The sequence below is a fragment of the Salvia miltiorrhiza genome, chromosome 7, assembly GCF_028751815.1.
Source record: "Salvia miltiorrhiza cultivar Shanhuang (shh) chromosome 7, IMPLAD_Smil_shh, whole genome shotgun sequence".
Classification (NCBI taxonomy): Eukaryota; Viridiplantae; Streptophyta; class Magnoliopsida; order Lamiales; family Lamiaceae; genus Salvia; species Salvia miltiorrhiza.
The window spans coordinates 57,843,606-57,984,783 of record NC_080393.1 but is presented as its reverse complement, the minus strand read 5'-3'; the positions used below and the strand labels follow the sequence as shown (position 1 = coordinate 57,984,783).

Here is a 141,178-nt window from a genome sequence, read left to right as displayed (position 1 = left end):
ATTGTGATATGAAGAATGAAGAAACTAAAATAAATCTGGTTGTTGACTTTACCAGATCTATAAATTTTGTTCATGAATTCACATTCATATCTTTAAATTCACAACCAGTTCGATGAATTCAAAACCAAATCTATGAATTCACAACTAAAACTCGAATTCACAACCAAAATAAATTCTAATTTTAGTTGTGAATTTAAACTTTAAAAACTCAAATTCACAACCAAAATAAATTCTGATTGTGAATTCACAATCAAACAATTCTGGTTGTGAATTAAATTATGGTTGTGAATTCGACCGGTTGTGTGAATTCACAACAAAAAATACTTGTTGTGAATTAAATTTTTGTTTAAGAGAAAGAAAAATAGTGGCAAAAGTGAGAAAAAATTGAGGAAAAAATGTTGGAAAAATATAGTGATTATATGAATTAGCCACTTTTATTTAGTAAATTTAGAAATTAGCCTATCATATAAAAATTATGTAAAAATACAAAATTACCCCTAAGATTAAAATTAAAAAGTTATCCACAAATTCATCCTAACAAACACACTACACATTTTCAAAAAATCTCTCTCTCTCTCTCTCTCTCAATAAAGGTTACTCCTACAAAAACAAAAGTAAATTAAGGGATCCCTTTGTCCTATTAATAATGGCTCACTTTTCTTTTTCATTTGTCCCATTAATAATGGCAATAAAACTGTGTAGCCACCCACAATTTAGTTTAATAGGGAAAATTTAAATTTATTTAATTTATTTTTTAAAATAAAAATAAGATTTAGTTATTTTATTGTATTATCTACATTCTAGTTATTTTTTTATAATTTTTTTTGCATATTTTATTTTTAATTTATTTTTTAATAAAAATAAAAAATACAAAAAAATTATAAGTTAAAATAAATTAAAATAAAATAAATAAATCTTCTTTTTATTTTAAAAAATAAGTTAAATAATTTTTTTTTTCAATTTAAGTGAATTGTGGGTGGCCACAATGTGGCTATTTAGCATCACTCTAATAATGGCACATTCCAAAACCGAAAACTACTACTCCCTCCGTCCACGAAATGAGTACCCATTTGAGGGTGGCACGGGTTTTAAGAAATTGATTAAGTGTGTGTGAGTGGAATAAGGGGCCCACTTTTATTGTGAGTGGGTTGTGTGGGGTACACTTACCAAAAAAGGAAATGAGTACTCATTTGGTGGACGGACTAAAAAGGAAATATAGGTACTCATTTCGTGGACGGAGGGAGTATTTTTTACAAAAAATTGTGGGCTCTACTATTATCCATCAGTTTTATACTTTAATCACTCTTTATCTTAGTAATTGTGCCTAAAAATAGGAAGTCATATTTAGTGGAACAAAGTGAGTATATATATTATACTCACAATACCCATTCTAGTTTTATATCAAAGAAACAGGAATTAGAAAACATCATTTGATAAAGCATTTACGCAATTGAACTAACTAAAAAAGATTATGTAAGATGCTTAAGTTGAAATGGTGATGTGGATTCATAATCACGCAATTGAAATTCGGGTATCGAGAAATGAGCTTTTACTTTGATTCAATTGGCAATTTTATAACACTCACTTTTCCATGGTTTTTAATATTTTTATTATGTTAATTTTATAGAGAATTGAGTGTTTGATGATTGTTTTGTGCTTATATTTTGGGCTGGCAAATCGTGTGTGTCGGATCGATATCGGGTCGACCTGATATCGATACAATCTGATAAGGCCAAACTTGAACATGACTTGTTAAGAAAGTAAATTTTTTTTTCAACACTTTTTTAACTTTTTTCTATTTTTTTCATTTATTTCTTTTTTTTAATATTACCTTTATTCACATTAATAGCTATTTTTTCTTACAACTATAATTACTTAACCAAATAATTAAAATTATAAGTTTTCGTGAGTAAAAATAATAATTTTCGTGAAAAAATAATTTTGAAACATTACATTTCTTCATATGAATAATTACTTTTATTAAGACAATAATTAATTTTTTTTCTTTTTTCCATTTATTTTTGCTTTTTTTAATATTATCTTTATTCATATCAATGGTTATTTTTTTATACGACTATAATTACTTGACAAAATATTTAAGAATAAAAGTACTAGCGAGTGAAAATAACATTACTTTTTTTAATTCAATAATTATTTTTACTTATAAAAATAAATACTTAAGAACATAACTAAAATTAAAAGTTCTTATGAACAAAAATAAACATTATTGTGAAGAAATGTAATGTTTCAAAAACATTATATTTCTTCATAATAATAGTTACATTTTATTATAACAATAATTACAACTAATATAATAATTTGGAAATACTACATTTTTCATATCAATTACTCCATCCGTCCCAATAAACTTGTCCCCTTTCTTTTGGGCACAAAGATTAAGGAGTGTTAGATTAGTGTTGTAAAGTAAAAGGCCCCACATGTTTAACAAAAAAGTAAGTATAACTTAATTATTCTTGTGTTTGACTTTAATAAAATGTTGACCGACTTTTTTTAAAATTAAAAATTTAATCTAATTTTAAATTAATTTTTTAATTTTAATTCAATTTTAAAAACTGCCAAAAATTAAAATTAAACACTTCCATTGTTTAAGTTAGTAGGCAGCAGAATTCTCCCCTCCAAAAGTTGGAGTGTTAGTAAAAATTGAAATGAAAAAAGAAGAGGGAAAAGTTGAGTAAAAATCTGAAATTTTTCATTAAATCAACATCTTTCAAAATTCCCACCAAAATACATTGCCAAGTTTTATAAAATCTGCCATTCACTACTTGATGGCATTATAAAATAATAATGAAATTAATTGTAGAATATGATGGGCCATTACAATAATAAATTGTTGAATTGATGTGGTGCAAATTCGTGGAATCTGCCGGTTTAATTAGCCACACTTCAATGTTTCGATCATAACTTTTTTAATTTAACTCTAAATAATGAACTATCAGTTGCAATATTGAAAAGCTAGTTCAGATACCTTTCCATCAACATATTGTTGACTTTATATTCCAAATAGCCAAAAAGTTAAGCACGTTCCAATTACCACAAAAACTAAAGAGTCTTTTCTTTAATATTGGTGATTTCTAGATAATTCTTTATTTATTTCCTCCATCAAGATTTCTTTGTATTAGAGCCTATAATAGCCTATACAGAATTGAATTTTGATAACTTGATTATATAGAATTTGAGAATAGAGCTCTCAATTTTCTTTTCAACTTAAAAGTCGAATTAATTAAGCATACTATTTTATTTCATCCATTTTTCTTGTTTGCATCCCCATCAAAAGGATCCCATCAGTAGGAAAAATTATACAAAAATCGATCTACATCCAGAATTCAACACAAAGTAGAGACTTATGGAGCACAATTCTTCAACGATAGTCCAATACCAGTAACTTATGATCGCAAAACAAAGGTGATTGCGTTTGTAATATTCTGCTGCTGATCTGCAACTTTCCGATTTCACGCAGCCTGTACGGTGCGGCCAGTGTCTCGCGACTGGGCTGAGTCCGACCTTCCGCACAAAATCCTCAAGCAGCGTCGTCCGCAATTATACCCTAGTCTATAACCATATGCGTATCCGAATGAAAAACTATTTTGGTGCTCTCTTCGTATTTTTCTCTCCAACGACGAGTAAAACTCATGTATGGGACCGTAGGCGAATATTAACACAAAGATGATGAGAAACACGGAGACAATTACGGTAGCAATATGGCCAATTGATAGTACTGTTTCCATGGGATTGGTCATCACCAAGGAAGCTCCATAGCTCACTCCAATAGATGTCAACGACGCCCACATTGCATACGTGGCGATAGCCAGGAAGAAGAAGCTCTTCGATGGCCCTCCGGTGGTGATGAGGAGGATTGTGATGACAGATGAAATGAAAGCTGTGGTGTTAGCACGAACGAAGTGTTTGTAGATTTTGGGATGAGTAGACGCCATCACTGCTTTGCCGGCACTGTGCGATGATGTGTCATCCTGCCACACGCCGCCGGGGGGGCTGACGGCGGCCTGGAATGCCATGGTGGCGATCAGGACCACCACCACCATTGTGACGTCGGTCAACTTGGGGAAGACTTCGAGCATTGACTGATCAGATAAACTTCGCAACATTCCTTTAATCTCTGAATATGTAGCTGTGTCTCGAGAGGTCTCATTTAAGATATGCAGTGCTGTTTTGCCCATGGAATTCATAGATAACTTCTTCATTTTATTACTTTCCACCAAGTACCGTACAACCTGAAATTTTGATACAATTAGCTTCATTAGTTGGAACTAATTATTTTGATTATCAAACAATTACGCTTCCAAATTGATATGATTTATTATATGGGTTAATTATAGTTTATATAGTCTGAACCTTCAGTGAATTTTAGTTTATAGTCTTTACTTTGATTTTTTTTTAGTCTGAATTTTGAGGAATTGTTTAATTATAGTCACAATCACATGATCAAAATTATTAAAATTAAACCTGAAATGATGACCAATGGTCACCAAACCAGAGAATCATGTATTCTACGTACACTAAAGGAGAATTACAATAGTAGTTAGCCTATCGTCATCGGACCATCAGAGTAGTTTGAAAGTTGGCGATGTTGCATTAACTTTCAGGATGATTCTGACCACACTAATGGTCCGATCACAAGGGCTACATACCATTAGAAATCTCCTTCAATGTAAAATATAGTTTTAGGTGTAGTTTTGATAAAGGATAACTATTGATGTGATTGTATTTATAATTAAATAATTCAATGTTCAGGCTATATATACAAAAAAATAAATCAAATTACAATCAACGCTATAAACTGAAATTCACTGAAAAGGTTCCCAGCTAACAATTAACCCTTCACTACAAGAAACTGCGCCTTTAACGACCGAAATTAACGACCGAAATTTTCGGTCGTTAATTTTGCGGCCTTAACGACCGATTTACGACCGTTTAACGACCGATTTTATTTTTTATTTTTTTTTATTTTTTAACGACCGAAAAGTCGGTCGTTAATTATTATTTTAATATTTTAATATTTAATTTTTCTTAACGACCGAATTTTCGGTCGTAAAAATTATTTTTTTTTATTTTAATTATTTTTTTAATTGTAACGACCGAAAATTCGGTCGTTAATATATTTTTTTTATTTTTTTTTACTAAAAAATATTTTTTTTAAAAAAGTAATTTTTTTTTTGAAAAAAAAAATTAATTTTTTAACGACCGAATTATTCGGTCGTTAATATTATTTTTTTATTTTTTTTAATTTTTTTATTATTTTTTTATTTTTTAAATATTTTTAAAATAAAAAAAATATTTTTTTTTAATTATTTTTTTTAAAGACCGAATTTTTCGGTCGTTAAAATTATTTTTATTTATTTTTTATTTTTTATTTATTTTTTATTTATTTTAATTAATTTATTTATTTATTTTATTTATTAACGACCGAATAATCGGTCGTTAATATTATTTTTCAAATTTTAAAAATTTTTAAAGTTCATTTATATTTTTATTAATTTTTATTTTTCGATTATATATAAATATTTAATTATTTTTTATTAATTTTCTATTTAATTATTATTTTCAAATTATAGAGATTATTTTTAATTATTTAATTATTATTTTTCGATTATTATTTAATTATTATTTTCTATAGAAATAATTAATTATTTAATTATTATTTTTCGATTATTATTTTATTTTAATTTTTCTATTTCTATTTATTTATTTTTTATTAATTTTCTATTTAATATTATTTTAATTATTTTACAAATTTAATTATTTTTTATTAATTTTCTATTTAATTATTTTTCGATTATATATAATTATTTAATTATTTTCAAATTATTTTTATTTTTATTATTTAATTATTTAATTATTATTTTCAAATAATAATAAATTATTAGATTTATTATAATAAATTATTAGACTTATTAGATTTTCTGAATTATTGTTGTATACGATTATTATTTTTCATACTCATATTTTCTTTTCTTTATTTAATTACGATAATATTAATTTTTTATTATTTTTAATTCGATCGTATATTTATCGTAAATGTTTAATGATATTTTATATTATCTCGACATATTATAAGGTTATGAATGATTAATGATATTTTATATTGAATTAGAGTTTAAATGAATTAATAGGTACTATATATATCAATAATACGAGTGTTCTGTACTGGTGACTACTCGAAAGGAACTCCAAGGTTAAGCGTGCTTGACTTAGAGCACAAGTAAGATGGGTGACCTACTGGGAAGTTCGTCAAATGGTATGCAATTAAGGTCAAAATACATTAGAAATACACTAAAAATACTTGTGGGATACAAAGAGATTAAAAAAAATATATATATATTTTTTTCGAAAAAAAAATTATTTTTTTTTATTTATTTTTAACGACCGAAAAAAAATATATATATATAAAAAATATATATATATTTATATATTTTTTTTTTATTTATTTTAATTAAAAAAAATTAAAAAAAAATAATTTTTTTTATTTATATTATTTATTTTTTTTCTCTTTTTAACGACCGAAATTTCGGTCGTTAAAAATAAAAAATCGGTCGTTAAATTTAATGACCGAAAAAACGGTCGTTAAAACTCGGGCGACGATGCAAACAACGACCGAAAAAAACGGTCGTTAAATCGGTCGTTAATAATATTAACGACCGATTTTTGGGTTTTAACGACCGAAATTTCGGTCGTTAGAGCCGTATTTTCTTGTAGTGCTTATTATAATTAGGGCTGTCTAATTGGTTATCGAGTTTTGGATAATTCGTTAACCGAACCGAAATTTCCGGGTTTGGGTATCCAATAACCAAATTTTTTGGGTATCGGTTCGGTTTCGAGTATCATTTTTAGAAAAATTTCGGATATCGGTTAACCCAATAACCGAAACGGGTTAACCGAAATAACCGAAAATTATTTAATAAATTATTTAATATATATATTATATATATTTTAATTATTAATTCATTAATTTATTTATTTTTTATTTAGTCTTAGCTAAAATAAAATTATGGTATGTTTAAAATTTAAGAATAAGCTTTAATCTAGTGGATAAGTTGCTTTGTGTATTTTTTAGAGACTAAGGTTCAAATCCTCTATCTAGCAAATTATTTGAATTTTAATTTTTTAAATGGGTACTAGTACGACCATCCCTGCTATGCACGGCGAAATTAAAATTAAATAATATTTTAAATAAATGAACATAAATATTAAACAGAATCAAAATATAAATAAATGCAAAATATGATTTAAACATAAAATATCAATTGCTCAATAAAATCCCAAATTTAAAAATATAATTTTCAACTATGTATAAAATGTAATGATAATTATAGTTACTAAATAATTTTAAATTATTTGATAATGAAAATTAATATACACATTATTATTATAGATTATTCCACATAATAATAAATAAATAAATATTTTTATAGAAAAACATAAATAAAAAAAATTGTAAAATTTTAAGGAAGGGAAAGAAAATAAATTATTTTAAAATTTTAATAACATATTCATTTTCTATTCATTTTTGATGATTTTTATACTATATTAAAGATCTTGTTACAAACTTAAACTTAATATGCATATTGAATATATCTTCATAAATCAAATTTGGCGATATTTAGAAAATAATTAAAATTATATATAAAAAAAAGATATAAAAAATTGATGGGCGGAGAAGAGAGAGAGAAAATGGAGGGAGAAAACTCTCTTTTATATATTATATAGATTTCGGATACCCAAATAACCGAATCGGGTAACCGAAGCGGTTATTGGGTAACCGAACACCTAAAACGGTTCGGGAACGGTTAGTGAAATATGGCAATTTCGGGTTCGGGTAACCGAAAATTCGGGTATGGATAACCGAACCCGAACCGATCGACAACCCTAATTATAATATTGATCAAATGACGAACACAAACAAAAAGAGTTGGATGTTAATTACCTCATCTTGATTGGACCTCACAGCCAAATGCAAGAGCGTCTCCCCATCATCATCCTTTGCATTCACAAGGTCTCCCAACTTCTCCACCAAAACCTTCAATGTGGTAAGCTGACGATGTTTCACGCAAAAGTGCAGCGCGGTCTGGCCGCGATGCAGTCTCTCCATAGCAGGAAATAAATCCATTTGAAGCAGCTCCTTCAACACCTCATCATGCCCTTTCATGGCTGCAACATGAATTGGGTTCATATCATGGCAGTCTCTCCACCAGCACATCTCTGGGGCTATTGGTAACAATCTTTTGGCAATTCCGACGTTCCCTTTCGCAGCTGCAAGGTGAAGAGATGAAGAATTCTTGGAGTCCAGATCTCGAGCTAGCTCTTGGTTGATCTGCAACACCTCTTCCATGATGCTTTCTTGTCCCTGCTTTATTGCTATGTGTAATACATTTCTGAGACATGGAAATGAAACTACATCAAGAAGATGTGGGTTTTCTTGGAGCAGTTGTTGGAACGTTGCTACATCCCCAATTGTTGCAGCATCATACAGTTTCTTTTCCGCTGATTCTCCAGCCATTCTTGATTTCCTATTCAACTAATGCCTTTTTTAATTTCCACACAAGCTTGTGATTTTGTGAACTCTCACACACACACATATATATATATATAATTATATACGTATATTGACACACACACACACTAGACGAGCCTTGTTAAGACAGACTGGAAATGTTTAAAAAATGACTCACTATTAAGGTTGACTTTAACATTACACGACCGGATCAATGGAATCCGGATATATATGCTTCATTTTTAATCTAACCAAAATAGCCTGATTTGGTACACATGTGCCCTAAAAATACAAAAAACTAAAATAATTGGCCTATTTTTGCAAGTTCGAAAAATAATGGCATATTTTTGCAAATCGCTCTAAGATAATAGCCTGAAATAATTTTAAACTCAAAATAATATGATAATTATGAATATTATGGTAACTTGTTAAAATATGAATTTATTGTCAAATCAACTTCAACTTGATCATCATTACGATCTCCAATAATGCGGCGAGATTTGGCGGGCCGGGCACGAAGAGGAGAAAGAAGGAGGCAGGAGCTACACGGTCCAATAGGAAAGTTGCATCCATTAAAAAAATCCTGAGAAGTTTGCAATATTGTTTATATTGCATAATATATTATTATATTCATCATAGTACTGTTACTCGAGCTATATTTTCTGTAACAACCATATATTATACTTTATACTATTAAATTATTGTATGCATTATACTGTAACAACCATATATTATTATTATATTGCATAATATATTATTATATTCATCATAGTACTGTTACTCGAGCTATGTTTTCTGTAACAACCATATATTATACTTTATATTGCATAACACATAAATAATAAGTTATTGTATGCATTATACTGTAACAACCATATATTATTATTATATTGCATAATTTATATTGACTTCTATGCACTATCAAACAAAAGTCGATTCTATTCTATAGGTTTGTCAAGAAAAGAAAAACAAAAGGAAAATGACGGAGAGAGGGGCAAATTTCTATGGACCAAATGCTTATTAGGTGGTTCTTGTTGTATCTATCTGTACCGCACATTAATCAATTGTTTTGTTAAAGAATAAAGACTGCTTTGCATTAGCATATAATTTAATATTAAAGATTAGCAAGTAAAAGATATATAGTATAAGCTGATCAAGATCTAATGTTAATTAAATGAACTGTAATTTTGGAATATTCCTTTATAATTTTTATAATATAAGCTAGCTTATTTAATTGATTTATACATATTTAATCCAAAGAGATAATTATTGAAGAAAATCCTGATAACTAAAATAACAAAAACTCAATCATACATTATCAATCGTAAATAGGAAATGTCTTTAGTGATGTACCTAACAAATCTAAAATGGTTTCACATTTGTATAAAATTGAATGTTGGAAAATAGAAGAAATATTTTATCCCAATTTTGATGATCCTCAAACCCCTAGCTTTACTTTCTCTAGACTAGAACTCTTGTTTAAACTCAACTGTTAGAGTTTAATCTTCTAGCTAGACTGAAGGTTACAGATAATGAAGTCTCTTGATGTCGAAGACCAAAGAAACTGAAAGAAGAAAGAAGTCTCTTTAGCAGAAAATTTTCTATTAGAGAAAAAAAGAAAGAAGTTAAATCAGCCGAAAAATGCAACTGAATCAAAAAAAGGTAACCAGATGATTTATATTAAAAAAATAGATATATATATATAGATATGTATCTATATACAAATGTTGATATGTTCAGTAAATTTTGCAGAATAAATATTGACTCAACCTAAACACTACGCTAGATTGACTTGCAATAGAACAAGGACATCCTAGAGATGGTAAGTTGACCCAGTGTCATCTCTCAAGGAAGATCTTTAAGGGCTTTTAATTATGTCACAAGGAAAACAGTAAAGAAAGCAGTAAACTTTGATTATTAAACTAGAACTTGTAATTAAAAACTTAATTAAAAATTGAACTTAGAATTAATCTAGGCGAAAAAGAATTATTAACTAGTGCGTGTAAATCACACGGATTTTGCTACGACGATGATAGCAGTTGTGGATATGAACTTTTAATTTCCAATTTTGTGGAAGAAGATAGCAGTTTTGGATCTGATTTGGAGAATTTCTGGGAGACGCAGTGAACTGCGAGGAATCGCTAGAATTTCCTTGGATTTTTCGTGGATTGGGATTTGCGGTGATTTGGAATATGATTTTTTAGTGGTGCCCCTGGTTGTCAAACTCGTCGGAATTCTGGAATTTTTCCTCCATTTAATTCATACGAGGCCCCCATCGTCTTCTCCAAGGCGTGTGAGTTGTTCATCAAGGAGTTAACGAAGAGAGCGTGGGAGATGACGCAACATCCCTTCGTCTTAAATGTCGAAAAATCCAGTAGAGGAGGCGTAAGGATAGAGGGACACAGTTGTAAGATCTTCGTGATGCCGTGTTCTTCTCTTCCTCATGATGCCTGTTATTCGAGCAAATTAGATTTAAAATTGAACAATGTTTATGTAATTATATTTTCATCTCATTCAAAAATAAAAAAGATATAGATCACTCGAGAGGCGTCTGGTTTGGTGGATGAAATAGATAAGATTCATAGGATTAGAGGGGCGATTAAATAATTAATCTAGCCAATTTTAAAGTGGTAAATAATCACTCATTTGAATGATTGGATACAGGTGAGTTATCAATCACGGGCCCAATCATACAAACCAAACACTTGATTAGAGTGAGTTATTTTATCAATCATGTCTTTCAAACTAAACGCCTCCTCAACGGTTAACATTGTTCTCTGAAACATCCCTTCGTCTTAAACGTTGAAAAATCCAGTAGAGGAGGCGTAAGGGTAGAGGGTCAGTTGTAAGATCTTCCTGATGCCGTGTTCTTCTCATCCACATGAAGTACCACCGTGTTATTCGAACAAACAAGAACATGAGTACGAGGATGGAAAGGGAAAGAGAAACTACAATCCCAACAACAACGCCGGCGCCGGGTGATTCCGTGTCCGCGTTGGGGGTGATCGCCAGTATCGAAGCTCCGTAACTCACTGCAATAGCCAGTATCGACGCCAACATAGCACACAAGGTGGTCATCAAGAAGGTGACGCTAATGGATGGCAATCCGGTGGTGATGAGGAAGATTGTGACGAGAGATGAAACAAATGCTACGGTGTTTGAACGTAGCATATGTTTGTAGATGTAGGGATGAGTGTATGCTATCACAGCATTGCCAGCCTCGTGTGAGGATGCGTTGTCCTGCCACACGCCGCCGGGTGGGTTGACGGTGTTCTGGAACGCCATTGTTGCTATCAGGACCACCACCACCATGGCGGCGTCGTTGATCTTGGGCAGGATTTTGATCGATGATGGTGGTAACAAAGTTTTTAAGATTCTCCTCATTTCTGAATAGCTAGCAATTGTAGCTGGAGGGCTCTGATTCAAGATTTGCAGCGCTGTTTTACCCACGTAATTCCGCTTTCTCCTTCGTATTTTGTTGCTTTCCCCCAAGTATTGGAGAATCTGAGATTTATATATATACTCTATTAATATACATACCTTCATCAATTGGATATTGCAAGACATGTACAAGTCACAACAGTTGGATATATAAGAACTAATCCTAATGCCCATCTAATTTACTCCTCATCAATTTCAATCTAACCTATGCCCGTTCACGATAAGTGTGATCTTTCTGTAATTTTCGTTCGTATTTGATTATATTTTATCATTACATTACACTTTTATTAGTTAATACTCCATTTGTCTCATTAAAGACGACTCAGTTCTTTTCGGTTCGGAGATTAAGGATAAGGTGTAAATTGAATAAACATGGTATAGGACTCACACATTTTCAAGAGTTAAATATTGTTTTTTTATGGAATGAGCGAGTCATCTTTAGTAGGACAACCCAAAATGAAAAACAAGCCATCTTTAATGGGACAGGGGGAGTTGTATGTTGATAAAATTCAAAATTATTTCATAAAAACAGTAGTAAAGTGACATATACAAAATTGTGGTACAATATGACTAATTGATCAAATTAAGTATGGTGGTTACCTCAAGTTGATTGGACCTAACAGCCAAATGCAATAGGGTCTCCCCATCCTCATCGACTTCATCCATAAGCTCCCACAACTTGCCCCCCAAAACCTGCAACGTCGTAAGCTGGCCGTGCTTGACGCACAAGTGCAACACAGTCTGTCCGCGACCCACCCTCTCCATAGCAGGCAAAGGACTCTCTTCAAGGAGATGTCCCAACATCTCAACATGCCCATTTATGGCCGCGACATGAACCGGGTTCATGTCATGACAGTCTCGCCACCAGCGAGTCACCGGGGCTACGGATAACAATTTTCTCGAGATCTCGACGTGCCCTTGCGCTGCTGCAATGTGCAGAGGCGATGATTGTTGGGAGTCTAAAATCCGAGCAAGCGACGGATTCATCTTCAGCACCTCTTCCACGATGGCTGTCTGTCCCCGCATCGTTGCTATGTGTAGAACATTTCTTGAACATGAAAATGATGCTTCATCAACAAGATATGGATCTTGTTCAACTAGTTCTCGAAATTTTGTTACATCCCCTTTTGATACAGCATCATAGAGTTTCTTTTCTACTTCTTCTGCAGCCATTCTTTTCTTTATTTCTTTCTCTGCTTTCTCTTTTTCTTTTTCTTATTCTTATATTCACACACACACAGAGCCAACTACGTTTAAAAAAGGATCTCGCATGACAAGGTTGACCCAAATACGTTTCTACCTAATTTCCTCACTACTTGATCGCATTGTTCAGAAAAGGACCTCACATTAAAGAAATGGTAACTCAAAACAAAATTCTAACTAATTTCTTACTAATCGGGTAAAGCAATGTTTAATTAATATCTCATGGCCGGCCAGGACGTTGATGTATTTTAATTGTTAATATTAATTCTTGGATTATTTTATACTTCAATAAAATTTAATAAATACAATTAAGTAATCTTTGGTGCAAGAATTGAAGAGTCTAATATGGATGGAGGCGGATGGAAGAAAACAGAAGATAAGTAATTTTGATGGAAATTTCGAAGATTTTTATAAATGCAAAATTGAGAGTTGCAGGAGAAAGCCTTGGAAGTTTGGAAGAAAAAAGCTTATATTTTATGATTGCAAAATAGAAACAAATTTTCATTTTATATGAGATGTTGATGTCATACTTTAGTGGGCTAATAGTTATATTAAAATATAAATTTAATTATTATTAGTATACAATACTAATTAAGTTTAATATTATATATACTCATTAAGTTGATAATATTGTCATTATACACTTTTTAAAATCAAATACTAATATTTAAATTAATATAATTTTTTGTTACAAATTAATCTAACTCATAGATAATGATATTTTAATAGTTTTATATAATTTAAAATTTTAAAAATAAATAAATATATCTTAATATGTGCACCACATGAAAGAGACCGTTCCCTTGTAATTCCCACTTGTTTGTCAACTATTTCTTTTGCAAGCATTCAAAATATTTCATACATCAAGTTGGTGTCTATGTATGTATTTTACTTGTTCATATTCTTGAATTATTTCGTGCTTTAATTAAATTTAATATATATAATTTGGTGATTTTTTTTTTGTGCAGAAATTAAAGAAATTGCTATTGATGGAGTCGAGGGAAAGGAGATAAAAGGTGAAGGGATTTTGATGCAAATTCACGTGAAGATCCAAAAGATGCATGAATTTAATTACTAATCCTAATAAGTGTCTGCCATGATTTTAACTTGGGATAAATGGGCTTTAATTGATTTATTTTTGGCCCATGCGCATTGTGGCTTAGATTAGGTGTTTACCTTTATAATGCCTTGACTTTTGTTATTATTTGTTAGATTGATTTTGATTGGAGATAGTGGATTAGCGTTTGATTTCAGTTTGAATTTTCGGTGACAGTTTTTTTTTTTTTTTTTGTTTCATTCGATTATTAATTATGTTTGCTTTTATTTACTGAGCTAGTCTTGCGTGCGACCACCATATAGTATGCGGTGGTGCACATTTATACTACAGCTTTGATGATTTATATTCTATATTTCGCTAAATAAAGCGAAAATGTCGTGTGGTGTAGTTGGCTGAAGCACGCCCCTTTCCTCTCAAAGGTTCAGGGTTCAAACCCTTTCTTCTCCACTTTTTTTTTTTTTTCATTTTGCTTCTTTTTTTGTTCTTTTTAATTTTGCTTCTTTTTTTCCTTTTTAATTTTGCTTCTTTTTTCGTTCCTTTTATTTGTTTTTTTGTTTTTTTGTTTCTTCTTCCTTTTTGCTTATTTTCAGTTTTTTTTCCTTTTTTTTAATTTTAACTTTTTTGTCTTTTTCGTTTTTGCTTTTTTTTGTTAGCTCCTTTATTTTTTTGTTTAATTTATTATTTTCAACACTTTTTTAATTTTTTTTATTTTTTCATTCTTTTTTAATATTATCTTTACTCATAGCTTATTCAACATTGAGGCACAAATTTTGCGATCTTCCTCAAAAACACCCATGTACAAAAAACATGGCGTCAAATAGTTGGGCAGATAGGTATAGCTCATTCGCAATATTTTCAAGCAAAATTCATCATTATTCGTAATAATAATTGAATTCAAATTTTGCTTTATATGCGTCCAATATTCCCTAGTGCACTTAGATTTTGCCAAAAGACCTCCAATCGTAGCAATTGATAAAGGGAGCCCTTTACAATTTGCTACAATATTCTTTCCAATATCCTCCAACTCATGAGGAAAACTTTCTTCCCCAAACACAGTCTTGCAAAACAAATCCCAACTACTAGCCTCATCTAGAAATTTCATACTAATGTCATAATACTCATCCAACTGCAAATTCAAGTTTGACTGCCTAGTTGTTACAATTATTCGACTCCCATTTTTGCAATCAGGAAAGGAAAATCTGATCTTGTTCCACACCTCTATACTCCACATATCATCCATGATTATTAGATACCTTCTACCCCATAAATACTAGTGTAGTTTTAATCCCAATTCTCCCTCACTCAGATCATCACTACCTGAATCCCCACTTGCTTGAAAAAGAACTTCTCTAAGTGTTTCTCTAATAAGGTTATTCCTACAAAAGCAAAAATTAAGGTTATTAAAGAAACTGGAATTAGAAAACATCAATTGATAAAACATTTATGTATTAGAACAAAAGGAACAATAGAAAGACTTGTGGAGCTAGCTTATAGTAATGAATGAAGTAACAGAAGCTCAAAGTTTTATAAGCTTACGAAACAACTGAACTTGTAACTAGAAATCTTGGATGATTCTAATAACCTCTTACTGTAACTTCAAAGTTGGGATTGGCCAAGCTCTGCAGTCTTTCGTCTCTGTAACGAAGTATAGTTCGAACATGAAGGTCTAGTTGATCTCCATATATATCCTCTTGTTCTTCTACTATCTTTTTAGCTGACTCTACCGCTGATTCACTGCAATCTTCCAAAGTAATTGATTTCAGCGTTGCTATCTCTCCAACTTCGGAAGGGATCTCCTCCAATTGTCGCAAACCTTGAAGATGAAGCTCCTGGAGAAGTGGAAAGTGGGAGCTCTCTGCCGTCATCCAATTTTCTAGACCACGACACGAGTTCAACTGTAGTAGCTTGAGGCTCCGGAATTGGCCCTCAATAGTGTCCCACTTGCCTGTTTTGAATCTACCATGATGTAATACTATCTTCTGAAGAAGGGGCAATGTCCCTATCTTTTCCAACATCTCTACCAACTCCAGATGACCAGTAGAGAGAGTTAACTTCAACTTCTTGAGGGAGTGTGGGAAACTAATCCTCTGCAAATACTCATCATCACATCCATCTCTAAATATGCAGCACAAGTTTTCCAATTTACTCAGACACTCAAGATAGCTCAAACAGTTTGCTCTCTCCATTTGTTTCAATTTTCTCAAACTCTTCATTTCTTCGGATCTGTAAATTAGATGCAGTTTCTTCACATTGGGGATTCTTTTAACCACATCCTCATTCAAATACAAATTCTTTGCTCCTCTGAGCGTTTGTAGATTCTCCATGATAACCATCTCACTCGGAGGATCTGGTAGAATCAATCCTGCTAACCTAAACTTGAGATGCCTAAGTTGATGCAATTTCCAAATCTCAATCGGTGCAATAACTTCATGCCAACAATAAACTATTAACGTATGTAGATTCCAAAGCAATTTGATTGAAGAAGGGAATTTGGACTCCTGATGAAGTCTAACAGCAAGGAGCCGTGAGTTCACCAGTTGAAAAACATTGTCTAGGAAATTAAAACCATGTCCCTCAGTATCCTCTTTTGAAAAAACTCCAGCTGTATCTCTAGCACATGATTTGAATGTTCTCAACAATCTAAGATTGTGAGGCCTTTCAAAGTTTCTCCCCTCGCCATCACATATTATCGAACGAGCATGTGACCAAGATCTCGAGACTTCACCTATTACCCAACTTCCAGATTTTTTAAAAACAACCCGACGTTCGTTATGTATGACTGAAGGAGGCTTTCCTATGATACGATAAAACCTGTCCTTTTCAACTTCTTTCAAGCACACGTCCCTCAACAAATCATGAATCTTACAAAACTTTACATTTCCACTAAACCCCAACTTATCAACTAAAATCAGATTTCTATCTACCAACTCCTTCAAGTACTCTTTTGCTATTGTTTCCAAACATTTTCCACTCACGGGTTTTAAAAATCCTTCTGAAACCCATAGCTTCATCAAAGCTGAGGCACGAATTGAACGATCTTCCTCAAAAACACCCATATACAAAAAACATGGCTTCAAATAGTTGGGCAGATAGGTATAGCTCAATCGCAAAATTTTCAAGCAAAATTCATCATTATTCGTAATGACAATTGAATTTAAATTTTGCTCTATATGCATCCAATATTCTCTAGTGCGCTCAGATTTTGCCAAAAGACCTCCAATTGTAGCAATTGATAAAGGAAGCCCTTTACAATTTGCTACAATATTCTTTCCAATATCCTCCAATTCATGAGGGAAACATTCGCCCCCAAACACAGTCTGGGTGAACAAATCCCAACTACTAGCCTCATCTAGAAATTTCATACCAACACCATAAGACTCACCCAACTGTGAAGTCAAGTTTGACATCCTTGTTGTTACAATTATTCGACTCCCATCATTGCAATCAGGAAAGAAAAACTTGATCTTATCCCACACCTCTACACTCCACATATCATCCATAATTATGAGATACCTCATGCCCGATAAATACTGGTATAGTTTTAATCCCAATTCGCCCTCACTCAGATCACTACCTGAATTTCCACTTGCTTGGAAAAGAACTTCTCTAAGTGTTTCTTTCACATTATAAGTTTGAGAAATTGTAGTCCAAGCGCAAATATCAAAACGATGTTTAACATGCGCATGTTCAAATAGATGTCGGACAAGAGTGGTCTTACCAATGCCGCCCATACCCATAATTGAGATGATTTGGCGACTGAGTTTACCTCCGGTGAGCTTATCCAGCACTTCAACTAACACCTCCTTGAAGCCCACCATCACGATTTCCTTCACAGTGGAAGAGGAGCCACCATGAGTTGAGGTGACCTTTGTCTGCAATTGTGCTGCTGCTGAAAACTCCATGGCTTCCTTCTTGATCAAATTCATTTCTTCTATCACTTGTTGCAGATCGAGATAGAATTCATTTCTATCAACTGGACATCTTCCCACGAAGTCGTCAGCTGCATTTACATCTTCCCACTTCACAATAGTTGCCCATTTACACAGATCTAGAAACAAGATGATAAAACTGGACATCTTCCTACGAATTGTGGATCGGTTATCAACTGGACTTCTTCCAATAATTGTGGATTGGTTTTCAATTTGAAGCACAATTTGGGATTCGATGACATCCTCAACTGCATAAACTGCATCAGCAATGCGACGCTCCAATGGATCTGCTTCAATATGGTCATCCACAACTGGGGAAATATAAGCATCAAGAAAATCTTGCAAGAAGGTAACAATTTCAGTAAGAGATTCAACTTGCTGATTGTCGAGAGAAATTGGAGGGGAAGGATGATTTTCAAGCCGATCTATGATATGCATAAGAGAAACCAGAGCTCCATAAGCCGCCATGGTTAACTCTTTGAATAATGTATATATTTATGGGAAGTGTGAATGTGTGATTGAAAATATATGAGATAATATTTCAGAGGTGAAAGAAGGCAACCAATCTGGTAGTATATATTATGATTCCACAATTGAGATTTGAAACTTTTTATAGCAGATATATATGAACAAGTTAAGTGCAGCACTGTCCCTAAGGGGATACCAAGCGGTGCAACCTCCTGTCTGTGAACAGTGAGGTATCGGGTTCGAACCTCACTGCTCCCCCCTCCAACTCCCCCAAGTCAAAAAAAAGTTAAGTGCAGCATTATTGAAACTTGAAATCAATAAAACAAGTTACAGTTGTTTTATGTAGACTTTTCTGTGCAGCATTCAATTGTCTGTACCACCAATATAATTAGCAAAAAGACCTTTTGTTCAGTTGTAATTAATGTTATTTATTTGATAAAAATCAATAAATATATATATTATTTGATTTTTTTTAATTAGCAATTTGGTTTATATAATTCTACAACTATAATAAAACCTCTTTAAAATAATACTCAATAAATTAATAAACTCTATAAATTAATAAATTTCTCATGTCTCGAACATAGCCTAATTCAAAAACATCATCAATTTTAATAAAATTATAATTTGTAGAGAACCCCTTTATAAATAGTGGAAATTATCACATATAGTCCTTTTTAGTCTTCACATATAATTAGTGGAAATTAGGGGAGCGCTTCAATGAGACCCGCTAATAAGAATGCCAAGTGTTGCTTGTGTTATCCCAACAAAGAAGATTGCAGCGAAGGTGAGCCTTCGATACTCCAAATGATGTTTTATAGGAACCATTTTATTTTGTAGCAAAGTTCCCAACAGGAGGGATACAACAACAACTGGACTTATAGCTTGTAATTTCTACAAATTTACTTTGAATTTAATAATAATACAAATTTTATTATAGTTGAATATTAATTATGATTTTATTCTATTATAGACTTCAGCAATCAAATTAAATGTAATGTAGTAAATTAATTATGATTTTAAAAAGACAGTGCTTGAACGAATGAAGAGATATTAGTATTAATTTTGAAAAAAAAACTTTAGAAATTTTGTGATACTATACCATCCAGTAATAGTAAAGCGAACAAAATATATCAAAAATGAAAAGCGTAAAAAGGAAAGAATATATGTAAGTAAATAAATAACTAAATAATAATAATAATAGACATTTATTTAAATGTCGTATAGGTCGACCTATTTCGATTTCGACAAACCTAATGCCTATAATCGGTTTTGATTTTTTCTATCACAGATTTTGTGGTGTAAATACGATTTTTCTTGAAATATTATATAAATAAATATATTTTATTTGTAAATATTGGAGATTTAATTGGTAAAAATATCCAAGTAATTTTTGGTGGCCTTGATCATCCGGTAATGCAAAAATTTAGGCACAAGACCAGATAAAATTTAAGTAATTGGAAAGAAAATGTAATTGAAAATTAATTTATTTTTACACGTACACAATTGTGTGATAAATAATAATTACATTTTTTAAAGTTAGATAATTCATTTATCCTCATTTTCTAGGAATTTACACCCCACGTCGAGGTCATGTTTCCAAATTGTATTTCATTGGTATATATTTTATACAATTATGTTATTGCAATAACCAATTTGATCAAATTAAATTAAAAAAACTATTTAATTAGTTGAATTTAATTAAATAAACTATAAATAGCAAAACATTAATAAATAATGAAAATCTCATGTAGAAATATTGACTAACTTAAGTGCTACGAAATTTTTAAAAACATAATTTAATTGCATCGATCATCCAGCATAATATAATGTCATGATTAATCTAAACAATATAATAGGAAGCCCTACAAATTAAATTCTACTTACTTATTAAAGATAATTATGAGCTTCATCCACCCAATATACTATATGAGAAAGGAACGTAGAATAATAGAAGTGCAAATTAAAACGCTTGAGTATCAAGTTATAAAAATATCACATACTATAATCGTTTTCCTATTTTAAATTTAAGGTTAAGATTGTTAATATTGTTGAAATAGAAAAGTTATAGCATACATTTAAAGAAAGTTATAATACTAAATCCTAGATTATTTTTTGAATAATTATCTTGATTTTACTTTCACCAAGTTCTAAAATTCAATAGATTAAATAATTACATGTAAATAAAATATTTTCGAATGCAATAAAAACAATATTGTGTAAATTAAGTAAGAGAGAGAAATATTTTATTTTGAAACTTCTATCTTAAGTAACATTCTTATTTCAGATCTATTATTTACATATTATATCAGATCTAGTAAAATTATTTACATATTATATATAAACTATAAAGATAGAAGCTCTTGTAACGATCTTTAATTTACTATATATATATATATATATTGAATATTTTATTATCAATTAAAATGCATATTTTTTAGAAAAAGAAGAACAAAAATGAGAATAAAAAGAAAAGGAAAAAAAGAAATAAAGAAAATATTATCATTTATGAGAAATTTCTATGTTTAATTTGAGATTTCCATGTTGAAAGTTTTACAAATCGATGTAGAATTGCAAATAAATACTAGTAGTAAACATGAAAATTTCTAATAAAACCACGTAGGAGATTGAATTACGAAGAATGCAGATATTATAATAAAGATTATTCTTTATAATTATTTGATTATAATAATGAATCAAAAACGATCAGATCTTGACTGATACTTGCAATTTAATTCATAGGCAGCAGCATCGAACTTGTTTGTAATTTTTGAATTTAAACTTCTGTTTAGAGACTTATTTTTTTTAGCCCAAGTTCGTGTGTTTATTGACTTGATAAACTAGAATCTTGCTTAATACGTAAGCAACGATGTCAATTGGTCTCCAGAATTAAATCAACCTCCCAATTTTTCAACACGGCAATGTTCAATTTTCCAAAGCATTAATTGTTTGCAGATCGATTAGTTGCGGGAATTAAATGCAATGTTCAATTAAAATAGATTAATTATTTTAAATTTTGGTGTCCGTGAGCTACATTTGAGTCTAATTGAGCTATTTTGGGCCGTATTTGGATCCAAATATGACTCAAAATGTGTCCAATAGATGCCGAATTGAATGGAGCTTAATGTGGTCAAAAATACTGAAATTTAAAATAATTGACCTAATTTTAGAAGCCTGTAAAAAACTGATCTATTTTTGTCCAAGACAGTGGCCACAATAAATTTTAAAATCTATCTAGTTTTGTTAGCAACCAAAAAGTTAGATTATTATTGAAACATTGAGTAAAAAGTGTCTAAAGTATTGAAATTGGTGATGTTTTTAGGATTAACTGCACATATATAAATATCGGAAGTATATGTTGATTTTCAATGCTAATGAAAACAGTAAATCACACGCAGCAGTTACGTGGTTCAGCCACAAGGGCCTACGTCCACGGAGGAAGATGATCTGACTTTTATTACTTCACCGGAGAAGAGATTACAACGCCGAGCTTCGAGTTCACTCACAACTTCGCTTAACTCACGCAACAATCACTCTCTCTGTTTCTTGCTAAGAAAAGAAAACTCTCTCTCTCCAACAAGAAGTGAAACTTACATCAACTGAGAGATACTACATACAAGCCTATATAAACCATCTAAGAAGACATATTCACCGTTGATTCTGCAGGGAATAAACGCGTGGATCAGCAGGAGTTTGTTAGTCATAACAAACTTATAACTTTCAGCTCCTTTTGCACTTTAGTCCTCCAATAGTAGTATATGTGCAGTAGGACCCCTTCAACTTACATAAACCACAATTGACAATCTCCACCTTGATTTATGTAAGCAGTCAAAAAATCTTCCTCAAACTCCACCTGCTAATGAACATTAACCAGATCAAAACAATACTTGAATTTGACCCGGGGTAATGCCTTTGTAAGTGCATCAGCTGCGTTATCCTCTGTTCCAATCTTCACCACTTGTATCACTCCTTTGTTAACAAGATCCCTTACAAAATGATATCTTACATCAATGTGTTTCGATCTCTCATGAAACACTTGATGTTTTGCTAGATGTAAGGCACTTTGATTGTCACAAAAAATCTCAACATTTTTCTGAAAAATGCCAAACTCACTAAGCATGCCTCTTAGCCATATACCTTCCTTCACAGCCTCTGTCATAGCCATAAACTCTGCCTCTGTTGTGGATAAGGCAACAACAGACTGAAGCATAGACTTCCAGCTGATAGCAGTGTTGAATAATGTGAATATATATCCTGTTTGAGATCTTCTGCAATCCACATTAGATGCATAGTCAGCATCTACATATCCTGACATAGCATTTCCTTTGAAGTCTTTCACTTTTTCAAACATCAATCCACACTCATTTGAGCCCTTTATGTATCTGAACACACCCTTCAAAGCTTCCCAGTGTGGTCTGCCTGGCTTTGACATGAATCTGCTCAGGATGCTTATTGCATAGGCAAGATCAGGCCTAGTGCAAATCATCATGTACATTATTGTACCAACTGAATTTGAATAAGGAACAGCCATCGTGTCCTTTTTCTCTTTATCAGTTTGTGGGCATTGACTATCAAATAGTTTTACCCCTTGTGATAAAGGAATTGACAGATTCTTTGCTTCATGCATCTGGAATTTCTTGATCACCTTTAGGGCATAATCTTGTTGCAAGAGATACAATCTTCCTTTCTCTACATCCCTTATAATATCCATCCCAAGGATTCTTCTTGCTGGACCTAGCTCTTTCATTTCAAAAACAGATTTCATTTAATTTGCTCCTTTAGTGAGTGAATCTCCATCTTGCTCTTACTAACAATGAGCATATCATCCACGTAGAGTAGCAAGTATAGTGTTGGTTTCTTCTTATCTCCTTTGAAGTAAACACAGCTGTCATGCATGGATCTTCTAAAACCAGAACTCAACATAAACTCATCAAACCTCATATACCATTGTCTCGAGCTTTGTTTGAGACCATATAGAGATCTTTTCAGCATGCACACCTTTGATTCCTGTCCAGGAATTTGAAAACCCTTAGGCTGCTCCATGTAAATTGTCTCATTCAAGTAGCCATTTAGGAATGCAGTCTTTACATCCAATTATTCCAGAATCATATCTTGCTGAGCTACAAGTGACAATAATATCCTGATAGAGCAGTGTTTTACAACCGGTGAGAATATTTCATTGAAATCAATTCCCCCCTTTTGAGTATATCCCTTTGCTACCAACCTTGCCTTTAATCTTATTTGCTCATTTCCATTGATCATCTCAAATTTTCTTTTGAATATCCATTTGCATCCTACTGGCTTTTGATGATTAGGCCTATCCACAATAACCCAAGTATTGTTTTTAAGAAGAGAATCAATCTCATCTTGCATGGCTTTAATCCAACTGTCCTTATCTTTGCTTCTCATAGCTTCTTTGAATGTTTTGGGTTCCTGATATTCAATATCTTCTGCTATGTGGAAGGCATAAGCAACCATATCAGCATGTCCAAAACGATTTGGAGCTCTGACTTCCCTTCTAGTTCTATCTCTAGCCAAAAGATAGTTTTCCAGTTCATTTTCCCCATCAAGTGACTGTGTAGTTTCATCTCCATCTGAGCTGCTATCTGAGGCTTGAACACCTTGATCACTGTTCGCTAATATTTTCACCACGCCGCAAGTATACGGTGTAGTTGCAATATAAGGGAAGCAAGGTCGTATTCCACAAGGATTGGTGAATTTAAACTTCTTTACACTATTAATAAGTTGTTTTTAATCTATTTAGACAACCAAAGTTCAAGAGGTGTTGATAACTAAAACAAAACTAAATAAAGCAAGAAAAGTAAATAACAATAACATAAACTTAGTGAATAAATTGGGGAATGACTTGAATGAAAGTTATCCTAGGGACTAGATTTCGATAGATCGTAATGAACTTCAATCTAAATCAATTTAAATCTTGATATGGCCTACTTATCTAGGGCGATCTCCCCACTAGTTTTAGACCCCTCCCGGACGACTAAAACAGTAGATTACGGGTCATAATTGCCGTCCCCGGTCAATTTCTAACCTATAACTCCCAAGAGCACAAAAGATCAACAAGCCCTCACCCACCTCTCAACCTCCCGGTTTATTGAGATGATATGTATCAAACTCCTAATCTATTGTAATTATCCTCTCCCGATTCAAATCACAAATTAGAAATGCACAAAAGGTGGCCAACCAATCATACAAGAGATAAATCTAGGACTTGAAAAGATAACAATAAGCACAATCAAGATATATATTGAACAAAGAAATCAATCCATTACAAATCCATCTAATCTAATCCCTAAGATAAGAGATTTTAGCCAAGCATATTCATAATAAAAGCAAATCTCAAGTCATAAGAAAACATAAATAAAGATATAGAGAGATAGAGATTCATAGACAAATCCTATAATCTTGATCTTCAATCATGTAGTCTTGATGAGCTCCTTTCCAAGTCTTCCCCTTCTTTATTTGATTTTGGTGTTGTTTTTGTGTGTGGAAGAGAGAAAAAATGGTAGAGAATGGAGGCTAGGGTTTGGGATTGGAGAGTTGGGGAAGATGAAGTGGGTGTGTGTGGTGAATGAATGGGGAAAAAAAGAGAAAAATGGAGTTTTGAGGCTAAAATCGCGTTTGGGGTCCATTTGGGGGAGCCCCGCCCTTTTCCCGCGGTCACGGCCCGCGTCCGCGGCCTTCAAACGTGGGGGATGCTCAGGGGACCCGCGGTCCCGCCCCGCGGCCGCGGGTGGTGACCGCGGGTGTCTCCTGAGTCGGGAACAGCTGACCCGCGGTCTTACCCCGCGGCCGCGGGTGGTGACCGCGGGGTACTGGGCGTTTTGCACAGTCCGCTCGTTTTGCTCCGTTCTCCCTCATCCGGACTCGGATTTGGTCGCCGTTTGCGCTCACGGATTCCTCTCGAGACGTACTTCGATCTCATGTCTTCAAAATCCTCCAATTAATTCTTGATTTTCCCTGAAATCACTCCAAAACTACACCAAGGAATTAAAACTCAACAAAACTCAAAATTGGGATACAAACACATATTAGCAATCAATTCATGGGGGAAAATGACAACAATTCATGCGATATTGAGGTACGAAAACCATGTTTGTCAATCACTATTGCCCATAGGCTCCACCTTAACTTCTGAATTGATCATCTCATCTTTTTCAGAAGATTGCTTTTCTCCAAGTAACTGAGCCATCTCCTTATTGAAAGGCATAATGGCTTCTTTGAACACCACATCCCTGCTCACAATGACCTTGTTTTGTCCCTTTTCAGTGCACCATAGCCTGAAACCTTTTACTCCATTTGGATATCCCAGCATAACACATCTTAGAGCCCTCGGAGCTAGCTTGTTTTGTTTAATGTGCACAAAAGCTTGGCAACCAAAGGGTCTCAAGTTTGAGTAGTCTGCAGCATGCCCACTCCACCTTTCCTCTGGTGTTTTGAAATCGATGGCTGAAGAAGGTGATCTATTGATCAAATACGTGGCTGTAGAAACAGCCTCACCCCAGAACTTCTCTGGCATTCCTGAGGTTATTAGCATACACCTCATTCTCTCAAGCAATGTCCTGTTCATCCTCTCCACAACACCATTTTGTTGTGAATTGGCAGGAACACTCTTGTGTCTTTTGATACCCTTCTTCTTGCAGAACTTGTCAAAATCATTTGACAAAAATTCCAAACCATTGTCGGTTCTTAGGCACCTCAGAGCCATCCTCTTTTGATTCTCCACTTCAATACACCACTCCTTGAAGCATGTGAATGCATCTGACTTTTGCTTTAGTAGGAACACCCAGACTTTCCTGCTAAAATCATCAACAATAGACAAGAAATATCTTGCTCCTCCTAAAGTAGGAGTGTTAGCTGGGCCCCACAAATCAGCGTGGGCATAGTCAAGAGTAGATGCAGATGTATGTTTGCCTTTAGGGTAAGGTAGTTTGGTACTTTTACCTAACATGCATGCTTCACAGTGATCCAATTTATTACTATCAGTGGATGAAATAACTCCCTGTTTTATCAGTTCTTTAAGCCCTTTTTCACCTATATGACCTAATCTAGAATGCCATTTCATCATGTTATTCTCAACATTGGATTCACTTTCACCAGTGACAACTTTAGCATCTAGATAATATAGGCTATGTTTTCTGTGAGCTTTCATGATGATCTTTCCATTCTTCTTAACATGAAGCTCACCATTATTGGATTCCCAACTGCACTCTTTCTTTTCCAACATGCCAAGTGAAATTAAGTTTCTCTCGATATCAGGGATATATCTAATGTTGGTTATTACAATGAAAGAGTCATCATGCATTTTAAATCTTATGCTCCCTATTCCCTTAACTTGACATACCTGATTGTTGCCAAGCAACACCGATCCTTGATCTCCCATCTCCAGCTTTGTGAAGAGGTTTCTGTTGGGGCACATATGGAAAGTGCAAGCAGAATCCATAATCCAGTTGTTTTGAGGGCTCTTTTGGGATACATTCAAGACTTCTGCATCAGAGTTTTCTTGTATGTTGTCAGCATTGTTTTGACCTTGAGCTTTCAATTCTTGCTGTTTTCTTTTCCATATAAAACAGTTTTTCTTGATGTGGCCGGACTTTTGGCATTCAAAACACTTCCTGGTTTCTTTCCCACTTTCTTCCTTCCTCTTGCCCTCTTTCTTCTTCTTTTGATCATATGTCGGTTTCTTGCCTTTCCCTTTGAACTTTTTGATGTTCAAGCTTTCTGAGAATGCTTCCTGCTTCCCATCGTTTATCTTTTGAAGTTCTTTTGCTCTCAAGGCTGTCTGAACTTCTTCTAGGGAAATTGCTCCCTCCCTGCCGAATACAATGGCATCCTTTACATGCTCATAGCTTTTTGGCAAAGCATTGAGAAGTAGAATCGCCTTGTCTTCATCAGCAATTTGAGTATCTATACTCTCAAGATCGTCTATGGATTTTGAAAATTCTTCCATCTGATCTTCGATGCTCTTATCCTCAGTGAATTTAAGAGAATAGAGGCGTTGCTTTAGATACAACCTATTCGCCAAAGATTTCATCATGTACAGCGCCTCCAATTTGCTCCAGACATCAGCTGCCGTCTTCTCCTTCGCTACTTCGCGAAGAACTTTATCACTGAGGCATAAGATAATCATGCTGTGTGCTCTCTGATCCAATTCCTCCCTGCTCATCTTGGCACCTTCTACTTCCTTCTTGGTCTTGTCTGAAATTGCATCTGCAAGACCTTGTTGCACCAAGATCGCACGCATATTGATTTTCCAAAGTGCGTAATCGTTCTTTCCATTGAATTTGTCCATCTCGATCTTTGATGGATTCATCTTCTTTGAATCAGCTTCAATCGCAAGCGTGAAGATGTGTGCTGCGATAAATCCGTCAATCGCGCAGAGATTAAACCGCCGTGAGATCTATTCCCGGCAGACGGCGCCAATTGTTGATTTTCAATGCTAATGAAAACAGTAAATCACACGCAGCAGTTACGTGGTTCAGCCACAAGGGCCTACGTCCACGGAGGAAGATGATCTGACTTTTATTACTTCACCGGAGAAGAGATTACAACGCCGAGCTTCGAGTTCACTCACAACTTCGCTTAACTCACGCAACAATCACTCTCTCTGTTTCTTGCTAAGAAAAGAAAACTCTCTCTCTCCAACAAGAAGTGAAACTTACATCAACTGAGAGATACTACATACAAGCCTATATAAACCATCTAAGAAGACATATTCACCGTTGATTCTGCAGGGAATAAACGCGTGGATCAGCAGGAGTTTGTTAGTCATAACAAACTTATAACTTTCAGCTCCTTTTGCACCTTAGTCCTCCAATAGTAGTATATGTGCAGTAGGACCCCTTCAACTTACATAAACCACAATTGACAGTATATATAATCCAAATTCGAGTCTAACTAAGAGCAAAATTTTGGGTATATTTGGTTAACCCTTTATTACATTTTTAAAACATATCCCCACAGGCCACAGTGTTGCTAATGTGTAGGAACATTTCTTGAACATTCAAATGTAACACTTTCAACAAGATATGGATCTTGTTGAACCACATGCCTTTTCAATACAGCATCGTAGATTTCTGCCTTCACGGCTAATTAGTAATGCCTTTCTTTCTTTCTTTCTCTGCTTTCTCCTTCTCATATTTTTATATTCATGCCCAACTACTCTGCAGGCAATATATAAGGACCTCGCATGATAAGGTTCTACTTGATGTGATGGATAAATTTATCATTAGAAAATGAGGGATTATAAGAATTTATGTCTTTTTTATTTTTTCTCATTTTCTAGAAAAGAGAAGTTCACAATTTTTTATTCATTTTTTTTTCACTTCAAAAAGGATAATATGATATCCTTTATTTTCTCATGATAAGTTTATCCATCAAAGAGAACACACCCTTAATTTATTATTATATTTTTTTTAAGGGAAATTCTACTTAATTTCCTCACTACTTCGTCGAAGTGTTAAAGAAAGGACCACATATTAAGGTGACTAGTTAATTTCTACTTAATTTTCTCACTACTTTGTGGTAATGTTAAAGAAAAAACCACAATATTAAGTAAGGTTGACTTAAAAGAAAAACCACATTAATAGATAATGAAAATCTCACGTAGAAATATTTAGTAGCATATGCTACGAAATTTTCAAAAACATAATTTAATTGCATCATCTAATAAAATAAAATGTCACGAATAACCTAAACAGTATAATAAAAATTCATAGTTCTAAGAATTAAATTAAGCATTGCTTAAAATAATACTCTCTATGTCCATAAAAAAACGTCATATTGGTATCCACAAAAAATAGTCATATTCTATTTATAGACATTATTCCACAGTAAATTAACTTCAATCTACCAACGTATTACATATTCTACCACACACAGTCCACTACTTTTATCTCCACATTATTCACTAAATCAGGATTCATATTACTTTCCAATTAGATAAAAATTAAATCAAACATCAAAATTTAATATTTTGCAATCAGATTATTTTCCCAAAGTAAAATCGCCAGGTTCTTTGATATATTGTCTCGAAAATAAGTTTCTGCATGCAATAGAGAATGAATAAAATAACATTTCGACAAAGACTTGAAGTTCATTATTAGTAGGGAAGTGAGTATGAAACTCACCTCAAGTGTCACAAGTAGGAAGTTACGCAGAAACTTCTCTTGTATTCATGATCACTTTAAAAAGATTGTCTTATATAAACATCTCCAGAATTCTTGACTGCCTCAACACCATCAAAACCATAATCAAGAAATTAATATTCACAATCAAGCAATGGTTCGAGAAGTAATTAGAAAAAAGCTTTACGATGCAGCAACACAAGGTGATGCAACAACGTTTCAACAACTACTCCAAGAAGATCCATATCTTCTCGATGTAGTTTCATTTCCCGATTCAAGAAATCTTCTCCACATAGCAACAAGAAGCGGACAAGCATCCATTGTTGAAGAGATATTAAGGATCAACCAACATCTAGCCTGGAGTTTGGACTCCCAAAAATCGTCGTCTCTTCACATCGCAGCAGCAAAAGGGACAGTCGAAATCGCCTCAAAATTGCTAGCAATCGCCCCTCAGACGTGCTGGCTGCGCGACTGCCATGGCATGAATCCAGTTCATATTGCCGCCATGAATGGGCATGTTGAGATCTTGGAAGAGTTCATTCGACACGACCGTTTGCCTGCAACGGAGAAGGTTGATCACAGACAGACCGTCTTGCATTTGTGCGTGAAACATGGTCAGCTTAGAGTATTGCAGGTTTTAGTGAACCATTTTCGTGAGCTTGTCCATTTGCAGGATGATTATGGAGAAACAGTATTGCATTTGGCTGTTAGGTACAAACAAGTTGAGGTTAGTAAGTTGTCTATATCGACTTTGTCACTTGATTAATTGACTCAATTTAGGTTTTAGACATTTTTATAATAACAAAGATTATTTAATCAAATATTGATATAATATTAGTATTATCTTTTTACTTGGAAAAATGATTTATTTGATTACACAACTAAACAACTTTAAACAATCTTTAGTAAATTAATAAACTCTATAAAATTAATAAATTTCTCTCAACTTGGTTTAGTTTAAAAAATCATCAATTTCGATTCGTTTAAATCCCTCTATGGGGACGGGTGAGGTATTAAATTTTTCCAAATTTCGGTATGTGTATTTGGTTAAACCTTTAGTTTTTAAATATGAGTAAAGATAGGTTAAACAGAGAATGCTAAATATTTAGAGAATAAAGAATTCGTGAAACAAAAATGAACAGGTGTATAAATTTGATGAATAAATCAATGTACCGCATGAACAACAATTTGCCTCAGGTTCGAATCCCGCTGATGGCGAGTTTTTCTCTTTTTTTACCAAATATATATGTTCCTTAGTTATATTAATTTGTTTGTAAAATATATAGATTTATTCAAAATAAAATATAAAATAATTCTCTGTTTAACTTGACCCTTCACCTTTATACTTCAAACTACTGACGGTTTGATCATCTTAGATTGTTCGGTATTTGGTAGAAAACACTGGAGTAGAATATCAATGTTCAAGGAATTCCAATCGAGAAACAGCTTTGGACATCTCCCTCCAGAGCCCCCAAGACACAATTCAATCTGAGATAACAAAAATCCTCGAAAACATAACGACAATAAAATTTTCAAATACCTGTTTGAACAAGGTGCCGATTGAGGTGGTGTTGGGGATTCTGGCCCTGATCGCCGGCATGACGTTCCAGGCGGCGATCAACCCTCCCGGGGGCGTGTGGCAGGACGACTCGGCAACACACAAAGCCGGCACACCGATCCTGGCGTCTACCGATCCCGAGAAGTACAAAGAATTCGTAGATGCTAACATGACTGCTTTTCTTTGGTCAGTGTTCACAATCATAGGGCTCTGTATGCCGACGGAGAGGAAAATATCTATGTGGATGATTATCCTTACCGGATTTTTTTTCTCGTTCTTATATTTCTGCACAAGTTTTACGACTTCCATGTGGATGCTAAATCACCCAACAAAACATCGTTCTCTCATCATATCAGCTGCCATTTCCTACTTCTGTTTTATTGGACTTGTTCCTTACTACAGATACAGTCCACCCATCGTGTCCTCCTTCTGCAACTATGTTAGAGCTTGGCGTCAGAGCTTTGTAATTACTAGTAATTAATCATAGTTAGTTAGTTAATCCAATATAAAAACTCAAACACCTGTCCTTGTTATCAACGTAGTTAGTATTGCATTTCATGTTCCACTATATATATCATAACTTTTTTCAACTTCTACTGCTTTAATTTGATATTACACTTATTAATTAATTTAGATTCACTAATCCAATTAGCTTTCACAATTATCTTTTTAACATATACATCCGTCCACGAAAGAACTTCCTATCTTTTCTTTTTGGGATATCCACATAAAAACTTCCTACCTATTTTTGGACTATATCCCACCAGTTATAATTACTTACTTTTCACTTTTTCACAACTCCAAATATTAAATATAACACCTTTTCACCACTCCCGATACACTCAACAACTTTTTCTCTACTCTCAATACACTTCTTTTTTCTTAAAACCCGTGTCACTCCCTCCTAGGAAGTTCTTTCATGGACTAAGGGAGTATACTATTTTGGCTGGACACGAGTTTTAATAAAAAAGTTAATGAATATTGTATTTTTAATAGATATATAGAGGGTCCCGTCATGTATAAAATGAGTGATAATATTGAATTAAGTGACTTAAGAAGAAATTAGGTTTAAGATTGAACAATGTTTATGTGATAATATTGAATTAAGTGACTCGGGAGGCGTTTGGTTTGGTGGATGAGATAGATAAGATTAATAGGATTAGAGGGGTGATTGATTAAACAATCTACCCAACTCTGAAGTGGTAAATAATCACTATTTTGAATGATTGGATGTGGGTTGATTATCAATCACTCATTTGAATGATGGGATGCTGCGATATGAACCGGGTTCATATCATGACAGTCTCGCTAGCAGCACGTCTCCGGGGCTACTGATAACAATTTTCTCGAGATGTCGACGTGCCCTTGCGCTGTTGCTGTAATGGGCAGAGGCGACAGTTGTTAGGAGTCTAAAATCCGACCATCATAGAGTTTCTTTTCTACTGCTTCTGCAGCCATTCTTTTCTTTATTTCTTTCTCTGCTTTCTCCTTTTTTTATTTTATATTCACAAACGTCTCCTACTCTCGCAATATATCTATCTATATCTATACTAACAGAAAAAAAGGCTAAGGCAGTCTAAGGACAACTTGTGGATTGCCTATTTTACCCTTACTACATATTTTATTTTAAAATTATTTTATATATTATATGTATTTATAAGAATATATTAATTCATTAGATATTACACTAAATCTATGTGATATATATCTATAGCTATTGATTAGGCTTATAAATAAATATATCCATCCAATAAATTATCTAACAAAAGTAATGAATTAATAATTTCTTTGAGATAATAAATTATCAAATAAAATAACATTAATCATGTGATATATATCCATAGCTATTGATAAGGCTTATAGATAAATATATCCATTCAATAAATTATCTAATAAAAGTAATAAATTAATAGATTTTTTAAAATAATAGATTATCAAATAAAATAACTATAATTACACGTACAATGTACGTTCTTTCCGCTAGTATGTCTAAAAAAGGATCTCGCATGACAAGGTTGACCCAAATACATTTCTAGCTACCTAATTTCCTCACTGCTTGGTCGCAATTCAGAAAATGACCTCACATTAAAGTAAGGGTAATTTGAAACAAAATTCTACCTAATTTCGGGTAAAGCAATGTTTAATCTCTCTTGGCCGGCTAGGGTGTTTACTTTGAGCCATAGAAATTAGGGTTAACTGTAATTTAGAGCATCCACATTGGTGTTACATGATAGCTTACTTGATGAGGGAGAGACCACATTGTGTAAAGAGGCTGCATTGGAATTACATGATAGCCTACATGATTTTTTTAGTTTTGATTTTTATGTTTTTCACTTAAATTTAATTGCTCAAATTTAAATAACACATTTTACTAATAATTAAAATTCCATTAAAATAAAAAACCTAAAAATTACATAAAATAAAAACTAAAAAAAATTGAACGGTCAAAAAAGCACGGAAATCGAGACAGTCAAATTCAAAATTCGTGTTTTTTTTTAATCGCGCGTGTAAAACACGCACTGATTTTGAACGGCCGAGCGGGCTAACGTGTAGCCCTCGTGTAACTTAGGGCTACATCGCCTTACACGATGCGAGCCTTACACGAGTAGGCCGCTATCGTGTAGGCGATGCGGATGCTCTGAATTTTAGCTTGTGTTTGATTTATGACCTCATCAATTTTATTTATATTTAACTTACGTTTTCGCTCGTGTTTGATTTCAACTTTAAAAATCTCATTATACTAACCTGTAAAATAAAATACTAGGCATTTCGCATTCAAGCTTCATTGTTTCGACGTCTCAACTCAATAAAATTATTTTTATTTTATTAAATTAACAATTAGGTAAAGAAAAAATGGTCCATGATCGACTCAAATTCAAGACCTCTGGATATTAGAGCTGTCAAATAGGCCGGGTTGGGCCAATTCGGCCCGACCCATCGGGCTTTCAGATTGTACAAGGTCGGGCAGGCTGGCCAAAAATCTAATCGGGCTACAATTTCTCAAGCCTTGCCCAGTGCCATTCGAGCCATTGGACGGTTTGGCCAAACTTGTCCTATGATTTTTTTTTTCTTAAATTTTTTTTTATATAAAACGATGAAAAATAAAATAAAATAAAGTGGAGAAAGAGACTATCGAAATTGATTTATTAATAATTAATAATTGTCAGATGAGTTTTTTTGTAAATATTTTGAGTGAACGGGGATAAAAATAGGTATATAAATAGAAAGACCATACTAATTAATTGTGGACGAACGAAAAAACAAAAAAAAAACCTATGCTTATAGTAGAGCTAAGCACTCTTTTGCTAAAAGGATCCCTTCTCGAAGAGCTAAACACTCTCCCATTTCTGCATCAAGGGATGAACTACAACACCTCACACAACGCTTGATCATCTATGATGTAAACGCCCATACCCACTCCATCATCATGTATCTTGTTACACATTATTATGTCTTTGGTCTTTGAAATCAATTGAAATGGTTTCACACTGCTTTACTAATACTAAAATATTGGACAGAATTTCCTGTAACAACCATATATATATATATATATATATATATATATATATATATATATATAGGGTGCGGTTATTCAATAAACCACCCTTATTTTAAGAATTACGAACCAGCAAAAATACATGAATTTTATGTATAACACGCATGAATAAACTGTATAAAGGCATGAATTGCGAAAAATAATTTTTTGCTACCTTTGGGATTCGAACTCAGGACCATGAATTTATCCAACAAGGTGATGAATCAACCGTAGATCTTGATGATCTAAGGGCTGAAAATGGTTCCTAATTTATATTTTAAGAAGCGTTCTTATTTTAGCCTTCCCCTATATATATATATATATATATATATATATATATATATAGGGTGTGGTTATAATGAGAATCACACTTATCGTGAGAACATAAGAACCATTAAAATCAATGCATCTGCTATATAAATTAATGCATTCGCTATTAAATTTAATGCATCCGAAAATAATAAAAATTTTGCTCCCTTCAGGATTCGAACCCAGGATCTGCATTCATCCATCAAGATGATGCATCCACCGTAGATCTTGATGATCGAATGACTTTAAATGGTTCTCCGTTCTAATTTTATTTAGTGGTTCTTATTTGAACCTCTCCCTATATATATATATATATATATATATACTATTATTTATATTGCATGATATATTATTATATGCAGTAATACTGATGTTGCTGGAATTGCATTAGCATAGGTTTTAATTAATGGATTTTGGTTTTGTTAAATCGATCCATATGTTTTATGTTGACTTCTATGCACTATCAAACAAAAGAAAAGAAAAACAAAAGGAAAAAGGGCAGAGAGAGAGAGAGAGGAAATGCTTGGTTCTTGTATCTATCTATACCGCACATTAATCAATTGTTTTGTTAAAGAATGAAGACAGATTTGCATTAATTAGCATATATATAGTTTAATATGAAAGATTAGCTAGTAAAAAACACAAAATCTTGACTACACCCGAGTATACCATACAACCGGGTTGACCCGTATCCAAAATAGTATTATTTATATGATTTGGGTCAGGATATGAGTTCAAATAAGGATACAGGTCAAAGTTTAAGTGAAAGTGCAACCCAATTATACTGTAAAATCGGATGTAAACAAGACCACCTCAGTAAAATATATATATATATATATATATATATATATATATATATATATATATATATATATATAGGGTCAAGTTAAACAAAGAATTATTATATATTTCATTTTGAACAAGTCTATACATTTTACGAACAGATCAACATAACTAACGAACAGATATTAAGTAAAAAAAGAGAAAAACTCGCCACCAGCAGGATTCGAACCCGGGGCAAATTGTTGTTCATGCGGTACATTGATTTGTTCGTAAAAACTGTAGATCTGTTCGTTTTTATTTCACGAATTCTCTATTCTCTAAATATTTAGCATTCTTTGTTTAACTTCTCTCTCTCTCTCTCTCTCTATATATATATATATATATATATAGTATATATAGTATATAAGCTGATCGAGATCTATTGTTAATGAAAATGAATTTTAGTTTCGGAATATCCCTTTATAATATTTTATAATTTAAAATCCATTGTTTGATTCGTACATATTTAATCAAAAGAGATAATTTTTTTTTTTTGGGGAATAGAATTTTTATTTACCACTTTTCAAATACAAACTGTTCTTCATGCATTTTTCATCTCCTTTGTCGCGTTTATTCATAGTTTTTGGGTGTTTTCATCGAGTTCTTGAGTGTCTTTGGTTTGAATTATTAATTTTGTGTGGAATAGACTACTCGTCCGTGCTCGTGTTGTTTTTACAGGTTATTGGACTCGATTTGTGAAGTTTTGGATGAAGCGTACTGGAGTACGCGAAGTGACGAGTCCATAGGCACGAACGGGGCAAAAATCGGGCATCGGATGAGCAAGAACGGGCGCCGGGAAGTCCGTGTGTCGGAGGACACGCGGTCGTGTGCGAGGACGGCGCCGGGAGGTCGCGCGGTCCGGGCATGCGGCCGCATGCCACGGCCGCGCGACATTGCAGAACCCGATGGAGGACCGCGCGGTCCAGGCGCGCGGCCGCGCGAGCTCGCGCGGGCCAGCCATGCGGCCGCGCGACGACGCCCGCGCGAGGCGCCGAGTCTGCCCAACTTTTCCGCTTTTTCACCTAAAATGTGATTTTTGGAGTATTTTCGAGTTAGACGACCTAGGGCATATAAATACTACTCCCTCCGTCCGCCAAAAGTATTCCATAATTACTATATTTGGAGTCCGCAAAAAGTATTCCACTTTCCTTTTTAAGCCATGGTCCCACCATCCACCTTTATATTTTATCCTTACAAACACTCTTTATTTACACAAAACCCACCCCAAATTCAATCTCAACCACACATCTCATAAAGTGGTGGGGCCCTTTCTCCACTACATCAACATCATCACACATTTTATTAAACTCCGTGCCCGGCCAAAGTGGAATACTTTTGGCGGACGGAGGGAGTATCTTTTAGCTTATCCCAGACACCTTTTATCATATTCTGACTTTTCCTGAGAGCTGTGAGACACGGAGCAAGAGCAAGACTGAAGAATCTCGATTTCTCTACGGTTTTACATTGTTTAATGTTCATTAGTTTTATTGAGATTGTGATTGTTAGTCATATGTCTATGTGTGGCTAAATCCCTTTTCCCAGGGTTTAGGGAGTAAACATGATTCGAATTTCTGACTGTTGATTTAATTAATTGAGATTTATATTCCTTTCTATGTTCTTGTTATAATTGCTTGCTTTATTGCTTGATCACCAATTTAGCATTATCATAGGTTTTAATTTGAGATCGGGAGATGATAATTAATACCTGAACTAAGAACATAGAACACATTTATTCTAATTCTAAAGGGAATTAATAATTGTGATGGCGTTAATCCTAGGAACTTTTAGGAGTTACATGTTAGAAGTGTGATCCAGGGATGGTAGCCTTGTATGTAATCAACGATTTGTATGCCACGGGAGTGGGTATGAATTAACTTTGAGATTGCCTTAGGAATTATCTCATTAATTGAATCAAACGTGTTAGTTAGGAGAATCTGTTGAAACCTTTGCCTTGGGAAACTCTCTTTCTTCTGTTACTTCGCATTTTCACAGCTTGATTTCTTTTTAGTGTTTCTTTATTTCAATTTAAATTTGTTTTCCAAAATCAAACCTTTACAATTCGGTTTTCCAGATAGAGTAAAGTAATTAAGAATAGGCATTGATAACCATTAGTCCCTGTGGATTCGACCTTGTTTGCCACTATATACAATTGCACCCGTACACTTGCGGCGTGTAAATAAAATAGCGAACAAGTTTTTGGCGCCGTTGCCGGGGACTGATTTTTATCAGTACTATTCTGTTAATTGTTTGATACTACTCTGGATTTTTATTTCTGTTATTTATTTACGTTATTTACTTCTTTCTTGTGGTTCTAATTTGAAACTGGTGGATTGTTTAGGTGGTGTATGAACACAAGATCTAAAAATTTACCTTTAGTAGATTTTGATCCGGAGATTGAAGCTACGTGCTGCCATAACAACAGCCAGACGACCAAAGTCAAATTGGATCACATGGCTACTGCGGAAGAAGTCCGTGCTTTGAGAGAGCAGATGCAGGCGGTGTTGGATGCTCAGAAAAATGCTGCCGAGCAGAAACAGCCGCCTATTGATGAGGCATTTACTCCACTGTACCAGTACCAAGAGCCGCCCAGAGTCAACGCAAATAACTTCGAGCTAAGGACTGGGCTGATTACCATGGTACAACAGAACCAATATGGAGGTAGTGACATAGAGGATCCGAATGTGCATCTGAGACAGTTTCTGGAGTTATGCAGCACTATAAAGATGAATGGCGTAGCAGATGACATTATTCGCCTTCATCTATTTCCCTTTTCACTGCGGGACAAGGCCAAGTCATGGTACCATACTCTGCAATTGGGTGCCAATCTAGCATGGGAAGAGTTGGCACACCTGTTTCTGCGAAAGTTTCACCCTCCTGGTCTCACTTTGAATCTGAAGATGGACATCGTTCAGTTTCAGCAATTTGAAGGTGAATCATTAGCAGAAACATGGGAACGATATCAAGAGAAATTGAGGAAGTGCCCGTCCCACGGCTTTGATGAAGGGACTCTAGTCGTCATGTTCTACAATGCTTGCGGAGAGCGCACGAGGATGTTCATGGACACAGCAACTAGATCATAGAAAGTATGGCAGCTACCAGCTACCAATGGCCGTCCGAGAGGGTGCAGCTGAAGAAAGTTGCTGCAGCATCTAGCTCAGATCCTTTGGCAGTGATCTCGACTCAGCTGGCAGAGCTGAGTTCAAAAATTTCAGCAATGTCTATGGGAAATCCTGAACCAGTTGTGGAGGATCCGACAGGCATAGAAGACGCCAACTTCATTCATGGGAGAAACTTCGGGAATTTCCAGCGTGGGCAGCAGAGTGGCTACAATAGAGGACAACAATATCAGCAAGGAGGTCACTCACACCCGAATTTGTCATATGGGAATCCCAATAATGCAATCCAACCTCCACCTAGGAGTTCCTTGGGATTAACAGTTGTATTGCTCGGAAACTGACCTTGTTGGTGTAGATTTGTAAAAGCATTGGCTAGTTGACCCAATTGGGTCTCGAACATCTTCATCTGGGTCCCCACAGCTGCAGCATTGGACTCCAACTTTTTCATCCTCTCGTCGGACTTGGCCACGAACTTCATTAGCAACTCCTCAAGATTTGGCTTCTTCTCTTCGTTTATCACTCCGTTGGTAACCGAGAAGCCTGGTGGAGGTTGGGTTATTCGACGTGTGGGGGATCGACTTTATGGGTCCGTTCCCTTCATCCTATGGGAACCAATACATCCTTTTGGCCGTAGAGTATGTGTCGAGATGGGTCGAGGCCATTCCCACCGCCAAGAATGATTCAAAGGTGGTGATGAAATTTCTGCAGAAATACATCTTGTCGAGATATGGAGCGCCGCGAGCCTTAGTAAGTGATGGGGGATCACATTTCTGCAATCGATGGTTGAAGAGCTTGTTGAAGAGGAATGGAGTAAAGCATCGTGTCACTACGGCATATCATCCTCAAGCGAATGGACAAACCGAGCTAGCCAACCGTGAGATTAAGCAAGTTCTGGAAAAGACTGTGAATGGAGGTCGCAAGGATTGGGCAATATTGCTAGATGACGCTCTTTGGGCGTATCGCACGGCATACAAAACTCCTTTAGGTATGTCTCCATATCAATTGGTGTTTGGAAAGTCGTGTCACTTGCCGGTGGAGTTTACCCACAAAGCTTTTTGGGCGGTGAAGAAGTTGAATTTGGACTTTCATTCGGCTGGAAAAGAGAGGATGCTTCACTTGAGTGCTTTGGAAGAGTTTCGTGATCAAGCCTTTGAAAACTCTAGCATTTATAAGGAGATGACGAAGAGGTTTCATGACAAGATGATCCTCAAGCGAGAGTTTGCCGCAGGAGATCAAGTCATTTTATTCAATTCTCGTCTTCGTTTGTTTCCGGGAAAATTGAAGTCGAAGTGGTCGGGACCGTTCACCATCTCCCAAGTTTTTCCTAATGGAACGATTGAGTTGAGCAAAGAAGGAGGTGAGCCGTTTCGAGTGAATGGGCAGCGAGTGAAGGCTTACTATAGCCCGGATCAAGTCCACACGGTGGACGTTATTGATCTTCATGATTGTTGAGTCATGAAGCGTCGAGCTATCGACGTTAAAATAGCGCTTATTGGGAGGCAACCCAAAGTTTGTGAGTTTTTCTTTAGTTTTAGTACTTTAGTTTTGTTTTGCTTTTGTTCGTTTTTGTTGTTTGCTGCGTTTTTGCAGGTATAAACCAAAAAAAGAAAAAAAAAACATGTTTTTCGAGGAGTCGAACGCCCAGACCGCGCGGCCCAGGCGTGCGCCCGCGCGTCGAGCCCGCGCGAGGAAGTCAGCCGATCTGGGAAGCTCACGCGGTCCAGGGGCGCGGCCGCGCGAGGAGGCCGCGCGAGCTCGTGCGGTCCAGCCATGCGGCCGCGCGACACGCCCGCGCGAGGAAGGCAGGAAGTCTGGGGAGATCACGCGGTCTGGGGGCGCGGCCGCGCGAGCTCGCTCGGTCCAGCCATGCGGCCGCGCGACGCGCCCGCGCGACCCGGACCCGGCTGCGACCCGCGTTTTCACCCGCCCAACTCGGTTTTAACCCTAATTTCTCCCTTTTTACACGATTTTTACACACACCACACCCACTTTTCACACACTAACACCCCAATTCATATTTTTCTCTTATTTTCTTACATCCAATCCATCCAAGGTATGTTTTTCTTGCCCCAATTACTTATGTTTTTCAATTCTTGGCATGATTTACTAGCTTTTGACCGATTGTTTTGTTTTATTCCATGATTTATTTTCTTAGTTCCAAACTAGGGCTTAAATTTGGGGATTTCTCGTTTTCTCTTGATTTCTCTTGATTCTATGCTTATATTTGGACGAATTAATGCTTGGGAATGTCTTATTTATCATGGGTAAACTTAATTGTTGGTCAATTTGAGCTCTTGGTGTGGATTTGGTTCCTATGCTATGATGTGGGGGATGATGTTCTTTGGCCTTATTCCTATGCTCTATATTGTTCTAGCTTATATTCTTAATCACATGCTACATATTTTAAGCATAAGCAACACATGAGTTTGGCCTTTGAATTGTTTTGGTGTGTTGGGTGGTGGCTTGATGTGCCTTGATTTTATTCTTCTTGTGTGTGTAATTTAAGTTTGGGGGATAGTTTATAATGCAGCATGTTTGGGTTTTGCAGTATTCCCAGCATGCCACCGAAAGGGAAAGCATCCCGGGCTGCCAAGGGAAAGGGCAAGGTTACTGGGTCGTCATCCAGAACCAATCGTGCGGCGCCGCCGGTTTCGGAGTTCTCACCGGCTCACTTCGGTGTGGAACTCCCAGATGATGCCTCACTAAAGAACTGGGAGAAGCTCATTCACATCCCGGTCAAGCCCACAAAGTACATCTGTCCAACCACTGTGGAGAAGTTGGGCATCCAGGATGATGTTTGGGCTATGGTCGATCGAGCAGGACTTCGACAGGTTTTCACAGGGAATTGGCACACTTATCGGATTCTCACGATCGAGTTCCTGTCAACCTTAAAGATCAAATATGATCGAACCATTCCCACGGAGTGCCACTTCCGCTTGCTCAACACGGACTACGAGCTCACCTGTAACAATTTCAATGACGTTCTTGAAAGTCCGCGGAGCGGGATATATGGTGTTGCCGGTTTTCAACCGCAGACGTTATGGGCCGCCATGGCTGATTTAACTCTTGAGGACTCCAAGCACTTTGTCACTGGCCGTGCAAAGGCCAAAGCATTGAGAAACCCGGTATTCAGATACCTACAGCGGGTGATGGCCTACAACTACTTCGCTCGGGAAAATGTGGGCAACCTACGTTCTGACGAATTGCTACATTTAAACTGTATGCTCACAGGTGACAAGATTGATTTAGCCCCTCAGTTGCTAGATCAATTTCACAGTCAGCTCACTTCCCCGACCGCCTCCATTGGCATTGGAGGATTTGTCACCGCCCTTGCTCTCGACTTGGAACTTGAGATCATGGAGACCGCAGTTTCTGAAGAAATCCTGGTGGATTTAAAAGTGCTCAAAGCAGCGGGACACATCACGGGTGGCCGGAACTTATACTGGGTCTTGAAGCCAAAGCTATACTTTCCATTGCCCAACCCGCACTTGACCACTGTGCTGGATGTGGCAGATCATTCGAACTGGCTGCTGAACACCCCGGAGCACCTCAACCTCATACGCCAACGCGCACCGGCATCACAGGCAGGACGGGCAGCGGCAAGAGATGAAGCTGCAGAGGAGGAAGCAGCTTATGAAGCAGGGGGCGACATGCCCCAAGAGTCTGAGGCGGGGACTTCATCCTACTTTTCCCACCATCATGCACCTCCGCCGCCGCCCGTTGGATACGATTTTCCTGCCATGGAGCAGCGGCTATATGGCCACATGGATGCCGGCTTTGCCACGATGCAGCAACACATGTACGGCCACATGGATGCAGGTTTCCAAAACCTGCAAACCAACATGTACGGCCACGTGGACAATCAATTTGCTGCATTCCAGAGGCAGCAACAGGGCTACTTTGATGCCCAATTTGAAGCTGAGCGCGCTGCCCGCGTACGGCAACATGAGGAGTATATGCGCCAACATGCGGCGTATATGAGGTCGATGAATGATTGGCAGCGAGCCTTCCCAGGACCGCCGCAGGATCCTCAGGACCCGCCGGCCCCTTGAGCCCCGGTGAGTTCGACTCCGTGCCCTACACTTCCTTTTCAAACTTATTCTTCCTTGTGGAGAATAAGTTTGGGGGGATGTGGCTGTGTGGGCACTCTATCTTTATTGCTTTGTTTCTTTTTATTTTGTGTTAGTCGTTTGAGTCTTGTTTGCTTTGTTGAGAAGTTGTCAGTCTTGTTTTTGTTTGTCGCTCTGTGTTGATGCCCTGGTGAAATGATGAGATGTGCATGGATTAGTTGGATGACTGGCCTATGATGATTTCTGTTTTAAAATGGTAAAACTGCATGTGTTTGTGTTGACATTGTTGAGATTGAGCATGATTGATAAATGATAAGCATGGTCTCTAATGTGTTCGCAATCAATGAAATAAGCTGTGAGATTTGAGCCTTGACTGTCACTATTTTCCACAGTCTTATTTCTGTTTCTTGAGTGATTGTTCAAGCATGCTTGTTTCTCGCTAGAACTTGTCTTGGTTTCTCCCTCGAGGTCACATAGTGTGCTTAATAACTGTGAGATGATAGAAGGCCATCTTTGCTAGCCCATATATCCCATACTTGTCCTTTTACTCTATATGATCCTTGTTTCGCCCCTTTGAGCTTTTATTATCCATTTTATTTGGTTTAGCCGTGGGTGGGAACTTGGAGTTTGTTGCTATGGGAATGTTGGTTTGTGGAGGTGTGTGATCATGGTTTATGAACTTTGTCTTTGATTGAAAAAAATCCTAGTATCCTACAAGTCTTTAAAAAAAAAAAAAAAAAAAGAGTGAGAAAATTGAAAAAATGGGTACATAGGATACATTAGAAGGTCATATTGCCATGGGAGATAATTGTTGTGTTGTGGTGAATTATATATTGAAAAATTTGGTTTTGTGAAAGGTGGAGATAGAATGGAGCAAGAATGCTATAAGGTTGGTGATGATGCTACTTTGATTTGCATCTTTGAGTCACTTAGCCAAACATATCCTACCTTACCAAAGAGCCTTCATTACAACCCTCAATAAAGACCTTTTTTATCTTGGTTATAGGAGCACACATTTAGTGGTGGAGAGGTGAGACGATTGACAAGCTTATGGATGAGTACATGTTTAGCTTGAACTGAGCGTATACACGTCATTTTTGATTGATACACTCGAGAATTGAGAGTTCGTATATTCTTTATCTTTTTGGTGAGGATTGCGAGTCATTGAGACCATAATTTGAAGTTTGTCATGAGTGTCATGTCTTGATGATAGGAGACACAAATGCATGCTGTTGTTTTTGTTGATAAATCTGAAGCCACAAGGTTATCCACTTTTCTCTGCGCTCTTGTCGATTCATCTGTGGTTCATCTTTGTTTTTGTCCGAGGACGGACAATGGTTTAAGTTTGGGGGGTTGTCTACATGCATTTTTCATCTCCTTTGTCGCGTTTATTCATAGTTTTTGGGTGTTTTCATCGAGTTCTTGAGTGTCTTTGGTTTGAATTATTAATTTTGTGTGGAATAGACTACTCGTCCGTGCTCGTGTTGTTTTTACAGGTTATTGGACTCGATTTGTGAAGTTTTGGATGAAGCGTAGTGGAGTACGCGAAGTGACGAGTCCATAGGCACGAACGGGGCAAAAATCGGGCATCGGATGAGCAAGAACGGGCGCCGGGAAGTCCGTGTGTCGGAGGACACGCGATCGTGTGCGAGGACGGCGCCGGGAGGTCGCGCGGTCCGGGCATGCGGCCGCATGCCACGGCCGCGCGACATTGCAGAACCCGCTGGAGGACCGCGCGGTCCAGGCGCGCGGCCGCGCGAGCTCGCGCGGGCCAGCCATGCGGCCGCGCGACGACGCCCGCGCGAGGCGCCGAGTCTGCCCAACTTTTCAGCTTTTTCACCTAAAATACGATTTTTGGAGTATTTTCGAGTTAGACGACCTAGGGCATATAAATACCATCTTTTAGCTTATCCCAGACACCTTTTATCATATTCGGACTCTTCCTGAGAGCTGTGAGACACGGAGCAAGAGCAAGACTGAAGAATCTCGATTTCTCTACGGTTTTACATTGCTTAATGTTCATTAGTTTTATTGAGATTGTGATTGTTAGTCATATGTCTATGTGTGGCTAAATCCCTTTTCCCAGGGTTTAGGGAGTAAACATGATTCGAATTTCTGACTGTTGATTTAATTAATTGAGATTTATATTCCTTTCTATGTTCTTGTTATAATTGCTTGCTTTATTGCTTGATCACCAATTTAGCATTATCATAGGTTTTAATTTGAGATCGGGAGATGATAATTAATACCTGAACTAAGAACATAGAACACATTTATTCTAATTCTAAAGGGAATTAATAATTGTGATGGCGTTAATCCTAGGAACTTTTAGGAGTTACATGTTAGAAGTGTGATCCAGGGATGGTAGCCTTGCATGTAATCAACGATTTGTATGCCACGGGAGTGGGTATGAATTAACTTTGAGATTGCCTTAGGAATTATCTCATTAATTGAATCAAACGTGTTAGTTAGGAGAATCTGTTGAAACATTTGCCTTGGGAAACTCTCTTTCTTCTGTTACTTCGCATTTTCACAGCTTGATTTCTTTTTAGTGTTTCTTTATTTCAATTTAAATTTGTTTTCCAAAATCAAACCTTTACAATTCGGTTTTCCAGATAGAGTAAAGTAATTAAGAATAGGCATTGATAACCATTAGTCCCTGTGGATTTGACCTTGTTTGCCACTATATACAATTGCACCCGTACACTTGCGGCGTGTAAATAAAATAGCGAACACAAACCACCACCTTACATCACATAAACACGAATACAATTAGTTTAAAAACATCTTTTGAACTTTAGCATTCTTACTTCCTCTCACCACCATCATCAATTGACATTGTCTCACTACTCTATCTACATCACTTTCTTTACTATTGAATTTTCTATCATTTCTCTCTCGCCATAAATGATAAACAGCAGTAGCAACCACTAACCTGTACATGAGTTGTTTCCCGGTATTAGATGTTCCTTGACTTTCCAAATACTCCACCTCTGCATCCCAAGTGAAAGCCTGCTGCCTAACTCCACACCAATTAGCTAATTTCCTCCACACTTGAGCCGAGAAATCACAAGTAAAGAATAAGTGATTAAGTGACTCATTCTCCTGCTTGCATAAACAACATACTTGCTCACACTGTATTCCAAACCTTAGCAATCTATCACATGTTGCCATCCTTTTCAGTATAGCAAGCCATAATATAAAGATACATTTAGGTGCAGCTAAGCTTTTACTGATCATAGGTGTTCCTCTCATAGCCACATAGGTTTTCCTGATGGAGAATGTCTCTTGCTGCAAAAGATCCATACCATTAATTGGGTATTGAAGTCATGTAAGCTCGAGCTCCCAAAATTTTCTGCACCACCCAAGCAGCTTGAGTTGGAATTGGCATCGTTTGCCAATCTCTTTGCTTGATATAGTAACCATGTATCCACCTCACCCACAGTTTTTCCTTAGATTTTAGCACATTCCATAACTGCTTGCATATAGCAGCCTTATTCCATAGCTCCAGATTAATAATGTTCCACCCTCCAGCTTCCTTAGGATTGCACATTTGCTCCCAAGAAACCAGATTCCTCTTGGTAACTTCAGCAGTACCGGACCATAAAAATGACCTACACGCAGTCTGTATTGTTTTCATTACCTTTTGAGGAAGAAGGAATACCAGACTCCAATACGTTTGAATACTAATCAGAACCGCTTTAATCAATTGTAAGACAGCCTGCATAAGACAATAACCTTGCTGACCAACACTCAATCCTTGCAAGAATTTTCTGAATGAGTGGTTGACATTGTGTTATTGACAGTTTCTTTGAAGATAAAGGAACTCCCAAATACTTGAAAGGTAGCTCTCCTTGTACCAAGCCAAACTCTTGCAATATTTCCTGCTGAGTATCTCTTGGGACACCCCCAAAATAGATAGAGCTCTTAGCATTGTTGGCTTTCAATCCTGACACTTGAGAAAATTTATCAAAAGCCCATAATAATTTCCTGACTGACTGCACATCACCCTTAGAGAACAACAACAAATCATCAGCAAAACATACATGTATCAGTTGGAACCTCTTGCATCTCGGATGAAACTGGAACCCTTTATCGTGCTTCAATTCACTGAGACACTATTCAGGTACTCCATGCAAATCACAAACAAATAGGGAGAAATTGAGTCTCCTTGTCTCAGGCCCTTTTTTGCTTGAAACGCCTCAGTCACATTACCATTTACATTAACTGAGTAGGCCACAGACGTCAAGCATACCATAATATTAATCCTTTGAACAAACATAAACGGAAATCCCAGTTCTAATAACAGATATTTGATGAATGGCCATTCCACAGAATCATATGCTTTCTGTATATCAAACTTTATCATGCAACAAGGTGAGACATGTTTCCTGTTATAACCCTTAATTACTTCATGGCTAAGCAATATATTGTCAGCAATACCCCTTCCTTTGATGAATGCAGATTGATTTTCACTTACTATGCTTCCTAGCACATGTTGCATCATGTTAGTTATCTCCTTGGATATAATTTTGTAGATAACACTACAACAAGCAATAGGCCTAAACTCTCTAATATTGCTAGCATTTGGAATCTTAGGCAATAAAGTGAGCAAAGTGGTATTTAGAGCAGAAGGGAGGAAACCTGTCTGGAAGAATTCTTTGACTGCCTCCACAATATCATGCCCTATAACATGCCATGTTCTCTGGAAGAAAAGAACATTAAACTCATCTATACCGGGGGCTTTATGAGGATTCATGTCAAATAAAGCTGTTTTGATCTCCATTGCAGAATAAGGAGCTATCAGCCATTGTTGTTGCTCAAGAGTAAGAACTGGACCGCTTTTCACCACTTCCTTATCTAGCATAGGCAATGATTCAGCTGCAGCACCCATAAGTGATAATTAAAATACTAATTATTGTAAAAATACTGATAATTAAAATGAAAATTTCAATCATACATTATCACGTAAATAGGAAATCTCTTAGTGGCTTTAGTTATGATACATAACTAATCTAAAATGGCTTCACATTCGTACAAAATTAGATAATTGTAACCTGCCAAAATTAGGAAGCTTTACATAATATTTATCTTATATGTAATAGGAAAATGAATTTAATATGTAGTCTATTTACTACATGACATCTAAAATATCATTATTCAATATTTTCTCAAAATATAATTAGGGTTAGAAAATATATGAAGGTATCAGTATCAGTAAGAACCACATCTTTTCATGAGAATTGAGAACCATGCACAAATACATAAAATACATGAATAAAAGATGGTAAAATCATGAATAATTAAAATACGTAAAATACATAAGATTTAGATCATGTGTGTGTGTTATATTTAATTGTTCATGATCTGATCATCTCTTATTCGTATATGTATTTTATTTGTTTGTTCACACTTCTCAAATTTCACGAAAAAAAATATGATTTTCACCTGATCCTTTTACCTTTACATTATATGTTGAAGAATGAACACAATAGAATAAAATTTCTACAAAGACCGAAGTTTAATACCAGGAAAGTGAGTATGAAACTCACCTCAAGTCTCAGTACTTAAGTAGGAAATTATGCAGAAAATTCTCTTAATGACCACTTTAAAAAATTGTCTTTATATAAACATCTCCAGAATTATTGACTGTCTCAACACCATCAACAACATAATCAAGAAATTAATATTCACAATCAGGCAATGGTTCGAGAAGTAATTAGAAAAAAGCTTTACGATGCAGCAACGCTAGGTGATGCAACAACGTTTCAAGAACAACTCCAAGAAGATCCATATCTTCTCGATGTAGTTTCATTTCCCGATTCAAGAAATCTCCTCCACATAGCAACAAGAAGCGGACAAGCATCCATTGTCGAGGAGATATTAAGGATCAACCAACATCTAGCCTGGAGTTTGGACTCCCAAAAGTCGTCGCCTCTTCACATCGCAGCAGCAAAAGGGACAGTCGAAATCGCCTCAAAATTGCTAGCAATCGCCCCTCAGACGTGCTGGCTGCGCGACTGCCACGGCATGAATCCAGTTCATATTGCCGCCATGAATGGGCATGTTGAGATCTTGGAAGAGTTCATTCGACACGACCGTTTGCCTGCAACGGAGAAGGTGGATCACAGACAGACCGTCTTGCATTTGTGCGTGAAACATGGTCAGCTTAGGGTATTGCAGGTTTTAGTGAACCACTTTCGTGAGCTTGTCCATTTGCAGGATGATTATGGAGAAACAGTATTGCATTTGGCTGTTAGGTACAAACAAGTTGAGGTTAGTAAGTTGTCTACATCGACTTTCTCACTTGATTAATTGACTCAATTCTGGTTTTAAACATTTTTATAATAGCAAAGATTATTTAATCAAATATTGATATAATATTAGTATTATTTTTTTACTTGGAAAAATGATCTATTTGATTACACAACAAAAACAACTTTAGACAATCTTTAGTAAATTAATAAACTCTATAAAATTAATAAATTTCTCGCTCTCAACTTGGGTTAGTTAAAAAAATCATCAATTTCGATTAGTTTAAATCCCTATATGGGGACGGCTGAGTAGGATGAGATCCGGTGTCCCACAATTTTATATGTATCACCATGTTCCATTCTTATATCTATTATTTTAAAAATATTTTTTATTAAAATAAAATTTATTATAACACTATGAATTATACTTAAATTTTATTTCAAATAATTATTTTTCCAAATTTCGGTATGTGTATTTGGTTTAAACTAAAGCATATAAAATTAAAATTGAAGAAAAAACATATAAGAAAATAAGTAAAATTGAAAGTGGAACACGAAGTGGGGCATAAAATGTGGTACACTGAATCTCGTTCCCGGGCGAGGTATTAAATTTTTCCAAATTTCGGTATGTGTATTTGGTTAAACCTTTACTTTTTAAATATGAGTAATTCACCTTTATACTTCAAACTACTGACCTTTGATCATCTTAGATTGTTCGGTATTTGGTAGAAAACACTGGAGTTGAATATCAATGTTCAAGGAATTCCAATCGAGAAACAGCTTTGGACATCTCCCGCCAAAGCCCCCAAGACACAATTCAATCTGAGATAAGAAAAATCCTCGAACAAATAACGACAATAAAATTTTCAATTAACAAGGTGCCGATTGAGGTGGTGTTGGGGATTCTGGCCCTGATCACCGGCATGACGTTCCAGGCGGCGATCAACCCTCCCGGGGGCGTGTGGCAGGACGACTCGGCAACACACAAAGCCGGCACGCCGATCATGGCGTCTACCAATCCCGAAAAGTACCAAGAATTCATGAATGCTAACATGAGTGCTTTTCTTTGGTCAGTGTTCACAATCATAGGGCTCTGTATGCCGACGGAGAGGAAAATATATTTGTGGATGGCTATCCTTACCGGATTTTTTTTCTCGTTGGTATGTTTCTGCGAAAGTTTTACGACTTCCACATCGATGCTAAATCACCCAACAAAACATCGTTCTCTCATCATATTAGCTGCCATTTCCAGCTTCTATTTTCTTGGATTTGTTCCTTGCTACAGATACGGTCCACCCATGGTGTCCTCCTTCTGCAACTATGTTAGAGCTTGGCGTCAGAGTTAGTTAATCCAATATAAAAACTCAAACACCTGCCCTTGTTATCAACGTAGTTAGTCTTGCATTTCATGTTCCACTATATATATCATTACTTTTTTCAACTTCTACTGCTTTAATTTGATATTACACTTATTAATTAATTTAGATTCACTAATCCAATTAGCTTTCACAATTATTTTTTTAACATATTGTTAAGAGCTCAAATGGCAGGAGCTCTTCGAGTGAGCTCTGACTCCAAGATCAGAAGGATAAAAGCATAAAGAGAGAGAGATAGGAGGATATCACTGAATATTCATTTCATAATCCCAAGGAAAACAAGGTAATGTCCTATATATGGCCAACGGCCTTCTGGTAAAAAGCAAACTAGGATACTGAAAGAGGAGACAACATATTCAGATTTCTAACAAACTAGGGACCACTGAAATATCTTAATCTAACCAACCACATAGTCTTTCAACCTAATGGGCTGGTGCAACATTCGTTTGGGCCTCCCCTCTTCTTGGCGCTCCTCTTGTTGGGCTGTCGGGTCAGGTCCAGCATTTGTAACACTCCCTCCCGCTTCAGTAATCACCTTGTCCTCAAGGTGAAATTGAGGATAAGCATTGCGGAAGTCTTCCAAGTCCTCCCAAGTGGCGCTCTCCGGCGGTTCTCCCACCCATTGGACTAGAACTTGAGTGCGCGGCCCCTTCTTGCCCAAGAGCTGACGGTGAGAGCAGATGGCCAATGGGGCAGCAATCGGTTGAGAGTTATGTGACTCTGGGGGAAAATCACAAACGATCTCAGAGCTGTCACCTTTGAATGGCTTGAGTGCGGAGACGTGAAACACTGGGTGGATACGGCTGGTGGGAGGTAGCTCCAGGCGGTACGCCACTGGACCAACTTGTTCCGAGATGGTGAAAGGCCCATAGTATCGACGGCCTAGCTTCGGCGATACCCCTGATACAGAGACTTGCCGGTATGGCTGGAGACGCACCAGGACCTCGTCGCCGACATTAAACTCCAATTCGCGTCGCTTACGGTCACTGTTCTGCTTCATCCGATATTGTGACTGGTGCAGCGTGAGCTTCAATTGTTTCAAGAGCTGATCGCGCTCGATAAGAAGGTCTTCTACAGCCTGAATCTTCGACGCTCCCCTGACATACGGCGGAATAGAGGGTGGTAGGTGACCATACAACGCTTGAAATGGCGTCATGCGGATGCTAGAACAATAAGATGTGTTGTAGGAAAACTCTGCCCAACTCAAGTAGTTGGCCCAAGTCGTTGGCTTCAAGTGAGCGAAGGCTCGAAGATACTGCTCCAGGCCCCTATTAACCACCTCCGTCTGCCCATCCGTCTGAGGATGATAGGCGGAACTGTGGTGCAGTGAAGTACCCGATAGTTGGAACAGCTTGTGCCAAAACTTACTCAAGAATAGAGGGTCACGATCGGAGATAATGGACGCTGGAAACCCGTGGTGCTTGACGACGATTTCCATAAAGACGGCTGCCACGGAGGCAGCTGTGAAGTGAGCTGGTAGCGGACTGAAATGGGCCGACTTGGTGAGACGATCAACCACGACGAAAATGGCCGTGTAGTGGTGGCTTGGAGGCAACCCCGTTATGAAGTCCATAGTGAGATCTTCCCATACTTGGTTTGGTGCCGGAAGAAGTTGGAGTAGCCCGGCTGGCGGTTGGGTGGAGTATTTAGTCTGTTGGCATGTGAGACACGCCGCGACATAGGTCTCTACTGCTGCGCGCATTCGGGGCCAAAAAAATGTAGTGGCTAAACGAACAAGCGTGCGTTTAACCCCGCCATGTCCAGCTGTGGACGCGGCATGTGCTTCATAGAGGAGACGAGGAATGAGGGCAGAATCCTGGCTGATGCAGAGGCGGTTGCGGAACAGTAGCAGGCCATTTCTAACAGCATAATTAGAGTTCAGTTTCTGGGCCACAAATTGTTGGTGAAGTGAGATGAGGTCCGGTTTGGTAGAGTTCTCCTGGCGAAGGATGTCACTGAGCTCCGCTATGGGCATACTTGCAATAGTCAGCGCAAGTAGTTGCGGGGCAGAGCCGTTTTGATCCTCTGGTAGTCGCGAAAGGGCATCGGCAGCGCGATTGGAGGCGCCCGAGCGATATTCAATTCGGAAATGAAAACCCATCAATTTACTTACATAGCGTTGTTGCTCCGGGGTTTGAATCGTCTGCTGCAGGAGCTCCCTAATACTCTTGTGGTCAGTCCGAACCACAAAGAACCGCCCAAGCAAGTACTGCCTCCACTTTCTCACGGATTCGGTGATGGCGTAGAGCTCTTTCGTGTATGTAGATGCGGCTTGCAACCGAGGGCCCAATTTCTTGCTGAAGAATGCAATAGGGTGCTCTGCTTGCATGAGCACGGCTCCAATGCCCACATTGGAAGCGTCGGTTTCCACGATGAACTCCAAATCAAAATTCGGAAGGTGAAGGACCGGTACAGAGGTCATTGCCGCTTTAAGAGACTCAAATGCCGCCTGCGCCATAGAAGACCAAAGGAAGGTATCCTTGCGAAGGAGATCCGTGAGAGGAGCTGCAATCCCAGCATAGCCTCGCACAAAACACCGGTAATACCCCGTTAGCCCAAGGAATGCTCGGAGCTGTCTCACCGTAGTGGGTACAGGCCACGATTCCATAGCTGAAAGTTTGCTAGGATCAGCCTTTACATACCCTGCTGTCAAAACATGTCCCAAGTAGTCTACGGAGGATTGGCCGAATATACATTTAGAGAGCTTCAAACAATACTGATTGGTGGTCAAACAGTTAAAAACCACTTGAAGATGTAAGCGGTGAGTCTTCATAGATGCACTATAAACCAAGATATCATCGAAGAACACGACAACAAAGCGGTGAAGGTAAGGAGCAAAAATCTGATTCATAACAGATTGAAAGGTAGAAGGAGCATTACATAGGCCGAAAGGCATTACCGGAAATTCGTAATGGCCGTCGGCCGTGCGGAACGCCGTCTTGTGAATGTCCTTACTGTAAACACGAATTTGATGGTAGCCGGAATGCAAATCCAATTTAGAGAAGACTCGAGCACTGCCCAAGTCATTGAATAGTTCATCCACGGTAGGAATTGGGAAGTGGTCGCGCACCGTGACCGCATTCAGGGCGCGGTAATCGACGCAAAAGCGATAGGTACCGTCCTTCTTGCGAACGAGAAGCACCGGTGAAGAGAATGGGCTACGACTTGGACGAATGGTGCCTTGAGCAAGCATATCCCCAACCAACTTTGCCATCTCCAGTTTTTGGAATTGCGGGTACCTGTAGGGCCGCACGTTGACCGGCGCCGAGTTGGGCAAAAGATGGATTCAGTGGTCAATGGTGCGGTGGGGGGGTAACCTTGTTGGCTGCAGAAACAATTTTTGATATTGTTGCAAGAGATGGTGGAGCTCTTTTGGGCAGGAAGATGGGGAAAATGTTGGGTCTGGGCTGCTGTCCGTAGCATTGTTGGGCCTGGGCTCCATGCTTAACATTGTATGGGCCTCCTCAACACAAGAATTGGGCCTTATACAGATTTCAAAAATCTGGTCGACGTGTCCTTCAGCCACAAGGGTTTGCAACTGAGCAAAAGAAACTACCGGGGTTTCCGGCGCAGGGTCACCGCGAAGCTGCACTCGTTGCCCCTCATAATCAAATTCCATAAATTGCTCGGCATAATGATGCGTAACCGGTCCCAGATGTTGTAGCCACTGAATCCCCAAAACGATAGCTGGACCCTTAACGTCGAGGAGGTGGAGATCGATTACGAACGTGTGGCCTTGAATTCGGAGCGACACTGCTGGGCAAATATGCCGACACACCAAGAAATCGCCATTGCCAACATAGACGCGGAAGGGCGGAACATCGCGGATTGGCAATTTAAAGGAAGTTGCAATGGATGGTTGGAGGAAATTGTGGGTACTCCCACTATCCACGAGCACCCGAAGTTGATTGCCGTTTATGGATCCGGTGAGTTGCAGGGATCTAGGGGAAGAAGTCCCGGAGAGGGAGTGCAGACTAGAAACGTCAGCCACTGTGGTGTCGTCATTCACTTCATAGGGAGGGGTCTCCAGCGGGTCCATCTCACATTCATCCTCTGTGCCGACAAGGAGGAGAAATTTGCTGCGACAACGGTGGCCGGAGGACCATTTCTGGTCGCAGTTGTAACAGAGGCCGCGATCCCGTTTGTCTTTGATTTCCGAAGGGCTCAAACGCTTGATGGGAAGCTGTGGGGGAGGTAATGGTAGCAGTGGTGGGCGAGGTGGGCGAGTTGTTGAGGTGGTGGCAGAATGTGGTGTGGTGGAAGGTGGGGTCGAGAGGGGTGGTGGGCTTGAGGCCGGTGGGGTAGAGTTTAGAGGAGTAACTTTAATGGGCCACCGAGAGGGTGGTCGAGAGTCGAGCCTGGCTTCCTCGATGCGAGCCTCAAATGCTCGGGCAAGCGCAAAAGCTTCCCTGAGGGACGTGGGTTTAGAGATGCTGAGCTCACGACGGATCTCTGCCTTCAATCCCGTGACAAAGAAGCTGATTAAGAGATGTTCTGGGATACCACAAACTTGGTTCATCAGATCTTCAAACTCAGTCTGAAAATCAGCCACAGAACTAGATTGTGTGAGCTTGGAGAGGGCTCCTTGTGGGTCTGCAAATAGCGACGAGCTGAAGCGCTCCTTGAGAGCCGAGAGAAATGCCGGCCAAGTCGACAAAAGATTATTGGCTTTGGCCCACTGAAACCATGCCGCTGCTTTACCTTCCATGTGGAAGGAGACGATGCGGAGGCGAATTTCGTCGGGAGTACCATGGAAATCAAAGAATTCCTCAATGCGGAAGATCCACCCATGGGGGTCAGATCCATCGAACCGTGGAATATCCATCTTCATGGAGCGTAACAGTGGTGAGATATCAGTGAAATGTGGGGGAGGATCGGTGGTTGGGGGTGGCCGTTGGAATTTGAGCGTTGTAAAGCGAGTGTCAACAAAGGACATGAATTCTTTGACCTGGGCATTGGTAGCGAGGATTTGACTCTCGAGGTGAGCACGTAGAGAGTCGATGGCTGAGAGGATATCAGAACCAGACATGGTAGAGACTCAATGAAAGCACCAGTTGTTAAGAGCTCAAATGGCAGGAGCTCTTCGAGTGAGCTCTGACCCCAAGATCAGAAGGATAAAAGCATAAAGAGAGAGAGATAGGAGGATATCACTGAATATTCATTTCATAATCCCAAGGAAAACAAGGTAATGTCCTATATATGGCCAACGGCCTTCTGGTAAAAAGCAAACTAGGATACTGAAAGAGGAGACAACATATTCAGATTTCTAACAAACTAGGGACCACTGAAATATCTTAATCTAACCAACCACATAGTCTTTCAACCTAATGGGCTGGTGCAACATTCGTTTGGGCCTCCGCTCTTCTTGGCGCTCCTCTTGTTGGGCTGTCGGGTCAGGTCCAGCATTTGTAACACATATACTACCTCCGTCCACGAAAGAACTTCCTATCTTTTCTTTTTGGGATGTCCACAAAAAAACTTCCTACCTATTTTTGGACTATACCCCACTACTTATAATTACTTACTTTTCACTTTTTCACAACTCCAAATATTAAATATAACACATTTTCACCACTCCCAATACACTCAACAACTTTTTCTCTACTCTCAATACACTATAATAATTTTTTTCTTAAAACCCGTGCCACTCCCTCCTAAGAAGTTCTTTCATGGACGGAGGGAGTATACTATTTTGACTGGATACGAGTTTTAATAAAAAGTTAATGAATATTGTATTTTTAATATATATATATATAGAGGGTCCCATCATGTATAAAATGAGTGATAATATTGAATTAAGTGACTTAAGAAGAAATTAGGTTTAAGATTGAACAATGTTTATGTGATAATATTGAATTAAGTAACTCGGGAGGCGTTTGGTTTGGTGGATGAGATTGATAAGATTTATAGGATTTATTAGAAATAATATCATCAGCTTATTTTATGTTATAAGCTGAGTAGTGGTTAGCAGATTAGTTAGAAGATTAGTTGGTGTTATTGACGTGGCATTAGTTAGTTGTAACTAAATGTAACTTAATATCTTTGTAATTTGCTCTATATACCTTAATACTGGAATGAAAATTGAGTTTCCCTTCACCATTTTATGGCTTAATTTCATATCTTCAACATGGTATCGAGCCTCTAAATTCTGTAGATCCTCTCTTCTGCTTCCGCACAATTCTCTACCTTTTTCATTCCAGTTATGGCGTCTATCACACCAACTACTCCTCCACTACCACAAATGCATCCGATTAGTCTCAAATTGGATCGCTCAAACTACAATTTTTGGAAATTTCAAGTTCTAGCTACTGCTAGAGCCTATGGATTCGATGATCTTCTTCTTCACAATGAATCACCATCTCAGTATATGGAGTCAACTTCAGCAGAAAGCACTCCAAATCCAGACTACATCGCATGGCTGCGATGTGATCAATTCATGTTTAGCTGGCTTCTTTCTTCAATCTCTCCCCAAATGATGGGATACATAGGTCGGTGCACAACTGCAGCTCATATCTGGAGCGCTTTTGAAACTATGTTTCACTCTTAGTCCAAAGCTAGGGCAATGCAGCTGTGCAATCAACTTCAATGGATGAAGAAAGGTGATATCACAATTGATGAGTATATTCTCAAATTCAAAGAAATCTCCGATCAACTCTTCAACATCGGTACACCTATCTCTGAACCAGATATGATATCTTATATTCTTCAAGGTCTTGGTGCTGAATTTGAAAGCATTTGTGTCCTACTCTCATCTCGATCTGATAATATGACATTACATGAAGTGCAATTTGCACTCCAAACTCATGAACTGCACTTGCAGAATCAAGCATCTGTTCTAACTGCTACTGTGAATCAAAGCTTTCAGCCGCAGGCTAATATTGCTTATCAGCAAGGTTCCGGTGGTCGTGGTGGTAAATCCGGTAGAGGATCTAGCAATCGTGGACGAGGAGGAGAAAGGTACTCATCCAACAAAACTATTTGCCAACTATGTGGTAAAACCAATCACGTTGCTTACAAGTGCTATAAGCGCTTTGATGTGAGCTTTACTGGACCAGAGTCTCTCCCACCTCCATCCTCTCAACCTCAAGTCCACACTGCATCCATCGATCCTCACATCACTCATTACCACCAGCAATCATCCTCCACCTCTCAGGTTTCTAAATCTACTAACTCTCCATCTGCTTTTACTATAGCATCTACTGCACCTTCCTCTACTTCAGAATGGTATCTAGATTCAGGAGCATCTGCACATGTAACTCCTGAGCTGGACAACATTCATCATCAAACTCCCTATCATGGACATGAATCCATAACTGTAGGTAATGGTTCGAAACTCCCTATTACTCACATTGGTTCTACTGTCTTATATATCTTGTGCCTCTTCATCTAAGTCTCTAATTCTAAATAATATTCTATTTGTTCCTAGTATTACAAAAAGTCTGAGCATATCTCAATTTACCTCTGAAATGGTGTTTATCTCGAATTTCACTCAAATTGTTGTTTTGTCAAGGACAACACAACTCATCAAACTCTACTGGAAGGCAAACTTAGCAATGGACTATACCACTTGGACTTCACCAAACTCCCAAGGCAATCTAACCAATGTCTGGTAGCTCAAACACCCTCTACTGTAAACCTGTGGCATGCTAGGTTAGGCCATCCTTGTAATAGTGTTTTACATTCTACATTCAAAGCAATGCATATGGATGTATCTTTTCTTTCTTCCAACTTTTGTGATCCTTGTGCCTTAGGCAAAATTCATGCTGTAAGTTTTCCATCAGTAGAAATAAAATCATCTGCTCCCTTCCAATTGATACACACCGATGTTTGGGGACCAAGCTCTGTAGTTTCTGTTGATGGTTACAAGTATTATATACATTTCATAGATGACTACACTAGATTTACTTCGATATTCCCATTAACCACAAAAGCTGAAGTACTATCTGTGTTTAAAAGATTTCTCTCATTTGTAGAAAGACAATTTCACACAAAAATAAAAGCGGTACAGTCCGATTGGGGGGGTGAGTATAGACCTCTAAAACCTTTTCTTGAAAATCTTGGTATTGTTTTTAGGCACCCTTGTCCTCATACACATCAACAACATGGCAAATCTGAAAGAAAACATAGGCATATCACTGAATTAGGACTTACACTCTTAGCCACCGCCTCTCTTCCATATAAATTCTGGTGGGATGCCTTTGTTACTGCTGTGTATCTTATAAACCGACTGCCTACCCCCTCTCTCAAACATCTCTCTCCCTATAAGTGCCTCTTTAATGACCTCCCTGACTATAGTTTCTTAAAGGTGTTTGGATGTAGTTGTTTTCACTATCTTAGGCCCTATAACAACACCAAACTCCAATTTAGGTCTTCTAAATGCATATTTCTAGGCTATAGTCCCATGCATAAGGGGTATAGATGCCTTCATCCTACTGGTAGAGTTTACATTGCTAAGTTTGTCATCTTTAATGAGTCTGAATTTTCTTATCCCATACTTTTTCCACAGACAGCTGACATACACAGTCCTATTCCATCAATTCCTATACCTATTCCTTTATTTTCTCCACCCACTCCACCTACTCCATCTCAGTCTACGACTATCTCTACTCCAGCTCAAACTCCCTCTAGTACAACTGCAAACTCTCCAAATATACATCATTCACCTATATCATCATCATCATCATCATCCACCTCCACATCTCCTACTCTCTCTTCCTCTCTAGCTCCCCCTCCTCATCCACCTATCTCAAACACACACAGGAAGAATACTCGTTCCAAATGTGGAGTTTACAAGCCCAAAATTTACATAGCTACATCTACTCTCCCACCCTCTGAGATTTTTGCCTCTGCGATATCTGGTTCCAGTAAATCTCACATCACCACTGACTCCATTACCACTAAATTCACTGAACCTCTCTCTGACTCTGAAGCGCTTGCTAATCCTTTATGGTTTAAAACCATGGCTGCTGAGATTGAGGCCATTCAACAAAAGGACACCTGGGAAATTATCCCTCCTTCTCCAAATATTCATCCCATTGATTGTAAATGGGTGTACAGAGTCAAGCTTTTTGCAGATGATTCTCTTGACAAGCTAAAAGCTAAGCTTGTAGCTAAGGGATTTCAACAACTAGCTGGCTTGGATTTTTTGGAGACATTCAGTCCTGTAGTAAAGCCGGTCTCTGTCAGGCTTCTTTTCTCCTTGGCTGCTCAATTTCAGTGGGATGTTCAACATATTGACATAAATAATGTGTTTTTAAATGGCTTCTTGGACAGACCAGTGTATATGAGGCAACCTCCTGGGTTTGAGAATACAAAGCATCCTGACTGGATTTGCAAGTTAAAGAAGTCACTTTATGGTCTTAAACAAGCCCCTAGGGCTTGGTATGAGAGACTACAACAACATTTACTAAGGTATGGCTTCACCTATTCTACCTCGGATCATTCATTTTTTTATATGAGAAAGGCTGACAAACTACTCTTGGTGTTAGTATATGTTGATGATATATATTCTCATTACTGGAGAAGATTCTCATGTTGTTGCTGCCTTTATTGAAACTTTATCTCATGAATTTGCCCTTAAAACATTGGGAAGTGTTAGTTTTTTTCTGGGAATTCAGGTTCTTAAGAAGAATAATAGCTTCTATCTCTCTCAAACCAAGTATATCCGAGATCTTCTTGCCAAAACAAACTTGGTGGACAGCAAATCTCAGGTCTCTCCTTATGACATGGGCACCAAACTTTACAAGTCAGACAGTGCATCCTTCTCTAATCCCACACTTTATCGCAGTGTTATTGGTGCCTTGCAATATCTTACCATCACTCGGCCAGATATATCCTTTATGGTCAACAAGCTAAGCCAGTTTCTACAAGAGCCCACTGAACTTGAGTGGAAGGCATGCAAAAGATTATTAAGGTATCTTAAGGGCACAATTCATCACTCTCTCCGATTCACCTCTTCATCTTATCTTCAAGCCTAATAGGATGCGGATTGGGCTAGTTGACAGGAAGTCAACTGGGGGATATCTTGTGTTTTTGGGTTCTAACTTGCTTTCTTGGAGTTCAAAGAAGCAAAGTGTCATCTCTCGTAGCTCCACCGAATCTGAGTATCGATCTTTGGCAGATACTTCTATGGAAATTGTCTGGATCAAGTCTCTTCTCACCGAGATTGGCTACAATCTTCCTCATACGCCTGTAATCTGGTGTGATAATCGCAGTGCAACTGCCATGGCCTCAAACCCGGTGCTCCATGCCCGCACCAAACACATCGAGATGGATGTACATTTTGTTCGGGACAAAGTGCTCAAGAAGGAACTAGAAGTCTGTCATGTTGGTGCCGAAGATCAACTCGCAGATATTCTTACCAAACCAGTTTCGGGTGTTCATTTCACCAATCTCTGCTCTTGTTTACCTTTTGATAAGGGATAGTCCCTGTTATGTGGGGGTTGTATTAGAAATAATATCATCAGCTTATTTTCTGTTATAAGCTGAGTAGTTAGCAGATTAGTTAGAAGATTAGTTGGTGTTAGTGACGTGGCATTAGTTAGTTGTAACTAAATGTAACTTAATATCTTTGTAATCTGCTCTATATAAAGAGCCTTAATACTGGAATGAAAATTGAGTTTCCCTTCACCATTTTATGGCTTAATTCATATCTTCAACAGGATTAGAGGGGTGATTGATTAAACAATCTACCCAATTCTGAAGTGGTAAATAATCACTATTTTGAATGATTGGATGTGGGTTGATTATCAATCACTCATTTGAATGATGGGATGCCGCGATATGAACCGGGTTCATATCATGACAGTCTCGCCAGCAGCGCATCTCCGGGGCTACTGATAACAATTTTCTCGAGATCTCGACGTGTCCTTGTGCTGCTGCTGTAATGTGCAGAGGCGACAGTTGTTGGGAGTCTAAAATCCGAGCAAGCCACGGATTCATCTTCAGCACCTCTTCCACGATGGCTGTCTGTCCCCGCATGGTTGCTATGTGTAGAACATTTCTTGAACATGAAAATGATGCTTCATCAACAAGATATGGATCTTGTTCAACTAGTTCTCGAAATTTTGTTACATCCCCTTTTGATACAGCATCATAGAGTTTCTTTTCTACTGCTTCTGCAGCCATTCTTTTCTTTATTTCTTTCCCTGCTTTCTCCTTTTTTTATGTTATATTCACAAACGTCTCCTACTCTCGTAATATATATGTCTAAAAAAGGATCTCGCATGCAAGGTTGACCCAAATACATTTCTACCAAATTTCCTCACTGCTTGGTCGCAATTCAGAAAAGGACCTCACATTAAAGTAAGGGTAATGTGAAACAAAATTCTACCTAATTTCGGGTAAAGCAATGTTTAATCTCTCTTGGCCGGCTAGGGTGTTTACTTTGAGCCATAGAAATTAGGGTTAACTGTAATTTATGACCTGAATTTTAGCTTGTGTTTGATTTATGACCTCATCAATTTTATTTATATTTAACTAACATTTTCGCTTGTGTTCGATTTCGACTTTAAAAATCTCATTATACTAACCTGTAAAATACTAGGTATTTTGCATTCAAGCTTCATTGTTTCGACGTCTCAAATCAATAAAATCATTTTTATTTTGTTAAATTAACAATTAGGTAAAGAAAAAATGGTCCATGATCGACTCAAATTCAAGACCTTTGGATATTAGAGTTGTCAAATAGGCCGGGTTGGGCCAGTTCAGCCCGACCCATCGGGCTTTCAGATTGTACAAGGTCGGGCCGGGCTGGCCAAAAATCTAATCGGGCTACAATTTCTCAAGCCTAGCCCAGTGCCATTCGAGCCATTGGACGGTTTGGCCAAACTCGTCCTATGATTTTTTTTTCTTAAATTTTACTCCAAAGCCTAGCCCAGTATTTTTTATATAAAATGATGAAAAATAAAATAAAATAAAGTGGAGAAAGAGACTATCGAAATTGATTTATTAATAATTAATTGTCAGATGAGTGTTTTTGTAAATATTTTGAGTGAACGGGGATAAAAATATAAAGGCTTGTGTCCTAAAATAGAAAGACCATACTAATTAATTGTGGACGAACGAAAATGAAAAAAAAAAAAAAAAACTACGCTTATCGTAAAGCTAAGCACTCTTTTGCTAAACGGATCCCTTCTCGAAGAGCTAAACACTCTCCCATTTCTGCATCAAGGGATGAACTACAACACCTCACACAACGCTTGATCATCTATGATGGAAACGCCCATCCCCACTCCATCATCATGTGTAGTTACATATTATTATGTCTTTGGTCTTTGAAATCAATTGAAATGGTTTCACACTGCTTTACTAATACTAAAATATTGCACAGAATTTCCTGTAACAGTCATATATATATATATATATATATATATATATATATATATATATATATATATATATATGGTGTGGTTCTAGACAGAACTACATTATTTGTGAGAACGGGAGAACCATCAAATTTAATGCATCCACTGTAAAAATTAATGCATTCGCTGTTAAAATTAATGCACTAAAAAAATTTAAAAAAAATGCTCCCTTCAAGATTCGAACCCAGGATCTGCATTCATCCAACAAGATGATGCATCCACCGTAGATCTTGATGATCGAATGGCTGAAAATGGTTCTCCGGTCTTCTTTTATTTATGGTTCTTTCTTGAACCTCTCCCTATATATATATATATATATTATTGTTTATATTGCAGTATATATTATTATATTCATCATAATCCTATTACCCGATCTTGCTGGAATTGCATTAGCATAGGTTTTAATTAATGGATTTTTGTTTTGTTAAATCGATCCATATGTTTTATATTGACTTCTATGCACTATCAAACAAAAGAAAAGAAAAACAAAAGGAAAAAGGGCAGAGAGAGAAAGAGAGAGGAAATGCTTGGTTCTTATATCTATCTATACCGCACATTAATCAATTGTTTTGTTAAAGAATGAAGACATATTTGCATTAATTAGCATATATATAGTTTAATATGAAAGATTAGCTAGTAAAAAACACAAAATCTTGAGTACACTCGGGTATACCGTACAACCAGGTTGACTCGTACCCAAAATAGTATTTTTTATATGATTTGAGCCAGGATATGTATGAGTTCAAATAAGGATACAGGGCAAAGTTTAAGTGAAGGTGCAACTCAATTATACGGTACACCCGGATGTAAACAAGACCACCTCAGCAAAAAATATATATATAGTATATGCTGATGGAGATCTATTGTTAATGAAAAAAATATATATACGGTTCACACTTCTCAAATTTCACGAAAAAATATGATTTTCACCTGGTTTAATTATTACCAGGAATAAAATATGTAGAAGAATGAACACAATAGAATAAAATTTCTACAAAGACCGAAGTTTAATTATTACGAGGAAAGTGAGTATGAAACTCACCTCAAGTGTCAGTACTTAAGTAGAAATTATGCAGAAAATTCTCTTAATGACCACTTTAAAAAATTGTCTTTATATAAACATCTCCAGAATTCTTGACTGTCTCAACACCATCAACAACATAATCAAGAAATTAATATTCACATATCAAGCAATGGTTCGAGAAGTAATTAGAAAAAAGCTTTACGATGCAGCAACACAAGGTGATGCAACAACGTTTCAAGAACTACTCCAAGAAGATCCATATCTTCTCGATGTAGTTTCGTTTCCCGATTCGAGAAATCTTCTCCACATAGCAACAAGAAGCGGACAAGCATCCATTGTTGAAGAGATATTAAGGATCAACCAACATCTAGCCTGGAGTTTGGACTCCCAAAAATCGTCGTCTCTTCACATCGCAGCAGCAAAAGGGACAGTCGAAATCGCCTCAAAATTGCTAGCAATCGCCCCTCAGACGTGCTGGCTGCGCGACTGCCACGGCATGAATCCAGTTCATATTGCCGCCATGAATGGGCATGTTGAGATCTTGGAAGAGTTCATTCGACACGACCGTTTGCCTGCAACGGAGAAGGTGGATCACAGACAGACCGTCTTGCATTTGTGCGTGAAACATGGTCAGCTTAGGGTATTGCAGGTTTTAGTGAACCATTTTCGTGAGCTTGTCCATTTGCAGGATGATTATGGAGAAACAGTATTGCATTTGGCTGTTAGGTACAAACAAGTCGAGGTTAGTAAGTTGTCTACATCGACTTTCTCACTTGATTAATTGACTCAATTTTGGTTTTAAACATTTTTATAATTGCAAAGATTATTTAATCAAATATTGATATAATATTAGTATTATTTTTTTACATGGAAAAATGATCTATTTGATTACACAACTAAACAACTTTAAACAATCTTTAGTAAATTAATAAACTCTATAAAATTAATAAATTTCTCTCAACTTGGGTTAGTTAAAAAAATCATCAATTTCGATTCGTTTAAATTCCTATATGGGGACGGCTGAGTAGGATGAGATCCGGTGTCCCACAATTTTATGTGTACCACCATGTTCCATTCTTATATCTATTATTTTAAAAATATTTTTTATTAAAATAAAATTTATTATAAAACTATGAATTATACTTAAATTTTATTTCAAATAATTAATTTTTTTAAAAAAAGTATATACTATGACTTTGAATTTATCAACCAATTATTAGCTAATAAAAGTGAAATTAAATGATAAAAAATAATTATATACCCTAATTTGATGGAATAAACCCTAGTTAATAATCACAAAATTAAACTAAAGCATATAAAATTGAAATTGAAGAAAAAACATATAAGAAAATAAGCAAAATTGAAAGTGGGACACGAAGTGGGGCATAAAATATGGTACACTGAACCTCGTTCCCGGGCGACGTATTAAATTTTTCCAAATTTCGGTATGTGTATTTGGTTAAACCTTTACTTTTTAAATATGAGTAATTCACCTTTATACTTCAAACTATTGACCTTTGATCATCTTAGATTGTGCGGTATTAGGTAGAAAACACTGGAGTAGAATATCAATGTTCAAGGAATTCCAATCGAGAAACAGCTTTGGACATCTCCCTCCAGAGCCCCCAAGACACAATTCAATCTGAGATAACAAAAATCCTCGAACAAATAACGACAATAAAATTTTCAAATTACAGTTTGAACAAGCTGTCGATTGAGGTGGTGTTGGTGATTCTGGCCCTCATCACCGGCATGACGTTCCAGGCGGCGATCAACCCTCCCGGGGGTGTGTGGCAGGACGACTCGGCAACACACAAAGCCGGCACACCGATCCTGGCGTCTACCGATCCCGAGAAGTACGAAGAATTCGTAGATGCTAACATGTGTGCTTTTCTTTTCTCAGTGTTCACAATCATAGGGCTCTGTGTTCCGACGACGCTGAGGAAAATATCTTTCTGGATGGTTATCCTTACCGGATTTCTTTTCTCGTTGGCATATTTCTGCGCAAGTTTTACGACTTCCATATTGATGCTAAATCACCCAACAACACATCTTTCTCTCTTCATATCAGTTGCCATTTCCTGCTTCTGTTTTTTTGGACTTGATTCTTACTTCAGATACGGTCCACCCATCGTGTCCTCCTTCTGCAACTATGTTAGAGCTTGGCGTAGAGCTTTGTAATTACTAGTAATTAATCATAGTTAGTTAGTTAATCCAATATTAAAACTCAAACACCTGCCCTTGTTATCAACGTAGTTAGTATTGCATTTCATGTTCCACTATATATATCATTACTTTTTTCAACTTCTACTGCTTTAATTTGATATTACACTTATTAATTAGTTTAGATTCACTAATCCAATTAGCTTTCACAATTATCTTTTTAACATATACTACCTCCGTCCACGAAAGAACTTCATATCTTTTCTTTTTGGGTGTCCACAAAAAAACTTCCTACCTATTTTTGGACTATATATATCCCACCACTTATAATTACTTACTTTTCACTTTTTCACAACTCCAAATATTAAATATAACACATTTTCATCACTCTCAATACACTCAACAACTTTTTCTCTACTCTCAATACACTTAGCAACTTTTTTCTTAAAACCCGTGCCACTCCCTCTTAGGAAAGTTCTTTCATGGACTGAGGGAATATACTATTTTGGCTGGACACGAGTTTTAATAAAAAAGTTAATGAATATTGTATTTTTAATAGATATATAGAGGGTCCCGTCATGTATAAAATGAGTGATAATTAACATTGAATTAAGTGACTTACCAAGAAATTAGGTTTAAGATTGAACAATGTTGACCCACATACATTTCTACCTAATTTTCTCACTGCTTGGTCGCAATTCAGAAAAGGGTAATGTGAAACAAAATTCTACCTAATTTCGGGTTGTTTAATCTCTCTTGGCCGGCTAGGGTGTTTACTTTTGAGCCATAGAAATTAGTGTTAACTGTAATTTAGAACATCCACATTGGTGTTACATGCAGTGGCGGATCCAGGATTTGAAAACTGGGGGTGCAAAAAATAATCTTATAAACACTGGCGGAGCTAGGATTTTTTTGAGGGGGTTGAACTTTTACGGGGGTTCGGGGGCGGTAGCCCCCGGATTTTTTTTTAGGCCTTCAGTACATTTTTTTTTTACTAAAATACAAATATAATTAGTAATAACTCTACATTCCAAATACAAAATGTGTAGGTTCAATTTTTTTATTTAATTAAGAATTGAGGTAAATGATTGATTAACTGATGGGCTCGATTAAAAGAATGAAAAAGAAAGAGATGATTGGCTCTCTTTTTAGTTGGGCCAATGGAATTTAGGATTTTAAAAACTGAATTTTTCTTTTATTTTCGATTAAAACTTTTATTTGGGGGTGCAAACCTTAAATATAAAATAATTTATATATGAATATTAATACTATTAATTTTTTTTTTTTTTGGGGATGCAGTTGCACCCCCATGCACCATGCTAGATCCGCCAGTGGTTACATGATAGCTTACTTGATGGGGGGACCACATTGTGTAAAGAGGCTGCATTGGAATTACATGATAGCCTACATGATTTTTTTAGTTTTGATTTTTATGCTTTTCACTTAAATTTAATTGCTCAAATTTAAATAACACATTTTACTAATAATTAAAATTTCATTAAAATAAAAAACCTAAAAGCACAGAAATCGAGGCAGTCAAATTCAAAATTCAAATTTTATTTATTTACTTATTTTTTTTAATCGCGCGTGTAAAATACGCGCTGATTTTGAACGGCCGAGCGGGCTAACGTGTAGCCCTCATGTAACTTAGGGCTGCATCGCCTTACACGATGCGAGCCTTACACGAGTAGGCCGCTATCGTGTAGTGACAAACATGATTTTCGTACCTCAATTCCACATGTTTTGTTGTCATTTCCCTTCATGTTTTGCTTGTGAATGCTTGTTTGTGCCCGAATATTTAGTTTTATGAAGATTTGATATCTTGGTGTAGTTTTGGAGTAATTTCAGGAAACATCAATGATTAATTGGAGGATTTTGAAGATATGAGATTGAAGTACGTCTCGAGAGGAATCCGTGAGCGCAAACGGCGACCAAATCCGAGTCCGGACGAGGGAGAACGGAGCAAAATGAGCAGACTGCACAATACGCCCAGTACCCCGCGGTCACCACCCGCGGCCGCGGGGTGGGACCGCGGGTCAGCTGCCCCCGACTCCAGTAGACACCCGCGGTCACCACCCGCGGCCGCGGGGCGGGACCGCGGGTCCCCTGACTCTCCCCCACGTTTGCCGGCCGCGGGCGCGGGCCAGGACCGCGGGAAAAGAGCGGAGCCTCCCCAAGTGGGCGCCAGTCGGGTTTTTCAGCCCTTAAACCCCTTTCTCCCCCTTTTCCTCACACTATTCATCTTCCCCAACCTCATACTCACCCATTTTCATCTTCCCCAATTCATTCACACCAAACCCTAGCCTCCATTACCACATCTTTTTACCAAGATTGAAGGCATTGAAGAGGAGAGAAGATTGAAGAAAGCTCATTAATAGGATTTGTCACTTCTTACTCTCTCTTTCATTTATGTATTTCTTTGATTTTGGTTTGTTGTTTGTGAACATGTTTGGATAAAATCCCCCATTAGTTTGGGGATTAGGCTCATGGATGATGTAATAGATTGATTATTATGCTTAATATATGTCTTGATTACTTCCTTGTCATTATCTTTGCAAGCCCTAGTATTCTTCCTTGTATGAAGTGTTGGCCACTCTTTATGCATTTCTAATTTGTAATTTGAATCGGGAGAGGATAATTGCAATAGATTAGGAGCTTGAAACATATCATCTCAATAAACCGGGAAGTTGAGAGTTGGGTGAGGGCTTGTTGATCTTTTGTGCTCTTGGGAGTTATAGGTTAGAAATTGACCGGGGACGGCAATTATGACCCGTAATCTACTGTTTTAGTCGTCCGGGAGGGGGCTAAAACTAGTGGGGAGATCGCCCTAGATAATAGGTAATATCAAGACTAATGTTGAGCTAATTTGAGGTCCATTACTAATCCATTGATGTCTAGTCCCTATATCATCTTAATCATCATATTAATCCACTTTGCTTATTTGATTTTATTTGTCTTTGAACTTGTTAAGTAATTAGTAGATAATCAAACCAATTACCTCATTGTTTATTCTAAATAGCTATAGCACAATGACTTAGGATAATCACTAGATTGAACTACTAATCCTTGTGGGATACGACCTTGCTTCCATATATTACAACTACCCGTATACTTGCGGCGTGGTGAAAATATTAGCGAACAAGTTTTTGGCGCCGTTGCCGGGGATTAGTTTAGTTTGATTACCTGTGTTATTTTGAATCATTGTGTTTAACTACTTTAGACATTTTACTTGATTTATTTTTGTTTTCTATCTTAAGATGTTTGTTTTGACTCGTTGTTTTGTTGGTTGGTAGGGTGATGAAAAAGAAAATTATTACACAACACCAAAAACATTAAATGGATGATGGAAGGAATGAGTTGGTTGAGCAACTCGAACTACAATTGGCGATGATGCAACTTAAGTTGCGAGTTTTAGAAGCAAAAAGAAATTGTAGGCAACCATTTATTCAAGAAGCCTTCCAACCCACACCTTCTTATGGCGAGTATTATGACATGGGGTGCAATGCCATGGAGTGGCAATCACCATTGGAGTATGAGGATCATTTCAATAGTTGGAATTATGAAAATTCTTATTTCACTAAAGAAAGCTTTCAAGGGGGAAATCGATACTATCAAGAGGAGAAACCGAATGTTAGAGACGATCTTCTACAATGCTTCATAGCTACACAAGCTTGGATAGAAAAAAGTATAGCAAACTCGGATGTTATGCTAGAAGAGCAAAGAAGGTCTTTGGCTACCACTATGGAAAATCAAAAGCGAATTGATGATTTGTGCATAGCCATTAGCCTACAAAATGGAACCTTGTATGAGGAACCAATGCCAATGCTAAGTGAAGAGCCTTACGAAGTTGAAGAAGAGCATGAAGCAAAGAGAGATGAGGATCAAGTTTCCAAACCCCTTGAAGTCGAGAACCCAACTTTTTCAACACAACCTCTACAATTCCAAAAGGATGAAGATTTCACAAGCTTTAAAGAATGCAAAGTCAAAAAGTTTGTCGATCCTTACCTCGACCTGGGCGATTCTATGAAGGCTTGCTTCTTTCACTTTTATCTATCTTCATCTTTTGATTTTCACTTTGATTTATCTAATAAGGAATTGTTTGAGTGTTGTGGTACTCTAGATGGTGAACGAGATTACCATGACTCCCGGGATGTCTCAAAAATTGCTAAGCCACCATATTTTTGGGTGGCAACGGATGGAACATGCAAATTTGATGAGAAATGGCCACCGCCTAAGCCTCCACCTCGCTTGTGAGTACGAGATAAGTAACCATTTTCTCCTTCATCCAAACTTATTTCTCCTTTGTGTGAAATAAGTTTGGGGGGAGGGTGAAGATGGGTTACTTATCTCGTTTATCCGTTGTTTATTTATTTAGTTCGTTTAGTTTTCGAATAATGAGATTTTGTCTCTGTTCTTGAGCTTTTCCATGTCTCTTGAGTTTGAGCTTGATTGTTGAAAAACATGAGTTGGATGAAATGTGTGTTGGGCTTATGATATGATTGTTGTTTTTGAAAAAAAAAAATTGTTGTGTGTCACTTGTTGATTTTGCATGTAGAGTTTGAACTTATGACAATGGGCTAAATGTTGTACCTCCAAGAACATGAAAACGAAAATGAGCTTGTGAGAATTGAGCCTTTGATTGTCATACATTTACAATCTCATTTTGTTCTTGAGTGTAAATCATTTGAGCATGTGTGTTGATCTCTAGAACTTGCCATGAGTCCTCTCTTGAAAATAAAAGTAGATGTGTTGTTAATATTGAAGTGATTTAAGGCCATCCTTGTTAGCCACTTGACTTAAATTGTGTCCAAATTCTCATATGATCCTAGTTTACCCTCTTTGTGCCTTGTAGCATTTCTTTGAATTAACCAATGATGGGTAGAACTTAGATTGTTAGTGGTTACTTTGATGAAAATATTTGGGAAATGATTGAAATTGCATATCAAGCTTTGATTGAGTGAAAATCACTAGTCCCCTATGAGCTCCAAAAGAAAAGAAAAGAAAAAGAAAGCAAAAAGAAATGTTGAAATAAAATAGTACAAAGGGGAGTGATTTGCCTTTTGAATCATGGTCTTGATAAGTATTCATAGGGTGAAAAGAAAGAAAAGTGGGGATATTGGTTGATTGATTAGAAAAGAACAATGGTGAATATGACATATTCAATTTGGGAACTGTATGGGATATGAGTCACTTTGCCTATAAACACCTCACCTCACCAAAGAGCTCTCATTGCAACCTAAATAGAAGCCCTTTTTGATCTTTATTTGTAACACATTGAAGTATAGAGAGTTAGGATAAATGGCAAGCTTATGGTAGATTGCATACTTGTTTCAATTTGAGTGCAAACACGTCCATTCTAAACACTTGAGAGTTGAGTGCGTCATTGAAACATCCACTTTGTTAGGATTCAAGCTTGGAGGTTATAATATTGAACTCATTATCACTTGTGACTTCTTGGAATGCATTTCTACTTGTGATGCACTTTTGAAAGATTTTTTGTAAAATTTGAAGCCCTTGAAATGACACCAATTCATGCTCACATGTTTGTTTACTTTTATTTCTCTTCTCTTCGTCGTTTGGGGACAAACAACACTTTAAGTACATTAAAAAAATTTTAAAAAAAATTGAACGGTCAAAAAAGCACAGAAATCGAGGCAGTCAAATTCAAAATTCAAATTTTATTTATTTACTTATTTTTTTTAATCGCGCGTGTAAAATACGCGCTGATTTTGAACGGCCGAGCGGGCTAACGTGTAGCCCTCATGTAACTTAGGGCTGCATCGCCTTACACGATGCGAGCCTTACACGAGTAGGCCGCTATCGTGTAGGCGATGCAGATGCTCTGAATTTTAGCTTGTGTTTGATTTATGACCTCATCAATTTTATTTATATTTAACTAACGTTATTGCTCGTGTTTGATTTCGACTTTAAAAATCTCATTATACTAACCTGTAAAATACTAGGTATTTCGCATTCAAGCTTCATTGTTTCAACGTCTCAACTCAATAAAATCATTTTTATTTTGTTAAATTAACAATTAGGTAAAGAAAAAATGGTCCATGATCGACTCAAATTCTAGACCTTTGGATATTAGAGCTGTCAAATAGGCCGGGTTGGGCCAGTTCGGCCCGACCCATCGGGCTTTCAGATTGTACAAGGTCGGGCCGGGCTGGCCAAAAATCTAATCGGGCTACAATTTCTCAAGCCTAGCCCAATGCCATTCGAGCCATTGGACAGTTTGGCCAAACTCGTCCTATGATTTTTTTTTTCTTAAATTTTTTTTTATATAAAATGATGAAAAATAAAATAAAATAAAGTGGAGAAAGAGACCATCAAAATTGATTTATTAATAATTAATAATTGTCAGATGAGTTTTTTTATAAATATTTTGAGTGAATGGGGATAAAAATATAAAGGTATATGTCCTAAAATAGAAAGACCATACTAATTAATTGTGAACGAAAGAAAATGAAAAAAAAAAAAAACTACGCTTATCGTAGAGCTAAGCACTCTTTTACTAAAAGGATCCCTTCTCGAAGAGCTAAACACTCTTCCATTTCTGCATCAAGGGATGAACTACAACACCTCACACAACGCTTGATCATCTATGATGTAAACGCCCATCCCCACTCCATTATTATGTCTAGTTACACACAGGGGCGGATCCAGGATTTGAGGTTAGGGGGGGGCTGAATTTATTGATCTACGACGTCTGAAGACATTTACACGGGGCGCCCCCGAAACAAATTTTTTTGAGCATTCCGTACACTTCATTTTCATGCATTTTTTTAAAAATCACTTAATATAATAGATAATTATTTGCAATTCAATTAATTCAACATTAAGTAGAATGAAAGCATACAAAAACATACTTTTATGCATTCTTTAAAAAAAATATATTTCATTTTCTAAACAAATAAACTAACTTTCATTGTTAATAATTAGTAATTTTACTTTTAACTTTAGAATGGACTCAAATTCAACATCAAAAATTAAATAAGAAAAAAAAAATAAGGATAAAAATAACATAAATATAACAAATCAATGTGCAATATCAAATACTAATTAATATGGATAGTTGGATATACTATAAATAATGTATTATATTTTTTCTTCTATTTCTTATTTATATACACATATACATACTAGAAATTCTGCACCGCGTAGGACGCGGTGTTTCCATAATTGCTCCGTGAATTATGTGACCAATAACGGCGCTAGTCGAATCATTTTTAAGTGTAGACATATTATACTATGACTTGTAGGTCACAGTTGTAATACAGCAAAGAGTATTTAATTTGTACAGCTAGGAGCAACAATCTACACAATACAATTTATATAAAACCTATTTAAGTATCCTTTTAGACATTACGTGATAAATATACATATTGCATTAAGCTAAAAACTACGTCGAGGCATATACAATGTACATGCAAAAGGTAACCTCAAAATATAGTAGAATGTGACCGACACGGTGTAATAGAGGCAAAAGTCAAAGTACATACAGAAGTTGCTTCAAAGTCTCATAAAATCTCACTTCATTAGTCCAATATTCTTCGCTTGATTGTTCTGCCACTCCTTGACTTGAGTGTTGGTGTTTGTGGGACTCCTTTGCCTAAAAGTTGATGATAATATTAATAAAATTAGTTAATGACAAACATAATGTATTTGCATAATATCCTATATCATTGGTGATTTGATTTAGAACTATTAACACCGTTGCCTCATGTAGAATACTAACCTTTATTATGCTCGACAACCACTTCAGTAAGTTGGTGGGATGAATCAGATATGCTAGCTTTGTATCTTGTCTTTTAAGTTATTAGACTTCATTTTCTTCGCCTTCTTTGCTGATAATGTTGCACAGAAACTCCCATCAATCCTGGGTTTTAAAAAGCGCGCGCCTTAGGCTAGGCGCATGGGTAGGGGGCTTTCTGGTGGGAGGCGCGGCTGCCTACAAGAGGCGCACCCTGGGCGCAGAAAGCGGGCACCTAGGCGCGCTTTCCTTAGGGGAAATTCCTTTTTCAGGCGGCACAGCCTAATTAAAAGGCTGTGTTCAGCCGCAACTTTTTATTAGAAGGGGCCCAGCTGCAACTTTTACTTTGCCATTAAGTAATATATGAAGGTAAATTTAATATTAATTTATTACCCATTCAACCCCATGTATTATTAATTTATTAGTAATTACCCATTCAGCCGCAACTTTTAATAAAAAGGGGCCCAGCTGCAACTTTTATACAAATACACAAAGTATTTGCCTCTTAAAAGTAATATATGGAGGTATAAACCCATAATGTATATCTTTTTTTAATTTTTATATGGTGTTATTTATTGTTTTAAATTAAATATTTGTATATTTTAAGTATTTGTGTTTTAAGTATGTATTTTAAGTAGAAAATATATTATAGATAAATATATTAGAATTTTTATATTTTAGGTGCGTCTCGCCTACGAAAAGCCTGCGCCTGAGCTTAAAGCCCTGCGCCTAGGCTCCGGGGCATGTTTGCGCCTCGTGCGCCTTGGGCTTTTTTAAACCCAGCATCAATCATACAAGAACACACTTCAAAGATTAAGTGTCTATATAATGACAATAGTTTTTCTCTAGTTTTTCAGTTTTGTACCCTTAGCTACATGTTTGTCCTTAGCTTGAGTTATTTTAGTCTTCTTCGATGTTTATGCCACAAGGTCATGTTTCTCCCGGTATAGTGTGCCTAAATGATTGAGTTAATATTGTTAACAACGAAGAATATTAGAAACGAAAATTTATCTAATTGGTTGAATAATTTACCCGTCAAAGGTAGACATGACTCCATATGAGAATCTTCAACAAGTTTGCTATCAGTTGCTCTCCACAAATTCATCTAAAAATAAAGTTGCTTAATTATATTTGTATACGTTTTATAAGTAGTTGGAGCTAAGCAAGTAACCGGTACATATGTCTATTGGTTTAGATTTCATGGTAATGGTAGTTCAAAACATGAATAGATTAGCATAAGCGATATCAATTTAAAATTAGAATGTTTAGATGTGCATGCTTGAGGATCTTTGATCTTCATGTTTACCTGACCTTATGACGTCATGCTAATGTTTTTAGCTTTCTTTTGTATTTTTAAAATTTCTAACAATGACACAATAATATTTCATCATTTGCTTGATTAATAAATTCTAGAAGATTTAAAATACTATCTAGCTATCATGTCTAACTATTACCTGATAGAGGCTTATCCAAATGTGCATCAAAATTCTCAATCGTATCATCATTATCTAACATTACAAAACCAACATAAATATTGTTAGATCAATCATTATTCTTATATTAGTTATACAATTTCTCCATTGCAATAAAAAAGTCAAAAATTCACTACTCATGGAAAAGAATATTGAAAGTTTCATCAACATCTATCCAAAGTGATAAGAATAATCCTCATTTTCACTAAGCCATGATTATCATTTTCTGGTGGAAAACATATCATGAAAATCTTTAGCAAAATCTACTAAATCTTGTAATAATAATTGAATACCTGAATCTTCAGAAAGATCAAAGTGTACAACTTTTTTTATTTTGCTAACAAATCTTCTTTTGATTTTTCCAATGTTACATAATATAGAATATGTATTGAACTCGATTTCTTAGATGAATAAAATATGAAAATTAAACCTAGAAAATTTCTTATTGGGTGTGCGTGCATTTTTTCATCACATAAATATTTGTTATTATATATGTAAAAAAAAAAAATACACATGTCTAACCTAGATTCTTTTAAAATAAATTTCTAAATTTTGGTGACACACCTCTTTTAGCCGATTCCAATACACAATTCATACTGTCATTTCTTGAATCTTCGGATAGAACAATAAAGCAAATTTTCTTTTTACCCCTGAAGATTTCTATGATGGAGAAGCAATATGATTATATTAAATGAATTTGCAATATCAAGTATCTATTTATAACTGTGGATGTGATACCTGATATTGGTTTATCATCATCACAAGAAAGACTATCTTCAAATGAGCTTCCAATTGTGCCTGTTGTTGCAAAATTATAATTATTATCTTTTCAAGCAAGAATAGCATATCATAATCATTTTCACCTTTGATGTGTTCAACATGGCTTTCTTGGGACATTTTTCCCCTTGCCTTTAGCTTTGGCAGCAATCTTTGCTCGAATGTCTTTATCATTATCTATATTAATTGCAGTAATCATCATTACAAAAAACTAAAATTAATTTTATCTTAATTTAACTAAAATGTTCATATTTAATTACAATAAATATTAATTGGTTGCAATCACAAAATGAGTTGGAAATATTTCACCTAATGAATCATGAAAAACCAATTGCCTCGTCGCACTTTTTAGCACCCCTAAAAGAATTAAAATACTTAAATTATTATCATCTTAATTGAATAATACATAGAATAGAAGAAAAAATTATACAAACCTTGCTCTAGATGAACTTCGTCAGGTTCAAAGCTAATTTTCTCAGATGGTATTGCAGCATCATCTTGTAAAATCTCAATAGCATCTGCAGTGAAAGTACAAACATCTTTAAATATTCGACTTTTTATCTTTAAGAGTAAGACAATATTGCATAGGCGTTGCCTAAGAAAATCCAAATGTCTTACGGGTCCCTACAATTTTTAAAAGGGTATTATTCAATTTTGTAAATGTGATAATACTCGACCATTGTATAGTAGAATACTCACCCGATTTTGTTTTTTATAAAACTCAGAAGGATCTAGACCAAGAAGTTTTTGAGCTTCTTTCCCCAGAAAAGTGACTTCCACTTGTCCAGACGCATCAAAGACCATGAGACTAAATCTGAAGTTGTAGTAAAATCAAGTGTTCTAATATACACACTTGTACAAATCTATATGAGGTAATTAAGAAAAGATGTATTAATAGATATATTAGCACCTCCGATTTTCTATTCTCATATTCTTGCATGGTGTTGAGTAACACATGAACTCCGTACCATATGAGGCAGCTGTCTTTGTGGAACATATTGGACAACCAATGTAAAAGTAGTCTTGGTATTCATTTTCCAATCTTGCTTTAACTTTTACATTAAATTATGTATTCTGAAAAACAAATTAACAAAATGTTAAATTCATGTTACTTGTGCAAGTACAATATAAAGTAAGTCACCTCTTTATTCTGCAATATTTGATCCACTTTAGTAATCTGCAGAGGTTGCTTGGGTGAGCGCAACACTTTCTTTTCAAAAAAACCACCAGTTTGTACTAACATGTTAATGGCCTCTTCATTCTCTTGCTTCATGTTTATGATAATTATAAGCAAGTTAGGAACAAAAATATTCACATGATAAGGTTCTTAATTGTTATACAGATTATACAATACCATCTATCTAGTTCAATTAGCATTTCACTCTCAGAGCCATCCAAGACAATTGACTGAGCATTGGTGGTCAGACTCAATCCTGAACATTAAAGACTAACTATCATCGATTGTGCCTAACAATTTATGTATGTATAATTTATCTGACCATGTAAAATCATGCATACCGTAATATGACACGACTGAAAATTTCAACAACAACGGTGTCCTATTCGAAATAGGTTCCAATTTAGCATAGATCTCATCGGATACAGAATCTTCCCAGAATGTCACCACGAACGTTTCCAGCCTACATTTCCATGAATTATGTTATTATAAACTAAACTAAACATATGTAAAGAAATAGGAAAACAATAACTCATTGTGTATCTAACATACTCTGTATCAATAGCAGCATACTCACGAATGACTTTACCCTGTCCTTTGATTGTGACTACCCGAGGTTCATGGGTACCAATAATGACACAAGCAGTATCTAAGTAAGAGAAGAAAATGATTAATTAACATTTAAGTCACACTAAAATAATCTCGTTCTAAAATATAATAAGCACAATAATTCTTTTCCTAAACTTACACAAGATATTGATAAAATAAATATAGAAATATCATTCACAATTCTTCAATAATTAAGTTGCTTAGCTTAACTGATCAATATGTCTTTGTTGAGAGGAATTTGTGGAACTCGCAACTTGGAGTTGTTCTAAAACATAGTCCACCAGTCGGTATCGAATCATTTGGTTCTTCATTCACCGAAGTATCTTTTCTGAACTTCCATTGGTAATTACATGTCACAATTGGATTCCTTTATTGCTTTGGATCAGAAACATAGGCTCCTTTCACCATGTAAACATTACCCTCTTGAAGCACATATTTGAACCTATCTATATTATCATGGAATATCACAGCATCAAGAGTGTGGCCCTAAAAAGAACAAAAAAATTAATATATGTCACCTTTTAAAGGTAAGAAAAACTCACAACAACAACTTAAATGTAAGGGATACTCATTAACTTACCAAGCCATCACCCAAGATTAGTTTCTGAAATTTATTAAGATTATTGTTAGCTTGCTTAGCTCCTAGCTTCTTGATCACTCTCACCTTGCATTTCCATTCCTTCATTCCTAGTAGAATCTCATTCATTGGAATCATACGCTCTTCCATTTCTTTTGACAACTTAATTAGATCATGGCAATAAGTAACAAAAACATTTTAATTACCACTACAAGAATTATGGACATAGACTACAGAAAATAGACGACAAACATGGAAAACATGTTGTCTATTTCTCAATAGACATCAGACATCTTGAGGCACGTCATCTATATAGGGCGCTAAAAGACAACATGCCTGAAAATTGTCGTCTATTGTGTTATAGACGACGTACTCAAGCGCGTCGTCTATGAGCGCCCTATATAGACGACGCGGTTCCGAAACTCGTCGTCTATACCTTTAGTAGACGACATGTATTGCCTGATGTTGTGTATTGCTCGATACATAGATGACGAGATACCAAGCTTGTCGTCAGATTCAATAATTTTTTAATTGAGTCGTGCCCTGCTCAAACCCAAAGCTTGTCGTCAGATACCAAGCCGCGCCGCTCACAACGTCTCCGCCGTTGCACCACCCATCCATCAGAATCTCCGCCGTCCAGCATCGTCGTCGGTCCACTGCCGCACCTGGCCGCCGGATTCCCGTGCGTCACCGCCGATTGCTGCGCCTAGCCTTCGCCGCCGATTCCCATCGATTGGAGGTTAATTTTAGCGATTTCTCTCCATCCTCCTCCAACCGCCATCGAATGCGACCTAGGCTGCTGCAGCCGCCGCTGCCGCCGTCGAATTCCACCGCTGCCAAGCCCTCTGCCGCCGCCGTCGGATTCCGCCGCTGCCAAGTAAATTCTCTTCTTTAATTTCAGTATATTGGGTGGCTTTTTCAGAAATTTCATTACTGAAATTACATTAGAACTTAGAAGTTAGAACAATATTGCGTTGTATACTTTCCCTGAATTGCTGCTTTGTTTTTAGCATCCTTTATTCTTTGTTACTGAAATTAGCTTCAAGTTCCTTTTAATTTCTGTGTGGTCGTTTGTAGTTTGGCTGAATCAGATATCTGTAATTGGCTTTCCATGATTATCAATTGAATAACTTTTGCCAATGGTTGCAGAATTTGCTTGTCCGAGAAGGCAAGGAAATGGATTCAGTGCTTTATACATATCGGAGTTGTGTTAAAGCCCTTCCACAGGTCAATTGAATCACCTTCGTCCTCTGAACTATATCAAATTTTCAGTTCGTGATTTCATGCTTCCACATTTACTCACGCTTTAGATTTATAAAACTTATCTTACAAAATCTTACATAATTAAGGCAAAAAAGGCATCAATGGCTAGAAAATTATGTAGTATGGCTGATTCAGAAAGAAGGAACAGACTCTGGAATGTAATTCTGTAACTTGTAGACTTCTGAAAATCTCGTATTCTCATTAAGTGTACTAATCTTTGTTGTTGTAATCTGTTCTAAGCTATACTCAAAGTCTTCATGCCTAACTGAAATTGTGTAAACAGCTGCGGTGGAATCGGTGTTCCCGCGACCAAGAGTTGGGAGTGCTTATTGAATAATGGACTATCACTTGTTCTAAGCAGTTGCTGCTGCTTATTGAATTGACTAAGAGTGCTTACATCTCAAGAATCTTATATTAAAAAGCTTAAGACTTGCTTGTACTGATCTGGTGATCATGCTTGATTCTCAATTCATAAGCACTTGGCTTAACTCCGTTGCGTTTTGGTATTTCTTTTGCTGAATTCATTCTATAATGTACCGAGTATAATAGAGATTACGTACAGCACGTTCTGCTGATTATGACCTGATACTTGTTAAACTAGTTTCAGCCTTATACGTTATTTTCAATTAAATATCCTGAAATGAATCTGTAATACTAGTATACAACTTGGTAATAGCACGTACTTGTATACTTTGCTTTGTATGTGCTGATTGTAACTATTTTCATTTTCAGAATATTTTATATGAGATAATAGCTGGGCTTCGCAATGTAAGTGCTGATGCACCTAGTTCTTCTGCTGCACCTCGTAGCATTTCATCTACAAAATCTGTGGGGGAACTACTCTCTGACATAGCACCTGTCTGTAATGTAAATCTTTCCCCCTTCAATTGATCCGTCTTTGGAATTTTAGAAGTGTAAAATTCTGTTCAGAATTCCTAAAAAAATGGTCATTTATTAAGATATAAAAAGCTGCATTTTCAATTTTATATGATAATTATTGCAGGATGCTTTGACTTCTGAAGAAGCTGATCTAAAGATTCTCAGCGGCAGTAGCACATCACCTCAAGAGGTACTCGCATCTGAACCTAGTTCAAGTGAAGCATGATTACACTGAGCTACTTCTATGAATCTAAAGCTCTTGAAATTCAATTTGTTAGGACAAGCAAACAGCCCAAAATGAAGAGTGTTGCTCCTACACGAGCTCAAGCAGAGAAAGTATGCCTGTCTCAATTTTACTTTGATATTTAAATCCTTGTTCAATGCTCTGTTTGCCTTGGATATAGAATTCCTGTCACCACTCTCTATTCCAGTTGAGACTCTCTAAACGACGAGAGCTCGTGAATAGAAATAAGGTGAATTCTTAAGTTCATGTTTTGAGTTTCCAGAAAGGATGTATATGTATACCCGCCCCTTATTTTTGTTGATCAGTTTTGGTGTATACTGATATAAAAATATCAGTATTCTGATCAATTTTTTGGAAGCCAAGATTATCACAATCAAGTTTATGATGAACTTGCTGGGAGACTATTGACAACATGGATTAGTTACTTTATCTGAGGAGAAACTTTTATGTATTTTCTAAGATATTTGAACCCAGAAAGTGAGAAATAGCTAGTGTACGCATCTTCATGTTATAATTTACCTGGCATGTCAATTTTGGAATATAGTCATTAGAATTATTCGTTACAGGAGTTTAAATTTCTGCTGTCTGTTGTAAATTTGTTATTTCAAAGCTTTACCATCTCATATTGCTAAGTCTTAATCTTGATTTTTCACCTGTTGATGTGCTTGAGTGATTTCATTTATACTATATTTATTTACGGGGATGATTGACTGATGAAACTTTCCTGTGCTTAGATGGAAGCACAAGGTTCAGTGGACGGGCATGTTATTGAGATTTGTGCTGATGCACCAACGATGGAGAGGGTCTCTGGTGGAACCAAGGGTTGTGAGGGTGCAGCATGTGGATTCTCTGATGCCAAGACGAGCTCTAAGGATGCACAAGAGAGATCTGCCTCTATGAGGAAACTTTTGATTGCAGTTGTTTTGTGTGTAATCTTTATGAGTGTGGAAGTTGCTGGGGGTATCAAAGCCAATAGTCTGGCAATATTGACTGACGCAGCTCATTTGCTATCAGATGTTGCTTCCTTTGCTATCTCTTTGTTTTCACTGTGGGCTGCAGGATAGTTTGGTTATTTGATCTTTCCTACTGGGTGATGGAATATTTGGATTTCAGGTATAGGAGAAAGAGGGAAAAGCTGGTTGAAAGGACTGCAGTTTCGCGCTTGCCTACTAAATGGGGTTCGTTTATGGTATACTGTTATCGTTCAAAACTGGACGAGAAGAGCATATTGCGCTTGTGAAGGTAGAAAACGAAGAAAGCATTCAGTGTCAAGATATAGTGTTGTTGGTGAAAGTAGTTTGAAGTTTTATGGCTGTGTTGATTCAGAGAGACATAGGGAATGGGCAGGATGTTCTTATGAGGGTTCACTAGGAGTGTTTGACAGGCGACATTTTTGGATCAAGGCGATGCACAATATTTTATTGGGTTTGACGTAGAATGTTTGTATGATGGATACTTTTTCAATGTAGGATGATAAAGAATATTTGAAATTAATAAATGACATTTTTATTATTCGTGTATATATTTTAAATTATTTATTATGAATTTTTAGATTTAATAAAATATTTATTTGAAAAATAGGAAATTTAAGTATAACTGAGAATTAAAATAAAAAATTAAAAAATTCAACGAATAGACAACGAGCTTGTTAGCTAATAGACAACGCGCATACGCGTGTTGTCTATTTTCTAATAGACGACGCGCTTGTTCTCGTTGTCTATCAGCTAATAGACAACATGCGCATGCGCGTTGTCTATCAGCTAATAGACAACACCTTCATAGATGACATGCGATTTTCAAATAGATGACGCGCTTCGCATGTTGTCTATTAGCATTTTTCTTGTAGTGTACAAAACAAAGAATAACAGTTAGATCAAATAAATAGATTCAAATATATAGGGTGCCGCTATTCAATGAACCACTCTAAGTCTATAAAATAAGACCAACTATTAACCATAAATCACTAGTATTTAAACGGCTGTGATTAAAAATTAAATGGTTGATGCTGATGAGCAGCTAAGAAAGCTGCTGCTGATGCCGATGCCGACACTGGGCAGTACTCTCAACGCAGACAATGACACAAGAAACTGAGCCACAACTCAGCTAAAGCCGATGCCGACGCCGACAGCGGCCAGTACTCTCAATGCAGACAACGACACAAGAAACCGTGCTCCATGGAAGAAGAGAGACACAAGATGTTTATCTTGATCCGTGGAGTAGTTGAACTTATCTCTTATACAAATGATAACACGGTGATGACAAGGACTCTCAGAGGGTCGATTATTTCCGTTGTTCCTTAGGATCTCAAAACATAGTTTCTGCTCTGCTTTTTGAATGGATAGCATGTGTAGTAGAGCATTCAAGTGATACTCCGTGCTCTTGTCCCCAACTTCAATAAAGGATTCATTGACTAAACCATCTAAATATAGAGAGTATCATCAGCCACGTCGACAAGGTCACATACCAAAAAATTTAGGATTCTCCCCTCTACCAATTTCTTATCCCTCACAATATCCACAATCTCTCGCATCTCTTTAATTACCTTTTCGTCATTTGGTTCATGCCTTCGATAATTAGTGTCGAGCTTCTGTATCAGTGATAAGAGGAGGGCCTCCGACATGTTCTGCTTCGACCAAACTGCCCTAATAGCAAGTTTTGTTATTTATCTTGTGATATTTTCAATTGATACAACTAATTCTGATTCAATTTTGACAATAGCAAATAAGCAAGCATTGTAAATTTGTATTCCACAAGAAAGAGAATAGACGTATTGGATTCCGTAAACCAGAATTAAGATAACATACCTGTGCTTCTGGCGATGGACCAACGACACAAGAAACTCAGCCAAGACTCTCTGTTCCCGATCGGCGCCCTCAAAGCAATCAACAATGCAAGAAACCCAACCACAAGACTCTAATTCGATTGTGTTGTGCTGAGCCCTGTTTTTTGTAAAAATTCTAGGGTTATTTAAAAAATTAATGATAAAAAGCAGGGTGCAGAAATCAAACTCACCTCCTTGCGTTGTTGATGTAGTGGATTTGTCTAGTGTGATTTTTTGTTGGATTATGATCAGATTATCCACTTTCACCGGGCAAAGATTTTCACCGGGCAAAGATTGACAGGAAATCTCGTTCTTTTTTTGTTGCGAAACTGTAAACATAGAAAGTAAAAAGTGAAAGTGAAGAAGAAAAATCTGCAGAGCTGTTAAAGATAAAACAGATATTTTTTTTTTTTTACAAAAACCCACAAATGAAACAAAAATTACGAAAATACCATAGGCACTATTTTTTCTACAGTACTATTCCTATCAATAGTAGCCAAGTTCTCTCTTATTAAGATTGTTAAATATATATACATGTATAAAATAAATATCTATATTTATAAATAAAAAAAAAAGTTTGGGAGGGGGCTCCCTAGCCCCCCTGAATCCGCCACTGGTTACACATTATTATGTCTTTGGTCTTTGAAATCAATTGAAATGGTTTCACACTGCTTTACTAATACTAAAATATTGGACAGAATTTCCTGTAACAACCATATATATATATATATATATATAGGGAATGTATATATATATATAAATATATTATTGTTTATATTGCATGATATATTATTATATGCAGTAATACTATTACTCGATGTTGCTGGAATTGCATTAGCATAGGTTTTAATTAATGGATTTTGGTTTTGTTAAATCGATCCATATGTTTTATATTGACTTCTATGCACTATCAAACAAAAGAAAAGAAAAACAAAAGGAAAAAGGGCATAGAGAGAGAGAGAGGAAATGCTTGGTTCTTGATTGTATCTATCTATACCGCACATTAATCAATTGTTTTGTTAAAGAATGAAGACAGATTTGCATTAATTAGCATATATATAGTTTAATATGAAAGATTAGCTAGTAAAAAACACAAAATCTTGAGTACACCCGGATAGGGATGTCAGTGGGTAGGTATTACCCGAATCAGAACCATTAAAATTATTCTGGTTTTGGATTTGGAACCACCCGTTAATTACCCATGGGCCAAATAAGACCCATGGACCCAATAATACCCAGTAACCCATACACCAAGTCCCAAAAATTTTTCCTCCCCAATCCCACCCTAGCCCCGCCAGCCCCGCCACCCCCACCCCACCCACCCCCACCCTCCCCCTCCCAATTTTTTTTTTTTAATTTTTTTAAAAAAATTTCCTCCCCAATCCCACCCCAGCCCCGCCACCCCCACCCACCCCACCCACCCCCCACCCCCCTCCCAAAATTTTTTTTTTAAATTTTTTCCTCCCCAATCCCACCCCAGCCCCGCCCCCCCACCCCCCACCCCCCTCCCCCCCCAATTTTTTTTTTTTAAATTTTTTTAAAAAATTTTCCTCCCCAATTCCACCCCAGCCCCGCCACCCCCACCCCCACCCACTCCACCGCCCTCACCCCTACCCACCCCCCCCCAATTTTTTTTTTTATTTTTTCACCCCATCCCCCCTGCCAAAAAAATTATTTTTTTATTTTTTAAAAATTTTCTACCCACCCCCACCGACCGCAACCCCTCCCCCATTTTTTTAAATTATATTTATGTCGTTCAGCTCTATAGCTTCCTATCAACACTCGCACTTTTGTTACATAATTTCAAATATAATAGATCGAACTATTTAATAAACGATAACAAAAAATTACAAAATGATACACGCCGTTTTCATTGTTCAATCAAATTCTTGACCTATAAAGCGGTGGGGAGAAAATTTTAAAGGGGCGGGGGGTTGGTGGATGGGTGGGGATGGGGAGAAAATTTTTTAAAAAAATAATTTTTTTTGAGGTAGGGGTGGGGGTGGCAGAGGTGGGATTGGGGAGAAATTTTTTTTAAAAAAATTAGGGGGTGGGGGGTAGGTGGGGAGGAAAAAAAATATTGGGGGTGGGGTGGGGGTGGCGGGGCTGGTGTGGGATTGGGGAGGAAATTTTTTTTAAAAAAGTAAAAAAAAAAAAATTGGGGGGGGGGGGGGTGGGGGGTGGGTATGGGTGAGGGCGGTGGGGTGGGGGTGGCGGGGCTGGGGTGGGGTGGAATTTGGGAGGAAAAATTTTTAAAAAAATAAAAAAAAAAAGTTTTTTTGGGGGGGTGGGTGGGGGTGGGGTGGGATTGGGGAGGAAAAAATTTTAAAAATTTTTTTTTAAAAAAATTTTTTTTTGGGGGGGGGGGGTTGGGGGTGGGTGGGGGTGGCGGGGCTGGGGTGGGATTGGGGAGGAAATTTTTTTAAAAAAATTAAAAAAAAATTGGGGGGGGGGTGGGGTGGGTGGGGTGGGCGTGGGGGGTGGGTGGTGGTGGGTTAGCGGCAAAACATGTCGGGTCGGACCGGACCCATAACAAACGGGTCGGGTCGGATCTGACCCGTTAGGTTTTGGGTCTAAATAGGTCGGGTCTAGAATCATAACCAGAATCGTTGCTTTATAGCTCAACGGGTAATGAGCGGTTCTGGTTCTGGTCCGGGTAATATCCACCCACTGACATTCCTACACCCGGATATACCGTACAATCGGGTTGATCCGTATCCAAAATAGTAATATTTATATGATTTGGGTCAGGATATGAGTTCAAATAAGGATACAGGTCAAAGTTTAAGTGAAGGTGCAACCCAATTATACGGTACACCCGGATGTAAACAAGACCACCTCAGTAAAAAATATATATATAGTATAAGCTGATCGAGATCTATTGTTAATGAAAATGAATTTTAATTTTGGAATATCCCTTTATAATATTTTATAATTTAAACTCCATTGTTTGATTCGTACATATTTAATCAAAAGAGATAATTATTGTAGAAATACTGATAATTGAAATGAAAATTTCAATCATACATTATCATTCGTAAATAGGAAATCTCTTAGTGGCTTTAGTTATGATACATAACTAATCTAAAATGGCTTCACATTCGTACAAAATTAGATAATTGTAACCTGCCAAAATTAGGAAGCTTTACATAATATTTATCTTATATGTAATACGAAAATGAATTTAATATGTAGTCTATTTACTACATGACATGGAGTATCATTATTCAATATTTTCTCTAAATATAATTAGGGTTAGAAAATATATGAAGGTATCAGTAAGAACCACATCTTTTCATGAGAATTGAGAACCATGCACAAATACACAAAATACATGAATAAAAGGTGGTAAAATCGTGAATAATTAAAATACGTAAACAAGAGATTTAGATCATATGTGTGTCTTATATTTAATTGTTCATGATCTGATCATCTCTTATTCGTATATGTAATTTATTTGTTTGTTCACACTTCTCAAATTTCACGAAAAAAATATGATTTTCACCTTGTCCTTGACATTATATGTTGAAGAATGAATAAAATAACATTTCTACAAAGACTAAAGTTTATTACTAGGAAAGTGAGTATCAAACTCACCTCAAGTGTCACTTAATTAAGTAGGAAATTATGCAGAAAATTCTCTTCATGATCACTTCAAAAAATTGTCATTATATAAACATCTCCAGAATTCTTGACTGTCTCAACACCATCAACAACATAATCAAGAAATTAATATTCACAATCAAGCAATGGTTCGAGAAGTAATTAGAAAAAAGCTTTACGATGCAGCAACACTAGGTGATGCAACAACGTTTCAACAACTACTCCAAGAAGATCCATATCTTCTCGATGTAGTTTCGTTTCCCGATTCGAGAAATCTTCTCCACATAGCAACAAGAAGCGGACAAGCATCCATTGTTGAAGAGATATTAAGGATCAACCAACATCTAGCCAGGAGTTTGGACTCCCAAAAATCGTCGCCTCTTCACATCGCAGCAGCGGAAGGGACAGTCGAAATCGCCTCAAAATTGCTAGCAATAGCCCCTCAGACGTGCTGGCTGCGCGACTGCCACGGCATGAATCCAGTTCATATTGCCGCCATGAATGGGCATGTTGAGATCTTGGAAGAGTTCATTCGACACGACCGTTTGCCTGCAACGGAGAAGGTGGATCACAGACAGACCGTCTTGCATTTGTGCGTGAAACATGGTCAGCTTAGAGTATTGCAGGTTTTAGTGAACCATTTTCGTGAGCTTGTCCATTTGCAGGATGATTATGGAGAGACAGTCTTGCATTTGGCTGTTAGGTACAAACAAGTTGAGGTTAGTAAGTTGTCTATATCGACTTTGTCACTTGATTAATTGACTCAGTTTTGGTTTTAAACATTTTTATAATAATAAAGATTATTTAATCAAGTATTGATATAATATTACTCCCTCCATCCCACTCTAACAGCCCTGTTTCTTTTGGGCACACCGCGCAAAGATTAATAATCTTGGTTTTGTTGTGTATAAAAGTGGTATTGTCTATTTTATTTTAGCTATTTAACCACTCATAAAATAAGAATGAGACTATTTTAGTGGGACGTCCCAAAAAGCAAAACAAGATTATTAGAATGGGACGGAGAAAGTACTATTTTTTCTTAGAAAATGATCTCTATTTGATTACACAACTAAACAATCTTTAGTAAATTGAAAAACTCTATAAAATTAATAAATTTCTCCGATCTGAACTTAAGTTAGTTAAAAAAAATCATCAATTTGAATAAAATAATAAATTTATAAATTTTTAGAGAACATCTTTGTAATGTATATAGCTAGGTCCCATCTATATAAGTTAATAATTGTCAACATATTATACAATCTATCATTAAAATTTCAGCTTGATCTTTGTTAAGATATCCATTGATATGAGCGACAAAAAATTGATAGATGTGTGCATTTATTTTTACACATTATAACTTGATTTAAATTAGACTTCACAGTTAAAAATAGTCTGGGTTGTGAATTCAAGCTTAAAAATTCGAATTCACAACTAAAAATATAATAAAATAATTTTTAAATTTTTTATGAGAACGGTAAAATAGTAAGTGGATACATTTAATTTTTTTTAATGCACAATTTTTATTTTTGCAATTTCAATTTGGCCATTTTCCATGTACACTCTATTTCGTTCTTATAAGAGAAGGAAAAAATGCCCACCCAAAAAAGAATATGCGAAAAAGTGTGTAACAGTAAAATACACTATTACACACTTTTTCAAAAATCGTGATGATCGCAAAAATCATGTAATAACGTAAAAGTTTGTAATTACGAAAAAGTGTGTAAACATGTAAAATAACTATTACACACTTTTTCACTTCTAAATAGTGTGTAACAGCAGTTACATACAAAAAGGTATTTTAGTCGTAAATGTTATTATTTCCATATTTTTATTTGTATGGCTATAATTTCCTATGACTAAATGATTTTGGCTACATTAGCTAGGGTGTTGCCTCTTATATTAATATGATTAATTCACCTTTACTTCAACTACTGACGTCTGATCATCTTAGATCGTGCGGTATTTGGTAGAAAACACTGGAGTAGAATATCAATGTTCAAGGAATTCCAATCGAGAAACAGCTTTGGACATCTCCCGCCAGAGCCCCCAAGACACAATTCAATCTGAGATAAGAAAAATCCTCGAACAAATAACGACAATAAAATTTTCAAATCTCAGTTTGAACAAGGTGTCGATTGAGTTGGTATTGATGGTTGCGGCCCTGATCGTCGGCATGACGTTCCAGGCGTCGATCAACCCTCCCGGAGGCGTGTGGCAGGACGACTCGGCAACACACGAAGCCGGCACACCGATCATGGCATCTACATATCCCGAAACGTACAATGAATTCGTAGTTGATAACATGGTTGCTTTTATTTTGTCAGTGCTAACAATCTTATGGCTCAGTATACCATCGCCGGTGCCGGAGCCGAAACTACCTACGTGGATGGTTATCTTTACCGGATATCATTTATCATTGGCATTTTTCACCTCAAGTTTTATAAAGTCCATAAAGCTGCTAAATCCTCCAACAAAAGATCGTTCTCTCATCACAGCAGCTCTCACTTCCTTCTTCGGCTTTCTTGGACTTATTCCTTACTTCAGATACGGTCCACACATGGTGTCCTACTTTTGCAACTATGTTAGAGCTTGGCGTCAGAGCTTTGTAATAACCAACAATTAATCATATATAGTTAGTTATCTATAGCTATATTAATAAATCTTGGTTGTTAATTCACAACCAGTCGAATTCATAACCAGAATTTAATTCGCAGCCAGAAGTTTTTTGTTGTGAATTCACAATCAGTCAAATTCACAACCAGAATTTCATTCACAACCAGAATTTTTTTGTTTGTGAATTCACAATCAACCGATCGAATTCACAATCATAATTTATTTCGGTTCTAAATTCAACTAGTTGTGAACTTAAGTTTTCAAAGTTTGGATTCACAATTAAAACTAGAATTTATTTTGGTTGTGAATTCAAAAATATTAAATTATGAATTCATAGATGTGATCTCTTTGTGGGTGCATTGTTTCTTTTTAGTTGTTTTTGTTTGTGTCGTCGTTGAGTTGTTTAGTCTTGCTTTGGTGGTTTCTCTGTGATGTTACCTTGATGAAGATGTGAGTAGTGTAGAGATTGGTTAGATAACTGGCTCATGATGATTTCTGCTTTAAACTTGTGAAATTGCATGCGTTTGTGTTGATATTGTTGTGATTGAGCATGATTGATGAATGATAAGCATGGTCTCTATGTGTTTGCAATCAATGAAATAAGCTGTGAGATTTGAGCCTTGACTGTCATTATTTTTACAGTCTTATTTCTTATTCTTGAGTGATTGCTCGAGCTTGCATGTGTCTCACTAGAACTTGTCTTGGTTTCTCCCTCGAGGTCACGTGGTGTGCTTAATAACTTTGAGATGATAGAAGGCCATCTTTGCTAGCCTATTTATCCCTTATTTGTCCTATATCTTTATATGATCCTAGTTCGCCCCCTTTGAGCCTTATTTTTCCATATTCTTTGATTTAGCTATGTGTTGGAGCTTGGAGATTATTTGATAGGAGATAATTGGATTGTGGAGATAAATGATCATGAGTTATGTTTTGTGGTTTTAAATTGAAAATCCTAGTACCCTACAAGAGTTGAAAGAAAAAAAAAAGAATGGTGGAGAAAAGAAAAAAAAAACAAAGAAAAAAAAAAGAGAAAAGAATTGGAAAAAAATGGGTACATAGGATGCATTAGAGAGACATAATGTTATGAGAAATAATTGTTGAGTTGTGATGGTTTTCGTATTGAAAAATTTGGTTTTGCTGAAGGTGGAGGATAGAATTGAGTAAGAATGCTATAAGGTTGGTGATTATGCTACATTGAGAGTATCTATTAGTCACTTAGCCAAATATATTCTACCCTACCAAAGAGCCTACATTACAATCCTCAATAAAGACCTTTTTGATCTTAGTTATAGGAGCACACATTTAGTGGTGGAGAGGTGAGACGATTGACAAGCTTATGGATGAGTACTTGTTTAGCTTGAACTGAGCGTATACACGTCCTTTTTGATTGATACACTTGAGAGTTGAGAGTTCTTATTTTCTTTATCCTTTTGGTGAGGATTGCAATTCATTGAGACCATAATTTGAATTTGTCATGAGTGTGATATCTTGATGATTGGAGATACAAATGCATGTTGGTAATTTTGTTGACAAATCTGAAGCCACAATGTTATCCACTTTTCTCTACGCTCTTGTTGATTCATTCTTGGTTCATCTTTGTTTTGTCCGAGGACGGACAATAGTTCAAGTTTGGGGGGTTGATAAACATGCATTTTTACCTCATGGTGTGTCATTTTTGATGTTTAGTTATGAGGATTTTGTGTGTTTGTTGATTTATTTGAGCTTATATTGGTTTTTGGTCAACAACTTGTCACTTGCTTGTGTTTGAACGTATTTTTCAGAAATAATGAAGCAGAATTTGGAAGATTTTTCTGAAATACAAGTTGTAGTTCATCTTGAGAGGAGTTCGTGAGCGCAAACGGATCGTAAATCGGAGTTCGGACGAGGAAGAACGAGCTAAAACAAAATTACTGCACAAAGCTGTCGGGAGTTCTGTTTCGTCACGCGGGCCAGCCATGCGGCCGCGCGACGTGGCCGCGCGAGTGTACGGGTGCAATTGTGTATAGTAGCAAGCAAGGTCGTATTCCACAGAGACTGAATTTACCAATTCCTATCCTAAATTATTCTACTCTATCTGGACAAACGAAATTGAGAGTTTTGGTTTTAAAACAAAATAAATAAATAAATAACAGGAACAAAATAAATCAAGCTGCGAAACAGAGAAACAGATAAGACAAGATTTCCCAAGGCAAAGGTTTCAACAGATTCTCCTAACTAACATGTTCAATTCAATTAATAAGACGATTCCTAAGGCAATCACAAAGTTAGTTCATACCCACTTCCGTGGCATACAAACCGTTGATTACATGCAAGGCTACCATCCCTGGATCGCACTTCTAACATGTAACTCCTAAAAGTTCCTAGGATTAACGCCCTCACAGTTATCAATTCCCTTTAGAATTAAAATAAATGTGTTTTATGTTCTTAGTTCAGGTAATAATTATCATCTTCCGATATCAAATTAAAACCTATGATTATGCTAAATTGGTGGCCAATCAATAAAGCAAACAATTATAACAAGAACATAGAAAAAGAATGACAATCTCAATTAATCGAATCAAATAGTCAAAAATTCAAATCATGTCTACTCCCTAAACCCTGGGAAAAAAATGGTTTCTAGCCACACATAGACATATGAACTAGATTACAATTCTCAATAAAACAAATAAACATCCAACAAGAAAAACCGCAGTAAAATCGAGAATCTTCAGTTCTTGCTCTCGCTCCGTTCTCCGTCTCTCTCAGCTCTCAGGAAAAGTAGTACTATATGATATAAAGCGATAAAAGGTGCATAGAATAAGTTCTTGGGGAGTATTTATATGCCCTAGGTCTTGTAGATCTCAAAAATACCCAAAATCGCAAAAAAAAAAACAAATTTTGGGCGGAAATACTGCGACTCGCGCGGCCACGTCGCGCGGCCGCATGGCTGGCCCGCGTGACGAAACAAAACTCCCGACAGCTTTGCGCAGCAATTTTGTTTTGGCTCGTTCTCCCTCGTCTGAACTCCGATTTACGATCCGTTTGCGCTCACGAACTCCTCTCGAGATGAACTACAACTTGTATTTCAGCCAAATCTTCCAAATTCTGCTTCATTATTTCTGAAAAATACGTTCAAACACAAGCAAGTGACAAGTTCTTGACCAAAAACCAATATAAGCTCAAATAAATCAACAAACACACAAAATCCTCATAACTAAACATAAAAAATGACACACAATGAGGTAAAAATGCATGTTTATCATGATCGTGAATTCAAGAATATTAAGTTGTGAATTCAAGAATATTAAGTTGTAAAAAACAAATTGACTTAAGGCACAAATACATAAAATACATGAATAAGGCATGGTAATTTTGTGAACAATTATAATATGTAAAATACATAAACAAGAGATTCGGATCGTGTATGTGTGCTATTTTTAATTTTAATGATATGATCATCTCTTGTTCATGTATTTTATTAGTTTGTTCACGCTTATCAAATTTCACGAAAAAAATATGATTTTCACCTGGTCCTTTTACCTTTACATTATATGTTGAAGAATGAACACAATAGAATAAAATTTCTACAAAGACCGAAGTTTATTACCAGGAAAGTGAGTATGAAACTCACCTCAAGTGTCAGTACTTAAGTAGGAAATTATGCAGAAAATTCTCTTAATGACCACTTTAAAAAATTGTCTTTATATAAACATCTCCAGAATTATTGACTGTCTCAACACCATCAACAAAATAATCAAGAAATTAATATTCACAATCAGGCAATGGTTCGAGAAGTAATTAGAAAAAAGCTTTACGATGCAGCAACACAAGGTGATGCAACAACGTTTCAACAACTACTCCAAGAAGATCCATATCTTCTCGATGTAGTTTCGTTTCCCGATTCGAGAAATCTTTTCCACATAGCAACAAGAAGCGGACAAGCAGCCATTGTCGAGGAGATATTAAGGATCAACCAACATCTGGCCAGGAGTTTGGACTCCCAAAAATCGTCGCCTCTTCACATCGCAGCAGCGGAAGGGACAGTCGAAATCGCCTCAAAATTGCTAGCAATCGCCCCTCAGACGTGCTGGCTGCGCGACTGCCACGGCATGAATCCAGTTCACATTGCCGCCATGAATGGGCATGTTGAGATCTTGGAAGAGTTCATTCGACACGACCGTTTGCCTGCAACGGAGAAGGTGGATCACAGACAGACCGTCTTGCATTTGTGCGTGAAACATGGTCAGCTTAGGGTATTGCAGGTTTTAGTGAACCACTTTCGTGAGCTTGTCCATTTGCAGGATGATTATGGAGAAACAGTATTGCATTTGGCTGTTAGGTACAAACAAGTTGAGGTTAGTAAGTTGTCTACATCGACTTTCTCAATTGATTAATTGACTCAATTTTGGTTTTAAACATTTTTATAATAGCAAAGATTATTTAATCAAATATTGATATAATATTAGTATTATTTTTTTACTTGGAAAAATAATCTATTTGATTACACAACAAAAACAACTTTAAACAATCTTTAGTAAATTAATAAACTCTATAAAATTAATAAATTTCTGTCAACTTGGGGACGGCTGAGTAGGATGAGATCCGGTGTCCCACAATTTTATATGTATCACCTTGCATGTTCCATTCTTATATCTATTATTTTAAAAATAATTTTTATTAAAATAAAATTTATTATAAAACTATGAATTATACTTAAATTTTATTTCAAATAATTAATTTTTTTTAAAAAGTATATACTATGACTTTGAATTTATCAACCAATTATTAGCTAATAAAAGTGAAATTAAATGATAAAAAATAATTATATACCCTAATTTGATGGAATAAACCCTAGTTAATACTCACAAAATTAAACTAAAGCATATAAAATTGAAATTGAAGAAAAAACATATAAGAAAATAAGCAAAATTGAAAGTGGGACACGAAGTGGGGCATAAAATGTGGTACACTGAATCTCGTTCCCGGGCGAGGTATTAAATTTTTCCAAATTTCGGTATGTGTATTTGGTTAAACCTTTACTTTTTAAATATGAGTAATTCACCTTTATACTTCAAACTATTGACCTTTGATCATCTTAGATTGTGCGGTATTTGGTAGAAAACACTGGAGTTGAATATCAATGTTCAAGGAATTCCAATGGAGAAACAGCTTTGGACATCTCCCTCCAGAGCCCCCAAGACACAATTCAATCTGAGATAACAAAAATCCTCGAACAAATAACGACAATAAAATTTTCAAATTACAGTTTGAACAAGCTGTCGATTGAGGTGGTGTTGGTGATTCTGGCCCTGATCACCGGCATGACGTTCCAGGCGGCGATCAACCCTCCCGGGGGTGTGTGGCAGGACGACTCGGCAACACACAAAGCCGGCACACCGATCCTGGCGTCTACCGATCCCGAGAAGTACGAAGAATTCGTAGATGCTAACATGTGTGCTTTTCTTTTCTCAGTGTTCACAATCATAGGGCTCTGTGTTCCGACGACGCTGAGGAAAATATCTTTCTGGATGGTTATCCTTACCGGATTTCTTTTCTCGTTGGCATATTTCTGCGCAAGTTTTACGACTTCCATATTGATGCTAAATCACCCAACAACACATCTTTCTCTCTTCATATCAGTTGCCATTTCCTGCTTCTGTTTTTTTGGACTTGATTCTTACTTCAGATACGGTCCACCCATCGTGTCCTCCTTCTGCAACTATGTTAGAGCTTGGCGTAGAGCTTTGTAATTACTAGTAATTAATCATAGTTAGTTAGTTAATCCAATATTAAAACTCAAACACCTGCTCTTGTTATCAACGTAGTTAGTATTGCATTTCATGTTCCACTATATATATCATTACTTTTTTCAACTTCTACTGCTTTAATTTGATATAAAACACTCGGGAGGCGTTTGGTTTAGTGGATGAGATAGATAAGATTAATAGGATTAGAGGGGTGATTGATTAAACAATCTACCCAATTCTGAAGTGGTAAATAATCACTATTTTGAATGATTGGATGTGGGTTGGTTATTAATCACTCATTTGAATGATGGGATGCCGCGATATGAGCCGGGTTCATATCATGACAGTCTCGCCAGCAGCGCGTCTCCGGGGCTACTGATAACAATTTTCTCGAGATCTCGACGTACCCTTGCGCTGCTGCTGTAATGGGCAGAGGCGACAGTTGTTGGGAGTCTAAAGTCCGAGCATCATAGAGTTTCTTTTCTACTGCTTCTGCAGCCATTCTTTTCTTTATTTCTTTCTCTGCTTTCTCCTTTTTCTATTTTATATTCACAAACGTCTCCTACTCTCCCAATATATCTATCTATATCTATATCTATATCTATACTAATAGAAAAAGAGGCTAAGGCAGTCTAAGAGCAACTTGTGGATTGCCTATTTTACCCTTACTACATATTTTATTTTAAAATTATTTTATATATTATATGTATTTATAAGAATATATTAATTCATTTAATATTACACTAAATCTATGTGATATATATCTATAGCTATTGATTAGGCTTATAAATAAATATATCCATCCAATAAATTATCTAACAAAAGTAATGAATTAATAATTTCTTTGAGATAATAAATTATCAAATAAACTAACATTAATCATGTGATATATATCTATAGCTATTGATAAGGCTTATAGATAAATATATCCATTCAATAAATTATCTAATAAAAATAATAAATTAATAGATTTTTTAAAATAATAGATTATCAAATAAAATAACTATAACTACACGTACAACATACGTTCTTTCTGTTAGTATGTCTAAAAAAGAATCTCGCATGACAAGGTTGACCCAAATACATTTCTACCTAATTTCCTCACTGCTTGGTCGCAATTCAGAAAAGGACCTCACATTAAAGTAAGGGTAATTTGAAACAAAATTCTACCTAATTTCGGGTAAAGCAATATTTAATCTCTCTTGGCCAGCTAGCGTGTTTACTTTGAGCCATAGAAATTAGGGTTAACGGTAATTCAGAGCATCCACATTGGTGTTACATGATAGCTTACTTGATGAGGAGGGACCACATTGTGTAAAGAGGCTGCATTCGAATTACATGATAGCCTACATGATTTTTTTAGTTTTGAGTTTTATGCTTTTCACTTAAATTTAACTGCTCAAATTTAAATAACACATTTTACTAATAATTAAAATTCCATTAAAATAAAAAACCTAAAAATTACATAAAAAAAATTAAAAAAATTGAACAGTCAAAAAGCACGGAAATCGAGGCAGTCAAATTCAAAATTCGATTTTTTTTAATCGCGCGTGTAAAACACGCGCTGATTTTGATCACGCGTGTAGCCCTCGTGCAACTTAGGGTTGCATCGCCTTACATGATGCGAGCCTTACACGAGTAGGCCGCTATCGTGTAGGCGATGCGGATGCTCTAAACATTTATTTATTTATATAAACATTTCGTTTAATTTCGATATTTGCCGTGCAAGGGCATACTAGTGCTATAATAATGGAGAGAGACTGTTTCAAAAAAAAATAATGGAGATAGACAGAGCCGCCGAATTTCTTAAAAGGAGTTGATTTTGGGGTTTTGGGGGGCTTGGGATTTGGGAATTCATATAAAAATATCTGAAGGGGGCACCGATTAAGTTTGGGCTTGGGAATTAGGATGTTTGGGCTTGAGAAGTATACATAACTAACAAAAAAAAAAAAATTAGTTGTGGGGGCACGTGCCCCCATGGTAGGAAACGTGTGTCTGTGTATAGTATGGTAGGAAATTCATCGAATGGGACTCTAATTATCCTCAAAAAAAGAAAAAGAAAATGGGACTCTATTCGTAGGAGGAGAAGTATATAAAAGAAGAAGTATATAAAAGATAATAGTGGTGTGAGGAAACAAAGCCTCGAGAGAGATACCAGAGGGTTTAGAGATCGACATGGCCGAGTCGCGCATCCCTGTTATGTTAGTTTTTCTGAATTTGCGTGCTTATTATTTGGAATGAGATCTGTTATGTCAGTGTTTCTGAATTTGTAGACTTATTATTTGGTTTCTGAATTTGGTATATTATATGGAATGAGATTTGAGTGGTGGTCTTTTTTTTTATTTTTAAAGAAAAATGAGATTTGACTTATGTTATTGTTATGTTGGTGTTATTTGTCCAATTAATTGGTTAATATGTGTGTTATTGTGTAAAAGTGTTTAATATGTTAATTAAAATTGTTGTCATACTGTAAACCTTAGCCCGTGTGTCATTCTTCTTAAACCTCATTCAGAGGGTGTTTGGCTAAGCTTTTTTTAAAGAGCTTATAAGCTCTTGGAGCTTGTAAGATGTTCCAAAAGTTTATAAAATGTAATTTTTAAGAGCTTATAAGTTGTCAAAATGTTTGGATAATTGAGCATATAAGTTAGAGAGTGAATTTTTTGCTAAAGAGAGAGAAAAAAAAATTTAGAGAGAGAAAATCGAAGAAAAATGAACATAAATGATATATGATGAAAATAATAAATTATAATTGTAAAATGATTGTTGCATATGAGATTATAAAAAAATAAGTTGGGGTAGAGGAACTTATTTTTTTGGGAATTTATAAGCTCTTGGAACTTATTTTTGGAGCTTATAATCTGTTTATGAGCTTATTTTGCCAAACACTTTGAAGAAGCTTGTAAGTTGTTTTAAGGAGCTTATAAGCTTAGCCAAACACCCTCTCAATCATCACCGCTGACTCCGAAGCTATTCACGCACTTGTGCGCTGCTGGCCGTGCCTACATCAATTGGCAGGATCCAGGGATGTCAATTAGGGATAGCAATCGGGTACGATGGGTACGGATAGTGACTATTCATACTCATACCCACGAACTAAATGGATAGTGGTTTTTAACCACGAAACTATCCATAGATATCAAATGGTATCCAAACCCGCCACCCGCGGATACCCGCTACCCGTCGGGTATTCGCCGCCCGCTATCCGTCGGATACCCGCCATCCACTATCTATTGAATACCCGCAAAATAAAATTTAATTATAAATTTATAACAAATTTAAAGGGTAATTGACGGGTATTTCACGGGTAATTGACGGGTATTTTTGCGGATATTTTTCGCGGGTAAACGGGTTTCGCAAGTATGGATAATAAGTATCAAAACTCATACCCACGAACTAAATGGAACTAAATGGATAGTGAATTGCAACCACGAAACTATCCGTGGATATCAAATGCCTCTCAAACCCACCATAATAGGTTCGGGTTTTTGCGGGTATTAATTACCCGCGGGTAAATTGCCATCCCTAATGTCAATCGGGCCAATCCACTCGGTTTCGGGTTACTTTTGGTTCAGACTAGTCGGTTCTTTTTTTTTATTTTTCGGGCTAAAATTTTTCGACCATAACTCGGGCTAGCCCGTTCGGGGCCGTAAGTTTACGATTTTTTAATATTTATTTTTTTATAGATAATCATATTCTTGTAACAAAAATATGTCTTGTTTTTTAAATTAAGACTTTTCGTCTTGTTTTAGATACAAAAATTAGTGTTATTTTAACGTAAGTTTACACAATGTCTAACTTTAACTTCATTTTCGATAAAAATTGTATGGAGATTTAACATAAATGATTATCTTTCGTTGACTTTTATATCATAGAAGTTTGTTATTAACCGATGAAAAAAATTAAAGCATATTCTATAAGCATCAAAATGTTATTATCGAATTAAAAAGTAAAGTATTGAAGTTTAAAAATAAATTATTAAGAAAGTATTTGGTTAATCGGGCCAACCCTATTGGGCTCGGGCCATTCGGGATAAATTTTTTTGGGCTAAAAATTTTCAACCTTAACCTTCATTTTTTATCAGTCTATTCGGGTCGAACCGTCGGTTTTGGGCTTTTTTAACATCCCTAGCAGGATCTATTTTTTTTTTAATTATTGGGAATTAATTGGTATCCGGTGATTTTGTAGTTGGGAAGTAAATTAAGTAATTGTTGATTTTATGTCTATAAATTATAATGCTTTAGGATAATAGGAATTTTAAAATTGATTATTAATGGCTATTGACATGAATATGTCAGACCCATGAATTATGGACTTTTAGTATATACTAGTATATAATATATAATAAATAAAAAATAAAAACGTATTTTTGACGTATCATATCTTGATTTTTGAAAATTGACGTATTTTCATTCTCATATAGTGATTATATTTCTTTGCTTGGTCAATTGACATGATTGAGTTATATATGTACATGTAGTGGTGAGGGAGAGAGAACATTGAAGAATCTTCAATTATCCAAGAAACTCACAGTTTCCGAAGGGACGACTGTACTAGATGTCTGTAAAAGAATGGCGGCCATATGTGTAGATGCTGTTCTGGTGAATGATACTAATAATTTGGTTTCAGGAATCGTCACTGATAAGGTAATATTATGAGAGATAATAGTATGAGCTGTGTGTAGTCGTCATATTATTCCTTACTCTTTCTTTTGTTTGTTTTCTAGTTTTATTGCATATGCTAATGCAAAATTGAAGTTTGAAAGTAAAGATCTGAGAGCAGTTTTATTGCATATGTTGTATTTGTGTATATGTATGTATATATCTTGGAATATATATCTCTGAAATCAATTGAATTAAAACATGTATCAATATCTCCTTGTTTGTTAGTTATATTGGTTCATTTTTGGTGCACAGGACATTATGACTAGGGTTGTAGCAAAGCAATTGAAACCCGACCGGACATTAATTTCAGAAGTTATGACAAGAGACCGATCTATTGTGAGCTCAAATGCTCCGATTATTGAAGCTTTGCAGATAACGGTCATAGGTTACCTTTTCCTTTGCTTGTTGCTTGCTCTTAATTGCCTAAGAAGTTTTTGTGTTTCACAAAGAAACGCAATATTCCATTGTCTAGTTACTTTCTTATACTCGACATTTCCTTTTACATTTTTAACAGGGAATTGTAGGCATCTTCCGGTTTTTGAGAGCGATCAAATCATAGCCCTGTTAGATATTACTAGTTGCCTTGATGATACCATATTAAGTATAGAGAAATATGTCAAGAAGAAAAGTGTTATGACAGCAAGAGTGTATGAACAAGGACATGAACATCGATATGGAAACGACTTACCTGGTTAGTTTATTATTCTTGTCAGTGTTTATTTGTAATATCAGTTTGCATGTATTCCAATGAAAAAAATATCTCCTTAGGGTTAGAGAACACATATTCAATGCATATTTGCTGTAAATATTGGAGTCATATTGGGAAGCTCAGTACTAGAATTCTAACTAAAGTGAAGATCTACTTAGTGTTAGAGAACACAACTTACTTGCATATGTTCACTTTCTGCTAGCCCTATCTTTCATAGGTATATTAATTTGTGGTTGCTTATTACATGTCTGTAAGGAACATTTCTTGTAATAGATATGCATGATAACCTTGTCGTAGTAAAATTAAGTTGTATTGTGTCCTTACAATGCAATGGAATGCTATGAACTAGAGAGTTATTAAAGTTAAAAGTTGGATAAAGTTACATATCATACAACTTAGATTGACATGTTCATTTTTTTTAATTGGGTGGATTAGTGAAGATGATATACGACACTATGTTTGGTAGCAGTGGATCCAAAGTCCAAACTAGTTCATATTCAAGCTTTTTGCTTAGATTCAAGGACCTAAACGTTTGCTAGTTCAAACTTCCATGTGGGCTCTTTTGAAGTAAATTTATCATGAGAAAAAAAGGATAAGACAAATATTTTCCCTTTAAATTCCTTCTTTCTTTCCCCTCATTTTCTACAAAAGAAAATTTCACTCTTTCTCATTTCTCTTTTTCACCCAAAGAGTAATAATATAATTCATCTATTTTTTTGATGTGATAATATTATCCCTTTAAAGGAATTGTAAATACTATCTTATTTTGTTTTGCCACTAATGAATGCTTCTTATGTTTTCACTTGATTGGTTTGCTATTTTTGATTTGTATAAATGTCTGTAATTTTGACAAGAGATTCTGTTTCTATTGTTTGTATTTATGTTTTAGAAATAGCAGCTTTCGAGGGCATTCGTGACCGCTTGTTCAGATCTTCTGTATCTACTATTATTTTGGAGCCTTATAGGTAAGAAGGTGTACTTCCTAAGGTTTATATTTCGTTTGAGATGGGACAATCACTTTTTCAGTATTGCTTATGCTACTCTATTTATATCGTTTATTCAGGGTTGCAACTGTATCACCTTCAGACACAGTTTATGTTGCTGCTAAAAAAATGCGGGATTCATGGGTCAATTATGTTCTTATTATGACAGGAAACAACATTCGCGGGATACTCACGTACTATCTTTGATCAAAAATCTCTAATTGTCTTTATATACTTTAGGAATGTGAAAGAATGTCTCTTGATTGACATTTTATCTTTCCAAAATGATTTATAATGATTTTGTTCATTTTAAAAAAAAATTAACTTTTTCTATTTATGCTTTTCTTTTCACTTTTTGGTTTTTGGTTTTTCAGTTCAAAAGATATTCTTATGCGCGTTGTGGCCCAGAACCTCTCTCCTGAGGTTACTCTAGTGGAGAAGGTTTGACTACTTATTTTCTTAGTAGATCATACATTATCTTTGCAGAAGGTGGCATAAATATTTGATCTTTATTGATATGATTTAGCCACCACTTGCGAAGCTGCCTTTGCACCTTAATGTAATTCAGATTAAATGAATTTTTGCTATGACCCCTTGAAGTTTGGAGTGATACTTTTACACTAGTTTGAATTTTACTGGAAGTGGGGCGGTTAACCCTAACTTTCATCTTATAATCATTGTTTGATTTTTTGGTTTTGACTTCTTGTTATTTGGTCTCTAGGTTATGACACCCGACCCTAAATGCACAACACTAGATACAACTATTCTTGAAGTACTGTACATAATGCGTGATGGGAAATTTGCACCTCTTCCTGTTGTTGACAAAGGTCAGTACTAGTTTTCTATCTGTGAATGTGTGCACTGTTTATTATATAGAAACAATGACATTTTCCTTTGCAGATGGAAATGTTGCAGCTTGTGTTGATGTTTTGCAGATAACTAAGAGAGTAATTTATGAGGTAAAGTTCCTTCCTGATTGGCCTATATCAAGTGTCTCTGCATTTTTGTATTTTGTTGTTTCTTTTTGGCGTGATTTTATTGATTTCATTTTGTTGTTTATTAAGACAACTGTTCAGTGTACCTCTATATTTGGGTGTATTGCCAAAACTTGAGTAGTAATTCATTCATGCAAGACAAGGCAAGCTTGTCTTGTTTGTTATGAGTATTTTACTTCATTTAAAGAGCTTCATATATAAATTGAACTATTTGACAATTCATTAAAAGAAATAGGTTTTGTTCTCTAAAGGCTACCATGTATTTGCCAAAATTTGTGATTTTCATCCGTGGGATAAGTTTAATTATATGTATCGTATGTTTATCAAGTGAAAGTATAAAATATCATATTTAGTGTCAAACAATATTTAATGAGATCTCACAAGCTTGCTCACAAGTCATGTGCCAAATATCTCTGATGGTTCCCCATCCTAATATGATTGCAGCTTATTTATACTCAAAAGGATACCCCATCCTGATTTTGAGGTTAACTGAAATCGGATATATGCATGCATTTATCTTTTAAGTCATGCATATAAAATAGAGCTTGTTGTCTTCATTCTCTATCAAGTATCATCTTTGTATCTCTCGTATTTTTCATCAATATTCTTCTCAACTTGTGTTTCTTAAGTGACTGAACTTTATCCTGAGAAAAGTAAGGTGTTGGTTACTGCACACATAATATTCATTTTGTAAAAATGTAAACCAGATACCTTTACTTTCTTAAGTTTTGTAAGATAGAAAACTTTGGTCCACAATTAAAAGTTGTATATTCTTGGTGGATGGTGTGGGGGTAAACCACATCATCAAAAAGAGAGAGAATATATTAGATTGGCAAGTCATATGTAACTAGTGGTGATGATGTGGCAAGAAATGATTGGTTGAATTGTTGTACAACATAAGATATTGATAATTATAGAGATATCTGCTAATTCAAAAAGTGAACATTGTAGTAGTGTAGAGATGTTATTTCTCAAGAGCAAAAATTACATGCTTTCCATTTTTCTTCTAGCTCGAGAATATCTTAGTTGCATCTACTGAGGCTGCGATTACGGTGATGGAAACGCTTATGGATTCAAAACTTATATTGAAGCCCTCTGATGATGGTGACACTCAAAGGTCTTGCTTACCATTGTTTAGTATATTGATGACGGTGAAACATATATACTAATCATTTGCATTCTCTTTTATACAGTAAGATGACATTTTTTTTCAAACTCGAAGACCATAAAGGATGTGTGCACAGATTTAATTTGGGTGAGTAAAGCTTATATGCTACCTTGCTTTTTTCTTTAACTTTTGCTTTCCCTGACTTGTGAAATCTCTTGGTATCATTTGGAATTTTCTGTTATTTGGAATTGTATGTCTTTTCTATAAAGCATTATAGCAAAGTGTGATAATATAATTTTTTGCGGATGGTTCTTTATTGAAAATGGACTTTGAGGATAGTTAAATGTATTCTCTCTATGAAATGCTATGCATGCTTTTAAAGTTGAAGTGATTGTGATGTTTGATTTACTTATGAAGTATCGATGGTGATGTGTTTAACGTCGTACTTACAGTCTGGTTGATCTTAATGAGAGATTTAGATGCATGGTTACTACTTGTTATTGTTTTAATAGAGATGTGTATAGCATAAGAGCTTTTATTTGTTCTAAGATATCTGTCTCTTTCTCTTCCTAAGCAGTCACAGATAATTTGGCTAAACTTGCTTCTGCTGTTATGCAACGGGCGGGTGTATATGATGATCAAAAGGGCTTTCAACTTTTGGTGGGTAGTAGATTTCTTTAATTTTGGTGTGTTTTGACGTTAATGGTTTTCCTATGCATATTATCTTTTAGTATGAAGATGATGAAGGTGACAAAATTGTGCTGACAACGGATGGAGATTTGGTTGCTGCTGTTTCCCAAGCAAAATCTATGGGTCATAAGGTAAGTGAAATCTGCTAGTGATATTCATGATTCGAAGTAACAATATTTGATGTCATGTCTTTAACTCCCCAGGTCTTGAGGATACATTTGCAGTACTATGATTCGAGACAGGAAATGAAGGAGCTGTCATCCACCACCATGACTACAATAGAGCGGAGTGAAGAAACGAAGGTGCTGTCATCTGCCACTCTGACTACAGCAGAGCGGAGTGGTTGGGCCCTCGGCGCCATACTTGTCGTCGTTGGGTTCTTAGCTATCTACTTATTTTTCAAGCTGAGTTGAGCTAAGGCAATAAAGTGGCCTATATGATTCGAGTCAAGAAACAGCCCATGTAACCCTCCAGTGATTAAATTATAAGAGTAAATGTTGAAGATTATGACAAACAAGCTCCAGCTAAGCATAAAGTTCCAGCTGTGCCTTTTGCATCTCAACATGAAAGATCAAAGTCAACCAAGACCTTGCATGAGGATTAGCACGTGACTTGGTCGTTAAAGTCTTGAACATCTGTTTTGCTTTACTTGCTTTAGCAGAATGGTTCTTGTCTTTTATATTGTACTGTTTCATTGGTTAGGGTTTAGTCTTGGCTGCTATTCTAGTATCTTCGATAGCTTAGTATATATTGGTGTAAGAAAGGCTTGTAGTGTTAAGCCAAAACTCTCTCTCTGCAATACAAAACAAGTTTTCATCAAAATGGCATATTTCTCTACTGTTATCTCCTTTTCTTTCATGGTATCAGAGCAGGTCGTTTGAGGACCTGTCTCTCGATATTCACCCCTTGTTTGTTTTCTTCCTTTTATCTTTACCATGGCAGAAGCAACAAATGAAACACCTACACAAACTCCCACTTCCATTATCCCTCAGACCAATCAGATCTCTGTCAAGTTAAATGACACAAATTTTCTTATTTGGAAACAACAAATCATGGCTAACATTCGTGGCTATGGTCTTGAAAAATACCTTACTGAAGATCCACCTTCTTCCTCCTTACCACAGTTTCAGGCTTGGTGAAAGTACTATGATTCTCGTTGTTGGTTTAAACACGAGTAAAGAAATTTGGGAAGCCCTTCTCAAAAACTTCTCAAGCCAGTCAAAAGCAAAAGTTATGCAGTATAAGCTGCAGCTGCAAACTCTCAAGAAAGAAGGCATCAGCATGAGAGACTATCTAAGCAAGGTAAAAACTTGCTGTGATTTATTGGGATCTGCTGGCTACACCATCACTGAGGATGATCAGATTATGCACATTTTATCTGGGCTTGGTGCAGAATATGACTCCGTCATGGTCACTATTACTTCCAAACCTGAAGTTTGGACTCTTGGAGATGTGAGTTCCCTTCTTTTGAGCTTTGAAAGTCGTGTTGAGTCAGCAAAAACTCAAGTTATCAACACAGAAGGTTCACAACCTTCTGCAAATTTTGCTTCTGCTGGGAATCAAGGACCTAACCATACTCAGAATCAAAAAGGCTCAGGCAGAGGCTATCAGGGAAACAACTATCAATCTCGAGGTGGTTTTGGTGGAAGAGGTCGCGGTAACAATCGCGGTGGTGGCAGATCTGGTGGTAGATATGGAGGAAACAAGCCTATTTGCCAAGTTTGTGGCATTCCTGGCCATACTGCAGATAGATGTTGGCACAGGTTTGAGCAAAATTTTGTTCCTACACAGAGAAATAACAACATGAGGCCTCCTGCTTCCACTCAACACAACTACACACCACACTCTTTCCACCCAAACTTTCCTCAACAACCTGGTCTCAACATAGCACAACTCCCTTCTTCATCTGGGTCAGAGTTTAATTTTGATAATGGGAGCATTTCTACCTGGTATCCTGACTCTGGAGCTACCAATCACGTGTCTAATGACTATAATACTCTGCATTCAGCTTCTGAGTACCATGGAGGTAAGTTTTTGCAAATGGGAAATGGTTCACTTGTTAACATTACACATGTTGGAAATTCTGTTCTTCAACCCTTATCATCCTCTAGGCACTTCGTTTTAAATAATCTTTTACATGTTCCTACTATTACCAAAAATCTGCTTAGTGTCTCTCAGTTTGCTACTGACAACAAAGTCTTTTTTGAATTTCACTCTAGCTTTTGCCTTGTGAAGGACCAGGTAACCAAGCAAACTCTTCTCAAGGGCACCCTTAGAGATGGTCTTTACCAATTCTCCTTTCCAAAGCCATGCCCTGCTACTAGTTCCCATTCAATCAAGGGCACTGCTGCCCATTCAGCTGCTCACACTGCTGCTGTTCTCTCTGTTTCTAGTACCTCTTGTTTAGGTTCCAATTCTAGCTTAGACTTATGGCATAGGAGGCTTGGTCATTGTGCCTTAGATATTCTGAAAAAAGCTCTTCACAGTTGTAATATTTCCTATCATTTAATGAAACCTCCTAGTTTTTGCAACTCCTGTTCTGTTTCTAAAATTCACAGATTACCTTATACTCTATCTCAATCTTTACACCATGAACCTCTTGAGCTTATCCACAGTGACTTATGGGGCCCTGCTCCTGTAACTTCTAGAAATGGTTTTAGCTACTATGTCTCATTCATTGATCACCATAGCAGATTCACTTGGCTCTTTTTACTTAAACAAAAGTCTGAAGTTCTTCCTGTTTTTCAAAGATTCAAGGCTATGGTTGAAACTCAATTTTCCAAGAAAATAAAAATGATCCAAACTGATTGGGGTGGTGAGTATCAGGGGTTAACTTCCTTTCTCCAAAACACTGGCATACTACATAGAATCTCCTGTCCTTATACTCCTCAACAGAATGGATTGGCTGAGAGGAAGCATAGGCATATAGTTGAGATGGGTTTATCTCTTTTAGCTCAATCCAATCTTCCTTCCAAATTCTGGGATGATGCATTCACATCTTCTGTTTTCATCATCAATCGCACTCCATCTAAACTCTTACACTATTCTACTCCTTATGCCATGCTTTTTCACAAAGTGCCTGATTACTCTCTGTTAAAAGTCTTCGGTTGCTTGTGTTATCCCTATCTTAGGCCCTCTAACCATCACAAACTTCAGTTTAGATCATCACCTGGGACTTTTATAGGGTATAGCACTCAACACAAAGGCTACAAAGTCATTCTTGCCTCTGGCAAAACTGTTATCAGCAGAGATGTCCTTTTTAATGAAGATGTTTTCCCTTATAACACTTCCAGTGACTCAAATCCCACTCAACCTGCTCCTTGTTTTACTCCATCATTTTCTCCTCTCCATGTCCCTGCACCTATTCCCACTCCTCCTCCATCACCACCTCCATCACCTTATCCTCAGCAAAATCCATCCCCACCGCAAAATTCTCCTGCTCCCTCTTCTTCTGCATCTGTCTCCCCACCTGCTTCTCCACTTTCTAATAATGCTAATAATGTTAACAATGAAGCTCCACCATTTTCAACTACTATACATCCTATGGTTACTCGTTCGAAAGCAGGTATTTTCAAGCCTAAATTATACACTCTACAGTCTACTGATGAGTTTGACTATCTCTTTGTCGAGCCTAAGTCTCATCAGGAAGCCATGAAGGTAGCTGTTTGGATGAAAGCTATGAATGTTGAAATTTATGCCCTGATCAAGAACGGTACATGGACTTTCTGCCCTTTGCCTCCTGGCAAACATGCAATCGGCTGCAAGTGGGTTTTTAAAATCAAAAGAAATGCTGATCGTTCTATTTCTCATTATAAGGCTCGTCTTGTTGCTCAGGGTTTTTCCCAAGAACCTGGTTTTGATTTTAATGAGACATTCAGTCCTGTTGTTAAACCTGCCACCATTCGCTTAATCTTATCTTTGGCAGTGAATTTTGGTTGGAAGATCACGCATATGGATGTTGATAATGCCTTCCTTAATGGCAATCTACAGGAAGAAATCTATATGAAACCTCCTCCTGGTTTTGAACCACCATCGACTGGTTCTGCTCCAATGGTTTGCAAGCTCAATAAAGCTCTATATGGTCTTAAGCAAGCTTCCCGCTCTTGGTTTCTCACTATCAAATCTGTGCTTTTCCGACTTGGCTTCTCTCAATCCAGGGCAGATAATTCTTTATTCTTCCGCACCAAAGGGTCTTCAATCATCTATCTTCTTATTTATGTGGATGATATGCTTATTACTGGCTCCACACCATCTGATATCAAGCATGTTATTCAGCAGCTGCATACTCATTTTTCTCTCAAGGACCTTGGTGATGTTCACCATTTTCTTGGTATTGAAGTTACCAAGACTGCTCAAGGCCTTCATCTTTCTCAGGCTGGTTATATTCAGAATCTTCTCCAAAAACTTCACATGGCTCAGGCTAATGGCTGCCCTACTCCCATGGTGTCCTCCTGTCAACTCTCCAAAGGGGAAGGCATTAGCAATGTTGATGGAAAGTTGTACAGGAGTACAGTAGGAGCTCTTCAATATGCCACAATTACAAGACCAGAAATAGCATTTTGTGTTAACAAAGTAAGTCAATACATGTCATGTCCTTTAGACTCACACTAGAAAGTATACGGTGTAGTTGCAATATAAGGGAAGCAAGGTCGTATTCCACAAGGATTGGTGAATTTAAACTTCTTTACACTATTAATAAGTTGTTTTTAATCTATTTAGACAACCAAAGTTCAAGAGGTGTTGATAACTAAAACAAAACTAAATAAAGCAAGAAAAGTAAATAACAATAACATAAACTTAGTTAATAAATTGGGGAATGACTCGAAAGAAAGTTATCCTAGGGACTAGATTTCGATGGATCGTAATGAACTTCAATCTAAATCAATATAAATCTTGATATGGCCTACTTATCTAGGGCGATCTCCCCACTAGTTTTAGCCCCCTCCCGGACGACTAAAACAGTAGATTACGGGTCATAATTGCCGTCCCCGGTCAATTTCTAACCTATAACTCCCAAGAGCACAAAAGATCAACAAGCCCTCACCCACCTCTCAACCTCCCGGTTTATTGAGATGATATGTATCAAACTCCTAATCTATTGTAATTATCCTCTCCCGATTCAAATCACAAATTAGAAATGCACAAAAGGTGGCCAACCAATCATACAAGAGATAAATCTAGGACTTGAAAAGATAACAATAAGCACAATCAAGATATATATTGAACAAAGAAATCAATCCATTACAAATCCATCTAATCTAATCCCTAAGATAAGAGATTTTAGCCAAGCATATTCATAATAAAAGCAAATCTCAAGTCATAAGAAAACATAAATAAAGATATAGAGAGATAGAGATTCATAGACAAATCCTATAATCTTGATCTTCAATCATGTAGTCTTGATGAGCTCCTTTCCAAGTCTTCCCCTTCTTTATTTGATTTTGGTGTTGTTTTTGTGTGTGGAAGAGAGAAAAAATGGTAGAGAATGGAGGCTAGGGTTTGGAATTGGAGAGTTGGGGAAGATGAAGTGGGTGTGTGTGGTGAATGATATGAGAAAAGAGGGGAAAAATGGAGTTTTGGGCTAAAAATCACGTCTGGGCCCACCAAAAGGCGGATCCCCGCCTCTTCCCCGCGGTCACGGCATGAACTGCGGTTGAAAACGCGGCTGGAAGCAGGGGAGGCCGCGGTCATGGGCCGCGGCCGCGGCTCGGACCGCGGGTGACTGTAAAAAACGTTCTGGACTGCTCTGGAGCAGAGGCCCGCGGTCGGGCCCGTGGCCGCGGCCCGGACCGCGGGTTACTGGGCAATTTTGGAGCAGAGGCCCGCGGTCGGGCCCGTGGCCGCGGCCCGGACCGCGGGTGCCTGGGCTTTATGCGCAGTCCGCTTGTTCGGCTCCGTTCTCTCTCGTCCGGACTCCGATTTGATCACCGTTTGCGCTCACGAATTCCTATCGAGACGTACTTCGATCTCATGTCTTCAAAATCCTCCAATTAATCCTTTATTTTCCCTGAAATCACTCCAAAACTACACCAAGGAATCAAAACTCAACAAAACTCAAAATTGGGATACAAACACATATTAGCAATCAATTCATGGGGGGAAATGACAACAATTCATGCGATATTGAGGTACGAAAACCATGTTTGTCAACCCCCCAAACTTAAAGCGTTGTTTGTCCCCAAACAACAAAGAGAAGAGAAATAAAAGATAACAAACATGTGAGAATGAATTGGTGTCATTTCAAGGGCTTCAAATTTTTCAAAAATCTTAAAAAAATGTATCACAAGTAGAAATGCATTCCAAGAAGTCACAAGTGATAATGAGTTCAACATTATAGCCTCCAAACTTGAATCCTCACAAATGTGGATGTTTCAATGATGCACTCAACTCTCAAGTGTTTAGATTGGACGTGTTTGCACTCAAATTGAATCATGTATGCAATCTACCATAGGCTTGCCATTTATCCTAACTCTCTATACTTCAATGTGTTATAAATAATGATCAACAAGGGCTTTCATAAGGTTGTAATGAGGGCTCTTTGGTGAGGTGAGGTGTTTTTAGGCAAATGACTCATATCCCACAATCTATCAATCACAATGAACAAATCAACTTCACCATTTCTCTTATCAATCTAAAACCAAAATCCCTACATTTCATCTATTCATCCTTAGTGATATCTATCATGGCTATGATTCAAAAGGCAAATCACTCCCCTTTATGCTCTTTTATTCACATTCATTTTCATTTCTTTTTCTTTTTGAGCTCATAGGGGATTAGTGATTTTCACACAATCAAAGCTTGATAAGCAATTTCAATCATTTTCCAAACTTTTTTCTTCATCAAAGCAACCACTAACACTCTAAGTTCTACCCCTTTATCATTGGTTCATTCAAAGAAAGGCTACAAGGCACAAAAGGGGTAAACTAGGATCATATGAGAATTTGGCACAATTGGGGTCAAGTGGCTAACAAAGATGGCCTTAAATCACTTCAATATTAACAACACATCTACTTTTATTTTCAAGAGAGGACTCATGGCAAGTTCTAGAGACCAACATACATGCTCAATCGATTTACACTCAAGAACAAAATGAGATTGTAATTGGATGACAATCAAGGGCTCAATTCTCACAAGCTCATTTTATTTGCAAGTTCTTGGAGGTAAAATATTTAGCTCATTTGTCACAAGTTCAAACTCTACATGCAAAATCAACAAGTGAAACACAACAATTTCTTTTCAAAAGCAACATTCATATCATAAGCCCAACACACATTTCATCCAACTCATGTGTTTCAACAATCAAGCTCAAAAACAAAAGACAAGGAAAAGCTAAAAAAACATAGACAAAACTAATTATTGTAACATAACTAAACTAACTAAATAAATAAACAACGGATAAATGAGATAAGTAACCCATCTTCACCCTCCCCCCAAACTTATTTCACACAAAGGAGAAATAAGTTTGGATGAAGGAGAAAATGGTTACTTGTCTCGTACTCACAAACGAGGTGGAGGCTTAGGCGGTGGCCATTTCTCATCAAATTTGCATGCTCCATCCACCGCGACCCAAAAATATGGTGGCTTTGCAATTCTTGAGACATCCCGGGCGTCATGATAATCTCGTTCACCATCTAGAGTACCACCACACTCAAACAATTCCTTATTAGATAAATCAAAGTGAAAATCAAAAGATGAAGATAGATAAAAGTGAAAGAAGCAAGCCTTCATAGAATCGCCCATGTCGAGGTAAGGATCGACAAACTTTTTGACTTTGCATTCTTTAAAGCTTGTGAAATCTTCATCTTTTTGGAATTGTAGAGGTTGTGTTGAAAAAGTTGGGTTCTCGACTTCAAGGGGTTTGGAAACTTGATCCTCATCTCTCTTTGCTTCATGCTCTTCTTCAACTTCGTAAGGCTCTTCACTTAGCATTGGCATTGGTTCCTCATACAAGGTTCCATTTTGTAGGCTAATGGCTATGCACAAATCATCAATTCGCTTTTGATTTTCCATAGTGGTAGCCAAAGATCTTCTTTGCTCTTCTAGCATAACATCCGAGTTTGCTATACTTTTTTCTATCCAAGCTTGTGTAGCTATGAAGCATTGTAGAAGATCGTCTCTAACATTCGGTTTCTCCTCTTGATAGTATCGATTTCCCCCTTGGAAGCCTTCTTGAGTGGAATAAGAATTTTCATAATTCCAACTATTAAAATGGCCCTCATACTCCAATGGTGATTGCCACTCCATGGCATTGCACCCCATGTCATAAAAGTCACCATATGAAGGTGTTGGTTGGAACACTCCTTGGAGAGATGGTTGCCTATAATTTCTTTTGGCTTCTAAAACACGCAACTTAAGTTGCATCATCGCCAATTGTAGTTGGAGTTCCTCAACCAACTCATTCCTTCCATCATCCATTTAATTTTTTTGGTGCCGCTTCTTCGGTTGTGCGGCAATTTTCTCTAATAAAAGTAAATAAACATATAAATAAACTAATATATAAAAAAATCTAAATTAGACAAAAGCAACTTTTCATAATATCAAAAGTAAAAACTCAACCAATCCCCGGCAACGGCGCCAAAAACTTGTTCGCTAATATTTTCACCACGCCGCAAGTATACGGTGTAGTTGCAATATAAGGGAAGCAAGGTCGTATTCCACAAGGATTGGTGAATTTAAACTTCTTTACACTATTAATAAGTTGTTTTTAATCTATTTAGACAACCAAAGTTCAAGAGGTGTTGATAACTAAAACAAAACTAAATAAAGCAAGAAAAGTAAATAACAATAACATAAACTTAGTTAATAAATTGGGGAATGACTCGAAAGAAAGTTATCCTAGGGACTAGATTTCGATGGATCGTAATGAACTTCAATCTAAATCAATATAAATCTTGATATGGCCTACTTATCTAGGGCGATCTCCCCACTAGTTTTAGCCCCCTCCCGGACGACTAAAACAGTAGATTACGGGTCATAATTGCCGTCCCCGGTCAATTTCTAACCTATAACTCCCAAGAGCACAAAAGATCAACAAGCCCTCACCCACCTCTCAACCTCCCGGTTTATTGAGATGATATGTATCAAACTCCTAATCTATTGTAATTATCCTCTCCCGATTCAAATCACAAATTAGAAATGCACAAAAGGTGGCCAACCAATCATACAAGAGATAAATCTAGGACTTGAAAAGATAACAATAAGCACAATCAAGATATATATTGAACAAAGAAATCAATCCATTACAAATCCATCTAATCTAATCCCTAAGATAAGAGATTTTAGCCAAGCATATTCATAATAAAAGCAAATCTCAAGTCATAAGAAAACATAAATAAAGATATAGAGAGATAGAGATTCATAGACAAATCCTATAATCTTGATCTTCAATCATGTAGTCTTGATGAGCTCCTTTCCAAGTCTTCCCCTTCTTTATTTGATTTTGGTGTTGTTTTTGTGTGTGGAAGAGAGAAAAAATGGTAGAGAATGGAGGCTAGGGTTTGGAATTGGAGAGTTGGGGAAGATGAAGTGGGTGTGTGTGGTGAATGATATGAGAAAAGAGGGGAAAAATGGAGTTTTGGGCTAAAAATCACGTCTGGACCCACCAAAAGGCGGATCCCCGCCTCTTCCCCGCGGTCACGGCATGAACCGCGGTTGAAAACGCGGCTGGAAGCAGGGGAGGCCGCGGTCATGGGCCGCGGCCGCGGCTCGGACCGCGGGTGACTGTAAAAAACGTTCTGGACTGCTCTGGAGCAGAGGCCCGCGGTCGGGCCCGTGGCCGCGGCCCGGACCGCGGGTTACTGGGCAATTTTGGAGCAAAGGCCCGCGGTCGGGCCCGTGGCCGCGGCCCGGACCGCGGGTGCCTGGGCTTTATGCGCAGTCCGCTTGTTCGGCTCCGTTCTCTCTCGTCCGGACTCCGATTTGATCACCGTTTGCGCTCACGAATTCCTATCGAGACGTACTTCGATCTCATGTCTTCAAAATCCTCCAATTAATCCTTTATTTTCCCTGAAATCACTCCAAAACTACACCAAGGAATTAAAACTCAACAAAACTCAAAATTGGGATACAAACACATATTAGCAATCAATTCATGGGGGGAAATGACAACAATTCATGCGATATTGAGGTAAGAAAACCATGTTTATCATCTGCACACCGTTCATTAAAAAAAATCACATCTCATCTTCTCCGACCAATTTTTCCGGCGTCAATCGCCGTCAGATGAGGAAAATCACGAAATCAAGTTCCCAAGCCCCAAATCGGGAATTTCAAATCGGCGTCATTGCTCCCGAAAATCACATAATCGAAATGAAAACTCGAATTCCCCCTCGAACGTCACCCGCCCCCAATTGCAGAATCACCCCCAACGAATCGAACTTCGCCTCGCCGTAGGCGGTGATCGTGACCCCAATCGAGATCGAGATCATGTTGGCCATGGTCTCTGATTTGAAGGCGTCCTTCTTCAACAGCACGCCGATAGTGTAGATGGCGACGGGCATCGTCGGCCTTTATCACCGGATTTCGCCGAATTTGAGAGAAAGAGGCGACTCCTTATCGAGAAAAGCTAGGCGACTCCTCATCGAGAAAAGCCAGGCGGTGGCGCCCAAGAGAGAAAGAAAGAGGCGGCGCCCTTCGCCGGCCTCGCTGGAGCTTGAATCAGCAACAACGACGATCAAATTTTGAGCGAGAGAGTTGAATTAATTAAAAAGTTAAAAGGTGCAGATTAGCCCTGAACTCTGAAAAAACGGTGCAGATCGCCCCCTTGACTAACGGCCCATAACGGTGTTAAGTCAGAGGGGCCGATCTGCACCGTTTTTTTGAGTTCGGGGGCCAATTTGCACACACAGTTAGTAAGGGGACTGAAACGCTCTAAGGGCCTCCACTTGAAGGGCCTATCTGCACCTTAACCCTTTTAATTAATTCATCTCTCTCGCTCAAAATTTGATCGTCGTTGTCGCTGATTCAAGCTCCGGCGAGGCCGGCGGAGGGCGCCGTCCCTTTCTTTCTCTCTTGGGCCCTAAACCTTGGAGCTCGCTCGACTGCACACGCTTAGCATCAAGGACGAGCCCTAATTCTCCCATTCCGTCGGAAATCGCCGCCGCAATATCCGGTGAACCCGCCGCCTGGCTTTTCTCGATGAGGAGTCGCCTAGCTTTTCTCGATAAGGAGTCGTATCTTTCTCTCAAATCCGGCGAAATCCGGTGATAAAGGTCGACGATGCCCGTCGCCATCTACACTATCGGCGTGTTGTTGAAGAAGGTCGCCTTCAAATCAGAGACCATGGCCAACATGATCTCGATCTCGATTGGGGTCACGATCACCGCCTACGGCGAGGCGAAGTTCGATTCGTTGGGGGCCGGTGATTCTGCAATTGGGGGCGGTGACGTTCGAGGAAGAATTCGAGTTTCCATTTCGATTATGTGATTTTCGGGAGCAATGACGCCGATTTGGAATTACCGATTTGGGGCTTGAGAACTTGATTTCGTGATTTTCCTCATCTGACGGCGATTGACGCCGGAAAAGTTGGTCGGAGAAGATGAGATGTGATTTTTTTTAAGGGTTAAGGTGCAGATAGGCCCCTCAAGTGGAGGACCTTAGAGCGTTTCAGTCCCCTTACTAACTGTGTGTGCAAATTGGCCCCCGAACTCAAAAAAACGGTGCAGATCGGCCCTTCTGACTTAACACCGTTATAGGCCATTAGTCAAGGGGGCGATCTGCACCGTTTTTTCGGAGTTCATGGGCTAATCTGCACCTTTTAACTTTTTAATTAATTCATCCCTCTCACTCAAAATTTGATCGTTGTTGTCGCTGATTCAAGCTCCGGCGAGGCCGGCGGAGGGCGCCGCCCCTTTCTTTCTCTCTTGGGCCCTAAACCTCGGAGCTCGCTCGACTGCACACGCTTAACGTCAAGGACGAGCCCTAATTCTCCCATTCCGTTGGAAATCACCACCGCAATATCCGGTGAACCCGCCGCCTGGCTTTTCTCGATGAGGAGTCGCCTAGCTTTTCTCGATAAAGAGTCGGAGAAGATGAGATGTGATTTTTTTTAATGAACGGTGTGCAGATTAGCCCCCGAACTCCAAAAAGGGGAAAGGTGCAGATTAGCCCCTGAACTCCAAAAAAACGGTGCAGATCGCCCCCTCTGACTAACGGCCCATAACGGTGTTAAGTCAGAGGGGGCGATCTGCACCATTTTTTTGAGTTCGAGGGCCAATAATCTGCACACACAGTTAGTAAGAGGACTGGAATGCTCTAAGGGCCTTCACTTGAGGGGCCTATCTGCACCTTAACCCATAATAATATAAATATAAATATAAATATTTTGATAAAAATATCCTTTTTATTATTTATTTTTTTGTTACAATTTCATTAAGTATAAAATTATTACAATTAATACATGTTTATGCTTATGACTATCATTAACCTTTTGTTAAGTAAAATAGTTATTTATAGCTATTATATTAACACTTAATAAAATGAAATAATTCAAATGATGGTGGTTAATTACCTCAAGTTGAGTGGATCTAACAGCCAAATGCAATAGGGTCTCCCCATCCTCATCAACTGCCTCCACAAGCTCCCACAACTTTCCCACCAAAACCTTCAATGTCTCAAGCTTGCCGTGTTTGACGCACAAGTGCAACACAGTCTGCCCGCGACCCACCCTCTCCATTGCAGGCAAACGACTCTCTTCAAGGAGATGTTCCAACATCTCAACATGCCCATTTACGGCCGCGATATGAACCGGGTTCATATCGCGACAGTCGCGCCACCAACAATTTTCTCGAGATCTCGAAGCGCCCTTCTGCTGCTGCTATGTGCAGAGGCGATGATTGTTGGGAGTCTAAACTCCGAGCAAGCCACGGATTCATATTCAGCACCTCTTCCACCATGGCTGTCTGTCCCCGCATTGTTGCGATGTGAAGAACATTTCTTGAACATGAAAATGAAGCAGTTTCAACGAGATATGGATCTTGTTCAACTAGTTTATGAAATTTTGTTACATCCCCTTTGTATACAGCATCGTAGAGTTCTGCAGCCATTCTTCCTTCCCCACTAATTATTAATGCATTTCTTTCTCTCTCTGGCAATATATAAGGCCATAATTGAGGGCATGATAAGGTTCTACTTAATTTATTCTTTTTTCTTTTTCTTTTCTTGTGAGGGAAGATTCTACTTAATTTCCTCACTAGTGTTAAAGAAAGGACCATATATTAATTACGTTGACTCAGAAGAAAATTTTACTTTAATTTTCACACTAGTTGTTAAAGAAAAAACCACATATAAGTAAGGTTGATTCAAAAGAAAATTCTACCGATGGCCCTTTGACCTTAGATTCATGAATAGACCTCCAGGTCAAAACGCGGAAAAATGCGGCAAAGAGAGAGGGAAAAAAGTTGAGTCGTCGTTGTCGGTCCCGAACAATTTAATGGAAAAGGTCGTTGAAAAGTTCGGTGATACAAAACTGTTGGAATGAAGAAAAATAATAGACTTGATTTTTGTAGTAGATATTTTGATAGGAAAAATCTAGATAGAAATCAAAAGTAAATTAGAGAATTATCTAGAATGTATTAATTACTTGAAGGCTCTAAAAGCTAAGTACTAAGGTAGAGCTAACAAATAGTAAAATATCAAGAGAATTCTAGAATTCTACTATATATATGTGTGGAGATTGTATCAGTTAAGCCACAAGTGGATTGAAGAAAAATTGAGTTAGTAAACTACAATCCTTCCACTTAAATTCCCAAGCATACACACGTCCACAACCAATTTCTCCAAATTTCCTCCTACCAATTAATTAAATTCTCCATTATATATACTTATATTCCAACAAAAACAAGTGAAGTGTGGCATAGCCGACAACCGAATTTTAAACACCAACACTTGGCTAATAGAGGATAAAGAATTAGTGATACATAACTGAATGGTGGAGGAGATCGTGCAACGTCGAAGATGGGATATTTGGTTTAATTTTCAGGAAATGTTTTAAATTAATAAAATTTTAAATTTTATTTTTTTAATGTAATTTTTTTAGGATTATTGTAATTTCTTATTCTAAATTTAATGAATATTTTGATTTTAAATTTTATTTATAATTCAATGTTTAAAAATATGATGAAAAATCTATAAAGCCACCCTATAAAGTGCTTTATTGTGAGAGGGGTGGCTTTCTAGAGGGCCCCTAGTTGTGGATGCCATCACATTCATGTTTTGAAGAAGTGTTTGTATTATACTTTTGATGGACGGATGTAGTATTTATTTTGCAATTGGTATTGGGTGCGGCTGCCGGCATACTATGCGGCCAGCTAGCTCAACCTGACCACATATATTATAAATTTGGTAATTGAACATAAATTGTGAAGTGGTGCAATGAGAATTACAGCTAATTCTTTACCTATTCGAAAGGTAGTGGGTTTCGAAACCCTCACTCAGCATTTTTTTTCCGTCTTCTTCTCTTTTTTCTATTCTTTTTTTTTTTGGTTCTTTTTTTGTTCCTTTTTTTTTTTTCGCTTTTTGCTTTTTGTTTCTTTTTCGTTCTTCTTTTCTTCAGTTTTTTTTTTTTTTTGCTTTTTCTCTTGTTTCAACTTTTTTGTCTTTCTTGTTTTTGGTTTTTTTTTCTTTTTGTTAGCTCCTTTATTTTCTTTTATTTTTCAGTTTATTTTTTTATTTTCAACACTTTTTTTTTTAATTTTTTTCTATTTTTTTTCATTTATTTCTTTTTTTTAATATTACCTTTATTCATATTAATAGTTATTTTTTCGTACAATTATAATTACTTAACCAAATAATTAAAATTATAAATTTTCGTGAGTAAAATAATAATTTTCGTGAAAATAATAATTTTGAAACATTATATTTCTTCATATGAATAATCACTTTTTATTAAGACAATAATTACTTTTTTTTTCCTTTTTTCAATTTTTTTTGCTTTTTTTAATATTATGTTTATTTGTATCAATGGTTATTTTTTCTTACGACTATAATTACTTGACAAAATATTTAAGAATAAAAGTACTAGCGAGTGAAAATAACATTACTTTTCTTTACATTAATAATTACCTTTACTTATAAAAATAATTACTTGAGCAAATAACTAAAAGTAAAAGTTCTTATGAAAAAAAATAAACATCATTGTGAAGAAATGTAATGTTTCAGAAATATGATTTTTCTTCATAATAATAATTACTTTTTATTATAACAATAATTACAACAAATATAATAATTTTGAAAGACTACATTTTTCATATCAATTACTCCCTCTGTCCATGAAATAAACTCCCATTTGCCCTTAAATTTTTGTCCACCAAATAAACTTCCATTCTACTTTTTGGACAATTATGCCCCCCCTTATTTCTTACATTTATTCTCCTTTACCACTCATGGGCCCACCCCCACAACACCTTTATCATTTTTATATTCACATTTATTATCTTTTACCACTCATGACCCCACCCCACAACACCTTTATCACTTTAGTCAACTACCCTTATATTTCACTCACAACACCTTTATCAATTTTCTTAGTTTCCGTGTCGACCATCAAATGAGAGTTTATTTCATGGACTGTAATGCCCCGCTCTTTTAAATACATATTAGATTAAATATGTGCATTAGTTATAAAATTCTTTTAATTATTTATTGTGATTATTTTGTTCAGATAATATTATTTCAGCAAAAGTCTGTATAAGAGATACAGAGCTGCGATTTAATATTCAATCATGAATCAAACCAATAATTAAATTATTGGTTTAGCTACACATTGAAACTTTGCATTACCAGTTGATTGATTCAATAGTATTAGAAATTTTAGATTTATAATCGATTTCATAAATCGTGTTATTTAAATCGAATTGTTAGAATTATAACTTGAGCGTATGTGAATAATAATTTTATTATTACATGTTATGTGTGTTTAGTATTAAGTGGTGAATTAATTCCGACTTTCACGTATTAAATCCCAAGATTGAGGATTTAATTTATATAAATACGACAAGTATTTAATTAGCAGGAATTGGAAAATTATTACAGAAACGAATAAGAACTAGGAGAAACTAGATCACGGAAAATCAAAATCCTACTACACGTATGTCTCGATTTTTCATCCAACACATCAATTCCTACACTATTCCACCTTCTCCTTCAACGCAACATCATACTGCAACAAGTTTTTCAAGGTCTCAATATCTTCCATTGTTAGTCAAAAAGTTGCAGGCAGAGGCTTCAACTATTGTGGCTAAAGTGTCAAAAGATACTGCCATTATTTTCAACTACATATTGTCAAAAGTTGCTGCTAAGTTTTCAACTCTTACGGCTCAGTTTCCCTATAAATGGAGCCTTGCAGCAACACAACTAATACACCAAACCAAAGAAAAAAATTCATCTGCAATCTAGAGAGAGAAAGTAGCAGGTGAAGGGTTGGGAGAGAAGGTGAATAGTGAAGTACTGTTCAAGTGAATAGTGACAGTCGCGAATAGTGAAATTCGTGAATAGTGAAAATTAGATAGTAATTTTCACGGGGTATAACGGGTTGTGAGTTGAGTGTTGTGAGTGTTGTAAACACTGTGCATTTTTCTCCCTTTAAATATATCTGCAGCAGCTCCGGAGACGTAGGCATAATTGGCCGAACTCCGTTATCAAATTTGTGTCTTTATTTTTCCGCATTTATTTCGCTCTCGCATATCTGGTTAGAGGGAAATCGCATATAATTTCCCAACATCCATGCAATCCAAAAAGCCAAGATATGAGGAAAAGAAGATCACGAAAGAAACAAAATTTTCAAAGATTGCATGCTCAACCTTCCCCTCCAATTCAAGATTTCTGACTTCAAAGATTTGCAGATTTCTAGCAAATCTTATTTTTTTTCAAAAGTGTAGATTTGCAGCTGACTTTCCTTCCAACTCCCTACACAAATTTCAACCTTCATAATTTCCATTGTCTACGGAATCCACTTATAAATACATAGCATATCAGTTAACACACAGCTCACTCCACTAGCAATAACCACACCCGTGCAGAGGAAGTGAAGCCAACAAGCTTCAAAACAAACTTTGCATACTTCTTAAGCTCAAGTGAGCTCCCTTCGCCAGGCTATTTCTTCGCCGACCGGCCACTAGGCTCTGAACCGAGAACGTGTACTCGTTCCTCCATCTTCAGGCTACCAAACCCAACAATCGAAAGGCCAAAGCCTTCTCTATATTTTCCTGACCAAAGGCCGCAATATCCTTCGGAGGCCAACGTCGAATTCCCGACTTAGCCACCGGCCAACTTACGGCTTTCGTTTCTCACTATCCTTACGACGAAAAAGGATTGAGAAAACACCGTTGTGTAGCCTGATCTACCTCGCACGAGGAAGACTAAGTCGTAGACCTTCGCGGCTAAACACCATCGCGGAACGACGACCAGAAAACCCCCGACGAACAACTTCCATTAGTGCTCACTTGGACAAGGGTAAGTTAACGCCCTTATTTCGATGCATTCCCGTTTCTATTATATTATGGGAAATTTCTGGGGTATATATGGGAGTGTGGTAAATATTTGTACAAAGTTTCATGTTATTTGAACTTCGTTTACCACCCTTTTAAAATTTGAGAAGTCTACTGCCCGTATCTGTTGAAACTGTCGTGAGGCAGATGATTAGGTTAATTATTTCAGTAACCATATGTTGATATTTAGCTCTCAAATTTTTATTGTATGAAGATATATGTGTTAGCTATCTTCATATAAAATTTGAGGTTATTCCGGTAACGTTTGCTATTTTTTCAAAAATCTGGACTTTCAGTTGGCAGAAACTACCGAATCTGGTAGGCGATGGGAAAATCGCTATATCTCTTAAACTACTTGGAGTTTTTCAACATACTTTTTTTTCAATTAAACTAGACTCAAAGAGGTTTTTATTGATATAAAATTCGACTCCATACGAGTTCGGAGTAAAAGCAGTTTATTAGTTGAAGTTGAATCTATACAGTTTTGTTGAGATGGAAATGATTCAAAATAATTCCTATTAAGGATTTTAAAGTTTTATTGTTGATAAAATATCACTTTTAGATTATAAATGAGCTATTGATGTGTATATATATATATTGGTGATTGGCATTATTAAATGGGGAAAAGGAAAACGTTTTATGTTTATAGAATTATTCTTTATTTATAATAGATAAATAAATGAATAATATAAAATGGAATTTCCTACATCCTCAAAGGTACATGAAATATTTTGATAAAGGAAGAACGATTGTATATGAGTTAGATATAGTCGTTTAAGGAAATATGGGTAGTTAGAGAAATGAGTGAATAGTGATTCACTGCATTTGTTGTTATCTTTTCTATTATTCACTCGAACACATGTTTTCGTGTTATCAAAGGTTCAAATAAACAAAAGCGTCTGAGTAACCTATCGCGCTAAGGAAAGAGAATCATTGTCTTAAGTAGCAAAACACTGCAATCAGGTGGGCATTACTTTTACTATACGTATATAGAGATCCCCTGCGTGTCGTAGGCCTCTTATACGAATGAATGCATGAGATGATTTAACTGTTAATTTCAGTTTTATATATCTATCAAACGAGTTTAATGCTACCTTTGAGCAAGTTATTTCATGACAAAATCTTTGAGTTAAAGTTATTTCAAGTATTGTCTTGCCATAAAATATTTAAATTTTAGTATGATATCTATCTGCTTTGGCTTTGCCAATGATGCAATCGAATTCGGGTCCTGAGCAGTTGATAGCTATCCTGCCAGGGCTAGTGTACACCAGTGACCGTGAGTCATCTAGCGGGTTGGCCGGTCAAGTGACCGTGAGAGGTGGCCACATCTCCGGCACACAGTTTCAGATATGATAGATTACAAAAGAACTTAGTCTAATCAGACGAACTTTAAGAATCACAAATGAACTTAGTAAGCTTGGGCCTTTTTAGCGAAAAACTCCCTTGCTGTACTGTTTATGATGGCATGACAATTTACAGTTTTAGAGCATGTATTTTTATACCTAGGCATACGTGCCCACTGAGTGCTTTTGTACTCAGCCCTGCATATGTTTTCTAAATGTGCAGGTTGAGCTGATGTGATGATGGTGCTGCAATGAGCGGAGTCTCCAGGGTTGTTAATAAATAGTTAACCTGTCTAGAATATGTCTTCATACATATGTCTAGCTACTTTCCGCTGCAAGATGTTGTTGATGTTATAGTATGTTATGTCATACTTTGAGTCTTAAGAGAATGGTTTCATATGATGTATAACTTGATTAATGATATTAATTAAGTTTTATGCTGTCTTTCATAGACTATTTTCAATTGAGTATTCATGAATAAAAATGACGAGTTTTATTAAGATGAGTAAGTTTTACGGCTATAAATGACGCCCCTTTTCTTCCCCTTCTTCTTTAACCCCATCCCTAGTCGTAAATCACTCGGCTTAACTATCCTTAGTTAGGGCGGGCTGTGACATGGACGGAGGGAGTATTACTTTTTCTCACAACAATAATTAATTTACACAATAACACTAAAATATAAAGTACCCACTCCGTCCCAACCAAGATGACACATTTCTATATTTAGAAAAAAATAAGTGATTTTAATTGCATAATTATAACTAATTAATCACTCCCTTATTACATTATCTCTCCTACTTTATCACTTTGTTACCTTCTTTCTCCTACTTCATCACTTTTATACTACACACTTAAAACACTAATCTACAACTCCTTAAATCCCGTGTCGAAAAGAAATGTGCCATCATCTTGCTTGGGATGGAGGGAGTATTATATTTTCTAAACCCTAAACCCTGAATAGTAAACACTAAACTCAGAACATTAAATCCTAAACCCTAATAGGAATATTTATTTTTAATAAGTATAAAATATATATTTGTTATCCCAAATGTAAACTTATGTTAATATAAGTATTTACTTTCATTCAATATAAAGTACTACTTATATTTTCCCTAAACCCATGAATACTAAACCTTGAACGCTAAACCCTAAACTCTGAACACTAAACCCTGAATACTAAATCATGAACCCTAATAGGAATATTTACTTTTAATAGGTATAAGATATACATTTGTTAGCACAAATGTATACTTATGTTAAAATAAATATTTAACTTAATTCAATATAAAGTATTATATTTTTTAAACATTAAACCCTGAACACTAAACCCTAAACCTTGAACACTAAAACATAATAGGAATATTTACGTTTAATAAGCATAAAATATATATTTGTTCTTATGAATAAAAATAACAATTGTCGTGAACAAATGTAATAATTTAGAAACATTACATTTCATCATATCAATAATTAATTTTTCTTACGACAATGATTACTTGACCATATATACAAAATTACAAGTTCTAACGAGTAAAAATAACATTACTTTTATACATATGAATAATTATTTTTTTCTTACAATAATAATTATTTGATCAAATAACTAAAAGTATAAATTCTCATGAATAAAAGTAACAATTATCGTGAACAAATGTAATAATTTAGAAAGATTACATTTCATTGTAACAATAATTACGTTTTGTTACGAAAATAATTACTTAACTAAATAGTTAAGAATAAAAGTATTAACAAGTGAAAATAACATTACTTTTCTTCACACCAATAACTACTTTTACTTATAAAAATATTTATTTAAGCAAATAAATAAAAGTACAAATTCTCATAAATAAAAGTTGTTGAAATATAAATAAACTTGATTTTTTAAATGAAGATATTTGTGTAGAAATGTCTAGAATATAAGAGAAGGATTAAAGAAAATAAAGAAATAGGAAATGAGCATGTGTGGAATTGTCTAGATTAGGAATTATCTAGAATAAGCTAAGCTTTTACCAACTTAAGTCGGTTAAGTGGATTAACCGACCTTTTCCACTATATATACATATGTAATACTTGTTTAGTGAGAGATAAGGTGTGAAGAAAAGTTGAATTAAAAGTTTAAGAAGTCAAGCTCTTTTTACACGTCCACACACATACACATTAATATATTAAAGCTTCTTCACTACAAATTCTCATTCTCCAAAAATAAACTCCTACATCGATTTGATTATATTCTCTCATATATATATTTTTTAAATTTCCAACAAAGTGGTATCCGAGCCATAAAATCCTACCTGTGGAATGGCCAACCTACAATCGTTTCAAGTCCCCATGCTCAACAAGAGCAACTTCGACAATTGGAGCATCAAGATGAAGGCACTATTGGGAGCCCACGACGTTTGGGAGATCGTGGAGAATGGCTACGAGGAGCCGCAGGACGAGGCCACACTATCCCAACAACAAAAGGATAGATTGCGAGACGCGAGAAAGAGAGACAAGAAGGCTCTCTGTCTCATTTATCAAGCGCTAGGGGACGATGATTTTGAGAAAATCTCGAATGCAAGTACCGCCAAAGAAGCGTGGGAGAAGCTCCAGAACGCGTGCAAAGGAGCGGAGCAAGTAAAAAAGGTACGACTTCAAACTTTAAGAGGAGAGTTTGAGTCTTTGCATATGAAAGAGTCCGAGTCAATTTCAGATTATTTTTCAAGAGTCTTGGCGGTGTCTAATCAAATGAAAAGAAATGGTGAAAAGTTGGAGGATGTTAGAATTATGGAGAAAATATTACGCTCACTAACTCCAAGATTTGAGCATATAGTAATCACAATTGAAGAAACTAAAAATTTGGAGGAGATGACAATCGATCTCTTGTTGGGGTCGCTGCAAGCATATGAGGAAAAGCAAAAGAAGAAGCAAGAAATTTCAGAGCAACTTTTAAAGTTGCACGTAAGCCCGAAAGATAAAGAAGAAGATCCGAGCAATGGCTATGGACAGTCCGGGAGAGGACGTGGCAAAGGGCAAGATCGAGGCAGAGGCCGAGCACGTGGACGTGGTCGAGGACGAGGAGGCTTCGTCAACAATGGTGAAAGAAATGAGTTTACAAGTGGTCGGGGGAGGAGCAACCCGCAGTCGAGGTACGATAAATCTTCAATAAAGTGTTATAATTGCCATAAATTTGGGCACTATGCTTCCGAGTGCAGAAGTGAAAAATTAAGGATCGAAGAGAAGGCCAATTATGCCGAAAATGCAAATCAAGATATTGGTAGTGTGCTTCTGGCATATAAAGGAGAAGCCGAAAGACAAGATGACACGTGGTACCTCGACACTGGTGCTAGCAATCACATGTACGGGAAGAGAAACATGTTTGTGGAGCTCGATGAGTCGGTAAGCGGCAACGTCTCCTTTGGTGATGAATCTAAAATTCCAGTTAAAGGAAAAGGGAAAATTTTAATTCGCTTGAAGAATAGAAATCATGAATTTATTTCCAACGTTTATTACGTGCCCAATATGAAGAATAATATATTGAGTTTGGGACAACTCTTAGAGAAAGGTTATGATATTCACATGAGAGATTATAACCTTTCAATAAGAGACGGCAAAAATAATCTTATTGCCAAGGTGCCAATGTCTAAAAATAGAATGTTCTTATTGAATATTCGAAATGACATGGCAAAATGCCTGAAAGCGTGTTACCAAGATAAGTCTTGGTTGTGGCACCTACGGTTTGGGCACTTAAATTTTGGCGGCTTGGAGTTGCTATCAAAGAAAGAGATGGTGAGAGGCTTACCATCCATCAAACATCCCGATCAACTCTGCGAAGGTTGTCTACTCGGGAAGCAGTTCAGAAAGCCATTCCCAAAGGAGTCAAGCTCAAGAGCTCAAAAGCCACTGGAGTTGATTCATGCTGACGTGTGTGGGCCGATAAATCCAAGCTCCCTCGGTAAAAATAATTATTTTCTGCTATTCATTGATGATTTTTCTAGAAAAACGTGGGTATATTTCTTGAAGCAGAAGTCAGAAGTATTTGATGCATTCAAGAAATTTAAAGCTGCCGTCGAGAAGGAGAGCGGACGACAAATCAAGGCCCTGAGGTCCGATCGAGGCGGAGAATTCACGTCAAGGGAGTTTCTAGAATTTTGCGAAGCAAATGGAATTCGACGGCCCCTGACAGTTCCGAGATCCCCCCAACAAAATGGAGTGGCAGAAAGAAAGAACAGAACAATCATGGAGATGGCGAGGAGCATGCTAAAGACGAAGAATTTGCCTAAGGAGTTCTGGGCAGAAGCAGTGGCGTGCGCGGTGTATCTATCCAACCGATCGCCGACAAGGAGCGTGTGGGGAATGACTCCACAAGAATCCTGGAGCGGGAGAAAGCCAGGAATTTCCCACCTAAAGGTATTTGGAAGCAAAGCCTACGTGCATGTACCAGATGAGAGAAGGAAGAAACTCGATGATAAAAGTGAAGCATTCATCTTTATCGGGTACGACTCTAACTCTAAAGGCTATAAGTTATATAATCCAAATACCAAGAAAACAGTGATAAGTCGAGATGTGGAGTTCGACGAAGAAGGAGTATGGGATTTCAGCTCCATCGGTGACTTCACCTTCATCCCACAGTTAGAAGAACAAAGAGCAGAAGAGCAAGTTGGAGAAGTCCAACAAGAGCCAGTAACTCCACCAGCTTCACCTGTGCCAGTTACTGAAGACTCGCCACCATCTTTCTTAAATGAAAGAGCCACACCACGAGCAAGGAGTTTGGGCGAGATATATGAGGATACTGAAAGGTTAGAAGATCTTACCTTATTTTGCCTATTTGCTGACTGTGAACCTGTTAGCTTTGAAGAAGCAGCAGATAGTGAAAATTGGCGAGTCGCGATGGATGAAGAGATCAAAGCCATAAAGAAGAATGATACATGGGAGCTCGTGACACTACCAAAAGGGCACAAGGCCATTGGAGTCAAGTGGGTGTATAAAGTTAAGAAGAATTCCAAAGGTGAAGTGGAAAGATATAAAGCGAGGCTCGTCGTGAAAGGATATAGTCAAAGAGCTGGAATCGATTATGATGAGGTATTTGCTCCCGTCGCTCGCTTAGAAACTATTAGACTAATACTCTCTCTTGCAGCCCAAAATAGATGGAAGATTTATCAAATGGATGTCAAGTCAGCCTTCTTGAATGGGTATATAGACAAAGAAGTCTATATCAAGCAGCCAATGGGCTATGAGGTAAAAGGGCAAGAAGATAAAGTCTTGAAGTTAAAGAAGGCCCTATACGGATTAAAGCAAGCACCAAGGGCATGGAATAGCAGGATCGATAAGTACTTGGAGGAGAATGGCTTCACCAAATGCCCTCACGAGCATGCCCTCTACGTTAAAGTCAATGGAGAGGATATATTAATTGTGTGCTTGTATGTAGATGATTTGATCTTCACAGGAAATAATCCAAAGATGATTGAGGAGTTCAAGAAGGCCATGTCAAAGGAGTTTGAGATGACCGACATTGGGCTGATGGCGTACTACCTCGGCGTGGAAGTCAAGCAACTCGAAGATGGGATCTTCATCACACAAGAAGGATACGCCAAGGAAATCCTCAAGAAGTTCAAGATGGAGGGCTGCAAAGCAATCAACACGCCAGTGGAATGCGGGATAAAATTATCCAAGAACGATGGAGGAGAAAAGGTGGACCCGACATTGTTCAAGAGCTTGGTTGGAAGTTTACGGTACTTAACTTGCACAAGGCCGGACATTCTTTATGCGACAGGACTCGTGAGTCGCTATATGGAGAATCCAACCACTACGCACTTCAAGGCAGCAAAGAGAATTCTTCGCTACCTCAAAGGTACGCTCAACTACGGCCTATTCTACTCAAGTACTAATCAATATAATCTTGTCGGGTATAGTGATAGTGACTGGGCCGGAGACAATGACGATCGGAAAAGTACAAGCGGATTCGTATTTTTCATGGGAGATACTGCTTTCACCTGGATGTCGAAGAAGCAACCCATAGTCACGCTGTCAACATGTGAAGCTGAATATGTGGCTGCCACATCCAGTGTTTGCCATGCAGTTTGGCTACGAAGTTTACTAGAAGAGCTCGGATGGCCACAAAAGGAGCCAACAACTATTTGTGTGGATAACAAGTCGGCAATCGCGCTCTCAAAGAATCCGGTGTTTCATAATCGAAGCAAGCATATTGACACCCGCTTTCACTACATCAGAGAATGCATCGCAAAGAAGGAGGTTCAAGTGGAATACGTGAAATCACAAGATCAAGTTGCAGACATCTTCACAAAGCCACTTAAGCATGAAGATTTTATCAAGCTGAGAAGTTTGCTCGGAATGACAAATCAAGTTTAAGGGGGAGTGTTGAAATATAAATAAACTTGATTTTTTAAATGAAGATATTTGTGTAGAAATGTCTAGAATATAAGAGAAGGATTAAAGAAAATAAAGAAATAGGAAATGAGCATGTGTGGAATTGTCTAGATTAGGAATTATCTAGAATAAGCTAAGCTTTTACCAACTTAAGTCGGTTAAGTGGATTAACCGACCTTTTCCACTATATATACATATGTAATACTTGTTTAGTGAGAGATAAGGTGTGAAGAAAAGTTGAATTAAAAGTTTAAGAAGTCAAGCTCTTTTTACACGTCCACACACATACACATTAATATATTAAAGCTTCTTCACTACAAATTCTCATTCTCCAAAAATAAACTCCTACATCGATTTGATTATATTCTCTCATATATATATTTTTTAAATTTCCAACAAAAGTAACAATTATCGTGAACAAATGTAATAATTTAGAAATATTACATTACATCATATCAATAGTTACTTTTCCTTACGACAATGATTACTTGAATAATTATTTGATTTTTTTTCTTTATTCTAGCATTTATTTATACATTATTCAAAATAATTATTATTATTATAAAAAATAATTATTGACATGAACAAATGTAACGTTTTTGAAGAAATGTAATATATTTACATATTACATTTTTCGCAAAAATATATACAAAAAATACAAAAGATAAACAATAAATAAAAAAACAAACGAAAAATAAAGAAAATACTGAAAGGATAAAAAAACCAAAATATATTAAAAAATGCATAAGTAAAATAGTAAAATTAAAAAATAATGCAAAACAAAACCAATAAAAAGAAAAAAAATATTGAAAAAGAAAAAAAGAAAATATATATAAAAAATAAATAAAACAGGTAAAGGGAAAAAAACGTAAAAAAAAAAAAAAAAAAAAAAAAGGCAGAAAATCGAAAAAGTGGGGGTTAAGAATTTTGAACTCTTGAGTTCTTGGAATAGGAAGTGGCATTGTAACTACTAGACCACTTAACACTACATGATTTTGTTTGTTTCCTCTCAAAACAAAATATATATAACTATAGGGTGTGGTTCTAGAGAGAGCTATATTATTTGTGAGAACGTGAGAGCCATCAAATCTAATGCATCCACTGTAAAAATTAATCCATTCGTTGTTAAAATTAATGCACTCAAAAAAATAAAAAAAATTGCTCCCTTCAGGATTCGAACCCAGGATCTGCATTCATCCAACAAGATGATGCATCCACCGTAAATCTTGATGATCGAATGACTGAAAATGATTCTTCGTTCTTCTTTTATGATTTAGGTTAGAATGATTTTAATAGGTGTAAGACGTGTGTTAAATAAAGATTTGATATAAAGATTTGATATGTGGAAATAAAGATTTGATATATTAAACAAATCTACTAATTCAAAGTTAAATTGAGCAATTACATACTTAACCTTTTTCTAATTAGGCGTGGATATGTATAGATTAGATTAGGCAAATCTCAAGCCATTAGATCAAACAATATCTAATGGACAAGATTTATCCATATTTTGTACATTTAAAAGTGTTTTCATTGTAGCCTCACCCTATATATATATATATATATATATATATATATATATATATATATATATAGGGTGAGGCTACAATGAAAACACTTTTAAGTGTATAAAATATGAATCAATCATGACCACAGATCTCTAATCTTATACGGTCCAGATTTAAAGTTTGGAGTTGACTAAATTCGTGTTGGGTTTACTGACGGTTCGTAACAAATGAACCTGGAGGGGGCAAATCTGGTATTCGAAAAAAGACATTCCTTCTTTTGATATGGGTTTCCGATAATGGTGCATATTTATTATGGAAATAAATATTTGTAATGATTATAATCACGGTAATCAAGTTTTCAAATCAAATCAATAACATACCTAATCTACCTAAAACAATTAAGACGATTAAAAACATCACAAACCAAAAACTTCAAGTGCTACTAGTTTTTCTGCGCATTTGTATGCAAATCCTTACGAATATGTAAACAATGATTACGAATCAGAATATCTGTTACGAATTATAAGTAATGCTGTTATGAATTTCAGAGGTGCCAATTTATTAATTTTATTATAATTCATGGAAAATTTTCATTTTATGCACGAATCTAAAGTTCTTTCGTTACGAATTATATTTAATACTTCGAGAATTTAATTTATGTTCGAATTGGAAGTAATCACTACAAAAAAATTGGAAATTACCGACGGCGATTTCCCGTCGGTAATGACGACACGGCCGCCGGTAATGTAGTTACCGGCGGCGTTACCGACGGCGATTGACCGCCGGTGATTTGCTCGTCGGTAACGCCATTACCGACGGCGATTGACCGCCGCCGGCAATTAACGGCGGCGCCGCCGCCGGCATTTCCGCCGTTGAACGGCGGAGAGATGCCGGAGAATTACCGACGGCAAACGCCGTCGCTAATTAGCGGCGGCGCCACCGCCGTCGGTAATTTCCACCGGAGCGCCACCGCCGGAGTTGGCCAAGATATTACCGAGGGCAAAATGCCGTCGGTAATTACCGACGGCAATATGCCGTTACCGACGGCATTTTGCCCTAGGTAATATTTTATTTTATTTTATTTTTTATTTTATTTTATTTTATTTTTTTTTATTTTTTTTATTTATTTATTTTATTTATTTATTTTATTTATTTTATCGTATATCTATAATTTATTTTCGTATTTATACAGTATTGCATAATTTAGACGAACTTCCCAGTCGGTCACCCATCTTAGTTGTGCTCTAAGTCAAGCACGCTTAACCTTGAAGTTCTTTTCGAATGATCACCAGTACAGAACACTCGTATTATTGATATATATAGTATCTATTAATTCATTTAAAGTATAATTCAATATACAATATCATATATATTCATAACCTTAGTATATGTCGAGATAATATCCAAAAAATGTTGTTAATTACGGATTGGGCTCGTTTCCGTTCTTATTTTTATATCAGAAAAATATTTATTTATTAATTTATTATTAATTTTCATTTTTTTTTTATCAATCTAGTTTATACACCATAAATATTTTATCAATCTAGTAAGAATCTTGAATTCTTACTAGAAATATTATCTTAGATTAGTGATGAGTGAATCACTAATCAAATTAACATTTTTAAGTTATAATTATAAGTTTCTTACTAAGAATCTTCAATTCTTAATAATAATATTAGATTATTATTAGATTAGTAATAATATTAGTAATAATATTATATTAGTGATGAGTGAATCACTAATCAAATTAACATTCTTAAGTTATAATTATAAGATTCTCACTAAGAATATTGAATTATTAGTAATAATCTTGGATTAGTGATGATTGATGAGGAAATCACTAAGGTAATTAACATTCTTAAGTTATAATTATAAGATTCTTACTAAGAATCTTGAATTCTTAGTAATAATCTTGGATTAGTGATGATTGATGAGTAAATCACTAAGGTAATTAACATTCTTAAGTTATAATTATAAGATTCTTACTAAGAATCTTGAATTCTTAGTAATAATCTTGGATTAGTGATGATTGATGAGTAAATCACTAAGGTAATTAACATTCTTAAGTTATAATTGTAAGATTCTTACTAAGAATCTTGAATTCTTAGTAATAATAATAGATTAGTGATGAGTGATGAGTGAATCACTAAGGTAATTAACATTCTTAAGTTATAATTGTAAGATTCTCACTAAGAATATTGAATTATTAGTAATAATCTTGGATTAGTGATGATTGATGAGGAAATCACTAAGGTAATTAACATTCTTAAGTTATAATTATAAGATTCTCACTAAGAATATTGAATTATTAGTAATAATCTTGGATTAGTGATGATTGATGAGGAAATCACTAAGGTAATTAACATTCTTAAGTTATAATTATAAGATTCTTACTAAGAATCTTGAATTCTTAGTAATAATAATAGATTAGTGATGAGTGATGAGTGAATCACTAAGGTAATTAACATTCTTAAGTTATAATTGTAAGATTCTCACTAAGAATATTGAATTATTAGTAATAATCTTGGATTAGTGATGATTGATGAGGAAATCACTAAGGTAATTAACATTCTTAAGTTATAATTATAAGATTCTTACTAAGAATCTTGAATTCTTAGTAATAATCTTGGATTAGTGATGATTGATGAGGAAATCACTAAGGTAATTAACATTCTTAAGTTATAATTATAAGATTCTTACTAAGAATCTTGAATTCTTAGTAATAATCTTGGATTAGTGATGATTGATGAGTAAATCACTAAGGTAATTAACATTCTTAAGTTATAATTGTAAGATTCTTAATAAGAATCTTGAATTCTTAGTAATAATCTTGGATTAGTGATGATTGATGAGTGAATCACTAATCTAATTAACATTCTTAAGTTATAATTATAAGATTCTTACTAAGAATCTTGAATTCTTAGTAATAATCTTGGATTAGTGATGATTGATGAGGAAATCACTAAGGTAATTAACATTCTTAAGTTATAATTATAAGATTCTTACTAAGAATCTTGAATTCTTAGTAATAATCTTGGATTAGTGATGATTGATGAGTAAATCACTAAGGTAATTAACATTCTTAAGTTATAATTGTAAGATTCTTAATAAGAATCTTGAATTCTTAGTAATAATCTTGGATTAGTGATGATTGATGAGTAAATCACTAAGGTAATTAACATTCTTAAGTTATAATTGTAAGATTCTTAATAAGAATCTTGAATTCTTAGTAATAATCTTGGATTAGTGATGATTGATGAGTGAATCACTAATCTAATTAACATTCTTAAGTTATAATTATAAGATTCTTACTAAGAATCTTGAATTCTTAGTAATAATCTTAGATTAATAATAATCAATGTTTAAATTTTCACTTGTATTTCAATATATATTTAATTTTAATGTTTTCGTATTATTATCTTTGATCAATTTATTAGATGATAAATGAAAAAAAATAAATAAATAAAAAAAAATAAAAAAAAATTAAAAAAATAATTACCGAGGGCATTTGCCGTCGGTAATTGGAATTTGCCGTCGGTAATTAGAGGCGGCAAAATGCCGTCGGTAATTTTGGCCGGACGGCGGTGGTGCTATCGCCGGATGGCACCGGCGGTGGTGATTAGCGGCGGCATTTTGCCCTCGGTAATTACCGACAGCAAAATGCCGTCGGTAATAAAATAATATATATTTATTTATTTTTATTTAAATTAGCGGCGGCGTAACCGCCGCTAATTAGCGGCGGCCGTTTTGCCGTCGGTAATTCGCCGGTAATAGTCAAAAGGCGGGTCGCCGTTTTTGCCGCCGCCGTGCCGCCGTTACTTACCGACGGCAAAATAGCCGCCGGTAATTTTCGCCGGTAAATACGCGTTTTTTTGTAGTGAATGTTGTAACCTATGAAATTTTTAATATATTCACGAATTATAAATTTTATTGTTACGAATTATATCGTAGCAGACAAGAAGTAAATCGTAAATGCATATACTTGAAAATTACGAATTAAATACAGAAGAATCATGAATTATTTATTTGCGTTATGGTTATGAATTTTTATACAAAAGCTTACGAATAGAATACAACTATTTATGATTATGAACAATGACCATACATATTGAGTTAATTACAAAAAAAATAGAAAATAAAATATGAGGAATTATAATAATATATAGCATAATGATTACTACAATACCATTATCAGATATAGAAAATATTTTGATATCAATCAATGATATCTCGATTAATTAGGAAGTAACCGATTTTAAAAGAACAAATTACCTTCTTATCCTTTTTAAAAATGCAGCGTGATTTTTATGCTTAAAAATGAGATAAATCTGATCCATTAGATCTTGTTAATCCAATTAGTGATATTAGTTTATATTTTATACACTAAAAACTGTTTTTATCTTAGCCCATCCCTATATATATATATATATATATATATATATATATATATATATATAAATGAAACCCTCCCTAAGATGAAAACTAGGAACCAATATATATAATTGATTGCATTAAAATGGAAGGCCCATATTAACTTTTGAATTGATAAGCAAAAATCTACACGGCAAATTAAAAGTGGAATAAGGATAAAAAAGTAAATTTAGATTTGAGATTAACTTTTTAACACTTTCATTTCGTAATTAGCGCACATTAATTTTACCACTTATTGTTTTCAAATATGCATGACAAATCATCCGTGCAACACGAAAAATAAACTATGCAACAACATATTAAAAGATTTCACAATTTTTCTTATGTGCAGGGTGGGTCAAATCCAAGCAACAAAATACAACAACCGAGCAACACAATAATCTCATCTAACTATGCATCTACAAAAATACTTAACTATGCAACTATGGAACTACGAATCATTCAACCATGCACCTCAAAACTTCGAACCCATCAAATATGCAACTATGCAATTATAAATCCTTCAACTATGCAACTCAGAAACTACTAATCTTTCAACTATGCAATTCAAAACTTCGAAACCTTCAACTATGCAACTATGTAACTAAGTTGGTTGCATTAAAATGTTGCACAGAAGAATTTGTAATTGAATAGATTAAAAATTTGGGCACAGTAAATAATATGTGTTGATTGATAATATTGTGTGTTGGTGATTTACATAAGTTTTTCATTATAAGATTTTGTTAGTGTAACTTGGTGCATAAATGTGTTTGTTGCACAGTTAGAATATGTTTGTTGTACATTTGAAATTGAAATTGCATAGTTATTTTAGTGTATTGCACACGTGAAAATACAAATGCATAGATTAATTTATTCCATTCGCTCCTCAATTTTAGTGTGTTGGTTTAATTGTTTTGTGTTGCACATGTGAAATTTTAGTTGTATAAATTAATTTTTGTTGCACATCTATTGTTTTCGATGCATAGATTAAATATACAGTTCAGTAGCGGCGTTTGGACAGGAATGTGTTTTACAGTTCAATAGAGTTTTAGTTGCACATATATTCCTTTAGATTAATTATAATTGCACAGATTAATTTTACTTGCACAATTATGTATTTATTTTTATAATTGCATAGTTGTTCATAGTAATTGCACAGATATGCTTTTATTGTTACATAGAATAAATTATGATTGCATAGTTGTTCATAGTAATTGCACAGTACGAAGTACATAAATTAAAAAATGTGTAAAACCTGGATGGAACGTGAAACTTTAAAGAATGAAGCTCTTTAATTAAAAAATAATATAAAAAAATGGCTAAATCAAATTAGCCAACTAATTTAGAGTGACTAATTAAATAAGAATATTAAAAGGACATAATTAACCTTCTAATAACTTAAAAAAAGAAAAAAATGTGACTAACCAATAATGACTAATTATTAGGCGTCTATTTTAAATAATTAAATCATAATCACCAGATCTAAATTTTAAATGATAAAAATGTTGGAATAAAACACTCAGAAATGGTGAACAATAGTCTCTCAAACTTCCATTCATCTTAAATGTTGGAAAATCCGATAAGAGGACGCGAGCTGGTAGAGGATCAGTTGTAACATCTTCTTGTCGTTGTGTTCTTCTCTTCCAAATGAAGTACAACCCTATTATATATATAAGCAATCAACAGTAGGAATACAGTGACCAAAATGGAGAAACCAAGTACAGTCCCAACAACAACAACAACGCCTGCAGCATCAGGTGATTCTCTTTCTGTGTTGGGAGTGATCACCATTATCGAAGCTCCATAACTCACTGCAATAGCCATCAACGACAACGTCGATGCATAGAAGGCGATCTTCAAGCTATGGGATGTCTGTGGATGGAAATCCGGTGGTGATGAGGAAGATTGTGACGACGGATGAAACAAAGGCTATGGTGTTAGCACATACCAACTCTTTGTATATTGAGGGATGAGTATATGCTATCACAGCATCGTTGCTAGCAGAACCGCCACCACCATCACCGCATCGTTCATCTTGGGCATGAAGTTGAGCAGTGATGGTGGTAACAAAGTATTTAAGATTCTCCCGATTTCCGAATAGCTAGGAGTTGTAGCTGGAGGGCTCTCATCCAAGATTTGCAGTGCTGTTTTGCCCATGGAATTCCGCTTGCTCCTTCTTATTTTGTCGCTTTCCACCAAGTATTGGAGAACCTGAGATTTGTATACTCTTTAATATATACCTTCATCAATTGGATATTGCAAGACATGTACAAGTTTTATTCTCCTACTCACAACATTTGGATAAGAAGAGCCCAAAGTTTTTTTAGGCCCGTAACTTTGGATGTTTTGCAAATATAGGATAAATTTTTTTGGGCTTGCAATTATATGACAAATTTTTAAAAATTCGGCATAAATAAGACAAATTGAGCCCGAAAAATCAATTTGTCCTGCAATTGCAAGACCAAAATTTTTTGTCTTACATTTGCAAAATGACCAAAATTACGGGTCTAAAAAAACGAGAGAGAAGATAGATTTTTTTTAAATTTTTTATCTTTAAATAAATATAACGTTTACAGTTCAAATCAAATATTTACATAAAATATGTCAAATTAAAGCTCTTATTGTGATCTTTAATTTGATATGCATATTACATATTTTATAATTAGTCGAATTTTACAATTTTAGAAAAAATAAAATAAAATAATTAAAAGATAAAAAAAATTAAAAAAATATAGCTTATAAATAAACCTTTAATTTTATTATAACTCCAAATTTCCCACTTAAATTGAAATATTCTTGTCTTTTTAAGGTCCTTTTAAGGGTTATTTTATTTCCTCTTTTCTTCCCCTATATTTTCTTTTTTTGCGTGGCAAAAAATTTAATATCTTGCCACTCCAAAATTGCCACTCAAAATATTTAATATGCATATCAAATTAAATAAGAGCTTTAATTTGATATATTTTATGTAAATATTTGATTTGAAATGTAAAAGTTATATTTATTTAAAGATTAAAATTAAAAAAAAATTATTCTCTCTTTTTTTTAGGACCGTAACTTTGGTCATTTTGCAAATGTAGAACAAAAATTTTTGGGCTTGCAATTGCAGGACAAATTTTTGAAAACTTGTCCTACAATTGCAAGCCCGAAAAAAATTGTCCTACATTTGCAAAACAGTCAAAATTATGAGCCTAAAAAAACTTTGGGCTCGGATAAGAATTAATCCCAATATGCAGTAGCCATTTAATTGAGATAATATCCCTATCTACCCTTTTCCATATAGTAAAAAGAATTATAGGCATGTAGATAGAATTATGAAAATAATATTTATTTTGGACTATTACACTCTTAGAAACTTACATGATTTACACGAATTATGTGTGTAATTAAAATTTGTGCAACCAGATCTAGGGTTTATGAAATTTTGTGTAACTAAAATTCATGTAACAATGATATTTACATTGTTACACGAATTCGTGTAACCAAAATCTGGTTACACATAAAATTCGTGTAAATTGTGTAAGTGTGTAAGAGCATAATAGTCAAAATTGCTACTTTCTATATATTTTTAATTTATATGATTATAATTTTTTATTACTATATGCTCTTGGTTAGAATAGGGTTTCGCCTTTATTTAATTTTCTAACTCTGGTAATTTCCATTTTCATTTAGGTTAATGGTACTAATCAAAAAAATTTGCATGTGACATACTCGACCAGTCGAGCATTAGTGGTAAATGCACTAAACTCGACCTCTGCGAGTCGAGCAATCAAACATTAGTGGTCAAGCATTCTTAAAAAATACACTAATGCTCGACATACTCAACCATTATGAGTTGAGTAGTCCAACATTAGTGGTTGATCATTAATTCAAAATACATTAATACTCAACATAAGGGTAAAAAAATCCCAAAATGAATATAATTTATATATTTTATAAAAGATATGGGTAGGTAGCATTTTCACCCTTTTTATTTAGGGTTAAGGTGCTGAAGTAGAGGCCCCTAGAGCGTTTACCTCCCTATTCTCGACCTTAATTGGCGCAAACACCGCCCCATAGTCCAAAGAAAAAATGTGCAATTAAACCCTGCAGGCCTCTAACGAACGTTAAGTGTCCGTTAGCTTTAATTTTTTTTCCCCGCTGCCTAGCTAAGCGAACTCCCCATCGGTCATCCTTTCCAGTTCCGACCACCGCACACCACAACTCCGACCACCACCACCGCACACCAATATTCTCTCACCTCCTCCACAGCGCCACCCACCCCTCCACTCCTATTCCGCCCTCCAATTTCTGTTAAATATAGCATACATCAATTCTATCTGTTATAGTTCTATAGCTCACCTGCTGCTCCGATTCTCAGTCGCGTCCCAACCTCTGTTGCCCCCGCCGCCACCACCACCACCGACGACCTCGATTTCTCTTCGACATCTACAACCAGCAGTAATTGAGTTGATTTTCTTCTACTATTTTGTTTAATTAACAATTGATTTGTTTATTATCACGTATTTGTGTGTCAATTGAAGGCTGGGTGGGATTTGCTGAAAAGGTGTCGGGAGAATGGGACGGATTTGGGGTGGATTTCACGGCGGAGGGGCAGGCGGTGGAGCTGCCGGAATCGATGGTGCCGGAGGCGTACCGGGAGTAGGAGGTCAAGGTATTCAACTGGCAAACGCAGTGCCCCACCTTCGCTGTAACCCTAGACAACTCCCCCTCTCTCACGTACAGATCCATCAAGCTCTTCCCCACCGTCGAATGCGAAGCCGATGCCTCCACCGTCTACACCTCCGAGGAGAGAAATATCTCTAATGCCTCCGCATTTGCATATGCTCCTACCTATATGTCTTCACCACCAGCTTCAGATATTGCATTCAGGAATGCACAATTCGTCTATACTTGCTTCTCCGTCGAAGACCCACCTCACAAATACCCCCCATAGTCCAAAGAAAATGGTGCAATTAAACTCATGCCTCTAACGGCCGGGGGTGTTTGCGCCAAGGTCGAGAATGGGGGGTAAACACTTTAGGGGCCTCTACTTCAAGGATGCATT

At 36.3% G+C, this 141,178-nt stretch overlaps 11 protein-coding genes, 3 long non-coding RNA genes and 1 other non-coding gene across 23 annotated transcripts; 9 read left to right on the top strand and 6 right to left on the bottom strand.

Moving 5' to 3' along the window:
• Positions 1-3,237: 3,237 nt before the first annotated feature.
• Positions 3,238-8,608, bottom strand: LOC130995127 (ankyrin repeat-containing protein NPR4-like). Its single transcript, XM_057920277.1, has 2 exons — positions 7,961-8,608; positions 3,238-4,250 (listed from the first exon to the last, which is right to left on the bottom strand). The coding sequence occupies exons 1-2, from the start codon at positions 8,531-8,533 to the stop codon at positions 3,471-3,473; spliced, it is 1,353 nt and encodes a 450-aa protein (XP_057776260.1). The 5' UTR covers positions 8,534-8,608; the 3' UTR covers positions 3,238-3,470.
• A 2,518-nt stretch (positions 8,609-11,126) lies between these two features.
• Positions 11,127-13,241, bottom strand: LOC130995126 (ankyrin repeat-containing protein NPR4-like). Its single transcript, XM_057920276.1, has 2 exons — positions 12,569-13,241; positions 11,127-12,031 (listed from the first exon to the last, which is right to left on the bottom strand). The coding sequence occupies exons 1-2, from the start codon at positions 13,139-13,141 to the stop codon at positions 11,285-11,287; spliced, it is 1,320 nt and encodes a 439-aa protein (XP_057776259.1). The 5' UTR covers positions 13,142-13,241; the 3' UTR covers positions 11,127-11,284.
• Positions 13,242-15,041: 1,800 nt separating this feature from the next.
• Positions 15,042-18,758, bottom strand: LOC130995125 (putative late blight resistance protein homolog R1A-10). The gene has a single exon (XM_057920275.1). It carries the CDS (start codon positions 18,623-18,625, stop codon positions 15,803-15,805), a length of 2,823 nt encoding a protein of 940 aa, XP_057776258.1. The 5' UTR covers positions 18,626-18,758; the 3' UTR covers positions 15,042-15,802.
• A 10,978-nt stretch (positions 18,759-29,736) lies between these two features.
• LOC130995123 (ankyrin repeat-containing protein At5g02620-like) lies at positions 29,737-31,939 on the top strand. 2 transcript variants are annotated; one of them, XM_057920274.1, is made up of 2 exons: positions 29,737-30,496; positions 31,165-31,939. In XM_057920274.1, exons 1-2 carry the CDS (start codon positions 29,924-29,926, stop codon positions 31,177-31,179), a joined length of 588 nt encoding a protein of 195 aa, XP_057776257.1. In that variant the 5' UTR covers positions 29,737-29,923; the 3' UTR covers positions 31,180-31,939. The 2 variants fall into 2 exon arrangements, with proteins under 2 accessions (XP_057776257.1, XP_057776256.1); XM_057920273.1 differs by having other exon boundaries at positions 31,146-31,939.
• Positions 31,940-48,785: 16,846 nt separating this feature from the next.
• LOC130995121 (ankyrin repeat-containing protein At5g02620-like) lies at positions 48,786-50,924 on the top strand. 2 transcript variants are annotated; one of them, XM_057920270.1, is made up of 2 exons: positions 48,786-49,455; positions 50,163-50,924. In XM_057920270.1, the coding sequence occupies exons 1-2, from the start codon at positions 48,883-48,885 to the stop codon at positions 50,262-50,264; spliced, it is 675 nt and encodes a 224-aa protein (XP_057776253.1). In that variant the 5' UTR covers positions 48,786-48,882; the 3' UTR covers positions 50,265-50,924. The 2 variants fall into 2 exon arrangements, with proteins under 2 accessions (XP_057776253.1, XP_057776252.1); XM_057920269.1 differs by having other exon boundaries at positions 50,144-50,923.
• A 13,328-nt stretch (positions 50,925-64,252) lies between these two features.
• Positions 64,253-66,495, top strand: LOC130995122 (ankyrin repeat-containing protein At5g02620-like). Of its 2 annotated transcripts, none has more exons than XM_057920271.1 (2): positions 64,253-64,940; positions 65,896-66,495. In XM_057920271.1, exons 1-2 carry the CDS (start codon positions 64,263-64,265, stop codon positions 65,914-65,916), a joined length of 699 nt encoding a protein of 232 aa, XP_057776254.1. In that variant the 5' UTR covers positions 64,253-64,262; the 3' UTR covers positions 65,917-66,495. The 2 variants fall into 2 exon arrangements, with proteins under 2 accessions (XP_057776254.1, XP_057776255.1); XM_057920272.1 differs by having other exon boundaries at positions 65,729-66,495.
• A 7,319-nt stretch (positions 66,496-73,814) lies between these two features.
• LOC130995120 (uncharacterized) lies at positions 73,815-75,217 on the bottom strand. The gene is made up of 3 exons (XR_009092058.1): positions 74,983-75,217; positions 74,103-74,211; positions 73,815-73,976 (listed from the first exon to the last, which is right to left on the bottom strand). It is a non-coding gene; the product is annotated as an uncharacterized LOC130995120 (long non-coding RNA).
• A 1,235-nt stretch (positions 75,218-76,452) lies between these two features.
• LOC130995119 (uncharacterized) lies at positions 76,453-77,680 on the bottom strand. The gene is made up of 6 exons (XR_009092057.1): positions 77,508-77,680; positions 77,277-77,440; positions 77,066-77,180; positions 76,801-76,884; positions 76,676-76,723; positions 76,453-76,543 (listed from the first exon to the last, which is right to left on the bottom strand). It is a non-coding gene; the product is annotated as an uncharacterized LOC130995119 (long non-coding RNA).
• A 1,833-nt stretch (positions 77,681-79,513) lies between these two features.
• On the top strand, positions 79,514-82,596 carry LOC130994497 (uncharacterized). The gene is made up of 8 exons (XM_057919540.1): positions 79,514-79,606; positions 79,879-79,956; positions 80,725-80,859; positions 80,996-81,061; positions 81,150-81,207; positions 81,276-81,344; positions 81,850-82,357; positions 82,442-82,596. The coding sequence occupies exons 1-6, from the start codon at positions 79,514-79,516 to the stop codon at positions 81,314-81,316; spliced, it is 471 nt and encodes a 156-aa protein (XP_057775523.1). The 3' UTR covers positions 81,317-81,344; positions 81,850-82,357; positions 82,442-82,596.
• A 4,978-nt stretch (positions 82,597-87,574) lies between these two features.
• LOC130995117 (ankyrin repeat-containing protein At5g02620-like) lies at positions 87,575-90,257 on the top strand. Its single transcript, XM_057920268.1, has 2 exons — positions 87,575-88,258; positions 89,491-90,257. Exons 1-2 carry the CDS (start codon positions 87,686-87,688, stop codon positions 90,160-90,162), a joined length of 1,245 nt encoding a protein of 414 aa, XP_057776251.1. The 5' UTR covers positions 87,575-87,685; the 3' UTR covers positions 90,163-90,257.
• Positions 90,258-93,887: 3,630 nt separating this feature from the next.
• Positions 93,888-95,972, top strand: LOC130995116 (ankyrin repeat-containing protein At5g02620-like). Its single transcript, XM_057920267.1, has 2 exons — positions 93,888-94,486; positions 95,231-95,972. The coding sequence occupies exons 1-2, from the start codon at positions 93,914-93,916 to the stop codon at positions 95,879-95,881; spliced, it is 1,224 nt and encodes a 407-aa protein (XP_057776250.1). The 5' UTR covers positions 93,888-93,913; the 3' UTR covers positions 95,882-95,972.
• Positions 95,973-97,917: 1,945 nt separating this feature from the next.
• On the top strand, positions 97,918-105,519 carry LOC130995115 (CBS domain-containing protein CBSCBSPB3-like). 5 transcript variants are annotated; one of them, XM_057920262.1, is made up of 14 exons: positions 97,918-98,079; positions 100,356-100,521; positions 100,792-100,924; positions 101,054-101,230; positions 102,138-102,213; positions 102,312-102,425; positions 102,606-102,672; positions 102,953-103,058; positions 103,132-103,190; positions 104,237-104,343; positions 104,420-104,481; positions 104,909-104,994; positions 105,066-105,155; positions 105,228-105,519. In XM_057920262.1, the coding sequence occupies exons 1-14, from the start codon at positions 98,054-98,056 to the stop codon at positions 105,435-105,437; spliced, it is 1,479 nt and encodes a 492-aa protein (XP_057776245.1). In that variant the 5' UTR covers positions 97,918-98,053; the 3' UTR covers positions 105,438-105,519. The 5 variants fall into 5 exon arrangements, with proteins under 5 accessions (XP_057776245.1, XP_057776247.1, XP_057776246.1 ...); XM_057920264.1 differs by having other exon boundaries at positions 97,939-98,079; positions 102,147-102,213; positions 104,912-104,994; XM_057920263.1 differs by having other exon boundaries at positions 97,939-98,079; positions 104,912-104,994.
• An 846-nt stretch (positions 105,520-106,365) lies between these two features.
• On the top strand, positions 106,366-106,504 carry LOC130996366 (small nucleolar RNA Z247). The gene has a single exon (XR_009092548.1). It is a non-coding gene; the product is annotated as a small nucleolar RNA Z247 (small nucleolar RNA).
• Positions 106,505-117,431: 10,927 nt separating this feature from the next.
• Positions 117,432-118,067, bottom strand: LOC130994496 (ankyrin repeat-containing protein At2g01680-like). Its single transcript, XM_057919539.1, has 3 exons — positions 117,770-118,067; positions 117,533-117,714; positions 117,432-117,437 (listed from the first exon to the last, which is right to left on the bottom strand). The coding sequence occupies exons 1-3, from the start codon at positions 118,065-118,067 to the stop codon at positions 117,432-117,434; spliced, it is 486 nt and encodes a 161-aa protein (XP_057775522.1).
• A 3,318-nt stretch (positions 118,068-121,385) lies between these two features.
• LOC130995114 (uncharacterized) lies at positions 121,386-124,313 on the top strand. 2 transcript variants are annotated; one of them, XR_009092056.1, is made up of 3 exons: positions 121,386-122,472; positions 123,387-123,470; positions 124,074-124,313. It is a non-coding gene; the product is annotated as an uncharacterized LOC130995114 (long non-coding RNA). The 2 variants fall into 2 exon arrangements; XR_009092055.1 differs by having other exon boundaries at positions 123,387-124,313.
• Positions 124,314-141,178: the final 16,865 nt, after the last annotated feature.

Bases quoted from the DNA above. Each gene is read 5' to 3' on its own strand.
- LOC130995127 (XM_057920277.1), bottom strand. From the start codon at position 8,533: ATGGCTGGAGAATCAGCGGAAAAGAAACTGTATGATGCTGCAACAATT. The intron at 4,251-7,960 runs GTAATTAACATC...TCAAAATTTCAG, and splicing joins TGAGGTCCAATCAAGATGAG to GTTGTACGGTACTTGGTGGA.
- LOC130995126 (XM_057920276.1), bottom strand. From the start codon at position 13,141: ATGGCTGCAGAAGAAGTAGAAAAGAAACTCTATGATGCTGTATCAAAA. The intron at 12,032-12,568 runs GTAACCACCATA...TATAAATCTCAG, and splicing joins TTAGGTCCAATCAACTTGAG to ATTCTCCAATACTTGGGGGA.
- LOC130995125 (XM_057920275.1), bottom strand. From the start codon at position 18,625: ATGGCGGCTTATGGAGCTCTGGTTTCTCTTATGCATATCATAGATCGG.
- LOC130995123 (XM_057920273.1), top strand. From the start codon at position 29,924: ATGGTTCGAGAAGTAATTAGAAAAAAGCTTTACGATGCAGCAACACAA. The intron at 30,497-31,145 runs GTTAGTAAGTTG...TGATCATCTTAG, and splicing joins TTAGGTACAAACAAGTTGAG to ATTGTTCGGTATTTGGTAGA.
- LOC130995121 (XM_057920269.1), top strand. From the start codon at position 48,883: ATGGTTCGAGAAGTAATTAGAAAAAAGCTTTACGATGCAGCAACGCTA. The intron at 49,456-50,143 runs GTTAGTAAGTTG...TGATCATCTTAG, and splicing joins TTAGGTACAAACAAGTTGAG to ATTGTTCGGTATTTGGTAGA.
- LOC130995122 (XM_057920271.1), top strand. From the start codon at position 64,263: ATGACCACTTTAAAAAATTGTCTTTATATAAACATCTCCAGAATTCTT. The intron at 64,941-65,895 runs GTTAGTAAGTTG...TTCAAATTACAG, and splicing joins TTAGGTACAAACAAGTCGAG to TTTGAACAAGCTGTCGATTG.
- LOC130994497 (XM_057919540.1), top strand. From the start codon at position 79,514: ATGCGACCTAGGCTGCTGCAGCCGCCGCTGCCGCCGTCGAATTCCACC. The intron at 79,607-79,878 runs GTAAATTCTCTT...CAATGGTTGCAG, and splicing joins TCGGATTCCGCCGCTGCCAA to AATTTGCTTGTCCGAGAAGG. The intron at 81,062-81,149 runs GTACTCGCATCT...TCAATTTGTTAG, and splicing joins GTAGCACATCACCTCAAGAG to GACAAGCAAACAGCCCAAAA.
- LOC130995117 (XM_057920268.1), top strand. From the start codon at position 87,686: ATGGTTCGAGAAGTAATTAGAAAAAAGCTTTACGATGCAGCAACACTA. The intron at 88,259-89,490 runs GTTAGTAAGTTG...TGATCATCTTAG, and splicing joins TTAGGTACAAACAAGTTGAG to ATCGTGCGGTATTTGGTAGA.
- LOC130995116 (XM_057920267.1), top strand. From the start codon at position 93,914: ATGGTTCGAGAAGTAATTAGAAAAAAGCTTTACGATGCAGCAACACAA. The intron at 94,487-95,230 runs GTTAGTAAGTTG...TGATCATCTTAG, and splicing joins TTAGGTACAAACAAGTTGAG to ATTGTGCGGTATTTGGTAGA.
- LOC130995115 (XM_057920262.1), top strand. From the start codon at position 98,054: ATGGCCGAGTCGCGCATCCCTGTTAT. The intron at 100,925-101,053 runs GTTACCTTTTCC...CATTTTTAACAG, and splicing joins TTTGCAGATAACGGTCATAG to GGAATTGTAGGCATCTTCCG. The intron at 104,995-105,065 runs GTGGGTAGTAGA...ATTATCTTTTAG, and splicing joins AAAAGGGCTTTCAACTTTTG to TATGAAGATGATGAAGGTGA.
- LOC130994496 (XM_057919539.1), bottom strand. From the start codon at position 118,067: ATGGCTGCAGAACTCTACGATGCTGTATACAAAGGGGATGTAACAAAA. The intron at 117,715-117,769 runs GTTCATATCGCG...ATCTCCTTGAAG, and splicing joins ACTGTCGCGATATGAACCCG to AGAGTCGTTTGCCTGCAATG.